Raw genomic sequence first — 121,896 nt, 5'->3', positions numbered from 1 at the left:
AGAATGCAATACACCAGAGATGGATTGGCTTTTAATAAAAGGGGATTTATTTAGTTAAAAACATATATTTCTTCAGAGAAAGGCAGCTAACTTTCAACTGAGGTTCTTTCTTATGGGGGAAGGCACAGGGCGATCTCTGCTGGCCTTCTCTCCAGGCCTCTGCTTTCCAGTAACTTTCCTCCAGCAACTTTCCCTGGGGTGATTCCTTTCTGCATCTCCAAAGGCCCAAGCTGAGCTGCAAGTCCTGAGATGAGGTATGCTGAGCTGATTGGGCTGTGCTGCATTGAGCTCTCTCATTTAAGCATCCAGCCAATTAAGTCAAACATCATTCATTGGAGCAGGCAAGCCTCCTAGCCAACTGCAGACCTAATCAGTGACAGATAAGGTTCACAGGCCATTGGCTCATGTCCACAGCAACAGAACTAGGCACCTTCACCTGGCCAAGTTGACACCTGAACCTAAGCACCAGGAATTGAATCTGGGTCTCCGGCATGGCAGGCAAGAACTCTGCCTGCTGAGCCACTGTGGCCTGCCCTAGTGGGCTTTTAAAATACAATTTATAATGCTAGTGACTTTAATTTGGGGAGTCATTAATCATACGCACCCAAGGCCTAATTTTTAGGGTAGAGTAGTTAACTCTGCATTTTGAAGCCATAACTTAAATTTTGAAAGAGTCATCTTGGTCATTCATCTTGATGTAAATGAACTGGAGATATTCCAGGGGCAGGGGTGTCCTTTCTCACCCCCACCTACTGCAAGGCCCCTGGAACCCTGGGGAGAAGGGGCTAGTGCAGACACCCAGCAGGGATCCCTACCTGCTCTGGGATCCCACTGCCATCTCCAGTCAACGCTGAGGGTGGTGAGTAGCAGGGGATGTAACATAAAATCAGAGTAAATTTTCCCTCTCACTCCCACTGGGCCCCTGTGCTTTTTTGATAGAGTAGCCCTTGGCCTCTGATGCCCTTAATCTTGCTTTTGAAACCTATTAGTAGACTTCGAACTTCAAACATCTCCTTATTAGATATTGTATTCCTCTAACTTTTAATACAGTTTAAATATCTTTATCTCTAAAGAGCACTACATAAAGCCTCTACAGTAGATCATTAATTTTTTTCCCCACGTGGTAACAATGGTGCAGTCTGCTTGTTAAATTTATCAGTTCTGACAAACCAGCCACTCTCTCCGGGCCTCCTCTGGGACTGCGGTGAAATCCTACTCCGTCTGCGGCTACCCAGTTTCTCTCTCTCTCTTCTTTTTAAGGACAAACAGGTGGTAAAGGGAGAAAAACTGCCCAACTCTGGAAACGGGCTACTAAGAAAGGAATTTCTTTGGTGTGCCTGTGAAGTGATTTTTTTAAATTATTAATCTGCCAGAAACTTTTAAAATAACGAAGCTGATCTTTATTTAACGGCCCCCGTGGCCATTCTGACCCTTCCGGTTTGTTCTGGTCCTTTCCAGCACCCGAGAGCTCTTCGGGGCCTCCTCTCCCCTCGGCCGCTGGGTTCTCCCCGCGCCCCCGCGCCCTCCCCGAGGCCGCCCGCCGCGCGCCTCCTATTGGTGCGCCGCGCAGCCTCGCCTTGTAGGGACTGTTGTTGGGTGGTTTAAGGGATACTGCAGAGTCCAGTGGCTGCTTTTATCAACCAATCAAGTATTTTCCTGACAGATTCCCCCAATATTCCCGGGCCAATGAAGGGGGGAGCCTAAGATGCCTCGGCGGCTCCTTGGAGGGGCTGGACTTCTCCAATCGGGGCGCTCTGGGCCGCCGCCAGCCGGGACCTGGCCCTGCGCGCCCGCGGCACGGTCCCGAGGTGTCTGGCGACGCGTTCCCTTGCAGGGGTGTGTTGGGGGAGCCCTCGCTCCGACTATCAAAATGGTTATCAAAGTTTTTGTGGCCACATCTTCTGGGTCCATAGCGGTAGGTGATGGCATTCGGGGGGGCTTTCCTCATGTCCTGTTTTCTGAACAACTCGGGGTTGGAAGCGGGCGGCGCGGGCAGGGACCCGCGGGGCGGTGGAGATCCTGCCCGAGCCTGTAAGTACCCGCGGCGAGGCCGCCCGCGCCTTCGCATTTCGGGGTATTTAAATGGCTGGAAGAAGCGTGTGAAATGTGCGATCTGGAACAGCTGGGTATGAAAGGGGACTGAAGAAGGGGGCGTGCTTGATGTTAGAATTCCTACCATGCCATTTGTGTCGCTTTCGTTATGGAATCACAGGACTTAAAACAAAAATTTTTTTTTTTTGGTTTGTTTCCACCATTCCTTCTGCGAGAGTTAGACTAAAGTTGCAAATAGAAGACACTCTATATAACAATATTTGGAGCAGCATAATATGGACCAGACTGCTAAAACGATTCCTGGGTTTAATTACTTAGCTTTGCAATGAAATCGTACTGAACGAGTAAATTTAGCATGCGTAATACTATTATTTGAGGAGAATGATGTCACAGCAACAAGAACAAACATCTCTAAGGCCACAGATTTAAACACTCTAGGAATTCAAACAGACCAAAAATAGGTACTAAAATCCACCTCTAACACCCACTTTACCTGCTTTCTTGGACACCAGGCTCTGAATGATCCATTCCCTCTCTCCAATTCCTGCCTTCACCTGGGCATGGAGACCTGTCTTAATAAACAGGGGAATGGAATGACTCATTTCTCCTTGGAGATGATTCAGGCTTTGAATTTAGGCTTCGAACTTGTGAAGTCTATTTGGGACTGACATTTTAGACTGGCATTTTAATAGAAGTTAGGAGAGTTATTTATCTCAAGACAGGGAGACCGGCAAGGGGGCTGTTTCCTTTTATGTCCAGTTCCTGGAGCATGTCAAGTTGCAGGTCGGATTTCAGGAGTCCCTCAGCCAGAGATGACACCACAAGCAAGCTGCTGGCAGAGCCAAGAGAGTGGTGATTGAATGCCAGCCCCGCAGGCCTGAACATTCCCGAGGTTTCCAGAAAGGGTGAGAAGAAAACAGGGGAAAAGAGCATGGTAGTCCCCTCTGAGCACAACTGATGGGCAGTTGCTTTAGTGCTCACTCTAACGAGTCAACAGACAAAATAGGTAAAAATTCCAAACAGAATGCCACAGGTTTTTTTGATGACATCAGAAAGATTTTGTCAATCTTCAGGGAGCATGTTTTTGGATTCTTTAGGTAGGAAAAAAATTTTTTTTGGGCTAAATGGCTTTTATACGCCACTGACGCTCACGGCTGAAAACTTGAACCACTTACCTGCCAGTCTTCTGGTCTCAGCAGCCCTACGAATTCCTCAGAAGACAATATACGTCTGGAGTTTTTAGTATATTTTGATAGTTTACATTTTTTTTTAAGTTAATCCTGCTGCGTTGAACATCCCTGAGTTTGGGAGCACGGTAGTTTTAGTCCTTGGCGATCTAGAGGGCCGTCATTCATTTCAGGACTTTGGAAAAACCAAGTTTATTCTGGTTCCCCAGTGCAATATTTCAGTACCACCTGTAACCATGAGACCTTGGGAAAATCATTTCACCCTGCTAAGCCTCAGTTTCGTTATCTTCAAAATGAGGTTAAGTGTAGAATTCATCTCAGAGCATTGTCACAAGGAACTGTGAAACAACACAATGTGGGGTGCCCGCGTTGGGTGCTTAATTGAAGCTCGGCAAATATTACAACTACTAGTTAATATTATAGTTATTAGAGATGATGTTAGTTAATGTTAGTTGTTATGATTATTCGTTGTTATAATTATTACTTAAGATTAGTTAATATTATTAGAATTGTTATACTTTTCTATATATTATAATATATATTTCTACATATTAGTTATTATCTTAATGAATGATGATTATGTTTCAGAAGAATTGTTCCAAACCAATAAATGGAAGAATCTCTCTCTTATCCTAAAGAATGAGATCTGATTACCCCGGCGGAGTCAGTGCTAATAATTTTTCATGGGTAGGGGCATTTCTTCCAGCTTCTAGTGCTCATGCTGGGCGTTTGGTGGTCGGGCTATACTACTTATTTCTGCAGCCTTTGCTTTACCAGTGGACTCTTGCCTGATACCTTGTCACACAGGGCTCTTATGACTTCTTTTGATGAGTGAAATAAATGAAAAAGCAACCTGTAACTGAGGAATGAAAAAAATGCAGCTCTGTTTTATAGCTCTGTTTTAACAGTTGACTATGAAGAGCTGTTCCGTGGTTTCCCACTTTCCTGAGGGGTTTGAGTAAGAAACCCTGGGAGGAGAAAAGTAAAGTAGGTCTTGTATGGCCCAACTCTCTTCCTGGGTCACCACTGCTGCAATTGGGTGGGGGAAGCAAAAGAACAATACCCTCTGGGGAGGGGGTATGGGGAGGGGGCAGTCCCTCAAGCTGGCTCCCCTGTCTTTGAATCCTTTTTTCCTGTCTTGATTGAGGGTGTAAAGGTAACAGGGGAAAATTGGCTCTTGAATTACACTGATCTGGGTGTCAACCTGGGAAAACAAATCAATTCATTGGGGCCTCAGTTTTGTTGTTTTGCAATGGTGCTGGGAATACTTACGTGGCATGGCTGTCTGGAGATTGAGAGAACCGTGCGCTGCGGGCCTGACGGGGTAGGTTCCCAAATGACTAAATCCTTACCAGAGGCGTGTAAGGGAGTTGGGGCAATATCCAGTGTGCAGGGCAAGCAACTAGGGGCCAGTGCCCTTGCCCAGAGAGGAGCCCTCTCAGCAAGGGCAGGGATACAAGGCGCCGTGATCTCAAATCCTAGGTGCTTTTCCCACAATATGCTGACCTCAGCCCCAAAGGCCCCTGCCCATACCAGTCAGTAAAGGAAAGGGCCAAGCAGGTGGCACAAAGAGGTGCCGCTGTCAGGTCACCCCAGCATGTTGCAGCCACACACGGTGACTGGTTATTTCAGGGCAGGGTGAAAACCTGTCTGATAAGCAAATGTAACAGGATGGGAAAATGGAGCTCTGGGAGCCTCGGCTGAGGTCCCAAAGGCTGGCCCAGGTCAGCCCCTTGGACATCACTGCAGTCCCTTGGAGGGGGCAGAAGAGGGGAAGAGGCTGTGAGAAGGAGGGTGTCTGGGGTGGGCTGTGCACGCCTCTCCCCCTGAACCACAGAGGAGAGAACCCTCTGGAAGCTGGCACTGTGTCCCTGCGGGTCAGCCCAGGAGGCCATATGGACAAGGCAGGGCCCAGCAGGGCTCCGTAAAGAGGCACCCCACTGGGGGGGTGGGAGCCCGGAAGACCGCAGGGGTTGAGAGTCCACACAGGGAAATGGGGGAAGAGCAGGAGAGAGGGACCCCACAGGTAAGGGAGCCGCAGGGGAGGGGGATAGGAGAGAGGGAGAGGGATGCCCTGGTTGGGGGGAGGGCAGCAGGGAGCAGCAGGAGAGAGGGTCCTACCCTAGTTAGAGTCAGGGCGTGGAGGTGCAGGCAGAGGTGACTGTGCCAGCCAAGTGAGCTCCGTGTCCCTGTCCTCTCCCCACCCTGGCGACACCGTCTGCAGCGCCAGCCCCAGCAGGGCCCAGGGCCCGCAAGCAGCCTGATGAGCTGCGCGTTTGACCCAGTTTTAATAACCAGTGTTTGGGGAGGGCAGAGGGGAAGCAAATTTGGTTTTCCTTCTTATCTTTTTTTCTTACCCCCCCCCCCATCGCACCCAACCCCTGAGGCATGAAAATGATGGGGGCTGGGGGACCTGGAGGTTTGGGAGCCCTGGAGAGGGTATTTGCGGAGGGCTTCCGAGGGAGGGAAGGTGGGGGTTGGGGGCAGTAAATGAATTGCCTCCTGAATACTTGAAAGGAAACCTGCCCAAGCTGAAGAAATCTTCCCCCCTCCGAGGCGTCAAGTGCTCTGTCAAAACACCTAAAGGAATGAAGAATTCGTTACAGGTCGCAAATAGTTATGGGCAGGCTGGAAAGGATTTATAGAGAACTCAATTAAGGAAAATAACCTAGTCCAACAACCTGTCATCAGTTCTGATGGGATTTTGTAATAGTAAAAGTTTAAGCCGCGAAGCAGTGGAATGTGGAGTGTGGTTTCATTGGGAGGAACTTCTCCTCCCGGGCTGAGACCCGGCAGTGCTTGTGCGCAGAGAAGAAATTCAGGGCGCCTCTGGGCGTGCCCAGCAGTGTCAGACGGGGTCCTTGCACCTCAAGCTGCAGGGAAGTTTCATCACACCACTTGTTTCTTTGACATTCATCCCCAAGCCTCACTGTTCCCAAGTGTGGGTTTGTAGCAAACAGCAGCCTGTTATTTATTTGTGTAATGCTTTTGGTCCCAATATTTTTATTATGTTGGTGGTACAGATGTAAGCAATTCAAAGCATCAAATGCATGACCACTGTATCTACATATAAAGAAGTTTTTGGGGTGGTGGTGATTTTTTTTTAATTAAAATTTTTTTTCTGGACAAGTTGTAAATTTACAGAACAATTCTGTGTAAAATATGGGATTCCTGTACACCACCCCATGCCCAACATTTGTACATTGGTGTGGAAAATTTGTTACAGTGAATGATGGAACTTTTTTCTATTTTTTTAACAGTATTTACATTTGTTACAATTGACATAAGATTATGAAAGTAGTACTATTAACTATGCCATAGTTTAAAAGGAGTATTTTCCCCCCATATTCCCAACCTATTATTTTATAAAAGGGGTGACAGTCACAAGAGTTTTACAATCACAGGGTCACACAAAGAAAGCTATAAAGCTATATAGTTATATAATCATTATATTGGATTACAGTTCAACAATTTCAGGAATTTCCAATTTCCTTCTGGCTATTTTAATACACTAGAAGCTAAAAAGAAATACCTACATAATGAGTCAGAAGTCTCGGTTATTTGTTAAATCCTAACTTCTCGGTTACAGCCTCTCCCTCTCATTTGATCCTTCTTTCAATCTTCAGGGATATCTGGGCAATGACCATTCTAACTTCTTAGCACTGAAAAGGGGTGTCAACATTATGGGGTAGAGGGATGTAACTGGTTGATTTTCTTGGAGAGGCTGGTACCTCTGGGTTTCAAGGCTTATTGGGCATAAGAACAACCTGGGGACTTTCAGTTTCTGAAAAAATAAACTTAATAAGTAAAACTTTTCAGAGTCTTAGGTAGAGCCTGGTATTTTTTAGGGTTTTCAGGAATATTGTTGGTTGGGGTTTGGCAGACTGTGGCGATTTGCAGTATCTGGCTCAAACTTGCACAAGAGTAACCTCCAGAATGACCTCTCGACCTTATTTGAAATCGCTTAGCCACTGAAACTTTATTTTTAAGTAAGCAGTAATAATCTTTGTTTTATTAACATACTTTTCCTTACTGAATACAAAATAAACCACTACAAACTATAGTCACAATCATCAGGGCAAATCAAAATCACAGAACACACAGACAGGCTTTAAAAAAGTTTACTTAAAAAATAAACCTATGTTAACAACTTTTTCAGTCATAAGGCTTTGTAATATAGCGTATCAGGTCATGACTTACATCTCTGCAGTGAGAGCACCTCAACTATTAACTAACAATAATCAGCTAATCATCTTTCAGTGAACTATGAAGTCTGTATGAAAATGGCCAGGTTCTGCTCAGTAAACTAATAAACATAGACTGTTACAAACATAAAATAGATCTCAGTGAAAAAAAAAAAAGAAAAGAAATCTGCAGTAGCGGGTGAAATTGAATCCATATATTACCATTATTTTTACAGCATTTTCATGTTTAAATTCATCATAATGTAGACTAGACTAAAGTAAAACTAAAGGGTAGAAGGGGCAGGGTAAGATAACCACATCAGCATGTACACACAGATTGTTTTGACAGAAGCAAAACTGAGGGCATAAGTTCCACTCTTTTTCTTATATATATTTATTATCGTAGGTATGGCTTTCCTCTCCTTTTAGCTGGAAGTTTCATGCCATCAAATAAGCAACCATATTTTTCACCTGAAAGTGAAGTCAAACATAGAATGGACAGTAATACAACAAAACTTAATAAGTACCAGAGATTTTGCTACATGAACCTAGAGCGAAATATTGTTTTTCATAGGGCAAAATGTTTACTGTTGATACAATTCTTTCATGCTCTGCTTATCATCTGTTGGAAAATATCTGTTAGGTGACTAAGATGTCCCAAAGTGGTCAAATAATATAATTTTCCTACTATTTGTGAACTATTTTATCACATTTGATTTAATTTATTCTAAATTCCTGAAATTTTAGTAAATTAGTAAACTTTAACCAAAACACAATTTCAAGGAATGGTCCTAATTTACTTTTTTCACTGTATGGAAAAAGTGAAACTTCATTTTATTTCATATCTTTTCCCGCTGTTGGTCAAGAAGACCTTGTCAGTCCTGCAGTGTCAGGGCCAGGCTTATCTCTGGGAGTCATGTCCTACATTGCCAGGGAGACTTACACCCTTGGGAGTCATGTCCCACCTAGAGGGGGGTGGGGGGGGAAGTGGGGAGGGAGGGGGTAGTGAGTTTATTTGTAGAATTTGGCTTAGAGAGAGAGAGAGAGAGAGGGTTGGTGGTGACTTGTTTCCAGGGTTTAAGCATCCATATATATCTTACATTTCCTTATGTTAAGAAACACCTTATAAAGGAGTGATTGATAGACTCATTCATCTTGGCAAAAATGAATAAAATAGGATTTTGTATTTTTTTTAAATATAGAGATCTCTAAGAAGGGAATTGGGTTTAACCCAAAGAGGTTTTGGGAAGGGCATGTACCTTTTACAGCATTTATTTGGAATCTTATCACTTGAGACCTTCTGCTGATAAACAAGATACATGAAAATGACAAGGAGTCTTTGTATCCTCATCAGACACTTAATGACTTCTTTGACTTATGAGAAGATATTCTCCTCAGAAGACTTTAAAAAAGTTTTATCTTTTCATGTCAAAGAAAATACTTATTTAAAATTTTAATGTTATATTAAACACATAACCATAATTTTGCCTTTTCTTTATCATCCTTAGCATGTTCTGTATCTAGATTATTCATTTTTAGTTGTTTGCTTTTTTTCATCCGCATCAGTCTCTGAATCTGTTTATATGAAGGACTTGGTACAATGTGTTGTTCAGAGAAGAGGGTCAATGAATAGCTCTTTATTTATTTATTATTTGATTGATTGCTTTTTCTTGAAGTCTCTCTTCCAAGGGTTCTTAAAATGGGGTCTCCAGAGTGTGCTATAACTGGTTTAGTGGTATTATAAAAGGGGCATTAGGCATTTCCTGAAGTAAATTATTGGACTGAAGAGAGAAAATTGTGTAAGATTGTTTACAGGGAAGGAATTCTAAGCTGTCAAGATGGCCACATGAGAAAGAAATGGCGGCTGGTAGGTACAGACCTTTCTCCCTTACACGTGACCAGTACCTGCTCTCAGTTCAGAGGGGAGTGAGGTGTACGCAAGAGAGTGAGAATCTGAGGGAGAAAAGGCTTATTTCATATGTTAGTCTTCTATGTGCTGGGAGAAATACCCACCAGCATTTCTAGCCTTCCCTCTGCCCTTCTCTTTCCCATAATCCCCATGTGCACTTTCCAATTTCCTGTATTTATTTATTTATTTAAATAATTTTTTATTGAGAAAAATCTTCACACACATACTTTTTATACATGGTGCAAAATCAGTGGCTCACAGTATCATCACATGGTTGTGTATTCATCACCATGATCATTTTTTAGACCATTTGCCTCACTCCAGAAAAAGAAATAAAAAGAAAAAACAAAAAACTGATGTATACCATATACCTTACCACTCCCTCTCATTGACCACTAGTATTTCCAACTACCCAATTTATTTTACCCTTTCCCCCTGTTATTTATTTATTAATTTTAATCCATATTTTTTACTCATCTGTCCATACCCTGGATAAAAGGAGCATCAGACACAAGGTTTTCACAATCACACAGTCATATTGTAAACGTTATATCCTTATACAATCATCTTCAAGAATCAAGGCTACTGTAACACAGCTCTACAGTTTCAGGTACTTCTCTGACTGTAATACACCACTCCAATACACCACAAACTGAAAAGGGGATATCTATATAATGTATAAGAATAAACTCCAGGATAATCTCTCAACTCAGTTTGAAATCTTTCAGCCACTCAGACACTAAAACTGTACTTTTTCTCATTTCTCTCTTCCTCTTTTTGGTCAAGAAGGCTTTCTCAATCTCTTGATGTGAAATCCTGGCTTACCCCAAGTTTTCTGTCCCATGTTGCCAGGGAGGTTTACACCCTTGGGAGTCATGTCCCATGTAGGAGGGAAGGCAGTGAGTTCACATGCTGATTTGGCTTAGAGAGAGAGGTCATATCTGAGCAACAAAAGAGGTTCTCTGGGGATTATGCTTAGGCCTAACTTTAAGTAGGCTTAACCTATCCTTGGCAGGAATAAGTTTCATAGGGGGGAACCCAAAAATCGAGGGCTTGACCCATTGATTTGGTTGTCCCCACTTTTGCGAGAATTCAGAAATTCTCCAAATGGGGAAGTTCTGTATTCATTTTTTTTTTTTTTTTTTTTTTTTTAAAGGAAAGACAGAGAGAAGGAAGGAAGGATAGAAGGAAGGAAGGAAGGAAGAAAGGGAAACATTTTTAAACATTTTCTTGTTTTATTGTATTCTGTTTCTCCGTTTTTGTTACATGGGCTGGGGCCGGGAATCGAACCGAGGTCCTCCGGCATAGCAGGCAAGCACTTTGCCCGCTGAGCCACCGCGGCCCGCCCCTGTATTCATTTTTAAAGTTACTTTGAGTTCAGTGTGACTCATGCTTCAGTTTTCATAACTTTGAGGTCTGTTTTAGTTTGAGCATACTTGGTACCTGATTTAAAGTAAATTGGCTTTTTCCCCTCTTCTCTCAATCATATCTCTTCCTTACTTATCCTTATTTACATGTTGATTATTAAAGTTTAGCAAAGAATTAAAAGTTTTTTAAAGACTTCAAATAAAAGATGTAATGCTGACAGCATCTTTATTTTTAGTGGGCTGATTATCCCATGATTTAAACACTGATGACCTAAAAATTTCAGAATTTGAATGATCACTCTTTTGAACCTGTACAATGTAGCAGTATGCTTTTACTGTTTGAATTTTTAAAGTATTCAACAAAATTATTTGTATTGCATGGTATTATGTGGAGAAAAGATTTAATTTATGTAACTGTAAGCAAAATATTTTTCAAAAACAGAAATAATAATTATTTTTCTCTACTCTTGACCAGATTAGGAAGAAACAGCAAGAAGTCGTGGGATTTTTAGAAGCTAATAAAATTGACTTTAAGGAATTAGATATAGCTGGTGATGAAGATAATAGGAAGTGGATGAGAGAAAATGTACCTGGAGAGAAAAAGCCTCAAAATGGGATTCCTTTGCCCCCACAAATCTTCAATGAAGAGCAATACTGTGGGGTGAGTATTTGGTTTCACTGAAAGTTCTTCTGCTCATGGGCTTATCAGAGAAATTGTTTAAAGCAGATTGATTTTGAGACAGCACTTTAAATTGTTCACAATTTTCAGGTCATGAGCCATTCCTACTATCTAATGCCTGAATGGCGGATCCATTTTAAAGAATCCATATTTAGGATTTAGAAAATGGCAGTATTGATAAGATGATCTGTTAGAAATTCTTGGATTATTTTAGTTTCTTTATTTTATTTCAAAGAATTAAGGATTTATTCAAACGTAAGTATTTAGTTAGAAAGTTTTTTTTTTAATAAAAATGATTTATTTACTTATTTTTTCTTTACTTTGTATTTTAGAAAAATTTAAGATACACAAACAAAAGAATAACATAATGAATGTGTTGGTTTGAAAGGATGTATGGAGCCTAGAAAAGCCATGTTTTAATCAAAATCCCATTTCATAAAGGTTGAATAATCCCTATTCAATACTGTATGTTTGAAACTTTAATTAGATCGTCTCCCTGGATGATGTGATTTAGTCAAGAGTGGTTGTTAAACTGGATTAGGTGACGACATGTCTCCACCCATTTGGGTGGGTCTTGATTGGTTTACTGGAATCCTATAAAAAAGGAAACATTTTGAAGAATGAAGGGAATTCAGAGACAGCAGAGAAGAACGACATAGCCACGAGAAGCAGAGAGCCCATAAACCAGTGACCTTTGGAGATAAAGAAGGAAAACGCCTCCAGGGAGCTTCATGAAACAGGAAGCCAGGAGAGAAAGCTAGCTGATGATGCCTTGCTCACTATGTGCCCTTGCAGCTGAGAGAGAAACTCTACTGTGTTCGCCATGTGCCTTCTCACTTGAGAGAGAAACCCTGAACTTTGTCGGCCTTCTTTAACCAAGGTATCTTTCCCTGGATGCTTTTGATTGGACATTTCTATAGATTTGTTTTAATTCGGACATTTTCATGGCCTTAGAACTGTAAACTTGCAACTTAAAAAATTTCCCCTTTTTAAAAGCCATTCCATCTCTGGTATATTGCATTCTGATAGCTAGCAAACTAGAACAATGAACCTTAAAAAATCCATCTCAGACAATTACTAACAACTCATATTTATTGCCATATGTTCAGGTTTCCAAATATGCCATTCTCACTCTCTCTTTTTTTATTTTATACTAATAGTAAAAAAATAAGTTTTTATTATTAATTAAGTCATGAATCAGGATCCCAGGGTTGGGGGCACCAAGTACCCAGTTCCCCTTTCACCACCTTTGGAGAAGGATGAAGGACAGGGGAGAAGCAGGTGGGCCAGTTCAGATCTTCCCAGGAAATGTGCCTTCTGTCCTGTGGTCGTCCCAGGCTGACATGCAGGCAGTTCTGCCAGCAGTGTCTGGTCTGGTTCTAGTTGGGGAAGCAGCTGTAAAAGGGGGAAGTTTGGTAGCTCTCTTTTTTTTAATCAATATTTTTATTAGCAAATATTCATACACATATAGACCATACATAGTATACGATCAGTGTTTCACAAGATCATCACATAGTTGTGTATTCATTTCATTTGCATCACTCCAGAAAAAGAAATAAAAAGAAAAGAGAAAAAACTCATACATCCCATACCCCTTACCCCTTCCTCTCATTGACCACGAGTATTTCCCCATCTAGCCAATTTAGAAAGGAGTTTTAATCAACCAGTATACATTCGCAGGCACCATACATATTTATGCTAAGTGTTCACTTCTATAAGGGACCATCTGCAGAAGTAAAGTCTTGTATAGATACAAGATAAGTTTATCTAAATAGTTTTAAGAACTTTCTGGATATTTTATAACAACAGCAGTTTTATTCTATACACTCAACTGCTCATTTCACCATAAAATCACTTTTTCTCCTCCATGTTTTTAGACTGTTGAAATTGTTGAGACCACTTGGTTTAATGCCCTGTGTTCCTTTCTTGGAATTCTTTGTAATTTTTGAAGAACAGGCTTGCAATTTCATTTTACACTGGGTCCCATGAATTATGTAGCCGGTCCTTCTCTGAGGCAGCCAGTGTGGTCAATTTCTTGTTCGTCCTTCCAGAATTTTCTATGTATATTTACAGTTTTATGTCACATAAAAAAAAAAATAAATGGGTGTTTGGGTTTGCTAAAGCTGCCAGAATGCAATATACCAGAAATGGATTGGCTTTTATAAAGGGGTTTGTTAAGTTACAAGTTATGATTCTAAGGCTGTGAAAATATCCAGATTAAGATACCAATAAGAGGATACTTTCTGGGAGGAAAGGCTGATGGCGTCTGGGTTTTCTCTGTCATGTGGAAATCTCCTGGGCTATTTCTGTCTGGCTCTCTTTGGCCATGAGTAAGCTCTCTTAAAGGACTCCAGTAAATGGATTAAGACCCACCTTGAATGAGTTGGGTCACATTTCCATGGAAACAACCTAATCAAAGGGTCCCACCCTAAACAATAGGTCTGACCCCATGAGATTGATTTAAAAGAACTTGACTTTTCTGGAGCACATAACAGTTTCAAACCAGTAGCATGGGGCAGTACTTCACTCTCTGCACATACTCATTCTGTTAATAGCTGTACAGTGTTGCCTTGCATCTACCACAATTTATTGAACGAGACCCCTAAACATTGCATTCAGTCTTTGGACATTGCAAACAGTGCTGCAGGAAGCATAGTTACCCAGACACATCTTTGTATCAAAGCATCAGTATATATATGTAGGAAGATGTACTGAGTGAAAATTGATTTGGAGATTGGCAAATGGCCCTCTTAAAGCACCACTTTATGTTTCCAACAACCTAGTTTGAGAGTGGCCACTTACCTCTGAGATTATATATGTATAATACTACTATAGAGGTTGTAAAGAAAGCATGCAGAAAATACAGAATTCTCATATACCCCTCTCACACATGCAGTTTTCCCTATTATTGCTATTATTTTTTTTCCAGATGCAGCTTCATTCGCTATTATTTTTTATGGCCAGATATTTTTATTTCCCACCAGGATATTTACTCTTAGGTTTGAAAAGTTATCTTTTCTTGGTGTGCTGTTTTTTTTCTTTTTTCTTTTTAAATAACATATATACAAAAAAGCAATGCATTTCAAAGCACACTACAACGATTAGTTGTAGTATAGATTTCAGAGTTTTGGTATGGATTAAAACACAATTTTAGGTTTACCTTCTAGCTGCCACTGGAGTCTAAAAGAAATATCAATATAGTGATTCAGCAGTCATACTCATTTGTTAAATCCTATCTTCTCTGTTATAACTCCACCTTCTCCTTTGATCTTTCTCCCAGTGTTTAGGGGTATTTAGGCTATGCCCATTCTAAATTTTTCATGTTGGAAAGGGCTGTCAATAATATAGGAGAGGGAAATAGAACTAGATGATGTTCTGGAGAGACTGGCCCATCTGGGTTTCAAGACTTATTTGGCCTAGGGACCTCTGCTAATTTGTAAGCTGCCGTAATATACCCAGAACTGGAACAGCTTTTAAAAAGGGGAATTTAATAAGTTACAAGTTTATAGTTCTAAGCCTGTAAAATTGCACAAACTAAGGCATCTATGGAAGGATGCCTTAATTCAAGGAAGGCCGATGGGTTAGGAACCCCTCTGTCAGCTGGGAAGTCACGTGGCTGGCATCTGTTAGTCCCTTGCTTCTGGGCTCTGTTGCTTTCAGCCTCTGTTCCTGTGGGGGTTCCTCACTTTGCTTCTCCAAGGCTGGCTTTCATCTCTTGGCTTCCCTTGGCTATCTTTAGATTGCTTAACATTTCATGGTGATATCTGCTGGACTCCAAGCATCTCCAAACACCTGTGTCTCTGTTCTCCACATGTTGATATCTGTATCAGCTCTACTCTGACATTTCTGTCACTTCTCCAAAATGTTTCCTTTTAAAGGATTCCAATAAACTAATCAAGACCCAGCTAAAATGGGTGGAGTCACATCTCCATCTAATCAAAAGATCACACCCACAATTGGGTGTTTGTCACCTCTCTGTGGAGATAATATAATCAAAAGTTTCCAACCTGCAGTATTGAATCAGTATTAAAAGAAATGGCTTCTCCCACTAGATTGGATCAGCATTAAGACATGGCTTTTCTTTCAAACCAGCACAAAACCTATCTGGAGGTTGTAGTTTTCTGGAAAGTAACCACAGTGCATGGAACCTCTGTAGAAGGTGGCTATATTTTACATTCCTACCAACAATGAATGAGTGTTCTTATTTCTCCAAATTCTCCCCAATGCTTGTTATTTTCCATTTTTAAATTAGTATCTATCTGGTAGACATGAAATAGTTTCTCATTGTGGTTTGAATTCACATTTCCCTAATGGCTAGTGATGTTAAACATCTTTTCATGTGAGTTTTGGCCATTTGTATATCTTCTTTGAAGAAACGTCTATTCGTGTCTTTTGCCCATTTTTTAAATTGGATTGTTTGTCTTTCTGTTGTTGAGTTTATTGAGGATTTATTTATATATTCTGGATGTTAAACCCTTATCAGATATGTGGCTCCCAATATTTTCTCCCACTGTGTAGATAGTTGTTTTACTTTCATTCGACCTTTGATGCACAAAAGTGTAAATTTTGATGAGGTACCAATTATTTATATTTTCCTTCATTGCTTATGTTTTGTATGTAAAGTCTAAGAAATTGTTGCCTAACCCAAGGTTCTGAAAATGCCTTGCTGTGTTTTCTTCTAGGAGTTTTAGAGTTCTAACCCTTATATTTAGGACTTTGATCCATTTTGAGTTGATTTTTATATATGGTGTGAGGTAGGAGTCCCCCTTCATTCTTTTGAAATGGATATCAGTTTCTCTGCACCATTTGTTGAAGATTCTGTTCTTTCCTAATTGAGTGGTGTTTGCTCCCATGTGAAAAACCAGTTGGCCATAGATGTGAGAGTTGATTCCTGAACTATCAGTTCAATCTCATTGGTTTATATATCTGTCCTTGTGCCAGAACCATGCTGTTTTGTAATAAGTTTTAAAACTGGGAAGCTGCATCTGAGCAATAGGTTTTTTTTTTTTTGTCTGTCTGTTTGTCTTTTTTTTTACTATTATTATTATTTTTATTTTTTTCTCTATATTAACATTCTATATCTTTTTCTGTTGTTTTGCTAGTTCTTTTCCTAAATCGATGCAAATGTACTAAGAAATGATGATCATGCATCTATGTGATGATGTTAAGAATTACTGATTGCATATGTAGAATGGAATGATTTCTAAATGTTGTGTTAATTTCTTTTTTTTCTTTAATTAATAAAAAAAAACTTGGAAGTGTGAGTTCTCAAACATCATTCTTCTTTTTCAAGATGGCTTTGGCTGTTTGAGGTTCTGTACCCTTCCAAATAAATTTGGTAATTATCTTTTCCATTTCTGCAAAGAAGGCTTTGAAATTTTGATTGAGATTGCATAGAATCTGTAAATTGCTTTTGGTAGAATTGATATTTTAATGATATTTAGTCTTCTAATCCATGAATAAGGAATGTCTTTCCATTTGTTTAGGTCTTCCTTGATTTTTTTAGCAGTGTTTTGTCATTTTCTGTGTATAAGTCCTTTACATCTTCAGTTAGATTTATTCCTAGATATTTGATTCTTTTAGTTATTATTCTAAATGGAATTAAAAAGATTTCTTCTTCAGATTGTTCATTGATAGAGTATATAAACACTACTAACATTTGGTGTGTTGATCTTGTACCTACCAGTTTGCTGAATTCATTCTTTAGTTCCAGTAGTTTTGTTATGGATTTTTTGGGATTTTCTGTATATAGGAATATATTATCTGCAAATGGGGAAAATTTTACTTCTTCTGTTCCAATTTGGATGCCTTTTATCTCTTTCTCTTGTCTAATTGCTTTGGTAGAACTTCCAGCACAGTGTTGAATAACAGTGATAACTGTGGGCATCCTTGTCTTGTTCCTGATCTTAGAGGGAAAGCTTTCAGTTTTTCACCATTGAGTATGATGTTAGTTGAGGGTTTTTCATATATACCCTTTATTATGTTGAGGAGAATGCTTATCAATTATAATTTATCTGTTGATTCTTACGTATTATCTGTATAAACTATTATTTGAACCAATTAAGGACAGTGTTGTTTCTTCCTTTGCAATATTTGTTTTCTTTTCTTGACTTACTGCATTGATGAGGACTTTTAGAGCAAGTGGAACAAAAATGATTATAGAGATTGTGGTTCTTGGAACTGTGTACTCCAAGAAAGCACGTTCTTAAATTTCATCCATTTCTGTGGGTGTGAAACCATTGTGAATAGACCCTTTGGTTGAAATATAAGGCAAGGATCCCTGACTTAGTTTTCTTGCTGCTAAAGCAAATACCATGCAGAGGGTTGGCTCAAGCAATGGGAATTTATTGGCTGATGGTTTTGAGGCTAGAAGAAGTACACAATCAATGTGTCATCCAGGCAACTCCTTCTGCCAGAAGACTGGTATTCTGGGGTTGGCTGCCTGTGATCCTTTGTTCTTGGCTTTTCTGTCACATGGGAATGCACATGGCAGCCTCTCCTGTCTTCTCTGGATTCTGTTGACTTCCAGATTCTTCCTGTGACTGAATTTCATTCTTCTTATTAAGGACTACTGTGATAGGATTAAGACCCATCCATCAGTTGGGCCACATCTCAACTAAAGTAACCTCATCAAGAGGTCTTACTTACAATGGGTTCACACTCACAGAAATGGATGAAGTTTAAGAACATGTTTTTTGAGGTACATATCTCCAAGCCACCATACTATGTTCTTGTGCTTTTTATTTCTTCTTTCTACAAGGTGAACACAGCAGTGTATATGGGGCTGTCCAATGGTGCTCTGTATTAATCACTCAGCCAGAGCATAAAAGTCTCCCAGTGAGTTTGCAACCCAAGCCCTAACTGGGCAACCTCATTTTGCACCCCCTCCCCACCTACCTACCCAATTCAGACGACACCTACCTAGGCCTTCTGCCTCCTGGCCAGTAAGTGGCCTCTCAGTACTTCAACTCCTAGTAAGCACTGGTCTGCCAGCCTTGGCCAACTGCATCCCAAAAGGATGAGGATCAGATCTGATGCAGGGCAACCTGGTGAAGTTCTCCGTATCTGGTGGGCAGCAACCACACCTTCTTCAGCAAGGTCTGAAACCTAGACTCAGGGACCAGTTTCCTCTTTTTCAAGTTTATTCTTTCCTCGCTTATTCTCCCTTGCCCTGGGGAATTCTTTAGTTCTCTCTTTACTTCTTTATAGTTATGTCCCTATTATGATTAATAATTATTTAAGTATCCCTTGTTTAAATTATTGTTATTTCTGTGTCCTGGTTAATCCCTAACTAATATATTATGGAAGAGTTTGTGTGAGATTTTTGTTCCTTTTTTAAATATTTTTATTACCAAAACAACATACAAACATTCTTAACATATGAACATTCCATACTTGGTGTGCAAGCAGTGGCTCACAATATCATCACATAGTTGTATATTCATCACCATGATCATTTCTTAGAACATTTGCATCACTCCAGAAAAAGAAATAAAAAGGAAAAACTCATACATACCATACCACTTACCCCTCCCTCTCATTGACCACTAGTATTTCCATCTATCCAATATATATGTTTTTAAATTTTAACATTTGTTCCCCCATTATTAATTTATTTTTAATCCATATGTTTTACTCATTTGTCCATACCGTAGATAAAAAGGAAATCAGACACAAGGTTTTCACAATCACGCAGTCACATTGTGAAAGCTATATCATTATACAATCATCTTTAAGAAACATGGCTACTGGAACACAGCTCTACAGTTTCAAGCACTTCACTCTAGTCACTCTAATACGCCTTAAACCAAAAAGAGGATATCTGTATAATACATAAGAATAACCTCCAGAATGACCTCTTGACTCTGTTTAAAATCTCTCAGCCACTGACACTTTATTTTGTCTCATTTCTCTCTTCCCCCTTTTGGTCGAAAAGGTTTTCTCAGTCCCTTGAGGCTGAGTCCCAGCTCATTCTAGGATTTCTGTCCCACATTGCTATGGAGGTTTACACCCCTGGGAATCATGTCCCATGTAGAGAGGGGGAGGGCAGTGAGTTTGTGTGCTGTGTTCCTTGAGAGATAGAGAGGCTGCATCTGAGCAACAAAAGAGATTCTCTGGGAGTGACTCTTAGGCCTAATTTTAAGTAGAATTAGCCTATTCCTTTGCATGAATAAGTTTCATAGGGGCAAACCCCAGGATTAAGGACTTACCTATTGATTTGGTTGTCCCCACTGCTTGCGAGCATATCAGAAAATCTCCAAATGGCAAAGTTGAGTATTTCCTCCTTTCTCCCCAGTCCCTGAAGGGGACTTTACAAATACTTTTTTATTCACTGCACAAATTACCCTGGGATATATTGGGGCATCACACTAACCTGGACAAACCAACAAAATCTCACACTTTATTCAAGATTACATGTACTTAATGATGTTCAACTAAACTGACCGTACAAGTTAAATCAGGAAAAGCATAAAGTTCTTAATAATAAATTTTTATCGCCTGCTTAGTGTATGTATTTATTTCTCTCTTTATTCTGAATAAATTGCTTTGTGTCTTTTCTTGTTTTATCTTGAGTAAGCTTTCCCATAGATATTTCATATCTTTTGGCTTCTTGATTCTTTCTGATATGTATATCATATATATATATTTCCCTGTACATTAAATTTTCACTCTGTCTTTATTTTTTCATTCCTTTTTCTTTTGTATTATATATATTATATCTGACTTTCCTTCTTTCTACACTCTTCTCCATACCTCTCTCTTCTGTCTTTTTGTATCTGACTCTAGTGCTCCCTTTAGTATTTCTTGCAGAGCTGGTCTCTTGGTCACAAATTCTCTCAGTGACTTTTTGTCTGAGAATGTTTTAATTTCTCCCTCATTTTTGAAGGACAATTTTGCTGGATATAGGAGTCTTGGTTGGCAGTTTTTCTCTTTTAGTAAATTAAATATATCATCCCAGTGTCTTCTAGCCTCCATGGTTTCTGCTGAGAAATCTACACATAGTCTTATTGGGTTTCCCTTGTATGTGATGGATTGTTTTTCTCTTGCTGCTTTCAAGAGCCTCTCTTTCTCTTTGACCTCTGACATTTAACTAGTAAGTGTCTTGGAGAGCGCCTGTTTGGGTCTAATCTCTTTGGGGTGCGCTGCACTTCTTGGATCTGTAATTTTAGGTCTTTCATAAGAGTTGGGAAGTTTTCAGTGATAATTTCTTCCATTAGTTTTTCTCCTCCTTTTCCCTTCTCTTCTCCTTCTGGGACACCCACAACACATATATTTGTGTGCTTCATATTATCATTCAATTCCCTGAGCCCCTGCTCAAATTTTTCCATTCTTTTCCCTATAGTTTCTGTTTCTTTTTGGAATTCAGATGTTCCATCCTCCAAATCACTAATTCTATCTTCTGTCTCTTTAAATCTATCATTGTAGGTATCCATTGTTTTTTCCTTCTTTTCTACTTTATCCTTCACTTCCATAAGTTCTGTGATTTGTTTTTTCAGTTTTTCTATTTCTTCTTTTTGTTCAGCCCATGTCTTCTTCATGTCCTCCCTCAATTTATCGATTTTGTTTTTGAAGAGGTTTTCCATTTCTGTTCATATATTCAGCATTAGTTGTCTCAGCTCCTGTATCTCATTTGAACTATTGGTTTGTTCCTTTGACTGGGCCATATTTTCAATTTTTTGAGCGTGATCCGTTATCTTCTGCTGGCATCTGGGCATTTAGTCAGATTTCCCTGGGTGTTGGGCCCAACAGGTTGAAAGATTTTTCTGTGAAATCTCTGGGTTCTGTTTTTCTTATCCTGCCCAGTAGGTGGCGCTCGTGGCACACGTTTGTCTGCGGGTCCCACCAGTAAAAAGTGCTGTGGGTCCTTTAATTTTGGAAAACTCTCGCCGTGGGGGAGGTTTGCCAGCCGAAGCGGCTTGGAAGAGTGCCAGCTGGCCCAGGGTCCGAACGCGGGGAGGGTCGCTGGCTGCTGCCGCAGCCTGGGAGAGCACGCGTCCGAATTTCCTAGTCGGCCCGGGGTGCCAAGCATGGTGGGAGGGCGCCAGCCGCCGCGGCCCGCCCGGGAGAGTGCACCGTTCCCGGGGAGTCACGTGTTTGGATGGGCCCCCCCCACCGTCACCGTTCTCTGCGGCCTGGGGATTTCCGATCCAATTCTCTCAGTTGGTCCGGGGGGCCGCGCGTGATGTGGGCGCCAGCCGCCGCGGTTTGAGGGGACCGCCTGTCCAATTCTCCCAGCCTGCCCGGGAAGGGGGAAGGGAGTGACTCCGGCCGCTTGCCGCCCCGCCCGGTGAAGCCCGCGCCCCTCGGCGATCTCACCGGAGCGGGTTCTCTCAGCCAGCCAGCCGTTCCAGGATGGGGTACGCTGTCTTTTTTATCTCTGTTGTGGCTCTGGGAGCTGTTCTGTATCGTTTCTACTCCCCTAGTAGCTGTTCTGGAGGAGGAACTAAGATCCGCGCGTCTTACTAAGCCGCCATCTTCTCATTCCTTTTTCTTAATAGAATGTCCAGTTGAATGCTTAGCTCAGTAGTTTTTAGCCTTTCATCTTTTCTAATGTAAATATTTAAGGCTATGCATTTCCTTCTGAGTATCACTTTAGCTTATTCTGTATATTTTAATAGACAGCATTTTAATTATTGTTTAGTTCTAAAACATTTATAATTCATCATATGATTTCTTTTTTGACAAATGCATTGTTTGAAAGTTTATTTGTCAGGTTATATCTTTGTTTCTGATTTCACACTTAATACACTGAGGTCAGAAGATGTGGTCTGTGAAATAGTAATCTCTGAAATTTATTTAGGATAGCTTTGTGGTCTACTTCGTAGTCAGTTTTTGTAAATACTCCTTGTGTGATTGAAAGAATACATATCTTCCAACTGTTGTTTATAGTGTTCTAAATATTGTCAGTAGATCAGAGTTGTTAGTTATGCTGCGCAATAATCTTTATCTTTATTAACATTTTTGTCAAATTGATCTATCATTAATTGATTAAGAATGTTAAAATGTTTTATTATGCTGATATTGAGTTGTTAATTTCTCTTTGAGTTCTATTAATTTCCTATTTAAATATTTTGAAGCTGTGTTATTAGTTGCATACAAATTCAGAACTATTCTATATTCCTAGCTAATGGAACCTTTTATTATTATGTAGTGATTCCCTTTGTTAAAGTCTGTTTTCACTATATTCATTTTGTGACAGTGGCTTTCTTTTGGTTAATATTCTTTTGGTATATCTTTTTCCGTTCTTTAACTTTCTGTGTTTCAGTGTTTTTTTGTTTTATGTTTGTCTGTTATAAATAGCATTTTGCTGTTTTTATTTTGTTTAATTCAGTTTGGCAATTGAATTAATTGTTTTTAAAAAATTTGCATTTTTATTTATATATATTTTTTCTAAACACACTGAAATTATCATTTTGCTTTTTTCTGGCTTCCATTGTTGCTATCAGCTATTAGCTGTTACTCTAATTGCAATTCTTTTGTAGGGGAACATTCTCTCAGCTTTAATAATCTTTCTCTAGTACAGGTCTAAGTTTAAAGTTGTTTTTGTTTATGTAGTTTAGGATGATTTGTTGGACTTCCTGAATCTAAGAATTAGTGTCTTTCAACAACTCTAGAGAATTATTAGCCATTATATGTTTGAGCACTACTTTTCCTTCATTATCTCTGTTAGCTTCTACCAGAACTCTTAAAGCTTCTCCTAGAACAACTCATTCTGTTTTCATATTATATTTTTTCCACATTCCCCATCTCATTTTTTTCCTTTGAATAATTTTGTTGGTTGCATTGTCTAGGTCACTAACTTTCTCTTTAGGTGTGTCTGATTAACTGTTTAATTCCTATATTGAGTTTTATATTTCAGTTCTTAGATTTTTTTCATTTCTAGACGTTCTGTTTGGTTCTGTCCCAAATTTGCCTGATTGTCCTCTCAGTTTCTTGTTTGTTTCTTTTTTTTCAAGTTTCTTTTTCATTTTTTAAAGTATACAAAATATAGCCTTTTATATTCTCTTCCTGATAATTACAATATTTGATTCTGATTTCTGATTCTAGTTTTATTATTATGCTGGTTCTCTTTTATTTTATTTACTTATTTATTTTATGATTTTTGATTCTGAACTGCTCATTTTAAAAAACTTTACTTGTGTGTTTTTTTTTTAAGTTAAAGATGGTGTGGGTTTACAGAACAATTATGCATAAAATATAGTATTCCCATATATTTTATGGGAATGCCCCACCCAAAACAGCTTGCATTGACATGGAACATTTGTTACAATTAATGATTGCAGATTTTTATGTATTATTAGTTAAAGTCCACAGTTAACTTAAGGTTCATTGTTTGTGTAGTGCAGTTAATTATTCTGTTACCATATATATAATCCAATATTTCTCCTTTAATAATATTTAGATATATATATATTTCAGTGTTGTTAATTGCATTCACAATGTTATATGGCTATTCTTTGAGGCCTGGATTTTGTTTCTGCTAGTTTCCCAGGACTTCCAGAAATTAAGAAGCATTTTAAATAAAATTTTCCTTTTAAGATTTTATAGTCCACACATGTCATGGGAATTTGGAGCACAATCTCTCATGAATTCTGGCTTTGGGTTACAAATTCTCAGAACATTTTCTCCTCTATTCAGCGCCAAAGTTGAATCAATCAAGTTTCTTTTTTGTTCCATTCTGCATGCAGGGTTATCTGTCATTCATCTCTCCATTGAGGGTAGAGCCCTCTGGGGTGCTGCTTTGTGTGTGTGTGTGTTTTAAAACTATCCTCCTCAAATAGGCCCTAGACCTTATCCACTTCCCCCTTCGCTCTCTGCAGCATCAAACTGGAAACTAAAAGTCTCCTCGTGTGCTAGATTGAATCATGTACCCTGTGATGATTAAGTTCATCTGTCAACTTGACCAGGTGATAGTGTCCAATTGTTCACATAAGCACTAGCCTGATTGTTACTATGCGAATATTTTCTGTATTTAAATAACCAGTAAGTTGATTGCATCTATGGGTGATTGTATCTACAATCAACAAAGGAGATCACCTTCAACAATGAGAGAAGTCTCATCCAATCAGTTGAAGGCCTTAAAGGGAGAACTCCTGATTTCAGCAGTCAGAAGGGAGAATTTCCATCTCTACTTCAGCCAGCTAGCTGTCCTGTGGAATTCATGGAAAATCTTCATCAGAGTTCCTAGCTAGTGACCTGCACTATGGAATTTGGACTTACCCATCCCTGTAGTTGTGTATCTCCTGTTGATTCTATTTCTCTGGAGAACCCTGACTAACACACGCCAACAAAAAACATGTTCTGAATCTTAATCCATTTTCTTGTGGGTATGAACCCATGGTAAATAGTAGTATTTGGAGATGTTATTTTGGTTAATGTGCCAACTGAATCAGGGTGGAGTTTAATCTGTATTACCTGAGACCTTACAAAGAGAGGAAATTCAGACACAGTCTGTCAGTATAAGCCAGAAGCTGGAAAAAGCCAGAAGACATAGGAGCCAGAAGTCAGAAAAACTGAAGGAGGAGACCAAGGGCATTGCCATGTGATGGAGGACCACTGTCACCACACCGCTGGGAGAAAGCATGGCTTTGCTGGCACTTGGATTTTGGACCTCTAGCCTCTGAAACTGTGAGCCAATAAATTCCTGTGACTTGAGCCAACACGTGGTATGGTAACTGTCCTAGCAGCCCTGGCAAAGTAAGATACCTGGTTCATCAGAAATTTCTGAGCGTGAATGCTGGCCTCGTGTGTGTGTATTCATAGAATTCCTATCCTCACTTGGTGATAATCTTTCTTTTTATGCCAGCCCAGCAATTGGTTTATACTTTTATTTTATAGTTTGGCTTCTTTTTCTCTTCAAAATGGTATTTCAGGATATCTAATTTGCCATATTAATAGAACTAGAAGTTGTGAAACCATTTTATACTCATTATTTTATATATCTGTTATCATTGTCAGAGGTAATGACAAATTGTTCATCAGTCTTCTCAAATTCTGAGGAAGATATTTTACTTAAACAGAAGTAAAAGAATTCACTCAGCTATGAGAAAACAGTCTTGACTTGAAAGCTACTAGAGTTGGCCAACTCGAGAAATTATAAGGTCTTTTTCTATGGTATTTTTTTGAATGAGCATGAATTTACTTTATTACATTTCACCTACTCACTTAAACTTCAAATAATGCATTATCTCATATAATCTTTTTTCCTTTTAATTTATTTTTTATTTTTTTGCATGGACAAGCACCTGGAATTGAACCCAGGTCTCCAGCATGGCAGGTGAGAACTCTGCCTGCTGAGCCACCATGGCCTGCCTCTCATATAATCTTTTAACAGCACCTAGTAAGTGGGTACTCTGGGAATCAATCATAAATTTTGTCTAATAGTGTGGTGGTTTGGATATGTCCCCCAGAAAAATATGTTCTTAAAATTAATCCATTCTGGTGAGTGTGACCCCATTGTAAGTAGGACTTTTTGATGATGTTACTTCAGTTGAGATGTGGCCCACCTTAGACAGGATGTATCTTAATCCTATAACTGGAGTCCTTTATAAGTGGCATGAAATTCAGATATAGAGAAAGCCATATAGAGAACAGCCAGAAGTGAACATCAGTGGAACCTGGAAGAGAAGAGAGACACCAGGAGAGACCAGAAGACACCACCATGTGACTTGCCATGTGACAAGCTCTAAGGGCCAAGATCATCAGTAGCCAGCCCCAGACTATCACAGTCTTTGGGAAGAAAGCATTGCTTCGATGATGCCTTGATTTGGACTTTTTCCCAGCTTTAAACTGTGTGTGAATAAATTCCCATTGTTTAATATGACCCATTTCATGGTATTTGAGCAGCCTAGGAAGCTAAAAACAGATACCAAAGCTCCTGTGCTTACCCTAGATATTGCATTCCTTTCAACTAAGATTTGAGGTGGCTTACAAAAATGCATTCAGTATAAAAAAATAAAATTAATCCCTGATACCAAAAAGATATCAAAAAAGCATATGAAAAGATGATCAGCATCTTATGTTATTAGGGAATTGCAAATTAAAGCAATGATGAGACACCACTACACACCTGTTAGAATGGCTAAAATCCCAAACTGTGACAATACCAAATGCTGACAAGGTCATGGAGCAACAAGAACTCTCATTCATTGCTGGTGGGAGTACAAAATGGTACTTCAACTGTGCTGGTTTGAAATTATTATGTACCTTAGAAAAGCCATGTTCTTTTAATCCAGTCTTGTAGAGGCAGACCTATTGTTCGGTGGGACCTTTTGATTAGGTTGTTTTCATGGAGATGTGACCCTGCTCATCAAGGTGGGTCTAAATCCTTTTACTGGAGTTCTGTATGAAGAGTAGAGAGTTGAAACCAAATGAAGGACACAGAAGGAGAGAGACACTTGGAGACAGAAAATACCCCAGGAGATGCTAAGAGATGAAACCCAGAGCTTTCCCCGGAGAAGCTAAGAGAGAACCCAGAGACACTTAGAAGGAGAAAAATGCCCAGGAGAAACCAGAAAGATCCACAAGAGCTGAGAGAGCCATTTTGGAAACTAACCCAGGAGAGCAGGGCCAGCAGATGTCTCTATGTGCCTTCCCATGGGACAGAGGAACCCCGGACGTGATCAGCCTTTCTTGAGAGAAGTTATCCTCTTAGTTGGTGTCTTAATGTGGACATTTTTATGACCTTAGAACTGTAAATTTGTAACCTAATAAATCCCTTTTGTAAAAGCCAATCCATTTCTGGTATATTGCATTCTGGGAGCATTAGCAAACCAAAACAACCACTTTGGAAGACAGTCTGACAGTTTCTTACAAAGTGAAATGTTGGCTTACCATATGGCTCAACAATTGTGTTCCTAAGTATTTACCCAAATGAGTCAAAAACTGATGTGTACACAAAAACCTGCATACAAATATTTATAGCAGTTTTATTCATAATTGCTCAAAGTTGGAAGCAACCAATATGTCCTTTTGATAGACCAGTGGATAAACTATGGTACATCCATGCAGTGGAGTATATTCAGCAATAAAAGGAAATGAGCAATAGTTATGAAAATACATGGAGGAAACTTAAATGCACATTGCTAGTAAAAGAAGCCGGTCTGAAAAGGCTACATATTGTATGATTCCAATCATATGACATTCTAGAAAAGGCAAAACTAGAGAGACAGTGAAAAATCAGTGGTTTTTAGGGGTTTGGGGAAAGGGAGAGATGACTGAGTGAAGCACAGGGCATTTTAAGGCTGTGAAACTATTCTATATGAATCCATATGGCAGATATATAACATTATGCATTTGTCAAAACCCATAAACCTGCACAACACAAAGAGTGAGCCTTAAGGTTAACTATGAGCTTTAGTTAATAATGAATCTATACTGGTTCGTCAATGAGTACTAATGCAAGATGTTAATAATGGGGGAAACTGTGTGTGGAGGTGGAGAGAGAGCATATGGGAACTGTCTGTGCTTCTTCTGCAAGTTTTCTATAAATCTAGATGTGCTCTAAAAAAATAAAGATGGGGCAACAGATAGGAAAATAATAAAGCTTTGGATAATAGTTACACACAAGAATACTTAACATTTTCTTCCTCTAAGCCCAATGGCTGTGACCTGCATTTGGCTTTGAGCTTCCTAACACACTAGGAGTAAGGCTGGCCATGCCAATATAAGTTGGTTTAAGTGTTACCCAGCTCAGAAATGGAGAGTTAGACCAGAAAGGTGAACCTTTTTTCAACAACCATCAAAACTGCATTATGCTCAAACTGACTTATTAAAGTGGTCTGGGGTAATATATGTTTTAATTTTAAAAAGTGAAACTCTTTAGGGCTGTTGACAACCACACCCCTGGAGGTTTGTTTAGGGCTGGAGGACTGACCCAGATTGGGGGCGGGGCTGATGTGGCCGTTGGGCCTGAGCATCAGATTTCAATCCAGCCACAACCTGGTTTTGGGTTACTTATACAGTTTTTCCCATTTCACCAACCTACAGCCCATCTCCCCCCGCCACGTCCCTCCACCATCTTGTTCAGAGAAAGATCTGGACCGTTAGAAACTGCAATAACAGAAAAGAATTCTTGGGTTGTCTTAGTCCTGGCTGATCACAAGTGAACCAACTAAACACGTGAACCTTTGGGAAAAGCCTTTGTATATCTGGGTCTTATTCAACAATTCCTGAGCATTGGCAGCTGTGTGCGTATGTGTGCATGCTTGTGTGTTTGTGCATGTGAATTCTCATGGCATTGCATAGGCACAGAGAAAATGTGTAAAACAAATGCAGCAGAGCTGCTCCGGTGGCTGCGGATTGGCGCTGTCCGCGCTGCTTTTGTCGTGGCGCGCGGGGGCCCTGGTGGAGCGGCCCGCAGGGGCACTGGTCACGGGGTGCGCGGGGGCCCTGGTGGCGGGGCATCCTGCAGCGCAAGCCCCTCGGCAAGCCAGGCGGAGAAGGCACGGGCCATCCGGCAGCTGGTCCTGCTCTCCCATCCCGACCGCGACCGGCCGGAGCCCGGTGACCAGGGGCCTGGCGGATGCCGCAGAACGCAGAGGAGGCCTTCCTGCCGGTAGAGTAGCTACAATAAGGCAAATCGGCTACCTGCCACATGCCCTAAATCCGTATCCATGCCATGGAAATCGTGAAGCAGCAGGGCGAAAGAAAAATGCAGACCCAAAAAAGTCCAACCATGGAAATTCGGCACGAGGAGAAGACCATCATAAAGACCAGTATAAAAAGTAAAATCCATATAAAGGGAGGCTATCAGAAACCCAGAATTCTTGATCTTCTGTTTCAAATGATCTTAGCTCCTTTCCAGCCATGCTTATGTGGTTTGATGTTGCGGACGGGTCTATAATTTTAACATCAAGGGCTAAGAATATGGGCAGGAAGAGAGACTGTAGATGATACATGAATCTATGAAGGTGTCAGAGTCTCAGTCTGATAGTCTAGAAGATACTCTAGAAGAAAGAAACTTCTTAAAAGAGAGTTCTGGATAAAGGACAACTACGAGGCCTATGAAAGGGAGCAAGAGGAAGAACTGAAAAAGAAATTGACAAATGATGCCGGATAAAGAAGGCAGGGTCTGGACAGTCACGTTTGTGGATGCCTGAAAATTGCCAGAATGCTACTTTTCCAAACGTTGATTGTGATACTGTTTTCATAACTGACTCATTTTAGAAGTGTCACCTGGATGTCTCGAGTAGTTGATTAAGCCGAATGATGTAGAAGCTTTCCCTTAACACTTAATACATAAGACATTTATGGTTGGTCAGTGGGTTGTGTTAAAAGATTTGACTAGAGGATATATTAGTTGCTTATGTGCTTATTCTTCCAGAGTGTTTCCTTGTTCCTTTTCACAGTCTATATTTTTTCTGCTCTCATGGCCTTTTATTTTCACAGAACATCAAAAAAAGTATATTCGTATTTAATTACATTATATTGTGCTTCTTTCTAGACACAAACTTCTTCAGCGGAATGATTCAACGATCATGTCATCTTCATTGTATTCATTATAGGGTTGAAATATTTTTTAAGAAATCTCTCTAGGAGAGTCTTCTGCTAGAATTCTTTATAATATTTCCCCCTTTCCCCAGTCATTATAATGTTCTTACTAATCAGAAACTCTCCAAGAAAGTGAGTCTACCCTCATGGCCTTGTGGGCTGATCTTGATTACAATTGTTATAGAACCATAACTGTATTCACAAACATATCTCCAGAAGGGATCTTGTGAAAGGTCTTTTGTACCACAGTATTTTTTTATATAAAAAAATGGCAGGGAAGAAATAATGCACTGAAAAGTTGTTCATATATTATGAAGTCCTTGAGTGGTATGAAAAATCCAATGTACATGAGAGAATTACATACATTTAAATAAAAAAAGGAAAGGTGCATGCTGTGCCCTGTTCTGTCACTCAATGACATATAAATGTCTTTATATATGCAGACATGAAAGTAATCCACACGTAATATGAATGATGCATGAAATCTCAATGGAGTATTGATACTCATTCATGGTAATGAAACTATACTCCTGTTAAGAGATTTATGTTAATATTTATAATTTTATATTAATTTTAATTAATTTTATATTAATAAACTATGTATGTATAAACAAATATAAAGTTCAGGGTTAGATTTCTTAACTTTTAGGGTTAGTCATCTTTGAAGAAGCAAACTGGGATAAAGTTTTGACTTAGCTCCTGATTTGGTAACTAGAAACATACAAAAGATCAATTTAGCTAAATATGCTAGTTAATAAATGTGCAGTGGGCTTAACCATTCTTTTTCTTTGTTTCAAGGACTTTGACTCTTTCTTCTCTGCAAAGGAAGAGAATATTATATATTCATTCCTTGGTTTGGCTCCACCTCCGGACTCAAAGGTAGGCATTATTGTTACATGGGTCACAATAAATGGAGACAGAAATCAGCATCCAAGACTATTTAATTAGTGATGACCGTTAATTTGATTTTAGGAAGCACCTTATTCTGAAGTCACACATAGAATGCAAATTTTGTCAAAAATATTTTTGATCCAAAATTGTGCTTTTCCTATTTTTGTTATGTTTTAATCCCATAGATTTTATAATACCTATCTTAAGAAATATCACCGCATTTTATAATCTTTAGGGCATTAATTAATATGTAAAAATATGATTTTCTGGACTGTGCTTATGAAATTATTTTGTTATAAATTAATTTCTGATGTAGTTCATGTAGTTACTGTCATAATAACATATGTTTATATGTTAGTGATTTCTACTTAAAATGAATCAAACTTTGCTTTTTGAGTCTGATAGGAGAAAAGTAAGATATAAAATTAAGAATAAGATAAATTTCAGTAGATGTTATCATCTAGTGTTGTCTCATCTTTGAGTGTGTATAATTATGTCAGTTCAGTACAAAATAATGATAATAAAACTAATACTGTGAATATGAATTTTTAATGTAGACCATCAACTTCACTCTGTTCAACAGCCATTGCTTTCCTTACCTCCATCAGCTATCTCGTGCATAAATCTCCAGACACAAGACAAGTGCAGATCTGTTTGACTCATTTATCTCTTAATTTACTTGTTTATACCCAGATTCATTTCAAAAAAGATTTGTCATGACCGAGACTAAATTTATTCTCACTATAGGAAAATCAATTTAAAATCTATACTTAGAGAATGGGTTTGTGGAGACAGATGAATGCTCATTCTTCCCATAATAACGTTTTTTTCTATTATATAGCATGTTTTTAAAACAAACTTAAAAAATCTAGAACATTATAAACTGAACAGATTTGATCAATCTGTTTGTTTTTTTTAAACTAAATTTCTAAACACACCAATGTCCCATTCCCAAATATTGTACAACATTCTGAAAACAAAATACTCGATTGTCTTCTTCCTTCACTAGAAAAAAAATTCATTACCCTGCGGCCCCACACTCTTCTTCACATTTACAACGGGTCTTTTTGACAAGTGTGTTGGTTTGAGTCTTGAGTACACCAGAAAAGCCATGTTTTGTAATCCTCATTCAGTATTGCTGGGTGGGACCTTTCTTATTGTTTCCATGGAGAAGTGACCCACTCAATTGTGGAAGGCAATCAAATGGTCGCCACCCATTCAAAATGGGGTTGCTTACTGGAGCCCTTTAAGAGGGACCATGTTGGAAAAAGCTTTAGAGCCACAAGAGCCACGAAAGTCCCCACACTGGGGAGAGCTTTATGAAACAGAAAGCTGGGAGAGAAAGCTAGCAGAAATCTATATACCTCTTACATTTTATCTATGTAACAAGTTATTCAATACAAATGGACACCAAAAATGAAAAAAGAAATTACAGTGAAACCAGGTAAATTGTGTGCAGAGTTTTTTTTTTTTTAAGAGAATCAAAGCAAAATGCCTGGATTTGAGACAATACAGACTGAACAGGGTCTAAGACCCCAGTCAGGTTCCTGAATACATTTTCTTCATATTTCAGAAAACACTAAGGGCTTGGTCTCCCCCTTTGTCTACTTGTGAGAAACAGGTGTGGGTGTGTGTGAGTGTGGGAGGAGGGGTCTGGAATGGAGAAAAGCAGCCTCCAACCTTTCCTAGGGAGCAGCTGTCTGCCTGGGCCTGTCACCTGAGTGGTTGCCGAGGATGAGAGAAGGGTTTGCCCGGGCAGTCCAAAGCTGGGGAGGTGGAGCTGGTGCTGTGAGAGGGAGAGGAGACTGGCAGTGTCTCTCCAGGCCAGACCCACTGCCAACTGTGGTTGCCCATCTGGAGTTACTGGACAGGGTGGGGTGGGGTGCCAGGGGCTTTGGTACTTTCTAGTGAAGTGAGGGTCCTGATGCCATGTGCCCCACCTGCCGAAGCACCATGGTATGGAAACTGGCCCACTAGGGTCAGAGAAACCTCTTGCGTTGGTTTGCTAAAGCTGCCAGAATGCAATATATCAGAAGTGGAATGGCTTTTAAAGAGGGAATTTATTAAATTACAAGTTTATAGTTCAAAGGCTGTAAAAATGTCTAGACTAAGGCATCCAGAAAAAGAAACTGTGACTCAAGAGAGGCCAATGGGTCCAGAACACCTCTGTCAGCTGAAGGCATGTGGCTGGTGCCTGCTGGAGTCTTTGGCTTCTGGTTTCAAACAGCTTCCTCGGAAGAATTTTCTTTCTACATCTCCAAATGGCTGGGTCTCATGCTGGCTTTGGGCTCTGTCGAAATATCTTCTCTTTTAAAGGACTCTAGTAAACTAATCAAGACCCGCCTTGAATGGGGGGAGTCACTTCTCCATCTAATCAAAAGGCCACCCCACAATTGGTGTGTCACATCTCCATGGAAACAATCCAATCAAAGTTTCCACCCTAAACAATAGGCCCCCACAAGATTGGATCAGGATGAAAACATGGCTTTTCTGGGGTACATAACAATTTCAAACCAGCATATTTCTAGTAACTTTTCAGCTATTAAATCTTCATATATTATTTCTGTTCCATTCACTCTTGATTCCCCTCCTAACACCCTCATGTTAAACCTTTTGCTTTTATCCCACAGATCCTGGGGCTGGTTCATTGTTTCACTCTTGTTTCTTTCTGGTCCTCAGATTGGATGATTTCTGTCTGTCTATGTTTAAATTCACTTCTTGTCTTCTCTATCATCTCCATTCATCATTAACGCAATCTAGTGTATTTTAATTTCAGATTTTATATTTTTGTAGGTGCAGAATGTTCCATTTGTTTGAGTTTTATCAAAATACTTTAAATATTTTGTATCACGTCCTGGGCATAGTCAATGTGGTCCTGTGAAGACTCAGTAATTTGTTAATTTTCTTTGATATTTCTTTGATTTGGGGAGGTTTGTTTCAGCAAACAATTATAGCCGAATTTAAACTGCCAATTCTGTGTCTTCAGCAGCTGCTCAAATCTCAGTTTGGTGTTTTTTTTTTTTTTCTTTCTTTCCTTTAGCTGAACTCAGTCCCATGTATGCATGGTTCAAGGTTCAGCCATGGATTTTTTAAAGTGTAATTTTATTGAAATATCTTCACACACTATACAATCCATCCAAAATATACAATCAATGGTTAACAATATGATCACATAATTGTGTAGTCATCACCATGATACTTTTCAAACATTTGCATCACTAGAAAAAGAAATTAAAAAAAAAAACCCATACATTCCATACCCCTTACCTCTTCCTCTTATTGACCAGTAGAATTGCAATGTACCCAATTTTAAGACTTACAATAAAGTTAACTAAGGTTGTATATATATAACTAAGGTTTTGTATATATATGATAGCTCTGATACGTATGTGATGCACTAATATATATATCAGGAACAAAACAAAACATCTAGAACTAGATCCATACAAGCATGTCAGCCATGGGTTTTGAGCAGAGTTTATAAACAGAATTTTGGGCTTCCCCATCTGGTTTTCTCCTGTCCAGGATTCTGTCCTCATTTTCCAATGTCTGTGGTTGCCCCAAAGTCTGTTTTCTGATCTTCAGTCCCCAAACTGTTTTTCTGTTATAGTTTTATTCCCCTGCCGAGGAATAGCTCACTCTCAGCCCCAAAGCTCTGACCATGGAGCCACCCCTGTCCCCTTTCACTTTTAAGTGCAAACTTTCTCTCGAATCTGCTTGCTTCTGTTCATTCTTCTGTGTCTTTAGGCGTTTTTCTTTTCTCTTTTTCTTTATGTTTCTTTGGTTTGTTTTGTCTGGAGTTTGTATTTGTTATCTTGTAGGCACTTACTTGGCCATCGTGGAATTGAAGTTTTCAGTGAGATTAGATTTTAACAATAGATTGATCTACACGTTGTTTATAAGAGCACACACACACAGTGCTACAAGGAAACAGAAATAAAGGGATGGGAAAATAGCAGGCAAATACAAACAAAAGTAAAGCTGGAGCGACAGTATTAATATTGGTGAAAGAGGTATTCAAGACCAAAAGCTTTAATTTGGTAAAAGATATATTGTGTAATGAAAAATGGTAAATTCTGTGAAGGAAGTGTAACAGTTACAAAACATTAGGGATCATACTACATGGCAATCAAATACATAAATCAAAAACTCCTAGTAATACAAGAACTTGTTAAAAGCAAGCCTTTCATTAAACATTTCTATTATGCTTAGTATTTACCAGGTACTATTCTAAGCACACACACGAATATAATCAACAAACTTAATATATTTGTGTATATACATGTATATATATATGTACACATTGTAAATAGATTAATAGAGCACATATTCTTCTCTTATACTTAAATAACTTATTCTTAAACAACTTCAAAGCTGTCATGTACTTGCTCACAAGAAAAACATGCATACATTTCAAAAAAGGGTGATTTTACAAACTCATTCTTATCCCAAATATAGAATTAAAATCAGAAAGGAAAATATTATAAGAACTTAAGAAATGAATATACACTTTTAAAAGAATCTTGTATCCAAAGGAAAATTTAACTGAAATTAGAAATTATCTAAAAATAAACGAAGAGAATATTTCATACCCAAAGCCCAAATTTAACTGTACCCAATGTACAGTTAAAATTTTATGTGGAAGAAAATTGATAACTTTATATGCTCTTATGATTAAAATAGAAAGATCAAAAAAGGAAAAGAAAATTAAAAAGTAGGTAGCATGAACCAATATAAAGAAAAACTGAAATAAGTTATTTTCAAAAGAGAGGGAGGGGAGAAAGAAAGAGGAAGGAAGAGAGGGAGGGAGGGAAAGAAGGAAAGAGGGAAGAAAGGAAAGTAAGAGTTTGTATGTTGGCAAGTGTTCTAGTTTGCTAGCTGCCAGAATGCAATATACCAGAAATGGAACTGCTTTTAAAAAGAGGAATTTAATGAGTTGCTAGTTTACAGTTCTAAGGCCAAGAAAATGTCCCAATTAAAACAAGTCTATAGAAATGTCCAATCAAAGGCACCCAGGAAAAGATACCTTGGTTCAAGAAGGCCGATGAAGTTCAGGGTTTCTCTCTCATCCAAGAACACACGTGGTGAATACAGTCACAGTTTCTCTCTCATCTGGAAGGGCACATGGCGAACAAGGCATCATCTGCTAGCTTCTTCTCCTGGCTTCCTGTTTCATGAAGCCCCCTGGGAGGCATTTTCCTTCTTCATCTCCAAAGGTTGCTGGCAGGTAGACTCTTCTTCTCATGTCTCTGTCATTCTGCTCTACTCTCTCTGAATCTCTTTCTTTCTCCAAATGTTTCCTCTTTTACAGGACTCCAGAAATTAATCAAGACCCACCCACATAGTTGAGACATGCCTCTACCTAATCCAGTTTAACAAGCACTCTTGATTAAATCACATCTCTGGGGAGTTGATCTAATTACAGCTTCAAACATACACTACTGAATAGGGATTAGAAGAAGCGGCTGCCTTTACAAAATGGGATTAGGATTAAAACATGACTTTTCTAGGGGACATATATCCTTTCAAACCACACACACATGTGTGTGCATGTGTGTATATATATATGTGTATGTGTGTATGAATAGATATAATTTGAATAGAAAAAGGAAATAGATAAGCCCCTGGCCAGTTGATATGTTATTTAGGACACTTTCCATGATATCTAGATAAATTTTAGTTATGAATATAATGGGAAAAATTTGAAATAAAATATTAGAAAATATAGTTATCATTGAATTAAAGGTAATATACCATATGCAAGACAGAATTTATTCTAGGATTTCATGGATGATTCACTAAAAGGCAGTCTTTCAACATAATTCGTTACCTAACCTGATTAAAGGAGAAAAACCATATGATTGCATCCACAAATACCAAGAAAATATTTGATAAAAGTCATCAGATATTCTTGATTAAAATAAAAACAGGGTAAAATACGAACAGAAGGGAATTGCTTAAATATGATAAAAACCCATTGCCAAAAGTCAGCTTTAAGTATCTTATTAAATGAAATATTGAAGCATTTCTATTAAATTTAGAAGCAGAATAGGCATGCTTGTCATCACTATATTTCTAAACATTGTGTTAGAAGCAATAGTTAGTGCAAGTATATATAAAAAAGAAGAAAACAAGTCTCCTGTGTATAATTATAGGAAATAAAAATTATCTTTATTTGCATATGTGTAGTTATATGCTTAGAAATCTCAAGAGATGTCTATAAAGTCTGTTAGAATTAGTAAGAGAGTTCACTAGTTTCTGGATAAAAGAAAACTATACAAAAATTAGTAGCTCTTATTTATATCAACAATAACCAGTAAAAAGTTGAAATGTGAAATTTAAAAATCCCATTCACAATAACGGTAAACGTTTATAAAATGTTTAGGAATAACTTCATCGAGAAGCATATATGGCCTATAAGCAGAACGTAATTTAGTTTTTGTGGTGAAGGACAGTGACCAGCTCTGAAGAATGTTTCTGGATAGAATGACTTAACAATAACAAATGAATTTTCTTCTAACAAGTGCTATTCCAACCAAAATCCTACATTTTTTTGTTTTTTGGAACTAGACAAGATGATCTTAAAATTGATTTGAATAATGAATGGCTGAGAAGAACTAAGAAACTTTTGAAAATGAACACTTATGAGGAAAGGCTTGCCTTTCTGGATATTAAAATGTACTTTAAAAGCTGCTGTGATAAAAGCAATATATTGGGCATGGGAACTGCTAAATATATGCATGGAATAGAATAGAAAGTCTGAACTTACTAGATATATCTTACATATATATGTATATCTTACATGTATAATGTATACATGTATATATATATACACACACATATGTATGACAAAAACAGCAATTTAATTCAATGGGAAGATAGTGCAGGCATAATCTGTCATCTATCTGGAAAAAATTCCAGATGGATAAAGGCTCTAGATGTTAATAACTAATAAGATACATTTCAGAGAATAAAAGTTAGATGAATTTGTTTATAGAAGAGGCTGAAAACCAAAAAGAAAAAAATAGAAAAGGAAAACCCAATGAAATTTATAGAACATTATAGACTGGAAACAAACATCTGTAATATATGTGACATAGGGCTAATCTCTTCTATAGAGAAACTCTAGAAATTGATCATAAAAAAACAAGCAACTCAATTAAAAATGGGTAAATAATCTGAGGGCATTTATCCAAACAGGAAATATAAATGGCTAAGAACCCATGAAAAATATATTCTTCCTTTGAAGTGACCAGGAAAATATAAATGAAAACAAAAATAAAATTCCATTTTCCACCTAACTGATTGTCGAAGATTAAAGAGAGCAATCATCTCCACTGACCATGAGGGGACATCCACTTATTACTGAGGAAAAACGAATTGTTAGAGAACCTTCTTGGGAAGAAACTCAATATACGTTAAACCCCTCCTCCCCATTTTATTAAGTTTATTGTTTAGTATAGTGTTCTTTGCAGAGGAAAAAAACATATTTTTGTAGAGGTAAAAACATTCTGAACATCCATCAGTTTAAAAATATTTGAATAAATTCCCATATTTTCTTAAAATGAAATATTGAGCAGATGATAAAAAGAATGTGGTTGAACCATATGAATTGACCTGCACCAATGACCAAACTATATTAAGATAAAAAAAAAAGTTGTGTATAGTGTGATCCCATTTCTGTTTTAAAAAATATAAAAATAGAACAAAAATACCAACTAATCCCCCTCCTCAATAGCCTCCCCGTATGAGTTAGCATAGAGTTTAGGTACATATCACATTTTTAATATTGATTAGCACAGAAGGTTGCACCTGCAGAGTGTGTACATGGCTTAATTTGTTGCCACAAGCTTGAAGTACCTTTATAATAAAAATAATCTAATATTTTAAAGGGCTGGGGCCACAGGATAATTTAAAAAAAACATAAAACAGAGCATTTTCTGCCCTTATCTTCTTATCTCTAAAGGGTGAGTGGTAATCATTGTCTTACCTACTTAGCTTGAGATGTTGTTGTAATGATAAAAGGAGGGATAAAGGCGCACATAATTTGAACAGCTAAACTTTGAAATGTAAACTGTTATCCTCAGGAAAATTCTCAAATATTCTCAATTTGTATGGCAAAGGTGACGAAATCGCCCGAGGAAGCGTCTTCCCTGCCCAATGGAGATGTGGAAGGAGAGGCCCAGGGCATGGCAGAGGTAAGCCTTGGTTGTCTTGAACCACCTTCTCCCAGGCCAATTCCCTCAGAACCTCTGCTGGGTTGTCATCTTTCTATGTCTAATTGCACTGGTTTCCCAGGGCTGCCATGACACATCACCATAAACCTAAAACAACAGGAGTGAATTCTCTCACCGTCCTGGAGGCCAGATGTCCACAGTCCAGGAGTCAGCCGGGTTTGGTTCCTTCTGGATTTTCTAGGGGAGGCTCCACTCCATGCTCCTCTCCCAGTGCCTGGTGGCTGCCAGTAGCCTTCAGCATTCCTTGGCGTGTAGCTGCCTAACTCCAATCTCTGCTTGCATCTCCACATCGCCTTCCCCTCTCGTTGTCTCTGGGCTTTCTTTTTCTTTCTCTTTTACTTTTTAGAATGCTCACGTTGGATGTAGGGCCCACCCTGCTCCAGAATGCTCTCGTCTGGAGCTCCTTACTTTACTTGCCTCTGTAAACCTCTTGTTCCAAATAGCATCAGATTCTGAGGTTCTACTGGTTCATAAAAAATCTATTTTTTAATCTCTAAATGATTAAACCTTCCACCACATAAGCAGTAAACTGCCTAAATATAGAATCCTTTGGCATTCTCTTCATAAGCTTTAGTTGAGGGAGAATTGAAACTCCTCACTTAGTGAGTTTGCTACTCTACCTTGCATCTTAGTCATTTCTATCAACATGCACTAGTAGATCCAATCAGCAATTTATAAGTTCAGTGAGCTTATTTATACTCTAGTAGTTAATTGAACCAATAAATATGACATCTATGTTTGCTTCGTTTATATGCTATGGATCTAAATTAGAAAATCTAAGCATGCATGGCCTGATTTTCCCTTGAAAGCGCAGTGTAGTTAGTGATACTGTGGGTTTCCTTTGTGACCAGGGAACAGAGAAGGCTGAAGAAAATGAGGCACAAAAAGAGGCTGATGAAGATGGGGGCAACCTCTCTGAATCCCAAGAGAAGAGTGTGAGTGTTTGCTTGCTTCGCTATCATTTCATTGGCTTCAGTTCTTTCTGTTCAACAGACACTTACTTAGTTTCTACTAGGTGCCAGCAATTGTACTAGATTGCAGTATAGTTGTTCACACAACAGTGAGCAAGACAGGAAAGAGCTGAGAGTTAAGCCAGGGAGACAGGCCTGGAAGCAGGGCATTTTCATTTAGTGTTTCATTTACTGCTGTGGTAGGCGTGTGTGAAGGGCTAAAAGGAAGCCAGAAGGACTCCGAACCCAGGCTCACAGGGAACAGGCTAGAGAAGGTACGAAGTTAGGGGACAGTCCACAGGACCACCCTCACTCTGACACCAATTGCAAGATCAGGGACTCAGGGTTGTAATTCACTGGGAGTCAAAGAACTCATTGAAAGTGGTCACGATCACAGTTGTAGTTTGTTACCATGAAAGCATAAAGATTAAAGTCAGCCAGGAAAAGAGATGCCTGAGGTTCAGTTTAGAGGGAGTTCCAAGCATGGAGCTTCCAGTCCTCTCCCCATGGGCCAAGGACAAGGACGATTCCTCTCGGTAACCTTGTGTGTCAGGAGGCATGGAGTATCGCCAACAGGGGAAGCTCACACAGGCCTTGCTGTCCAGAGATTTTACTGGGGATTGGTCAAGGCATGGTTGGCTGACCTCAGCCTCCAGCCTTTCTGGACCTGATATTGCGTGACCAAAGCCCCGACCACAATCCGCGTCCTTATACATCTGGTGGAGCCCAGGTCCCCCGGGCAGACAGAGCACTCTCAGCAGGCAGGCCATTCCTAGGGCCTAGGAATTCCCTCCTGAGAGCCAGGGGCAAAGGCCAGACCTCTCTGGCCAAGATTAAATTATTTACAACATGGAAGGTTTTGATAATTTACCCTTGTTTAAGTTTGCTTAGGTTTTTCTTTATTAATTTTATAAAAGATTAATTTACCAGACCCTATTCCTTGGTCACAAGCAGTGACAGACTCCATGTGGAGTCTGTCCACAATTAAAAAAAAATTGTACACTCACCACAATTAATTAAAAAATAATTTAATTGTCTCATCCACAATTTTAAAAAAATTATACACTCACCCACAATTTAGGGGCAGCAGTGCAAGGGGCCGAGGGCTGTGGCGAGACTGTGGCTCCATAAGCACCATGCTGGAATTATGATAGGCTCAAATGAGTCCATTATTGAAGGAATCCTGAAAATGTGGCTGGAGGCTGGAAAACCAGGCAAGGGGCAGGGAGGGGTGAACCTTGGCAGAGGGAGCCTGGCTGGGGGGGGGCAGGGTCAGGAGCTGTACCCTGGCCTCTACTCTTGCCTCTCTGACACTCCCTTCCTGCCTTGGCAGTGTGCTGAGCCCCATAGGATAATTTTGGTGGGCTTTACCATTTGGTCAGTCATAGTAAAGACTGGTGGTTTGCTTTTTATGCATTTATGGATTCCAGGGGAGGTGTGGGCAACTTTTTAAGACAGCTGGGCGCTCCTTCCCAGCAGTTAGGTTGTGACTAGGTATGGGGCCAAAGCTGAAACTATACCATGGAAAGGGAGGGGGGCTTTTAATTTAAGGAATTAAATTTTGGAATGGGGCAGGGCAGTAAATTCCCTTATAGTTGAAGATGGCTATTTCAAAATGTCAATAGCTTAAGAGTGAATGAAGGTTGTTTTTTGGCATGTGCAGGCTGTGGGAATTGAACCCGGGTCTCCTGAATGAAGGTTTTGGTTTTAAAGCAAGACCATCATCATTCTTGACCTAGAAGTTAGATGAGGTTTCATGGAAGACTGTATAATTCAGAAGTCATGACATTTAAATGACATATAGTAGCAATTTTATTATTTTGCTATTTTAAAATCTGCCTTCTCATTTGGATTTTGCATGAATTGCCTAAGGTACTCTCAGTTTTTTGTATTAATTTAGTATTTTGAAGTTTAGTTAGCTTCTTTTCAGACACAGACACAAAGACAAAAGAACATTATACTCTCAGCCCCTCTCTTCCAGGAGACTGGAAGGAAGCCAGTGCCTTATAGTTGGATTGGGCAGTAAGGGCAGGGTCTGCTTCAACTTCTCAGCCGTTGGGCTGATGGTTTCAATGAAGTGATGGGTCATCCAGCTTGGAGGTTCTCTCTGTTGTATTTTTTTAAATGGTGAGCCCTTTACAAAGTTAATTATAGTCTTCTGAACTCTGATATACATTTAAAAAAATCAAATTTGTTAGTTTCGTATGGGCTAAAATGAAGAAATGACTGCAGGTAAAACTATTTTTATTTTAGATGAATATGCTATTAAAATTGCATTATCAAATTCACTTTTCAAGTCTTTAACCGCGTTATTCTATATAAAGACAACTCCTTTATCAGCCCAAGGTTTTCAAAGCCAAGGCTTTTAATTTGTTCCCTAGAGGCAGAGAATCAGAACAGACACATGGCAGTCTTCTCGGCAGAAAAGAACTCTCTTTTCCCCTCCCCAATTTTGCTTAATAGGGAAAACAAAACACAAATTAACATCAGCCACATAGTTTACTACAAGGAGTAAAAATGTTTAAAAAATGTTTTATTTTGCAATAATTATAGACTCACAGGAAGTTGCAAGAATGGTGCAAAGAGTCTGGGTGGCCTTCCCTCAGCTTCCCCCAGTGGTGGCCTCTTACAGAGCTGCAGGACAATAGTAAAACCAGGAAATCGACACTGTTGCGTTTCTGCTAACTGGACGACAGACCTTTATTTAGTTCACCATTTTTTGACCTGAATTCAGTATGATTTAAGATCAATTTTACAGTGTGCAATGGTAAAAATAATAATAATAATAATACTTCCTACCACTGAGTATTAAACCAAGTGACAAGCCAGCTAGCTAAGTGAGTGTCATGGGCACTACCAGCTCTTCCCCACTGGACCCATGCTCCCTAAATGTGCACCTGGAAGCACTTGCACAATTTCGTTTTATTTATTTATTTATTTATTATTTATTTTTTAAATTAATTAACGGAAAAAAGAAAAAAAGACATTAACCCAACATTTAGAAATCATACCATTCTACATATGCAATCAGTAATTCTTAACATCATCACATAGATGCATGATCATCGTTTCTTAGTACATTTGCATTGGTTTAGAAGAACTAGCAACACAACAGAAAAAGATATAGAATGTTAATATAGAGAAAAAAAATAAAAGTAATAATAATAGTAAAAACAAAAACAAACAAACAAAAAAACCCAACCAGACAGACAAAAACAAACAAAAAGCAAAACAACAACAACAACAACAAAAAAAACCTATAGCTCAGATGCAGCCTCATTCAGTGTTTTAACATGATTACTTTACAATTAGGTATTATTGTATTGTCCATTTTAGAGTTTTTGTATCTAGTCCTGCTGCACAGTCTGTATCCCTTCAGCTCCAGTTACCCATTATCTTACCCTGTTTCTAACTCCTGCTGGACTCTGTTACCAATGACATATTCCAAGTTTATTCTCGAATGTTGGTTCACATCAGTGGAACCATACAGTATTTGTCTTTTAGTTTTTGGCTAGACTCACTCAGCATAATGTTCTCTGGGTCCATCCATGTTATTACATGCTTCATAAGTTTATTCTGTCTTAAAGCTGCATAATATTCCATCGTATGTATATACCACAGTTTGTTTAGCCACTCGTCTGTTGATGGACATTTTGGCTGTTTCCATCTCTTTGCAATTGTAAATAACACTGCTATAAACATTGGTGTGCAAATGTCCGTTTATGTCTTTGCCCTTAAGTCCTTTAAGTAGATTCCCAGCAATGGTATTGCTGGGTCGTATGGAAATTCTATATTCAGCTTTTTGAGGAACTGCCAAACTGCCTTCCACAGTGGTTGCACCATTTGACATTCCCACCAACAGTGGATAAGTGTGCCTCTTTCTCCGCATCCTCTCCGGCACTTGTCATTTTCTGTTTTGTTGATAATGGCCATTCTGGTGGGTGTGAGATGATATCTCATTGTGGTTTTGATTTGCATTTCTCTAATGGCCAGGGACATTGAGCATCTCTTCATGTGCCTTTTGGCCATTTGTATTTCCTCTTCTGAGAGGTGTCTATTCAAGTCTTTTTCCCATTTTGTAATTGGGTTGGCTGTCTTTTTGTTGTTGAGTTGAACAATCTCTTTATAAATTCTGGATACTAGACCTTTATCGGATATGTCGTTTCCAAATATTGTCTCCCATTGTGTAGGCTGTCTTTCTACTTTCTTGATGAAGTTCTTTGATGCACAGAAGTGTTTAATTTTGAGGAGCTCCCATTTATTTATTTCCTTCTTCAGTGCTCTTGCTTTAGGTTTAAGGTCCATAAAACCGCCTCCAATTGTAAGTTTCATAAGATATCTCCCAACATTTTCCTCTAACTGTTTTATGGTCTTAGACCTAATGTTTAGATCTTTAATCCATTTTGAGTTAACTTTTGTATAGGGTGTGAGATATGGGTCCTCTTTCATTCTTTTGCATATGGATATCCAGTTCTCTAGGCACCATTTATTGAAGAGACTGTTCTGTCCCAGGTGAGTTGGCTTGACTGCCTTATCAAAGATCAAATGTCCATAGATGAGAGGGTTTATATCTGAGCACTCTATTCGATTCCATTGGTCGATATATCTATCTTTATGCCAATACCATGCTGTTTTGACCACTGTGACTTCATAATATGCCTTAAAGTCTGGCAGTGCGAGACCTCCAGCTTCGTTTTTTTTCCTCAAGATGTTTTTAGCAATTCGGGGCACCCTGCCCTTCCAGATAAATTTGCTTATTGGTTTTTCTATTTCTGAAAAATAAGTTGTTGGGATTTTGATTGGTATTGCATTGAATCTGTAAATCAATTTAGGTAGGATTGACATCTTAACTATATTTAGTCTTCCAATCCATGAACACGGTATGCCCTTCCATCTGTGATTTCTTTTAACAGTTTTTTGTAGTTTTCTTTATATAGGTTTTTTGTCTCTTTGGTTCAATTTATTCCTAGGTATTTTATTCTTTTAGTTGCAATTGTAAATGGGATTCATTTCTTGATTTCCCCCTCAGCTTGTTCATTACTAGTGTATAGAAATGCTACAGATTTTTGAATGTTGATCTTGTAGCCTGCTACTTTGCTGTACTCATTTATTAGCTCTAGTAGTTTTGTTGTGGATTTTTCCGGGTTTTCGACGTATAGTATCATATCGTCTGCAAACAGTGATAGTTTTACTTCTTCCTTTCCAATTTTGATGCCTTTTATTTCTTTTTCTTCTCTAATTGCTCCGGCTAGAACCTCCAACACAATGTTGAATAATAGTGGTGATAGTGGACATCCTTGTCTTGTTCCTGATCTTAGGGGGAAAGTTTTCAATTTTTTCCCATTAGGATGATATTAGCTGTGGGTTTTTCATATATTCCCTCTATCATTTTTAGGAAGTTCCCTTGTATTCCTATCTTTTGAAGTGTTTTCAACAGGAAAGGATGTTGAATCTTGTCAAATGCCTTCTCTGCATCAATTGAGATGATCATGTGATTTTTCTGCTTTGATTTGTTGATATGGTGTATTACATTAATTGATTTTCTTATGTTGAACCATCCTTGCATACCTGGGATGAATCCTACTTGGTCATGATGTATAATTCTTTTAATGTGTTGTTGGATATGATTTGCTAGAATTTTATTGAGGATTTTTGCATCTATATTCATTAGAGAGATTGGTCTATAGTTTTCTTTTTTGTAATATCTTTGCCTGGTTTTGGTATGAGGGTGATGTTGGCTTCATAGAATGAATTAGATAGTTTTCCCTCCACTTCAATTTTTTTGAAGAGTTTGAGGAGAGTTGGTACTAATTCTTTCTGGAATGTTTGGTAGAATTCACATGTGAAGCCGTCTGGTCCTGGACTTTTCTTTTTGGGAAGCTTTCTTAATGACTGATTCAATTTCTTTACTTGTGATTGGTTTGTTGAGGTCATCTATTTCTTCTTGAGTCAAAGTTGGTTGTTCATGTCTTTCCAGGAACCCGTCCATTTCATCTAAATTGTTGTATTTATTAGCATAAAGTTGTTCATAGTATCCTGTTATTACCTCCTTTATTTCTGTGAGGTCAGTAGTTATGTCTCCTCTTCCATTTCTGATCTTATTTATTTGCATCCTCTCACTTCTTCTTTTTGTCAGTCTTGATAAGGGCCCATCAATCTTATTGATTTTCTCATAGAACCAACTTCTGGTCTTATTGATTTTCTCTATTGTTTTCATGTTTTCAATTTCATTTATTTCTGCTCTGATCTTTGTTATTTCTTTCCTTTTGCTTGCTTTGGGATTAGTTTGCTGTTCTTTCTCCAGTTCTTCCAAGTGGACAGTTAATTCCTGCATTTTTGCCTTTTCTTCTTTTCTGATATAGGCATTTAGGGCAATAAATTTCCCTCTTAGCACTGCCTTTGCTGCGTCCCATAAGTTTTGATATGTTGTGTTTTCATTTTCATTCACCTCGAGGTATTTACTAATTTCTCTTGCAATTTCTTCTTTGACCCACTCGTTGTTTAAGAGTGTGTTGTTGAGCCTCCACGTATTTGTGGATTTTCTGGCACTCTGCCTATTATTGATTTCCAACTTCATTCCTTTATGATCCGAGAAAGTGTTGTGTATGATTTCAGTCTTTTTAAATTTGTTAAGACTTGCTTTGTGACCCAGCATATGGTCTATCTTCGAGAATGATCCATGAGCACTTGATAAAAAGGTGTATCCTGCCGTTGTGGCATGTAATGTCCTATAAATGTCTGTTAAGTCTAGCTCATTTATAGTAATATTCAGATTCTCTATTTCTTTATTGATCCTCTGTCTAGATGTTCTGTCCATTGATGAGAGTGGTGAATTGAAGTCTCCAACTATTATGGTATATGTGTCTATTTCCCTTTTCAGTGTTTCCAGTGTATTCCTTACGTATTTTGGGGCATTCTGGTTCAGTGCGTAAATATTTATGATTGTTATGTCTTCTTGTTGAATTGTTCCTTTCATTAGTAGATAGTGTCCTTCTTTGTCTCTTTTAACTGTTTTACATTTGAAGTCTAATTTGTTGGATATTAGTATAGCCACTCCTGCTCTTTTCTGGTTGTTATTTGCATGAAATATCTTTTCCCAACCTTTCACTTTCAACCTATGTTTATCTTTGTGTCTAAGATGTGTTTCCTGTAGACAGCATATAGAAGGATCCTGTTTTTTAATCCATTCTGCCATTCAATGCCTTTTGATTGGGGAATTCAGTCCATTAACATTTAGAGTTATTACTGTTTGGATAATATTTTCCTCTACCATTTTGCCTTTTGTATTATATATATCATATCTAACTTTCCTTCTTTCTACACTCTTCTCCATACCTCTCTCTTCTGTCTTTTCGTATCTGACTCTAGTGCTCCCTTTAGTATTTCTTGCAGAGCTGGTCTCTTGGTCACAAATTCTCTCAGTGACTTTTTGTCTGAGAATGTTTTAATTTCTCCCTCATTTTTGAAGGACAATTTTGCTGGATATAGGAGTCTTGGTTGGCAGTTTTTCTCTTTTAGTAATTTAAATATATCATCCCACTGTCTTCTAGCCTCCATGGTTTCTGCTGAGAAATCTACACATAGTCTTATTGGGTTTCCCTTGTATGTGATGGATTGTTTTTCTCTTGCTGCTTTCAAGAGCCTCTCTTTCTCTTTGGCCTCTGACATTCTAACTAGTAAGTGTCTTGGAGAACGCCTATTTGGGTCTAATCCCTTTGGGGTGCGCTGCACTTCTTGGATCTGTAATTTTTGGTCTTTCATAAGAGTTGGGAAGTTTTCAGTGATAATTTCTTCCATTACTTTTTCTCCTCCTTTTCCCTTCTCTTCTCCTTCTGGGACACCCACAACACATATATTTGTGCAGTTCAGATTGTCCTTGAGTTCCCTGATACCCTGTTCAAATTTTTCCATTCTTTTCCCGATAGTTTCTGTTTCTTTTTGGAATTCAGATGTTCCATCCTCCAAATCACTAATTCTATCTTCTGTCTCTTTAAATCTATCATTGTAGGTATCCATTGTTTTTTCCATCTTTTCTACTTTATCCTTCACTTCCATAAGTTCTGTGATTTGTTTTTTCAGTTTTTCTATTTGTTCTTTTTGTTCAGCCCGTGTCTTCTTCATGTCCTCCCTCAATTTATCGATTTCGTTTTTGAAGAGGTTTTCCATTTCTGTTCGTATATTCAGCATTAGTTGTCTCAGCTCCTGTATCTCATTTGAACTATTGGTTTGTTCCTTTGACTGGGCCATATTTTCAATTTTTTTAGCGTGATCCGTTATCTTCTGCTGGTGTCTGGGCATTTAGTCAGATTTCCCTGGGTGCTGGACCCAACAATTTGGAAGATTTTTCTGTGAAATCTCTGGGATCTGTTTTTCTTATCCTGCCCCGTAGGTGACGCTCGTGGCACACGTTTGTCTGCGGGTCCCACCAGTAAAAGGTGCTGTGGGTCCTTTAACTTTGGAAAACTCTCGCTGTCGGGTAGGTTCGCCAGCCGAAGCGGCTTGGAAGAGTGCCAGCCGGCCCAGGGTCCGAACGCAGGGAGGGTCGCCGGCCGCCGCAGCCCGGGAGAGCGCCCATCCGAATTTCCTAGTCGGCCCGGCACGCCAAGCATGGCGGGAGGGCGCCAGCCACCGCGGCCCGCCCGGAAGAGTGCACCGTTCCCGGGGAGTCACGTGTTTGGACGGGCCCCCCCCCGTCACCGTTCTCCGCGGCCTGGGGATTTCCGATCCAATTCTCTCAGTTTGTCCGGGGGGCCGCGCGTGGTGTGGGCGCCAGCCGCCACAGCTTGAGGGGACCGCCTGTCCAATTCTCCCAGCCTGCCCGGGAAGGGGGAAGGGAGGAACTCCGTCCGCTTGCCGCCCCGCCCGGTGAAGCCCGCGTCCCTCAGCGATCTCAACGGAGCGGGTTCTCTCAGCCAGTCAGCCGTTCCAGGATGGGGTACGCTGTCTTTTTGATCTGTTTCGTGACTCTGGGAGCTGTTCTGTATCGTTTCTACTCCTCTAGTAGCTGTTCTGGAGGAGGAACTAAGATCCGCGCATCTTACTAAGCCGCCATCTTCTCCGGAAGTCCACAATTTCATTTTAATAGGGAGGGATATTTGTCTAAGTGTACTACCATAATTTTTTTTAAAAAAACTGAAACCATTATATCCTTCAATGAAATGGACTTTTTTGGAGCGCATTCCCAACCTTCGATGATTCTTAAACAAAGGTGCCAAGGTATATTATTACTTGATAACAGCTGAGGGCCAGCATTTGGGACATCAGGGAAGGTGAATGCTGAAAAGACCATTTACTGGTGACAAGAAAGATGTTACCTTTAACTTCAGACTCCCTGGAAAGAGTGGACCTCGTGGAGCCTGGCCTGATGACACAGTGAAGGGTGAGGGACTAAGGAGGGAAGAGGATGTTTGGTGAATACTTCCCTTGGGAATAAAGGAGGAAACCAGAAAGTAATCTCAACTTCTGGGCATTATCTAAGAAAGGAATATATCTTGATAACTTTGTTATGGTCCAGAAACTTTGTGTGCATGTTTGAAACTATTAAATGCCCCAGAAAAGCCATGTTTTAATCCTGATCTATCTTGTGGGGTCAGACCTATTGTTTAGGGTGGAAACCTTTGATTAGATTGTTTCCATGAGAATGTGACACACTCAGTTGTGGGTGTGGTGTTTTGATTAGATGGAGATGTGATTCCACCCGTTCAAGGTGGGTTTTGATTAGTTTAGTGGGGTCCGTTAAAAGGGGAAATATTTTGGAGAAACCTGAGATGCAGATGCTTGGAGAACAATACATTTGGAGATGCAGAAAGAAAATGCCCCTGGGGAAGCTATTTGAAACCAGAAGCCAAAGACCCCAGCAGATGCCAGTCTTGCACCTTCCCAGCTGACAGAGGTGTTCTGGACCCATCGGCCTTTCTTGAGTCAAGGTATCTTTCTCTGGGTGTCTTAGTTTGGACATTTTTTATGGCCTTAGAACTGTAAACTTGCAACTTAACAAATTCCCTCTTTAAAAGCCATTCCATTTCAGGTGTATTGCATTCCGGTAGCTTTAGCAAACCACTGCAACTTGTTCATGTTTATGGGTTGGTTTTTTTTTTTTTTAAACTTTTTTGGCATGGGCAGGCTCTGGGAATTGAACCCGTGTCTCCTCCTTAGTAGGCAAGAATTCTTGCCTTTGAGCCACCGTTGAACTGCCCTAAACTTTTTTTTCTTTTGCATGGGCAGGTACCGGGAATCAAACCTGGGTCCCCGGCATGGCAGGTGAGAACTCTGTCTGCTGAGCCGCTGTGACCTGCCCCTAACCTTTTTTCAATTGTGAAAACTAAAATATATATACAAAAAACCCAATAAATTTCCAAGTACATTTTAACAAGTAGTTATACAACGGATTTTAAAGTTTGGTATGGGTTATAGTTCCACAATTTTTCATTTTTTCTTCTAGCCGTTCCAAGAAACTGGAGACCAAAAGAAATATCAGTGTATTGATTCAAAGTCATATTCATTTGTTAAATCCTGTCTTCTCTATTATACTCTTCCTTCTCTCGTTTTTTTCTTTTTTGTGTGAAAAATATCATGTATACAAGAAAGCAGTGCATTTTAAAGTACATTGCAACAATTAGTTGTATGGGTTGGTTTTTATCAAGGTAAAATTATTTTACTTGCAAGGTAAAATTACTTTAAGTTGTATTCTTTGACAACTCCAAGGTTTTATCCTCAAATCTTTCAAGACCTGGTGTAACTGGTTATATAATTTTTTAAACAATATTTTATTGATAAAACAACATACAAACATTCTTAGCATATGAACATTCCATACGTGGTGTACAGTTAATGGCTCACAATATCATCACATAGTTGTGTTGGCTACAGAATTATGATATGGCAATCACTGTTCTCATCTTCTTCCAAAACCAGTCTTGTGAAATTGTTTTAGTTTGTAAAAGCTGCTGGAATGTAATACACCAGAAATGGAATGGCTTTTAAAAAGGGGAATTTATTAAGATGCAAGTTTACTGTTCTGAGGCCATGAAAATGTCCAGACTAAGGCATCCGTGGAAAGATATCTTGATTCAAGAAAGGCCGGTGGATCCAGAACACCTCTGCCAGCTGGAAAGGCACATGGCAATGCCTGCTAGCTTTCTCTCCTGGCTTCTTATTTCATAAGGCTTCCTCAGGGGTGTTTTTCTTCTGCATCTCCAAGATCTCTGGCTGTGTGGGCTCTCTTGCCTCTGTTGGCACTCAAGCTTTTTAAAGAATGGTTCCCTCTTAAAGAGCTCCAGTAAGAAACTCTACCTTGAATAGGTAGAGACACATCTCCATGAAAACAATACAAAAGATATCCAGCAATGCTGAATGAGGATTAAAAGACATGGTTTTGGCGGGCCGCGGTGGCTCAGCGGGCAAAGTGCTTGCCTGCTATGCCGGAGGACCTCGGTTCGATTCCCGGCCCCAGCCCATGTAACAAAAACGGAGAAACAGAATACAATAAAACAAGAAAATGTTTAAAGATGTTTCCCTTTCTTCCTTCCTTCCTTCCTTCTATCCTTCCTTCCTTCTCTCTGTCTTTCAAAAAAAAAAAAAAAAAAAAAAAAAGACATGGTTTTTCTGAGGTACATAATAGCTTCAAACTGGGACAGGAATGTTGCTTTATCAAGATGCAGATGTTGATATGGGTTGTTGAAGAGCTCACAGGTCTGTGGCTGGGTCCCTGGAGTGCCTGAAGATTAGGTTCACTTGGCTGCTGTCCTTCTGTCTCCAGGTTTCCTGAGGTCAGCTGCCCTGTGCTGGTCATGCTGGTCCAGCCCTCAGCTTCCTCCCATGCCAGCCACCTGTCTTAATCCCCACACTACGTGACACTCACCACTGCTGACACCTGCCCTCAGTTCTGGTCATGTGCCACCTCAGCAGCCTGCTTCCTGGCCAGGTTCCCAGCAAAAATAGCTGCTGTTCAAGGTTCTAAGACTGCCCACTTCTGAGACTTCTCTCTAGTAGCTTCCTTAGAAAATCAATATGGTAAAATTATTTTAAGTTGTTTTCTTTGTCAAGTTAATGGCTAATACTCTGTCCTTTTTCAAGATCTTGGCTTAGTTGACTATGTGTTGACAATTATCTTAAAAAAGAGCTTTTTGTTAATGTAATAGCTGACCAAACATAAAAGTCAATCCAAGCATTGTATGTGGCTGACTTTTTAAATGCAATTTTATTGAAGTATATTATAGATTCACGTACCATATAATCATCCACATTGTACAGTCTGTGGTTCACAGTGTCATCATATAGCTATGCATTCATCATCGCAATAGATTTTTGAACATTTTCATTACTCCAAAAAAAATAATAATAAAAGTTAAAAAAACCAGCCAAAACATCCCATAACCCCCTCCCCTATTATTTATTTGTTGTCTTTTTCTTTTGTTACTCATCTTTCCATACATTGGATAAAGAGAGTGTCAGTCACAGGATTTTCACAGTCACATGGTGTGTTAGTTTGCTAGCTTCTGGTACCCAATATACTAGAACTGGAAAGGCTTTTAAAAAGGGGAATTTAATAAGTTACAGGTTTATGGTTCTAAGGCAATGAAAATGCCCCAATAAAGGCACCAACAAGAGGTCACCTTAATTCAAGGAAGGTCCACGGGTTAAGAATACCTTCGTCACGTGGGCCTCTGCCTCTCCAGCTTTTGGCTTGCTTAATGTTTCATGGAGACATCTGCTGGCCTCCAAGCATCTCCGAACGTTTGTATCTCTGTTCCACACGTGTCCACATCTGTGTCAGCTCTGCTATGAAGTTTCTTTTGGCTCTGAGGCTACTGTCATTTCTGTAGGCTCTGTCTGCACCACAAGATTCAATCAGAATTAAAACATGGCTTTTCTGGGGACATAATACTTTCAAACTGGCACACATGGTTACACCTTAAAAGTTCTATAGTTATCCAGTTATCTTCAATAATCAAAGCTATTGGATTATAGTTCAATATTTTCAGATATTTCCTTCTAGCTACTTGAATACCCCCCAAACTGAAACACGATGTCTGTATGCTACATAAGCATGACCTCCAGAATGACCTCTCATCTCTATTTGAAATCTCTCGGCCATTGAAATTATTTTGTTTCTTTTCTTTTCCCCATTTTGGTCAAGAAGGCTTTCTCATTCCATGATGCCAGGGCTAGACTCATCCTTAGGAGTCCTGTCCCACGTTGCCAGGGAGATTTACACCCCTGGGCATCATGTCCCATGTAGGGGGGAGGGCAGTGAGTTCACCTGCTGAACTGACTTAGAGAGAGGCCATATCTGAGCAAGAAGGAGGTTCCCTGGGGATGAGTCTTAGGCATAATCATGAATAGGCTAAGCTTCTCCTTTGTAGGAATAAGTTTCTTAAAGGCAAGTCCCAAGATCAAGGCCCTGGCCCCTCAGCTTGGCAGTCCCCAGTGTTTGTGATAATATCAGGTCTTTCCCAGGTGGGAGGTTTAATATTTCCCCCACCATTTTCCCCAGTCCCTCAAGGGGACTTTACAAATATTTTTAAATCTTTTGGCCAGATTACTCTGGGATATATGGGGATATTGCAACATGGTTGACTTTTAAGGCTTTACCTAATTCTGATATTTTATGATTTTGTGAGTTAAGGATGTAAGTTTAAGTTATTTATTTAATGAATATATCCTGCCTCATCCCGAGAAGGATTTGAGGCTGGAGCAGCCTACACAAATGCACTCCTTCAGCATTTTATCGACAATTTGAGTGCTGCTTTGTGCCTGGCAGAATTCTAGGTGCTGGGGATGGAACAATGAAAAAAAGTACTTGCTCCACTGAGCCTACCTTCTGGAGGATTTAGAGATGGTAACAGAGTTCTTTAAAGCTCCCTTGATCTCTTCAAATTCTCTGAGCAATTCCTTTCTCTAATGTATCTTTTAGGAAATTAAGATCAACTCAGATATTAATAAAAAGTGCTAGGTCCCTCCGCAGTTGCTGACAGCTGGCCTGTACAAGTCGGAACTAACAGCTATTCCTGTATGACTTTCTACTGTCCTCCAGTTTTGAGCCAAGGCTTGTCCCATTTTTAATAATGTGTATTTTGTTTATTCTTTTGTTTTGGCTAATAACCATTCATAAAACTGTTGGGTTTAGAAAAATGTAGAAATCTGCATGATTGATAATTCTTCAGTGCATAGTGTGAACTTGAATTGGTGGTGTTTTAGTTTTCTAAGCTGCTGAAAGCAGATACCATGACATGGGTTGGCTTAAACAGTGGGAATTTATTAGCTTGCAGTTTGAGGCTGAGAAAATGTGCAAATCAAGCATCAACAAGACGATGCTTTTTTCCTGAAGACTGGCTGTTGGCAATCCTTGACTCCCCTGACACGTGGCACGGCATATGGTGGCACCTCCTGGTATCTCCTTTCTCTTCCAGGTTCCTTTGATTTCAGCTTCTTGATTCCATGGCTTTCTCTACTAGCTGAAAGTACGAGCAGTGAATACACACCATACTCTGGAAATCAGTTAGACTGATTTAAGGGAAAGAATATAGATTAGAGCAGCAGTTCTCAAAGTGCGGTCCCAGGACTAGCAGCATCAGCTTCATTTGGGAACCTCTAGAAAAGTACATTTTCAGGCCCCATCAAGACCTAATGAATCAGAAACTCTGACCCATGCCCCCATACTGTGTGTGTTAATATTTATATATTATTATATTAATATAGATATTATATTATGATATATATATTTAGTGAAATTGTAGGTTTACAGAAAAATTATGCAGAACATACAGAGTATATGGGTGTATATGTTGCAGGTATCAGAATTTCATTCCTTTTCATGGCTGAATAATATTCCATTGCGTGTATATACCACATTTTGTTTATCCATTATCAGTTAGTGGAGACTGGGTTTCTTCCACCTTTTGCAGTTGTGTATAATGCTGCTATGAAATTAGTGTGCAAATTTCTGTTTAAATCCCTTTTTTCAAATCTTTTGGATATATACCCAGAAGTGAGAGGAAAGGGTCATATGGTAATTCTATATTTAACTTACTAAGGAAACACCAAACGATCTAACATAGAGGATGCAGCATTTTACATTCCCACTAACCATGAATAAGTGTTCCTAATTTTTTTCATCTTTTCCAACTCTTGTTTTCTTCTGTTTTTAAAATAGTAAACATTCCAGTAGATGTGAAATGGTATTTCATTATGGTTTTGATTTGTATTTCCCTAATGGCTAATAATATTGAGAATCTTTTCATGTAAATTTTGGCCATTTATATCTTCTTTGGAGAAATGTCCATTCAAGTCTTTTGCCCATTTTTTTTTTTTTTTTTTTTTTAAAGAGAGAGGGAGGAAAGGAAGGAAAGACAGAGAAGGAAGGAAGGATGGAAGGAAGGAAGGGAGGAAGAAAGGGAAACATTTTTAAACATTTTCTTGTTTTATTATATTTTGTTTGTTTGTTTGTTTTTTACATGGGCTGGGGCCGGGAATCAAACCGGGGTCCTCCGGCACGGCAGGCAAGCACTCTTGCCCACTGAGCCACCGCGGCCCGCCTGCCCATTTTTAAATTGGGGTGTTTGACTTTCTGTTGTTGAGTTGTAGGCTTTCATTATATATTTTTTGATATTATAACCTAATCAATTATGTGGTTTCCAAATGTTTTCTTCCATTCTATACATTATCTTTCTACTTTCATGGTGAAGTCCTTTGAGTCACAAAAATTTTTAATTTTGGTGAAGTCACATTTATCTATTTTTTCTTTTGTTGCTCATACTTTTGCTATAAAGTCTAAGAAACTGTTGACTAATACAAATCCTGAAGATGCTTCCTTATATTTTCTTCTAGGAGGTTTATAGTTCTGGTTCTTATATTTATGTCTTTGGTCCACTTTGAGTTAATTTTTGTATATGGTGTGAGTTAATTTTTGTATATATTCTTTTGCATATGGATATCCAGTTTTCCCAGTGCCATTTGATGAAGAGACTATTCTTTCCCCTTGAGTGGCTCGGCAGCCTTGTCAAAAATCAATTGGCCATATATGTGAGGATTATTTCTGAACTCTTAATTTGATTCCACTGGTCAATATATTTATCTGTATGCCAATACCATGCTGTTTTGACCACTGTTGCTTTATAATAAGTTTTAAAGTTAGGAAGTGTGAATCCTCCAACTTTGTTTTTCTTTTTCAAGTTGGTTTTGGCTATTTGGAGCCCCTTACCCTTCCAAATAAATTTGATGATTGGCTTTTCCATATCTGCAAAGTAGGCTGTTGGAATTTTGATTGAAATTGTGTTGAATCTGTAAATCATTTTGGGTAGAATTGACATCTTAACAATATTTTATCTTCTTATCCATGAGCATGGAGTATCCTTCCATTTATTTAGGTCTCCTTTGATTTCTTTTCTTTTAGCAAAGTTTTGTGCTTTTCTATGTATAAATCCTTTACATCCATAGTTAAATTTATTTCTAGATATTTAATTATCTTAGTTGCTATTGTAAATGGATATTTTTCTTGATTTTCTCCTCAGATTGCTCATTACTAGTGCATAGAAACAGTACTGATTTTTGCTTGTTGCTCTTGTACCCCGCCACTTTGCTGGATTCATTTGTTAATTCTAGTAGCTTTATTGTGGAGTTTTCAGGACTTTCCATATATAGGATCGTGTTTTACTTCTTCCTTTCCAATTCTGATGCCTTTTATTTCCTTTTCTTGCCTAACAGCTCTGGCTACAACTTCTAGCACCATGTTGAATAACAGTGGTGACAGTGGGCATCTTTCTCTTTTTCCATATCTTAGAGGGAAAGCTGTCAGTCTTTCACCATTGAGAATGATGTCATCTCTGGGTTTTTCATATATACTTTTCACCATGTTGAGGAAATTTCCTTCTATTCTTATTTTTCTAAGTGTTTTTATGAAGAAGTGGTGCTGGATTTTGTTAAATACCTTTTATGCATCAATTGAGATGATTATGTTGTTTTTTTTCCCTTTATTTTGTTAATGTGGTATATTACATTAATTGATTTTCTTATGTTGAGCCACTCTTGCATTCCTGGGATAAAACCCACTTGGTCTTAGTATATGGTTCTTTTAATATGCTGTTGGGTTCACTTTGCAAGTATTTTGTTGAGGGTTTTTGCAGCTATATTCATAAAAGAAATTGGTCTGTAATATTTCTTTTCTTTAGTATCTTTAACTGGCTTTGGTATGAGGGGTGATGTTGGTTTCATAGCATAAGTTAGGTAGTGTTCCAACCTCTTCAATTTTTTTTGAAAATTTGAGGGGGATTGGTTTCAATTCTACTTGGAATGTTTGGTAAAATTCACTAGTGAAGCCATCTAGCCTGGAGCTTTTCTTTTTTGGGAAGTTTTTGAGTACTGATTTAATCCCTTTACTTGATATTGGTTTGTTGAGATCTTTTATTTTTTCTCGTGTCAGTATAGGCAGTTTGTGTATTTCTATTGTCTATTTCATCTAGGTTGTGTGATTTGTTGACATACAAGTTGTTCATTGTATCCTCTTATGACCTTCTTCATTTCAGTGGGGTGGGTAGTAACGCTGTCTTTCAATTCTGATTTCAGTTATTTGTATGCTCTCTCTCTCTCTTTTCTTTGTCAGTCTACTCGGGTTTGTTGACTTTATAGATCTTTTCAAAGAACCTGCTTTTGGTTTTGTTGGTTCTCTTTATTGCTTTTTGTATTCTTTATCATCTCTGCATCTATGTTCATTAGAGAGATTGGTCTGTGGTTTTCATTTTTTGTAATATCTTTGTCTGGTTTTGGTATGAGGGTGATGTTGGCTTCATAGAATGAGTTAGGTAGCTTTACATCCTCTTCAGTTTTTTTAAAGAGTTTGAGCATTATTGGTACTAATTCATTCTGGAATGTTTGGTAGAATTCACATGTGAAGCCATCTGGTCCTGGACTTTTCTTTTTGGGGAGCTTCTTAATGACTGATTCAATTTCTTTACTTGTGATGGTTTGTTGAGGTCGTCTATTTCTTCTCTAGTCAACGTTGGTTGTTCATGTTTTTCTAGGAAGTTGTCCATTTCATCTACAGTGTTGTATTTATTAGCATAAAGTTGTTCATAGTATCCTGTCATTATCCCCTTTATTTCTGTGGGGTCAGTGGTTATGTCTCCTCTTCCATTTCTGATCTTATTTATTTGCATCCTCTCTCTTCTTCTTTTTGTCAATCTTCCTAAGGGTCCATCAATCTTACTGATTTTCTCATAGAACCAATTTCTGGTTTTGTTGATTTTCTCAATTGTTTTCATGTTCTCAATTTCATTTATTTCTGTTCTAATAGTCGTTATTTCTTTCCTTTTGCTTGCTATGCGGTTAGTTTGCTGTTCTTTCTCTAGTTCTTTCAAGTGAACAGTTAATTCCTCAATTTTTGCCCTTTTTTCTTTTTTGATATAGGTATTTAGGGCAATAAATTTCCCTCTTAGCACTGCCTTTGCTGCCTCCCATAAGTTTTGATATGTTGTGTTTTCATTTTTCATTTGCTTCAAGATATTTACTGATTTCTCTTATACTTTCTTCCTTCACCCACTGGTTGTTTAAGAGTATGTTGTTGAGCCTCCACATATTTGTGAATTTTCTGGCACTCTGCCTATTATTGATTTCCAACTTCATTCCTTTATGATCTAGGAAAGTGTTTTGTATAATTTCAATCTTTTAAAATTTATTGAGATTTGCTTTGTGACCCAGCATATGGTCTATTCTTGAGAATGATGCATGAGCATTTGAGAAAAAGGTGATTCCTGTTGTTATGGGGTGTAATGTTCTATAAATGTCTGTTAAGTCTAGTTCATTTATTGTAATATTCAAATTCTCTGTTTCTTTATTGATCCTCTGTCTAGATGTTCTGTCCATTGATGAGAGGGTGGAATTGAAGTCTCCAACTATTATGGTAGATGTGTCTATTTCTCTTTTCAGTGTTTTCAGTATTTGCCTCATGTATTTTGGAGCATTCTGGCTTGGTGTATAAATATTTATGATTGTTATGTCTTCTTGTTGAATATTCCTGTTATTAATACATTAAGTGTCCTTCTTTGTCTCTTTTAACTGTTTTACATTTGAAGTCTAATTTGTTGGATATTAGTATAGCTACTCCTGCTCTTTTCTGATTATTTGCATGAAATGTCTTTTTCCAACCTTTCACTTTCAACCTACGTTTATCCTTGGGTCCAAGATGTGTTTCCTGTAGACAGCATATAGATTAACTGTATTTTAATCCATTCTGCCAGTCTGTGTCTTTTGATTGGGGAATTTAATCCATTAACATTTAGTGCTATTACTGTATGGGTAGTAATTTCTTCTACCATTTTGCCTTTTGTATTTTATAGGTCATATCTAATTTTTCTTCTTTTACCTTTATTGATAGTCTTCATTTCTACACTCTTCTCCACACCTCTATCTCCTGTCTTTTCGTATCCGCCTCTAGTACTCCCTTTAGTATTTCTTGCAGAGCCGGTCTGTTGATCACAAATTCTCTCTGTGATTTTTTGTCTGAAAATGTTTTAATTTCTCCCTCATTTTTGAAGGATAATTTTGCTGGATATAGAATTCTTGGTTGGCAGTTTTTCTCTTTTAGTAATTTAAATATATTATCCCACTGTCTTCTCGCCTCCATGGTTTCTGCTGAGAAATCTATGCATAGTCTTATTGGGCTTCCCTTGTATGTGATGGATTGCTTTTCCCTTGCTGCTTTCAAGATTCTCTCTTTCTCTTTGACCTCTGACGTTCTGATTAGTAAGTGTCTTGCAGTACATCTATTTGGATATATTCTGTTTGGGGTACACTGCACTTCTTGGATCTGTAATTTTAAGTCTTTCATAAGAGTTGGGAAGTTTTCAGTGATAATTTCTCCATTAGTTTTTCTCCTCCTTTTCCCTTCTCTTCTCCTTCTGGGACACCCACAACACATATACTCGTGCGCTTCATATTGTCTTTCAATTCCCCGAGTCTCTGCTCATATTTTTCCATTCTTTTCCCTATATTTTCTTTTGCTTGTTGGATTTCAGATATTCCATCCTCCAGTTCACTAATCCTATCTTCTGCCTCTTGAAATCTGACTGATTGTAGGTTTCTATTGTTTTTTCATCTCTTTTACTGTGCCTTTCATTCCCATAAATTCTGTGTTTGTTTTTCAGGCTTTTCATTTCTTTTGTTCATTCCTTGCCTTTATATCCTCCCTCAATTCATTGATTTGATTTTTTATGAGGTTTTCCATGTCTGTTTGAACATTCTGAATTAATTGTTTCAACTCCCTGATCTCATTTGAATTCTTGGTTTGTTCCTTTGACTGGGCCATATCTTCAATTTTCCTAGCGTGATTTGTTATGTTTTGCTAGCGTCTAGGCATTTAATTACCTTAATTAGTTTATTCTGGAGATTGTTTCCACTTCTTTTAGCTCTTGCCAGATGACTTTGTTGTGTATCTGTTCTTTGACATTCAGTTCAGCTTATTCTGGACCACTAGCTTAAGTTTTGTTTAACAGAGCAGAATTTTTCAGTTCTTGTTTTCTTGTTTCTTACCCTGCCTGTATGGTGCCTTTTGCCCCCCCACCCCCACCCTTAGGAGGGCCTGCTTAGGTATTATAGACCCCAGCCGGATTTTCCCATACCAAACTGGTCTCCTGTCAGGAGGAAAGAGTCACCTGTGTCTAATTTTTGCTGAGGGTGAGACCTAGCAGGTTGAAAGACTTTCCCGTGAAGTCTCTCGACTCTGTGAGTTTCCTGTCCTGCCCAGTATGAGGCGCTTGTCTGCCTGCAGGTCCCACCAGCATAAGGTGATGCAGTACCTTTAACTTCAGCAGACTGTCCCTGCTGGGGGCGAGGTGGAGACAGAGGAGAGGTTGTAGGCTGGTTTTAATTGCTTCACTTTTCCAAGCCCTGGGGTCTGAATTCCTTGAGAGAGGGATTCCACCTGAGCTGGGCCCCACCCCTCCCCTGGGGAAGGCACAGGCTCCAGACAAGCCCTCAAAAGAGCTTGTTTCTGCCTATGCCTGGGGCAGTTGCAGCCTGAGAAGTCCTGCAATGTATCCAAAGGCAGTCCAGCCTTTGTAGAAACACAGCCACAAAAAAAGAAAGAGAAAAGTCCTTCTCAGAGCAGGACCCTTGTTCCTCAGGTTTGCCAATCAAGAGCATGAGTTGGTATGTTGCTTTGTGTCCCTTCAGATCCTATGTGCCCCCTCCTTTCCTTCAGGGCCCAGACCCTTCAAGTATTATGTGCTCTCCGATCCAAAAAACCTGTTTCTTTTTTTTTTTCTTTTTCCATCAGCCCTGCCCCCTTGGCTCTGGGGCAAAAATCAGCAACCTCCGCTTTGACCAGGTTCACCTGAGCTGGGGGCCTATTTTTAGTTGTCAGAATTTGTGAATTAATTCCACACTTGAAGCTTAGTTGCGCTCAGCCCCTGCTGCTGGTAAAGTCCCTTTCCTTTCCTGTCCCCTCTGGGAAGCAGCCTGTGGGGGAGGGGCACCAGCCGCCATGGCTTGGGGGACTCACGGTTCTGGGGGGTCTTGCAGCTGGTCCAGCTCGTCCAGTCTGGGGTACGCTGTGTGTCCAGTCACTGATGTGGCCCTAGCAGTTGTCCTGTACTGTTCCTGGCTGTTTAGCAGCTGTTCTGGAGGACGAACTAAATCCCACACCTTGCTAAGCCCCCATCTTGGCACTCTCCCCTGTTCTGGAGTTTTTGAGGAAAATGGCTCTGCCAGATTTTGCTCTTTCTTCAAAGATTTGTGGGGGAAGGGCACTCTGGAGTACCTTATTCTGCCTTCTTGGTCTGAAAGCAACAGTTTTAAGAATATTCTTTTTGAACTCTTTTGGATTAATCATTAAAAATGCTAATTAGAGATGTAGATTGGATTGAGAATTTCTGGATAGGGAAAATAATTCACCAAAGTCACATGTATTTTCTAGTGGTTTCAATGGAGGTTGATCAGCATTGAAAAGGGTTCAACATTAGAAAGGGTCCCAGATGTCAGTGGGAACATTTGTTGATTTTTGAAATTACAAAATAATTAATGGAACTGTTTTATGGAAAATAAAACAATTTTATGGAAAATTTAGAAAATACATATAAAAGAAGAAAATGAAAATAGTTACCTCCATTACCCAAAGATATCTACTAGCTATGCCCTACTCATTTATATGTTTCCAAAAACCTTTCATTATTTTTTTTTTGTAATCAACTTTTTTCATGCAATTTATCTATATTTTTTGAAGGGACAGTAAATATAGATCTGCCTTATTATTTTTAATGCTAATATGTCAAACAAAGCCCTATTCTTGGACCAAAAGGTTATTTGCAACTCGTTCTGTACTGTCATTTTTCATGATCAGTAAGTTATATCTTTCCAATAATTATTTCTTTATTTTCTTCTTGCTTGGTAAGCTTCTGTTTTTGAAAATCCCATTTTATATAAAAAATAAGACAAAATAGGTTGGAAACAATTACAGGTTATATATATATGTGTGTATATGTAGGTTACTCATAACTTCAGCTTGAAGAAATTAGCTTGTTGTAATAAGATCTATACAGTTCAGGCATTTAAAACCTTTATCCTTCCTGAAAAAATTCCATTTCCTGACTTTTTTAAAATTCTTCTAACTGCCTTCCAAATTTTCAAAGATAGTTTGATGAGAATGGTACATTAATATGAATAAAACCATATGCTTTAGAGAAGTCGTGAACCCCCTTAGAATGAACGTATCCCTCTGGAGTCTGTGTGTAGAGAGATTAGGACCTTGCGTGTTTGCACGCGCACTTGTGTGCCGCATGTGTGTATGTGCGTATGTTGGTGTAGGATGTGGGAGGCCCTGAACTCCAGTCTGAGATTTTACGCTCTTTTCTCACTGTCTCTTTCAACTCACATCCTCCTCAATCATAACGTAATTTTTGTTAAGATGGAAGAAAGTACGGAGGAAGGAGCAAGAGAGGAAGAGGAGGGAGAGGAAGAGGAGGGAGAGGAAGAGGAGGGAGAGGAAGAGGAGGCTGAAAAGGGAGAAGAAGAGCCAGGAGAAGAAGGAGAAGATTCTTAGGCCTTTTCATGCTTTATTTCTTCAGGTTTTCCAGGTAACTACATATTTCTGGAGTTAAAGAACTTGTTATTACAGTGTACGTTTATGTTACGTTTCACTTGGTGATAGGAGAAAAATAAATTCCATTTCCAGTATACACGTGTGTCATCCCGGGCCTCGGCCTGCATTCGCCAAGGCCCTCCTCAGCCCTTTCTGGAGGCTTGGGGTGCATAAAATCCATCAGATCCATTTCTCAGGCACTAGGCACAGAATGCTGTGGCTGATGTGATTTCTAGGAGAAAGCTACTTGGAGGTGAGGAAGAGTTTTTTAGTTATTTCCGTCTCTTCCTTAACATAACTCTTACCTAAGAAGTCCCTTTATTAGCATTCTATTTCGTGGACTCCTCTATTGACCGGTGGGACAGTTGATGTTCATAACTGTGGCAGCAGCTTATAACCTAACAAATTCACAACGGTGGCTGTGGGGTGATGGAAGAAAAATGCTGCTGCAAGAGTTGATTTCCTAGGGCAGTGGGACTTACATTTTCGCTCTGGTAGTATCGGGGTCTTTTCTTTTTTTTTAGTGTCCTTCCCATTCATATTATGCCCCAATAAAAAAATCTAAGGCAGAGCTTTGGGGTGTTGATATCAGGGGAGCCAGGGCAGAGAGTTATAGTGAGGGATTAACCTCTCAGCACATAGCTGGTCTTTAAAGGTCTGCAGTAAAACTTGGTGACCGACTAGTGAAAGGTAGACAAAAGGGCTCCACGGGAAAAGGGAAAAAGTGATCAAAATAATCTTTGGTGCTTTGTAAATATTGGCTAACAAGGCATTGCTTTGTGCACCCAGAACCAATTTGAATAATCTGAATCGCCTCTCTAAGAAAACTGCTTGTCATGGTTTTGGGAAATCTTGGAGCTGGTGAGAGTAGCCAATAAGATTGTTATTGGACAGTAAGATTTTATTATTAATTAAAAAAAAATAAGGCAAATCTAGCATGCTTGTTTTCCCAAGTAATCTCTTTCATGCTGTGGACACACTGACCTCTACTTGAAGGCCCACAGGTTTTGGTAACAATCCTCTTACTGGACAAAGGTTGTGAATTCTTTTGCCTGACAGGCTCAATAACCAATTCCTGAGACACCAGGGTTTCAAAGAGAGGAAGAGTTTATTACTAGGTGGGTAGGAGAGCAGATGACCTAGTGGCCCAAAATCTGTCTCCCCAAACTGCAATAATTCTGATAGTTTTATTAGGGAAAAGATGGGCAGGGTTTAGGATAATGAGCACGGTGGCCCCAGATGATATAATTAAAAGTCATCTAATTAGTGGGCATGCGCACAAATTGATTATATACTTAGTCTCAGAATGTATGTAAGAGAATGGTGGAAAAAGGTAGGAGGTGACTTGTAGGTTAAAGTCGAAGCTACCGCACATGTCAGGGGGGCCCATTTTGGTTAGGTCCCGTCTCGGTCATCAAGATAACTTTGGACTTGGGTTGGGTTAGTTCTGGGCTGACCCTAGACCCTTCATTAATAAACATTAGGGGCTGTCTTTAGTGATTATAAGCTCTAAAGTTGAACAACTGGATAACTGGGTACAAATGAAGGTTAGTCACAAGGTTTTTACATTCACAGGGGCAGAAGATAAAGGCTATACAATCATGATCAGAGATCAAGGCAGCTGGATTACAATTTAGAGATTTCAGGAGTCTCCCTCTGTCCATTCCAGTGTACCAGAAAGCAAAATGGAGTATCTTATAATGGTTCAGTAATCAAAATCATCCCTTATGTCCTGATTTCTCGGTTACAGTCCCATTTTTAAGGGATGAAAATTGGCATGCTTACTTTAAAAAATTCTATGTGAAAAATGGTGGAAAATTAAAATTAACCCAATACTTATATATATATACACACACACACACAAACAAATAAACAAAAAACACCACCACCGTGAAAGCTTCATAAATATTTGAAAGCTCTTTAATTCCTTGCCTGTTCACTTCTGCTTGTAAAGCTCTTTAGAAATTATGGAAATTTAATGTAATTATAAAAACAATTATTGCTTGTGAAATGGCACAGCCAAGAGGGAATCCTTAAGGCAGCCAGCTGGCTTAGGCCTGCTCCAGTAGAGGTCACAGTTCAGCTTGTGGCCAGCACATTTTGCCCATTTACTTTGGCACTTCTATTTGGAGTCCAGCCCACGGAAGCCTGTGTGAGGTCAAAAGTCCTGATTCTGAAGGAGTGAACCAGACAGCACCTTAAATTTCATCCCCCACTCCCCCCCCCACCAGAGAGATTCAATAATCTGTTTTAAAAAGTTACATGGTAAAGCAGTGACTGCCATATTCAGCGTCAAAAGACAAACTCATCTCCTAGCTCATGGATATTCCAGGCATTTGATTTAAAAAGGTGGCTTTAGGGACAACATGGCAATGAATGGAACTATGAAAGAATTCTTATTTCCAGTATTGGGAATTAAAGTCAGATTCTAAACTGATGGTGAGTTCTGGGAGAAGTAATATATAGTCTGAGATTCAGAATTCTACCTCCCCAAAGTTGCCATTTCATACCGTCTTCAACTAGCCACAGCCTATTTAAATTTCTTCCTCCGGGACCCAGGACCGAAACTGTAAATTCAGTCTCCCTCTTCTATGGAAATGCAGTAGGGACACTCTAATTGGGGGTGCTGAATTCCTCATGGTGTTTGATGTGCATGATTCTAGGGAAAGAATATGATATTGGCCCAGTTTTCCATGAGAAAAATGTAATTTTCTGTCCTTGCATTTGGAACAAATGATGAGTAGTGGGTTTATAGGATAAAAGTGAAATGCTTTCCTTTATGGATGTTAAATTCTGAAGATTCTGGTAAACATTTTTTGTCTCTCTTTAAAGATCTTCTCTCTAAATATTTTCCCTTTCTTTTAGAAAACACAAACCGTGAAGCAACATTTCAACCGTCTCGTCACAAGCCAAACTCTGCAAAACGCTTTGGCCGAAGCTACCATACCTCTCAGTATGTCAGGGGTTTTCTGAGGAATTATACTGCTTGATGTGGCCATATGTCCCTGGATTTATCTACTTAATATATGCGACACAAAATTAAATGTGAAGACAATATGTGCATATCTATATGTGCCTGAAATTTGGGTCTTTGCTTAATATTCTTTCTTTTGCCCTGCATGAACAGAACTTCTTACTAGCACACTGAAAAAAGGTATTTCCTCTGTATGTGCCTTATTCTACTTGTCTCAGAATTAGCTTTGAAAATAAATGTGCTCTCTAGAAAACAATCATATAAATAAAGATTAATAACAAATATTTGTCCCAAGAAACATTAATTATTTATAGTCTCTCCTCAAATGTACCTTTGTTGCCAAATCTGAATAATCAGCAGAACCTTTCTGTCTACACAGGAATGGCTGCCTTTTATTGTATTGATTATTCAGTCCATGTTTTCAGTGGCACTGATTGCCTCGTTACATCGCATTTTGCATTATACCCATTGTTGTGCACATTATCTTTGCAGGCTTATTTAAATATAACTCTATCTCCCCCTTGTGTCTTGATGATGGTAAAGACAAAGAAATTTGCATGTTTCTGAAGCTAGAGGGAGTGGCTGCTTCTTTTTATCCAGCCGCTTGTTGATTTGCAACCATGGCTGCTACTCACACGCTTGTTATTGTTCGTTGTAATGTTGCCTCCTTATTGCCTGGAATGTCTGCTCACCAAAAGCTGGTAGGGCCCTGGTGACCTGTAAGCCAGGTGGGTTTGACAGCGTGTCTCCGCTCCCCTTCCCCACCTGCTTATCATAAATTATTTTTCTTGTAAGATTTTGTTGACATCCATCCTCTCTTTGTGTATATGCCATTCATTTTTTTTTTTGTTATTGCAAACACTGCTATAGAAGAGCTGCTCTCCTGGCATCCTGGGTCTTGCAGTTTTCCTATTTAATGTTAATTATTGTGATTTAACTTGCAGTGACCGTAAAACCCACCTCCACTTACTCCTGCGTCTGCCCACGGATGCTGTGGTTGAGCTTGTTTATATCAGTAGGGCATGTCCACTACGCTTGTAGAAGTTGTGTGGATCACAGGAACTCTGCAAAACAAGCTCTTTTCTTGTTACCCTGGTAACAAAAAGGCATTTTTGAAGTGAATTTTGTTCCAAATCCTTGAAGGATGTTACTTTAAAACATTTCTCCCTTTGCCAAAAATAGGATGAAAGACGACAGTGTAATGGGAATTCATATAATTAAAATGTAACTTCTATTTTTAAATAATATTGCATGAAATTATGCCATATCTAAAAAGCGTGAAGGTGCCTGCCTATGCAAAAAAAAAGTCTTAAGCTTTTTATTGTTGTTCAGAGCTGACTTTTAGTTCTTTTGCAGTCGAACAGGATGGAGATAGATTTATTAAGGTAGGCCCCAATTTCCCTCCCTTTTCTTATATTTTTAAATAAAAAATTGTTATTTGTGTTAATGATAAGCAAAGATAAAATAGACCACTTATTTTAAATTATTTTTTCTTATATTGTCTGCTTTTTCTACAGACACAAAGGTAACATGCTATGCCAGTATTTTTATTTATTCACATTTCATTTTCTTTAAATGCTATTGAAATGCATAATCAATTAGATCACTCTACCATAAAAATAGTATCAGTTATGGATTGATTTGTTTTTCCCCTCCCTGCAACATTCAGTGGTTGAATTCAGTAGAACACAAGGAAATTTCCAAATAGGCATTGCATGATATCAAAATACAGTTAAAAATCATGATTAATCAGACATGCTTTATCAATAGTGGAAGAGTCTAGAAGCTAAGCAGCATAATGAATATATAAAAAAGAACTCAAAAGAAAATCCCACAGGGAGAAGTAAAATTGCTGTCCCAAAAAGAAGGGGTTAGAGGAATTATTATTAGATGATTGGAAGTTAAAATAGAGGTTTCAAAGAGTTTGATTTATTTTCAACAAGAAAGCCTCAACATTCAAAGTAACTGTTTCCGTTTTTAAATCAGAAAAGCCACTATAGAAGAATTTGACTTCACTTTTGCTAGCCACTGAGCAATATATGCTCCCTTCTTTTTTTCCCATTGAGAGTTTCCTTACATTTTATTGGATTGAAATTTTCATTTCGTTAGAGGATCCAAGAAGTGTCTAAGGGTAATTTGTGTTCTTTGTTTTCTCAATTAAATATGAAAGATATTAGAATAGAAAGATATGTGTTGCCTACAAAAGTTCTTGAGGAATTTTTTTAAATGATTTTTTTTTTAAAGACTTGTTAAATGAGTGCAAGTCGTGACCTTAGGGTAGTGCAGTACTAGAGAAGGACCAGTAGGTGGTGACAAAACACAGCTTTTTTGATACAGAGACACTTCCTGGGACCCTTTTTGCACTCTGAAGGTGGGTATAAAGGCCTTAATAACCACAGAGAGGAAAAAAATAAATAAACAAAAAAACCTCCACACTAACCGAAAAATTAGTGTATCCTTTATAATGCTTTTTATCTGAAATAATTTATTTTGGGCCAAATGCTGTGCATTCTTAAAAGCCATTAGAACCAATAATGAACCGTATGGACACGCTATTGGTTATAGCAAAGGAGTCTAAACGCAGCCAACAGTTGATTGCATAGCGACAGTTTTGATGAAGACCCAGGATCTTCCTGTAGCCTACACATGGTTATATCTCATCACAGAAGTATAAGTAGAACCCTAAATAGTGACGTGGCAAATTGTCCTTCCCCTGTTTCAGTGTTTTAGTCCTAAGATAACATGCTTCCAAGTATTTGGAAATATATTAATAATCCTAACAAAAGCATTGCTTTCATAATTATCTAGGTTACTTGATTTTCGTACTGCTTTGTTTTGGAAGAACTTTTGTAAGAAGTAAAACTGAGTTGGAAAGGCTTTAAAACCTACCAGGGAATTGGGAGGTCTTCTAGAGGTAGCACTCAGGATGTCCAAAGATGTGGTCATGCTCTCAGGCGTGGAAGTTTCCAGCTGGGAATTGGCTTAGCCAGACTTGGAGGAGGCATCTAAGGGGGCTGCTCCCTTGGGAGGAACTTATTCAAGTCCAGCGCCTTGTAGCTTCAGCAGTTGGATCTCTGAGCACAGGAGAGGAAGCCTTCTCTAGGTGGACTCAGATCGGCCAAGCTGACAAGGTAGGGGTCAAGTCAGACTGCTGATTATTGTCCTCAATAAGATTTTTATTTTCTAACATTTATTAATGTGCCTGCTATGAGCTGGGTGCTGTATTAAGGGCTTCATGTAATTCCCACAGTAGCCCAATAAAGTGGATACCATCCCCATTTTACAGATGAGGAAATTGAGGCATGGGCTATGTGTGTTTCAGTCCTTCCCTGAGGTTACACAGCCTGGAAGTTGCTGATGTGGGACAGAGATATGTGTGTCATAATTCCCAAGGCAGGGGCAGCTTCCCAACAAGTCCTTTCCTCTCCATACTTGACCACAGCCCCTGCCCTGTGGAGAGGGCCTGGCTGGGCGGTGTGCACCCCCCCCCCCCCCCCGCCTTTCCTGGCCTCTTCTAGTCCATGCTCAAGATGTGCAGGCCTTAGAGTAAGGGGACTTGTCCTTCTCTGCCATGGTCCATGATGTGTTGGTTTCATAGCTGAACCATCAGACAACCATGTCATTATCCTCATTTCCAAGTTTATTGGGTGACACTGCTCAGCCCTGGTTATGGAGGGAATTGAATTATGGCCAGCACACAGTGCTCTAGATGGACTCAGAGGGAAGACCTCAGGTGGCAGAGAGAAGAAACTAAAAGTATCATCTGCCTCTTCTAGTCTGCTTGTCCTTGGGGGAATGCCTCACCCACTGAGGCTGTAGGTGCACCCCAGAGCTGCTTTAATCCTTTGTTGTCACCTGCCACCCAGTGATGCATTAAGGTGGCAACCAGTGGATCATTACATTTTTAGCAGAGTGGTTCCTTCTTCCTTGTTGGGATGACTTAATAAGCCAAAATGCGTCTCAGTCCCACGACATGAATTTTATTTTGCTTGTTTTATAGCAGATGTTTTTAGCAGAGTGTTTCCTTCTTCCTTGTTGGGATGACTTTATAAACCAAAATGGATCTTAGTCCCAGGACATGAATTTTATTTTGCTTGTTTTATAGCAGATAAGGTTTTTGTGTGGTTCCTACCCCTGGCCCTTTAAATTTCTTTTATTTGTTTAGCCCTGGAAAGAAGCAAAAGTTATTGAAAGAGGAAAAATAAAGCTTATATGAAGAACGTCATAGCTACAGAGCAATTTCTACTTAAATTCAGCAAAAATAAGCAGAAAAATGCAACCTGGTTTTCTTCTTCTCTGAGTAGAGATTATCTTTCTTAACTAGAATCATAAGCAAATTTAAACCTTGATATAATGGTAGATCAAATCCACAGAAAGTCCACATTTATGATGTTTCACAGAGGTTACAGATAGAATTTCAGTGGGACATGGGGCTTCTTTGTGAAATCTTTAGGCAGGAGAGTAACACACCTCTTGATGCTTCATCCCCTGGCTTAATGTAGAACCCCTGGGAAGTTTTTAGTAGAATGACTGTCTGTTTATCCTTCTAATCACTTTAGAGGTTGAACATTTCCCATATATTTGTTGGCATATTTTTGGTATTTTCTTTTCTTTCGAGAAATAAAATTCTCACGTCCTTTACCCACTTTTAAACTTACTAAGTGTTTGTCTTCTCTTAATGCTTTCTTGGTATTATCTTTGACTTCTCTTTCTCATGCCCACACCTTGTTGATTCAACTTCTACCATGTCTTTTTTTTTTTTCAATCTTTTTCAAGATTGAAAAAAGATTTTCAATCTTTTTTTTTCAAAGTTTTGAGGGTTTGAAAATGTCTAAATCAAAACATCATTAAAGCAATGCTTTCTTTCCAAAGACCAAATGTTGACAATGCTTGGCTCTTCTGCTACATGGCAAGACACATGGTGGTGTCTGCTGTTCTCTCCCTTCTCTTCTGGGTTTCACTGAATTCAGCTTCTTACTTCTCTGACTCTCTCTCTCTCTCTCTGTTTGAATTTCATTCTCTTATAACAGACTCCAGTAAGATAATTAGGGCCCATCCTGAATGACGTGGGTCACAACTTAACTGAAGCAGCCTCATCGAAAGATCTGACTTACAATGGGTCAACTCCCACAGGAATGGATTAAATGTAAGAACACGTTTTTTCTGGGATACATATGGCTTCCAACAACCACACATGGGTTACTTCATGATATATTACAACAAATCCTTGAAGTAGGTGCTATTATTTCACAGCTATTTTACAGATGAGGGAAGTAAGGCCTGGTAAGGGTGCAGAGCCAGCTGACAAGGGTCAGTGTGGGTAACTGGACTACAGCCTCATGCTGAAGCCTTATGTTTCCTGAGCTCTTGATTACTAACGAATCCATCAATAAGTCCTATCAGTTCAACTTCAAAACATACCTCCCACAGTCAGCTACTTCTCACCTCCTCCACAGCTACATCCTTAGCCCAGCTGCCATAATTTTCAGTCTGAGCTATTTCAATATAAGAATTCAGCAATCATATTCATTTGTTAAACCCGACCTTCTCTGTATAACTCCACCATCATCTTTGATCTTTCGCCCACTTAAGGGGTATTTGGGCTATGCCCATTCTAAATTTTTCATGTTGGAAGGGGCTGTAGATAATATGGATTGGGAGATGGAACTATTTCATGTTCTGGAGAGGTTGACCCCTCTGCAAGAAATGCTCTTTTTATCTTCCAGTAACTGTCTCCTTATCATCCTTCAGCTGCTGTTCAAATGTCATCCACACCCTTGACTAACTTTGAACTTAGTCAAGGCTAAGGAGGGTGGGGCTGTATGTCCATATCGCTATATGAGGAGCAGGCAACTTGCTTTTATGTCTCCTCAGCCATGTCTTTATATATTTTATTATTCCTTAGGGCTGGCCATTTCTGAGTTCATCTCTTATGTTTGAATTTTTCTTAATTTCAGTCTCTCAAAATAGCTTCTCTTGAAGCACTGTTACCTCAACACGTTGACCATCATAATTCCTCCATGTTGACAATGAAACTGAAATTAAAAGAAACAAATTACTGACAGCATTAAGCTAATAAGTGGCAAGGCTGAAACTTACAATTTTAAGTTCCATTTAGTGCTTTTTCACCCAGTGTTCACAGTTGTTTGTTAGCAGTTTAGTAAGGGCCAAGTTATATATCAATTTGAAGCTCATATTTATTGATTTTTAAATGTATAAAGCGCTATTCAAAACAATCTTTAAAAAGTAATTTTACATCTATTTTATCATTTTTTTTTCATAAAAATATCCAGGTGGGTAAGAGGTCACATTGCTTCTATCTTCTGGATGAAAGAGGCACAAAGAGGTTAAGTGACTGACTGAAAACATTGGCCTTGAGTTCCAGTTGTAATATTTTTCAATTAAACCATTCTGCCTATTTAACCAAATATCAATATTCAAATAAACTATCAATGCACAAAAGACCTAGGGTGAATGAGAACAGTTAAGAAAAGTGTAACTATGTAATACCTGGGGTTGATTTGTTCAGGGGCTGTTGTAAGGAGGCAGTATATATGGAAGGATTCCCTTGTCTGAAAAGGACAAGGTCCAATGAAACTTACCAGAATCACAAAATTATACAAGTCACAGATAAAGGAAAGCCTGGATCAAGGAAGCACTCTTTAAAAGAGAGACATGACAATTGATAACTCTGGAATATGTCTCATCTATAAAATGAATGTTAAGGAGGCTAACATGACATCCCATAATGATAGAATCTTGGAATAGATGGAGACAGGTGTCAAGTCCATGTTCCTAAGATCAGGGCAAAAGGTTTAAACATTTATCCAAAATTTTAGTGTAAACCAATCCCCATGCCTTTTGTATTCTGAAAGCAGGAATTTTGACCATATTAAATGATTATACCCAGGAATCCACACCTGGCTTAAGATCTGTTTCATTCACTTTACTTGGGGTTGATTTTGCTTTACAGAAAGCAGCCATTAAAATTTCTCATCTCTCTCCCAAGATCTTAAAAATAATCAAGCATTATGTAGAAATAAAGAAAGTGCTATATCAAGTAATACATTAAGAACAGAAGTCCAAATGATATATGTACATTAATAGCAAGTACACTGGTATACTCTGTACCAAATGACAATGCAGGGTTTGCCAACTCTAAAACTGGTGATGTAGGCCAGCAGTTTCCAAGGAACACATTTAATCAGGCCCTTAGAGTACCTAGAAACCTGAATTTCCACAGAAGATTCAGAGATTCTAGGTTATGATTAAAAATAATTTAGAAAAAGCAACTCTAAATTTGTCATGTGTCAGGTTAAATATACAATATAATGAAATTATAAGACATGTAATTGAACAAAAAAATTCTCTCTACAAAGTATGAACAGATATCTAAATACAGTAGGATTTTAAAAATGAGATAAAATGAAATTGTGTATATGTAGTTGTATTCATAAAGATAAGTATGCTACCCAAAAACTACATAACAATGTGACATATTAATGGCAAATCCACTACAAGCAAAAGTGTTGCTCTGAATTTATGTTTTATCGAGCGTTAAAGCCCACCAATCTTCTAGTCCTTTTCTTGTACATTTTCCTGTATCCACATTCTCTGCATCAGATTGGACCCGTGGATTTTATTTCATTTTATGTGTGACATTCTCCACAGATATAGTCACTGGCTGCTGCTTTAGGGGTTGCACGTCTTTCTAGGTGTCCGTTGTTAGTTGGCAGCACCGAGAATATCTCTCATCCAGGAACTGCAAATGCTACCAAGCTCATGGCTAAGTGGCCGGCCCCACCGTGTCTTTTCAATTTCTTCTCTGCTGATTCCTATGATAAATCCTTTAAACTGAACTTCTTCCCAATTGTGGGGTTCTTATAACATGTCCTCAAATTCTTTGTACTTCTATGAAAAGGTGCAGTCTCATTTGGGTCAGTCCTAGTCACTTCTAATGGTTAGACTATGGAGGAAGTGATGCTGGGGGTACTTCCCAATGCAGGTTAGAAAAGGCGATACAGTTTCCACCTGGTTTTCCCTCTTAGTACGCCCAGCCTGGGGCCCCGGCCACCATGTTGGAGGAAGCCCAAGCTACTTGGAGAGGCCACATGTTACAGCTCCTACTGACAGCCACAGCCCAGCCAGCATCAGCTACTAGGCATCTGAGGGAAAGAACTTTCAGATCTCCAGTCTTGAGCAACTCTGGTTGACAACGAGGGGAGTAGAGATCAGCAGTTCCTAGTGAGCCCAGTCCAAATTGCACATTCATAAGCAAATGAAAGTGTTCTTTATTGGGGTTATTTGTTACACCACAACAGATTATCAGAACATCCTGTATACTCTATCCATGCTCCATGTCTTTGTTCGTTCTAGCTGTGATACCCTTCCCACCGTGTCCATGTGCCTAAATCTTACCTACAAGATAAGGCCCAGCTTGATATCATGTCTGTCATAACCTTTCCTCAATATTCTCACCAGAAAATGCTCTCCCCATACTTTGATCTCTCAGAGCATTTTATTTATTATTTTTTTAATTTTTTAAAAATATAACAAACAAAAAACATTCTTACCATATTATGATTCCGTTCTACATATATAATCAGTAATTTACAATATCAGATGATTGTATATTTATCATCATGATCATTTCTTAGAACATTTGCATCAATTCAGAAAAAGAAATAAAAAGACAACAGCAAAAAACTCATATATACCATACCCTTTACCCCTCCATTTCATTAATCACTAGCATTTCAATCTACTAAACTTTTTTTTAACATTTGTCCCCCCTATTATTTATTTTTATTCTGTATGTTTTACTCATCTGTTCATAAGGTAGATAAAAGGAGCATCAGACACAAGGTTTTCACAATCACATAGTCACATTGCAAAAGCTATATCGTAATACGATCATCTTCAAGAAACATGGCTACTGGAACACAGGTCTACATTTTCAGGCAGTTCCCTCCAGCCTCTCCATTACATCTTAACTAACAAGGTGATATCTATTTAACGCGTAAAAATAACCTCCAGGATAACCTCTTGACTCTGTTTGGAATTTCTCAGTCATTGACACTTTATTTTGTCTCATTTCATTCTTCCCCATTTTGGTTGAGAAGATTTTATCATTCCCTTGATGCTGAGTCCCAGCTTATTCTAGGATTTCTGTTCCACGTTGCCAGAAGGTCCATACCCCTGGGAGTCATGTCCCACATGGAGAGGGGGAGGGCAGTAAATTTTCTTGTTGTGTTGCCTGGAGAGAGAGGCCACATCTGAGCAACAAAAGAGGCTCTCTTGGGGATGACTCTTAGGCCTAATTTTAAGTAGGCTTAACCTATCCTTTGCAGGGTTAAGTTTCATATGAACAAACCCCAAGATTGGGGGCTCAGCCTATTGCTTTGGTTGTCCTCACTGCTTGTGAGAATATCAAGAATTCTCTACTTGGGGAAGTTGAATTTTCCCTCTTTCTCACCATTCCTCCAAGGGGACTTTGCAAATATTTTTTTATTCACTGTTCAAATCACTCTGGGATTTATTGGGGCATCACTCTGAACAAACCTACAAAGTCTTATGCCCTACTCAAAGTTCCATGTACTTATGGTATTCAGTTAAGCTGTCCATGTAAGTTATATTAGGAACTGCACTAGTCAAAATATAAATTTTATACCAAATAAACATTTTTGCTTTAGTTTCACACATAAGTTAAAATTTTTAAATATTAATTACCATCTATTTTCAACATCCTGCAGTATTTACATTCCTTTGTTCTTCCTCATGTAAAAACATTTTAAATTTGTATATTTCGTCACTATCATTATACACTCTAGGCATGCCTAGATTATACCATCTCAGTCTTTATCATCTATCTTTCTTTCTGATTTCATTTGTGCCCCCAGCCCTCCTCCTCCATCTATCATTCTCACACTCAGCTTCATTCAATGTTCTAACATTATTGTATTACAGTTAGGTAGTATTGTGCTATCCATTTCTTGATTTTTGCAATCAGTCCTATGGCACAATCTCTCAGAGCATTTTAACTAGCCTCTCTGATAATAGTTAATACTTTCTATGTGCTAATATTATAGTCAATTATCAAATGATAGCACTCTCTTCCAGACCAGTGGTTTTCAAATATATCAATATATCTATTTATGGCTATATATCTACATCTATATTTATCTCTGTCTGTATCATCTATTATCTATGAAAATCTTTGTTCAAATGGACCTCTGGTATAAAAATTGGATGGAAGGAGAGCTGCTCTGATTGTAGTTATAGGGCTCTAGAACCCCAAGGGAACTCAATTCAGAGCTCAGTTTGAAAACCCTGTGCTTGGTGGTAGTATTTTTTTCTTTTTAAGTCAACTGTATTGAGGTTTGATTTATACAATGGTATGTATCCATTCTAAGTGTAGAGTTTGATGAGTTCTAACAAATGTGTATATTCATGCAGTCAAGATACCGAACATTTCTACCTGCCCTTTATGTTCCCTCATGGTCCTTTGCAGTCCATCCCTCTCTCCCACCCCTGTCCCCATGCAAACATGGCCCTGCTTTCTGATGCTATAGACTAGAACTTCATGTAAATGAACAAAACAATGATTTGCTCTTTTTTGTCTTGCTTATTTCCTACCACATAATGTTTTTGAGGTCCATCCATGTTGTGGCTAACAGTGGTTTATTCCTTTTTATTGCTGAACAGCAGTATTCCACTGCATAGAATTACACAAGCCCATTCTTTATTCATACTTCTGTTGGTGGTGGACATTTGAGTCATTTCTAGTTTTTAGCTATTTCGAAGAAAGCTGCCATAAACATTTGGGTAAAAGTCTCTTTATGCACAAATATTTTTATTTCTCTTGAGTCAATATTCAGTACTGAGTTAGATGGTAGTTTTTTTTTTTAACTATTTTTTATTGTTTAATGTAACATATATACACAGCAAAGAATGAAAAAAGCAATTGTTTTCAAAGCACTCTTCAACAAGTAGTTACAAGACAGAGCCCAGAGTTTGTCATGGGCTACCATACCATCATCTCAGATTTTTCCTTCTAGATGTTCCAGTACATAGGAGGCTAGAAGGAACATAAATACAAAAAAACAATAAATTTCAAAGCACAGCACAGCAATTAGTTGTAGAATAGATTTCAGGGTTTGGTAGGGTTACAATTCCACAATTTTAGTTTTTTACTTCTAACTGTTCCAAGATACTTGAGACTAAAAGAAATATTAATTTAATGATTCAGCAATCATACTCATTTGTTAAACCCTACCTTCTTTGTATAACTCCATCATACCCTTTGATCTTTCTGTCCTTCTCTTTAGGGGTATTTGGCTATGCCCATTCTAAATTTTCATGTTGAAAGGGGCTGTCAGCAATATGGGGTACGGAGATGGAAATAATTGATGTTCTGGAGAGGCTGGGCCCTCTAGGTCTCAGGACTTATCTGGTCCAGTGACCCATTTGGACATTGTAGGTTTCTGGAAAGTTACCCTAGCACATGGAACCTTTGTAGAATCTTATATATTGCCCTAGGTGTTCTTTAAGATTGGCTGGAATGGTTTCGGTTGAGGGTTGGCGAGTTATGATATGTAGCAATGTCTAACTGAAGCTTGTGTAAGAGTGACCTCCAGAGTAGCCTCTCAACTCTATTTGAACTTTGGATGGTAGATTTTTAAGGCTAGAATCCACATCTTATTTCTCTCTGGATTCTAGAGGAATGCCTTGAGCATAATCATTAAATGAATTTCTTGGTGGAAAAAGGGAACTAGTATTATTGACTGTCTCCATGAATGTCCCCACTTTAAAAATTTTTCACAGATTGCTTGTTCAATCCTTCCAAAAACCAGAAGACTTAGTGTTATTTTTACAGAATTTTATTTCCAGCTGGGGAAATAGAGACTCATAAAGGTTAAGTAGGCTTACAGCTAGTAAGTTTTAGATTTAGGGTTTGAATTCTCTGCTTAACTTCAGAGGCCAGGGTCATTTATTCCTATACTTCATGGCCGCCTACCCAAGCAGTTGAAGTGACTTAATTTGTTGGAAAATCCTTAAATTCCCCTGAGAGCCTTCTGTGTGTTCAGCAAGGCTTTTCTGGTCAATGAAACAGATCAGCTCCTGCTACAATGAAGTCTAAGAGACAGTATGCAACTCTGAAATGCTGACCATTTAGCTGAATCATTTATTGCTAAAAATAGGAGACTCTTTACCTAGAGATTTTTTTATTGCCTCTATTTTCTGTGTTCTTAACCTTTCTCTATTAAATGAATGAATAATTGCCATCTTGTAGACATTTAACCTAGATATCTGGCCTCACAATAAGCCAGACTTCCACAAAGTCTGCCTTTTTCTTGAGTGATGGGGATTTTTTAGAGACAAGAGAAAACTTTTCAGGAGTCAAATGTTCTTTAAAATGTTATGTTCAGCCAACATGGCAAGCGAACTCACTACCTGTCTCTGCGTGGGACATGACTCCCAGGGGTGTAAACCTCCCTGACAACATGGGACAGAAATCCTAGAATAAGCTGGGACTCACCATCAAGGGATTGAGAACACCTTCTCAGCTGAAAGGGGGAAGAGAGAAATGAGACAAAATAAAGTGTCAGTGGCCGAGAGATTTCAAACAGAGTAGAGAGGTTATCCTGAAGGTTATTCTTACGCATTATATAGTTATCCCCTTTTTAGTTTAAGGTGTATTAGCGAGGCTAGAGGGAAGTGCCTGAAACTGCAGAACTGTGTTCCAGTAGCCATGTTTCTTGAAGATGATTGTATAATGATATAGCTTTTGCAATGTGACTGTGTGATTGTGAAAACCTTGTGTTTGATGCTCCTTCTATCTATGGTATGGACAGATGAGTGAAAAATATGTATAAAACAATAAACACATAATGGGGGGACAAAGGTTAAAATAAATTGAGTAGTGTGAAATACTAGCGGTCAATGAAAGGGAGTGGTAAGGGGTATGGCATGTATGAGTTTTTTCTTTTTTCTTTCTTTTGCTGGAGACATGCAAATGTTAAAAAAAAAAATGATCATGGTGATGAATACACAACTATGTGATGATACTGTGAGCCATTAATTGCACCCATGTCAGGAATGTTTTTACGTCAAGAATGTTTGTATGTCTGTTTGCTGTTTAAAATAAAAATATTTTAAAAGAGGTTATATCCATTCATTTCCTCAGAGAAGGTGGGAGATAGAGTTGTGTAATTGCTGGCAGGGTTCAGTGAGCTACACCATACTACACCAAGGGCAGAGTGGCCTGAAAATGGGGCTACTATATCTCTGGAATGCACTACTTTAGCCATATTGGTTAACAAAATATTAAAATTCTTCTTTGGAAACTGGAAAATTGTGGGATGCCCTGGCTCCTCCCCTGGAACCCCTGTCCCCGTTGCCCCATGATCTAGTAACTAAAGGGTTACACCTGTCTCTGTAGGGGGGCTCCAGGGCCCTGCCCCAATGCCCTGGCCACAACCCATTCCCACTGGTTTGTCCTCATTACATGGAAATGTTAAATAGTATGAAAATAAACCCTGGCGAAAAGTTAGTTTCAAAACAGAAATTTATGGACATCAGGTCAACCATATTCAGACCCGTTTCTCAGTATTAAGAGAAGCCATTGTGCTCTCCCTTCATGAGTCTGACACTCACTTCAATCATCAGCAGTTTGGTTAAAATATATTTCCCAGTTTTTCAGGGGATGTCAAAGCACAGCAGATGTCATGGTATCGCAGGTAAGTTATGACAAGTTCTACAAATGCACTATGCCTCTGTTCTGTCCTCTGTAAAATGGACACAGTAATATCTACCTCACAGTTGTGGTTCAGGATAAAAGAGTTCATAGGTGTAGAGTCCTTACACCACACGCTGGCTCTGTGCTGGCCACTGTTAGAGATTTCAATGAATTCCTGTGGATTCAGTCAGTGCTGAGTGCTAAGAAACCTGAGGTTGTAGCTGTTAAATACCGAAAGACTGTCTTCTATGACTTTAAAGGGATTTGACTTTAGTAGAAGTTAATTTCAGCTCCATGCCTTTCTGTCTGTCTTGTTCAGGCAGAGATTCTTTCTCTAAGGAAAGATTTAAAAGGGTAAGAAGAAAAATAAAAAAACAGGTTGTTTAAGTGAAAAACAAACTTAGTGGTTGAGTTCTGAATTTCTGGTCTCAGCTCTCTGCCTATAAAGTTAGGGAACGGAGAGGACTACTTTATGCCTTACTTATAAAACCGATTGAACACAAAAAGGGCAGCTTTTCTGGGAAGAAAAAACCTGCAAGTTTCTTGGTGTTTGAACTCTTGATTTTAATCATAACTGGGTGAATTTGTTTTCTAGGGTTGCTGTAACAACGTACCACCAACTGGGGGTCTTAAAACAACAAAAATCTGTTGTCTCACAGTTCTGGAGGCTAGAAGTCTGAAATCAAGAAATTGGCAGGGTGTGTTCCCTCTGAAGTTCTAGGAAGATCCTTCCTTGCCTCTTCCTGGTTCTGGTGGAGGCTGGTCATCCTTGGCATTCCTTGGCTTGTAGATCATTCCAATCTCTGCCTCTATCTTTCCATGACCTTCTATCTCTGTGTCCAAATTTCTCGCTCCTTATAAGGACACCAGTCATATTGAATTAGTGTCCATACTAATCCAGTATGACCTCATTTTAAGTAATCACATTTTCAGAGACCTTATTTCCAAATAAGGTCATACTTTTGGGACCAAGGTTTAGGACTTGGGCTTATCTTTTTTGGAGGGAGGACAATTCAATCCATAACAATGACAAATATAACAAGCCCTATTCTGCCCAGTCACTTCTTTCCTTGATGAGGTTGTATTTTTGGACAGAAAGAACATACACAACTTGAAGTCTGAGGACAAGGGCAATAGCTTTTGTTCTAAAAATGCTAGAGAGTAAAGATGAAAAGAAAGGCTTGTGGTGTGTGTGTGTGTACATCTGTCTGTCGGTTTGTCTGAAGAAAATAGTAATACCAAAGAGTTGGAAACATTTTTGGATCATCCCATTGTAATCCTTAAGCAGCAAAAGAAGAACAGGGAGCTTCCAGATCAGATCCCTGGCTGTCAGGAGAGCAGTGCATTGAGACTCTTGGCTCTTCTTTTAATCACACGTAGACCCAAGAAGAAATGATTAGGGATGATGGATATGGTTTGTCTGAATGATAGTGATCATTTTCATATATCAGTCCTTCCTTTGTGGAGATCTAATCTTGGTTAAAAATTCATTTGATTTGTTTTAGGGAAGACAAAGGAAGGAACTGGACACACTGGAAAGCTTTTTGTAATATATAAAGATACTAAAAAGATATAGAAATCACTTTTGATAAATGACGATGATGGAAGGTATTGTAGAAGACGCATTTGCAGATCAGGTTTTATTTGTTTTATTAGCAGTTTTGGGTCCTCTTTTCTTTTACCAGTATAAACCCAGTGCCTACTGGGTTCAGCTGTCCTTTGAGATTTACTTAAATTTTGCTCAAACTCTTCTTCAATCCACAGAGGAAACCCAGTCTCCCTCTGGAAATTATCTAAGGGAAAAGATTATCTTGGTGAAATGTTGTTTAGTGGAGAGAAAAATTGCAATGACCATTGTTTCTGTATACATATAATATATACATAATATACATATACATACATATATATGTAATATATACAATATTATAGTTGCTTTGCCTCATAGGGTGAATGGCATAATTTCTTTCATTTGATTGAAATACTGTAAGTAAAAAGAAAAGACCCAATAAGGCCAGGAAGGTAAACAAACTCCTTAACCCGTGTTCTCTGAGATAATTACAGCATGTGTTCTCTGAGATAATTACAGCATTTACATGGCTGAATTTGGATTGGTTTGATGTTATGTGTCATGTTTGTCTCACTGTGTTCTACTTTTTTTCTCAAGGAGTTTTAATGTGCTTCATGTTGATTAGAATTGGTGGCAGAGCTGTGACTTGAATCTGGATATTGTCACCCCAAGATGGCACATTCAGCTGGTCTTGGATTCTCCAACTGATGCTGAGGATAGAGCTTTGAACTTTACCTGAGAGTCTTCCCTCCAGTTTTGCCCAAATTCAATCCATTTCCACTTAGCCACAGTATCAAACCTTTTCATGACACTTCACTGCTTTCAGTCCTTTGTTTCCTGCCTGTTGATTTTAACATGAAGTCCAGACTCCTGGATAAGACCAACAAAGGTCTTTGCAATGAGACTCTCCTTTCCAATCCTGCCCAGCTCCCTGTGTTTCCTACCACAGCCTCTGCTGCAGCCACAAGGAATTGCTCTTGTATTCAATAAGTGTCCCATGTTCTCTCTCAGCACAGAGCCTTTGTCCCTGCTATTTTTACTCCTGGAATGCTCTGGATCCTGTTCACACTGAGAAAACCTCATCCTTCCCATTTTAATTGAGACAACTGTCTCTGAGTGAAGTCTCCCCTGACCTTCCCACAGATGTCTTCTGTCCTCAGTTAGTCTTTCTTAATTTCCACCCTCTATTCATTTAGAACTCTATTGCCCTCTTAAATCATACACTCAAAGCCATCCTGGAAAGTCAAGGAGAGAGCCACAGTAGCAATCAAAACTTTCAGGAAAAGAAAGCAGTCGTGCTCATTTGCTCATCTTTTAGTTTTATTTTTTCACTCACATAGAAAAGGGAATCCAGAGACTGCAGATGACCACCTTTCAACTGACTGGGTGTTCACTTTGCTAGGGCAGAAAATGGTGTGCAATAAAAGAACCTGGTGGTGGGCTTTTCTTAGCCTGAGTATACGCATACAGACCACCCAAAGCAGCCTGCCTTCCTTTTTCTGACAGGGATAGCAGTGTACCTATAGTGTGCTAACCCCAACACACATACCTTTGTCATTCTCCAGGGCTGTGAGTGACTCTCTGCAGAATGAAGAAATGGCCCATGGGTGGGACTTAGTCACAGACAAAATCTGGCATAGGTTTAAGTTCCTTAAGACTAGGTTGAGGCAATCCCACCAGGATGAGAGAACTACTTCAACACCAAGTTCCAACGAAGCCCCCACTGTAGCTCACATGGACAGAGGCCAGAAAAGCTGTAGCGTTTGAACGGAGCCAGGGCTAGGAAGAGACCCTTTGGTGATGGAGGCTGCAGGTTCACTCTGGCTTTTTGTAATACTTTATTTTTAATTGTGGTAAATATACATAATATAAAAAGCATTTTAATCATTTCAACTAGACAATTCTTTGGCATGAATTACATTGACAGTACTGTATATTTTTACCATTATTTATTTCCGGATTATTTTCATCATCCCAAACCAAAACTCACACTCATTTAGTAATAACTCCCCATTCCCCAATGCCCCCACCCCTGGTAACCTGGTCTGCTTTCTGTCCCTACAAATTTGCTTATTCTAAGTACTCCATATATGAGAAATCATACAATATTTGTCCTTTTGTGTCTGGCTTGTTTTACTCAACCATGACATCTTCAAGTTTCATCCATATAGTAGCCTGTACTTCACTTCTTTGCTTTTGTTTTACTTCACTCTTTGACAGCAGAATGGTGAATGAAATTAGCATTCTGGATCTATCAGTGATGGAAACTGTTACAATTAAATTGAGTTAAGTACAGATGTTAAGTTCAGGAGACTGGAACATAGAATCCCATTTGCTCAAGAACATACTCACACATTGCCATTTCAGTGTGATGTTTCTAAATCAGTGCTTAATGTTGAATTCTCCTCTTTGTTCTCCCAGCACCAGCCACAGTGGGGTACTTTTCTGTTCCGGGCAATATTGCCTCAAGATCTGCTGTTCCCCCTGCAGGGCATGCCCTCCCCCTATTTACATACCTTATTAGCTCACTTCCGTCAGGTCTTTGCTCGCATGTCATCTTATCAGTGAGGCCTCCACTGATCACTCAATTTAAAATGGAACTTCCTCCTCAGAAAGTTAAACATGTGACTCAGCAATTCCACTCATACATTATGACTGTTCATTGGTCACTACTATTTTTTCTTTTGATGTCAGTAGTACACACAGAAGAGGAGAGTTTCAGATTCCTGGAGCTGCCGTAACAAAGGACCACTACCTGGGTGGCTTAAACAACAAACATATATTAGGACCCACATAACCCTATTAACTATTAGTCTTAATTACATCTACAAGGACCCTCTTTCCAAATAAGGTCACAGTCACAGGTTCTGGGGGTCTGAACTTCAAAACATCTGTTTTTTTGGGGGGGACCATAATCCAACCCATAATAAGGAGTGATTTTTTTTTTCTTCTCAAAGTCACTTGTTACGGGATTACCCAGTGGGAAGCCCCATCAAGACATTAAATATATTATCCCATTTACCAAAACAAAGCTTTTAAGCACAACTGTTGGTAAGGTCACACTGTGCCCACGGAATTCTCAAAAAGCAAAACAGAGGAGGATTATTCTGTAATATCAGAGGGCCACAATAGTTTTTCATCCAAGAATAAAATCAATAGGAATTGCGTATGACCCAAGAAACACTGTGCTTACAAAAAGTCTCTAATATGGAGAGCACCTGATATGCTGTGCTGCTCAAATTAAAAATCCAAATGGTTTAGCAATTACAGATGGCTTTCAATAATCCTTTTCCCATATTTCTTTCCTTTTCTAAAATAATTTTTTATATGTGACATCAACAACTAATACATATAGGGTAATTAATTAGCATGGGGGCACAAGTTTAAGTTTTATTTTTTTTGCTGAAGCTTTTGTGCTGAGGTGTAGAAATGGGACTGCAGAGGGTAAGCCTGGTCACCATGGAAACAGCATTGCAAGAAATGAAGTGGCTCCAGAGTCCACGGCATGCAGGCTGGAGGTTAATTCCCACAGCGAGACTGTCTGTGTTTAGTGGACATGGGGCAGCGGCCGACTGTGACAGTGGTCGTGACCGACCTTCATCGTGACCACCCTTGAGGGAAAAATGTGACTCATGACTCGTACCCTCTACACCATTAAGTATTTTATGAAAAGGATAATGGAAATTGCTGGCAGACCTGAGGGATGTCCACATGCAATGTGGGCCTTCTCTCCTGCTCTGTATGGACCAGAATGCAGACCTTAGCTCATTAGACTTGCTCCCCAGTAAGGGCATTTAAGGCTTCTTTTCCAAATACTCCAAACCTGCTCCTTACACATTTCTCATTTTGTATCACAAATGCACAGTAACCAAGGCCGTCTCTCATGTCGAAAAGGAATCATAAAAGCTGACCTTTCTACTAAGCTTGCTGGGAAACAACCCAGACTATTAGGACTTTATTCTGGCTTGGTTGGTCTTGCCATCAATTCCCCACTTGGGAATGAAAAAGGATTAACAATAATGCCTATTTTCTCACGTTTACTATTCATGATTTCTAAGGTTGTCTGCTTGAGCCAAATTATTAGGAGTGGGGGGCGGAGGGTTATCATCAATGAACAAATAATTGGTAAGCTATAAATCCAAGAAAAAAACTTGGTCCCAAGTTAAGTGTTTAGGACTGTAAATATTGAGCCTTAAAACAGGTTTAGTTTTGAATTCTTGAAATAGAGGAGTGTGTATTTGAGAAGTTTTATTGACAGTAATAATGTCCCTGAATTCCAACTCATTTTACGTCAATGGCTATGTTAGATTTCACAGTGGTAAAATTCCAGGCTCTGGGGTTCAATCTTAGTTTTCCTATTTCCCACATGTGTATTTTGGGTGAATTATTTAATCTCTTGTGTGATTCCTTCAGTTCTGAAAGGGAGATGAAAGTAATACCAACCTACTTGGTGGAATCAACCGTTGTACCTAAAAGAGGTGATTCATGTAATATGCTTAGCACCGTGACCAGTAAAGTGTTCATCAGATGCTTTACATGCACACATATATGTTTAATGGCTCAGTTGTTGCTAAGATAATCAGGCCACATGGCATATTCCTTGGAAAATACTATTGCAGTAGAGAAAGTGGTAATGGAAAGATATGGTAAAATTTAGTCTAATTCTTTTTTTTTAAACTTTTTTCTATTGCATAGTATAACATATATATAAAGCAAAGAAATAAAAAAAAGCAATAGTTATCAAAGCACTCTTCAACAAGTAGTTATAGGACAGATCCCAGAGTTTGTCATGGGCTACCATACAATCCTCTAAGATTTTTCCTTCTAGCTGTTCCAGAATACAGGAGGCTAGAACGCTTAAATATTTTTTTATCATCACAATTGACTTTTTTTTTTGAAAAATAACACATATTCAAAAAAGCTATAAATTTCAAATCATAGCACCACAATTAGCTGTAGAACATATTCAGAGTTTGACATGGGTTACAATTCAACGATTTTAAGTTTTCACTTCTAGCTGTTTGAAGATACTGGGAGATGAAAAGAGATATCAATTTAATGATTCAGCATTCATATTCATTTGTTAAATCCTATCTTCACTGTATAACTCCACTATCACCTTTGATCTTTCCATCCCTCTCTTTAGGGGTGTTTGGGCTATAGACATTCTAAATTTTTGCTATTGGAAGGGTCTGTCACTAATATGGGGTAGGGAGATGGAACTAGCTGATGTTCTGGAGAGGCTGGGCCCTCTAGGTTTCAGGACTTATCTGGACCAGGGACCTATCTGGATGTTGGAGGTTTCTGGAAAGTTACTTTAGTGCATGGAACCCATTGGCATCTTATATATTGCCCTAGGTGTTCTTTAGGATTGGCTGGAATGGCCCTGGTTGGGGTTTGGCAGGTTATGATAGGTAGCAAGGTCTAACTGAAGCTTGCTTAAGAGGAACCTCCAGAGTAGCCTCTCGACTCTATTTGAACTCTCTCTGCCACTGATATTTTATTAATTACACTTCTTTTCCCCCTTTTGATCAGGATGGAATTGTTGATCCCACGGTGCCAGGGCTGGATGCATCCCTGGGAGTCATCTCCCACATTGCCAGGGAGACTTTCATCCTGGGATGTCATGTCCCACGTAGGGGGGAGGGCAATGATTTCACTTGAGGAGTAGGGCTTAGAGAGACTGAGGTCATATCTGAGCAACAAAAGAGGTCCTCCAGAAGTAACTCTTAGGCATGCCTATAGGTAGTTTAAGCTTCTCTGCTATCTACATAAGCTTCACAAGAGTAAGCCTCAGGATTGAGGGCATGGCGTATTGATATGGGTGTCTCTAAAGTTTGAAACAGTATCAGGGGATTCCCTATTGGTAAGGTTTAGTAGTTCCATATTCTTTCTCCCATCCCTCAAGGGACTTTGCCAATACTTTTTTATCATCTGCTTAATGTACTCTAGAATGTATCCAGGCATTCCAATAATCTATACAGGATTAAAGGACCTCTTTCTTATTCTGGGGTCCCTGTGTTTCACTTGTTCAAATGCACTATACACATAGGTTGAGTTAGATTATGCCCAACAGAGGATTTCAGTTCAAGACCAAATAAACTTTTCTTCCTTTGGTCTCAAAGAGTGTGTGTGGTTCTAAAATATAGACACTGTCCTAAATTACTTTAGCCCCAACCTGATCGGCTTCATTCTTTTCTCTAAATAAAATAGCCTCTCGAAATCCAGAAATAAGAATCACCCCTCCGGACTTAATGTGTCTGCTCTAAAAGCTTGCAATCTAGGCCACTGTTTTCTTATAAGCACTTTCTAAAGGCGACCATACCATTGTTGTTCTTTTGTTTCTGGCTTATTTTGCCTCACCCAATGTCTCACATGTTCATGCACATGGTTGCATGCCTCATGACTTTTTGTAGCAGCACAACCTTCATTCATAAGTATACACCATCATTTGCCAATCTATTTCTCAGTCAGTGCATCCTTCAGCTGCCTGCATTCATGGGGCATCTTGTATAGTGCCCAAAGCCCACAATCCATCATCATTCTCTATTTTAGATCATTTCATTGTTCCCAAGAGAAAGAAAACCAATAAACACACCCTTGCCAAATAGGAAATCTAAACCTCCTCTTAACTCTTGTCCCTCCCCCCATAATGGAAGGATATGGTAAAATTTAGTCTAATTCTTGACTTTTTTTGTATGCTGTTTGGTGGGGGTCACATTTCACTCATTTTCCATGTGACTATCCTGTTATTGTAGCACCATTTGATGAACTTTTTTCTTTTTTTGGGGGGGGGGGGGGGACGTGCATGAGCCAGAAAGCAAACCCAGGCCCACTGCATGGTGGGTGGGAATTCTACCACTGAACTATCCTTGCACCCCTTGACTTGTTTTTAAGGTTGTTCAAGATGTTGGTTTGAAGCTCTGGTCTCTGAAGCTCACCAAGGCTTTGCTCTGGCATTGGCAAACTCTTCTGTTCTGCTTGGTGTCCTACCCTGGGGGTGGAAGGGCATTCCTCTCCCAGCCGAGAAGGCTGGTTAGAAATGCACAGCAGACAGCTCACCCCAGCTGTCCTGGTTAGAGGTGAAATGTGTTCCTCCCGCAGCTGCCAGCCTGAAGTATAGACGGGAGGGAAATGCCGAGTCACGATTCTCTGCCAGCAGAGGACCCTGTGGCTCTCCAACCTGGGAACGAGAGCAGGTGAAAGTCCGTGACTGCGTCTCCCGTGGACTGCGTAGGGTCTGGTTCCCGGTGTCTAGGTCTGTGTGGCTGTGTGTCTAGGACACCAAGGGCAGGGGGTGGAAAGGCAGCAGCTGAGCCCAGCGCCTCTGCTTTATGCTGTGCGCCCCTGAACAAGCCTTGTTGTGGTTAGGAAAGGCACACAGCAACAGAAGCTGCAAAGCAGGTTGCAGATCACACTGCACTCCCCAAACACCCCATCAACTGTCTCCACAGGTAATGACAGCCCAAGTAGGTCAAGAGCTTTCTCAAAGGGGTAGAGCCTGCAAAGAATGGGTGTCAACTTTGCTGGCATATCAATAAATAGAGAGTTATAGGAACAAAACCTGTAAGTTTGCACCAAATGCCCCCGACTACAATGTGACACTTTCCCTTCAGCATCAGCATCTTCTTTTAAAATATATATACCAGTGTAATACACGTTCATGGTAAAAAGAAAAAACTCAAATAGCAAAGAAAGTCAGTAAAAATTCCATTTTTCCTGTTGATCCTTTTTCCAGGCTTTAGAATTAACCATTATTAATCATTCCTTGTATATTCTTCTAGAATTCAAATTCACATTTCCTGTGAATACAAGTTATAGAACAGTAAGAATAGGAGAGGATAGGACAATATAGTATGAGATTATACATGCTGTTCTGACTTTTTTGTTTCCACTGAAAACACCCAGGCAATTTTTATACATCAGCACATGTAGATTTTCCTTATTCTTTTTTTTAGAAAACTATATAGTATTACTATACTGACTTAACCAGGCCAATACTGTAGACTTTGTGGTTAGTTTCTAGTTATTTGCTATAACAAAAAAGGCTACCATGAGCATTTCTGTATAGTCATTATTGTACATTTACTCAAATATCTGTAGGTGAAATTCCTATATGGGAATGCTGCATTAAATGGTCTGTATATTTGAAATAAGTTGCCAAATTCCTCTCCAAATATCCTATTTATTCTCCAACCCACAGGTACGAGAATGCCTGTTTCCAACATCTAAACTTTACATTTTGCCAACATTGAAAGTAATTAATTTTTTTTTTTTTTACACTGCTTGTGAGAATATCAAGAATTCAACTTGGGGAAGTTGAATTTCTCCCCGCTCTCACCATTCCCTGAAGGGGGCTTTGCATATACTTTTCCACTCACTGATCTAATCACTCTGGAATTCATCAGGGCATCACTCTGGACAAACCAACAAAATCTCATGTCCTACCTGAGATTCCAAGTACTTATGACGTTCAATCAAACTATCTACATAAGTTATATTAGGAAATGCACTAGTCAGAATATAAATTTTGTAACAAATAAACATTTTTACTTTAGTCTCACACATAAGGTGACATTTTAAAATATTCATTACCTTCTATTTTCAGCACCCTGCAATAATGACATTCCTTTGTTCTTCCTCATGCAAAAACATTTTTAAAATTTGTACATTGTACATTTCACTATTATCGTACACTCTAGGCATTCCTACATTATACCATCTCAATTTTTAACATCTGTCTTTCTTTCTGATTTCATTTATGTCTCCAGCCCTCCTCCCTCTATCATTCTCACATGCAGCTTCATTCAGTGTTTTAATATAATTATATTACAGTTAGGTAGTATTGTGCTGTCCATTTCTGAGTTTTTGTATCCAGTCCTGTTGCACAGCCTGTATCCCTTCAGTTCCAATTACCCAATATCTTACCCTATTTCTATCTCCTGATGGTCTCTGTTACCAACAAAATATTCCAAGTTTATTCACTAAAGTCAGTTCATATCAGTGAGACCATACAGTATTTGTTCTTTGGTTTCTGGCTAATCTCACGCAGCATAATGTCCTCAAGGTCCATCCATGTTGTTACATACTTCATAAGTTTAATCTGTCTTACAGCTGCATAATATTCCATTGTATGTATATACCACAGTTTGTTTAGCCACAAACATAAGGGCAAAGACACAAACGGACATTTGCACACCAATGTTTATAGCGGCATTACTTATAATTGCAAAGAGATGGAAACAGCCAAAATGCCCATCAACAGATGAGTGGCTAAGAAAGTAATTAATTTTTATTGTTATTTTTTTTGAGTTTCTTTAATTATGAGACAGTTTGAGAATCTTTTCCTATGTTTATTAGCCATTTAATTTCTTTCATGTGAACCTATTCAAATCTTATGTTGTTTTTTTTCCTATTGGGTGACTTCTGACAGATTTTGTAAGGACTCTGTATATTAGAGAAACAAGCGCTTGTCTACATGTCATCCATATTGAAAACAGCCTAATCACTTGCCATGTGTCTTCTGACTTTGGTCATGATGCTTCTTTCTCCCCTTACTCAGAAGGTGTAAAGGGTTCTGGAGTTAGATTTATCAGCCTCTTTATAGTTTCTGGGCTCAGCAGAGTCTCTAACCATTGAGGGGCTGCTTTGCCCAAGGTTGACCTTGTGTTTTAATGGCGGATATGGAGAGACCACTGTGATAACAGAAGCACTATGGTCCTCATAGAACAATGGCTGTTTACCTCATTTTATGGCCCTGGGAAGATTTCAGAAAGTCTAACTCAAATATCTCCACCTACCTGCTTCCAGGGAGGCTTTTTGGTTCTGGAATCATTAGCTCACTCTAGGACCAATATCCATAGGTGGTCCCTGTGGAAATGCCCCAAGCCCCACCTGATTTCTTGGATGTCATTGATCTGGGCCCTATTATCCCAATTATACAGTGAGCTCTACTGCTCCAACCCAGCTCCTGAGGTGCCCGGGTCAGGGCAGCCCCAAGACCAAAGAACATGCCAGGCAGGGAGTTAGACATGAATTGAAATTAGGACTTATAAACAGAACAGGATCCTTCCTGATGGCCGCTACTTGGGCAACGGAAGTCAGCGCTCTGCAAAAGGGGTGGCTTATAAGAGTTTAGGACAAAAAAAGAGTGTAAGAACAGAGTCTCAGCAGGGTCTGGTGATGCAGGGGTCTGGAGGTTTATTATCAACAGTGATCAAGGGAGGGGGTTTCAGTGCCTGTTCAGGATACCATCTGTACATCCTTTCCCCCTGAGGAGGTCTGATGAACTTTAATGTCAGCCCCAGTCATGTAGGTGGCTACACGCAATGACCTGCTCTCAAAATGGAAGGGGACCCCGGGTTCTGGATCCCCATATCTACTAATTCCAGCTGTTAAGTTTTCAGCAGAGATGAATTGCGTGGGTGAAAATCCTGAAGAGTAGGTGCAGATTGGAGAGCAGCTTGCATATGCCTTCTCTTTTTTCCTGTAAGCATTCGTTAAACCAGGTGGTGCCACTGAAGACAGGTCATGAGACATTGGGCCAGTTAGTGCTCTGGCAGGATTCTCTCTTTCTGAACATGGCATGGTGGGTTAACAAACATACATATGTGTTTGCTGGATAATATCCCAAATTTTCCTTCTGGCCCTTTCTGTATTTTATTCTACCTTTTCAGATTGATCACTTGCTTCAGGTTATGAGGTGTTTCTATGATGGTTCAAATAAGATTCAGGACTCCAGATTCTTTAACCCAACTGTCTTAGTTTCTTAGGGCTTCTTAGTTCTTAGAACAAGTACTACAAGTTCCTTGAGCTGTTTTGAGAAGGAAGCTATCACGAACAAATTTTTACCCCAAATGATAAATCAAAATCAGTAAGAATCTTGATCAAAGTTTCTTGACAACCTCCCACAGATCTTTTATGAACTGTGTGATCTTGTGCAAGATTGGGTTATGCAAATGAAAACAGAAAATGCACTGGGAGTGCTTGATGCAGTACCTGGAATATGGGTAAAGGATCTGTAAAAGACAGCTCTAAAATTATTAAGAATTGAGAAAAGACTCTAGCACAGCTTATAGAATAAAAATAACTTAATGGTATATTGTTTCTTAAAAAACAAGTCATTAAATAAGCTCATAGAAAGGCCCGAGCATAGATGTCAAATAGTTGAATCTTTCCATAATGATAAAAGCATCAGAATTGGTCAAGCTCCAAAGAGGAAATAAATAGAACGCTCAAATTTTAATAAATTATTATACCTATCTAATAGTAAAAGCACCAGGTGCAAACGAAAAGCTGGGTACCAGGAAACCACAGGGAGAGCGCAATAATAGGGAGAGGGAGGGAGGCGTAACAGGTTTTAACCAACCCTAGTTCCAGAAGTAGGGGAGGGAGGACTCCTCAGAGGAAACAGGAGGGAGAGAGGGCTGTAGAGAAGGATGCATGTAGGAGAGAGGCAGGGGACTAAATGCCCGCACTTCACTATGTTCCCTGCCTCCTGTCAGCTGGGGCTCCCCTTTTTTGAATTAATCTGGAAGCCAAGTGCAAAGTTAGAGGGGCTGCCCACAAGACCACCGTCACTTCTCACACCCACTGCAAAAAAGAGGGGTATGTGTGTCTTCAAACCGCCCCCTGTTTTGATAATTGGTTAAAGACTCATAGAACTCACTGAAAACTCTTGTATTCATGGTTATGGTTTATTTCAGGGAAAGGACACAAATTAGAATCGACCAATGGAAGAGATGCCTGGGGCAGAGTCCAGGAAAGTGCCAGACTTGAAGCTTCTATTATTTTCTCCCCACAGGATCATGGGCACTGTTCCTCTCCTGGCATCTATGTGCGATAACATCATGGGGAACTGCCAACTGGTTTAGTGTCCACAGTTGTTGCTGGGTCTCCATCACATAAATCTACTTGACTGCCCATGTGGCTGATCTCATTCTCCTGCTCTGCTAGAGGTCAGGCTAATAATGTGTGACTCAAAGCCCTCAAACAACAAACAGGCCCTGCCATCAGCATGACCTTCAAAAGGTTTAGAGATTCCTTCCAGAAGCTGAAGACAAAGCCTAGATCTCAGTTTTGGCAAAGTTAAATCCTGTACTATGCAACAATCTAGAGAGCAAGGGAGCTTGTTGATTTTATCCATGAAGGCTGCCTTCCTAGGGCAATAAACAGGGTTAAATAAGGCTGGGGAATGGGTCTTGGGGAGGCACTTTGATGGCTGTCCGACTCACCATCTTTTATCATTTTGGGTTCTTTGCCTGATTGTCCACCTGTCGAACGTGACATTCTGTAGATGGCATGACCCTTGAGCTGGTGGCTCAGTATCATCTGCAAATGACCTCACTTTGGCAAGGCTTCTAGTAATACCCACTGAACTTTCATTGAAGGACTTATGGTAATTGCCACATTTGGCAAGGGATAAAAGAATATGGTGGAAAATATTGTATTTGGGCAATATTTATAAAGTCAATAAGTGACTTTGCAGGCACTTAAAAATATTTTTATTGAGAAATCTCACACACAGTCCATATAATCAGTGGCTCATAATATTATCACATAGTTGTGTATTCAACACCATGATCATTTTTTGGACAATTTACATCACTCCAGAAAAAGACATAAAAAGAAAAACTCATATATCTCAGACCCCATACCCTCCCCCTCATTGACCACTAGTATTTCAATCTGCCCAATTTTTTTTTACCCCTTATCCCCCCCTATTATTTTACTTATTTTTCCTTACTTTACTCATCTGTCCATACCCTGGATAAAAGGAGCATCAGACACAAGGTTTTCACAATCACGTAGTCACATTGTAAAAGCTATATAGTCATATAATGCATAAGAATGACCTTCAGGATCACGTCTTGACTCTGCTTGAAATTTCTCAGCCACTGAAACTTTGTTTCACTTCTCTTCCCCCCTCCTTTGTTCAAGAAGGCTTTATAATCCCATGATGCCAGGTCCCATCTCATCCCTGGAGTCCTGTCACATGTTACCAGGGAGATTTATACCCCCGGGAGTCATGTCCCTTGTAAGACAGTGTGTTCACCTGCTGAGTTGGTTTAGAGAGAGAGGCCACATTTGAGCAACAAAAGAGGTTCTCTGGGGGTGACTCTAAGGCATAATTATAAGTAGGCTTAGCTTCTTCTTTGCAGGAATAAGTTGTATAGGGTTGAACCCCAAGAATCAGGCTCTGTCCCAGGCACTTTTAAGGGTAACTGCAACAAATGCTTCCATATCCTGATATAGCCCACCTTGAGTCTTCCTAATAAGATACGACTGCTAGGCTTATTGACATATGAATATAAAAATTGTGACCCATCGTGACACTTCCTGAAGAGTAGTATTCTGGCAACTAAAGCATGGCAAGTAGCCTTTAGGATGGCATCTACTCTCACTGGATTGCACCATCTGGGCAGAGGTGATTCTTTCTGGAATCCCAGTACCTATTCCATCCCCATTCACCTATAATGTGAATTAATCCTGACACTGGATTTGATATCACTTGTTTATTTTCTGCCTGAGTTTAGGGCCCATATTACCACCCATCTCTTTTCCCCCAGACTTTCTAGAAGGCACGGAGTCATCGGAGCACAAACTCACTCCAGAGCCTAAGGTACTCTTTGCAGGGTATCTGGTAAGTGATTCAAGTTCAACTTCCTTAGTTACAATGACTAGCCTGTTTCCTAGAGCCCAGCAGATGCACATACCATGTTTGGAGTGTGACCTCTAAGCCTGCTTTGAGTTTTCTCATTCTTTGCCCAAAGCCCCAGCCTACTTCCTGGGCCAGCATGAGCTCTTCCAGGGTCCATTCCTCAATGGGTGGACTGTATAGCCATAGCACCCCCTTAGGCCTGAAGATGCCCAAAAGGCAACTTGGACCAGTGGGTTGGCTTGACCACGTGATGGCTCTGGTGGTAGAGATGGAACTGCAGGTGGGAGAGAAGGGCACAGGCTGTAAGCCTGACACACTATTTGCAACCTTGCTCCTGTCCTCAGTGTTAGAGGTGGGCCTGCCTTGATGGCATCCTTTCCCCTCCAACCTGCTCTACCCAACTCTGCCAACATATGGTACCTTGTCTATAGCTTCAGAGGCCTCATAGTTAGAGGTCAAGTTCAATCTCCTAAGCCTGGCCCCAACTGTGTCCCCTGCATTAACTCCTGCCATGGACCAGGATTTAAGCCAGGATTTTCAGTTAACACCCCCTCCTGCCTTGTACGTGCATGCGTATATGCTCACACACATGTACACACAGCCATTTGCACAATGCTCAATCATCATTACTCACCGATATTACTCCCCAAGTCTCCTTAATCCTATCCTGAAGCCTTCTTGACTAATCCCACCCATGAAGACCATTTGTTTATTCAGCAGCAATTTGTCTAGTGTCAAATGTTTGAAGGGGCTCTGGGCACAATTCTGGGGGTAACAGGGCACAGCCTCTGCTCTCGCTGATGGAGGAGAGGGTAAGATGAGGCACAGATCTCCAGCAGTGGGAAGAGCAGGGACCATGGGGTTCAGCAGATGGCACTTCCCAGCCCAGGTGAGTGTGTGTGTGTTAAAGGAAGGCTACCCCAGTGGACGTGCTGTGGGAACCCAACCTTTCTGTGTGAGCAGCTGGCTGAGCAGGACGTTGGAGTGGGCAGTAGGCACGGGGGTGGGCCATCCGACAAGTGGAAGAACTGGAACGGAGTGAGACCAAGATGGGTTGAGGAGCTGTGAGCCACCTGTATGCCGGAGCAAAGGGGCTGAGGGGCGAGAGGGCAAGGGGCAAGAGCAGGGAGTGGGGGGTCAGGGGTGGCATTGAGAACTGGACCCAGGGGGTTCCTTGGACAGGTCCTGAAGGGAGCAGGTGAACATTATCAAGGTCCTACAGCACTCAGAGGCTAAAGCCCCACCCTGGGTATGATACGGCCCCCTCCCTGGTGGTGTCGTGTAACTTCCTGCTCTCCAAGCTTGGTCAGAATCTCCAAAATTGCACCATCACTTAGATCCCAGTGAATACACAGAATGATGGAAAGAATGAATACATCATCCTTTGTAAGGAAAAATGAGTGTGTGGTGGACAAAATTCTCTCTCCTTTGCAGCAAGGCTGACATCCTGGGAATAGTACGACACACAGCTCAGCATCCCTCAGAAGACTCTGGACGCATTAAGGTGGGAAGGAGGGACATGCTGTGGACGGGCCTCCTGCGGGCGGCCAGCTCTGGGACCAGCGGAGAAGTGTTCCTCCTGGTGGAATCCTCAGCCCAGCCAGGGCAGAAGGGGCAGCCACACACCTCACGCCTGGGGAGGCATGTCCACTGAGACCAGTGGGCGCCGCCCTTCAGTACAAGATATGATTCCTGCCCCAAATGAGCACAATTTGGGAGTCAGAATCCTCTGAAGAACCTCGATCCTCCTCTTGTAATTGACACTTGCTGCAAACCCCCAATGGACCAAAACCTCAAGCATGAGAAACCAGAAGAAAATAACATAACATGCTGATTCCAGTGTCAGAGGGATGATAAATAAAATCTAGTAGGAAAATCAGAGTCAGAATCTAGACTATGGGTTATCAGGAGGTAGATTGGGAATAGGGAATGGAAGTTAAGGCTTCAAATGTGCAGGGTTCATAAAAACAAACAAACAAGCAAACAGAAATGTGCAGGGTTCCTGTTTGGATGTTTTGGTAATGGATGGTGGTGACGTTGTGAATGCAACCAACAGCCTTGCAGTACATATCTGAATGTGATTAAAAGGGGAAATGGTAGATTGCATATATGGTAATGGAATAAAATAAAATTAAAAATCCGTGGATGTATACTATACAAACAGTGGACCTTAAATTAAATCATGGACTTCAATTAGTACAATTATCAAAATGAGCTATCACCAATTCTAACAAATGTTCACACCAATGCAAGGTGTATGGGAATCCTGTCTTTATGCATGATTGTTTTGTAAACCCACAACTTCTCTAAAACAAAGCAAAACAAAAACCACTAAAAAGATCTAGTAGGTCCAGCTTGGAGGCAAAAGCGCTAAGCGCCAGGGTGAGTCTTGATTTCCTGTAGATACCTTGGCCCAGAAGGTCAATTTAAAATTCAGCCAGATCTCTATCAGTTATTATCAGTCAACTCCCTTGTGCCTAAGTGTTCTAGTTTGCTAGCTGCTGGAATGCAACGCACCAGAGACAGATTGGCTTTTAATAAAAGGGGGTTTATTTTGTTAGTTCTTCAGAGGAAAGGCAGCTAACTTTCCACTGAGGTTCTTTCTTAAGTGGAAGGCACAGGATGGTCTCTGCTGGCCTTCTCTCCAGGCCCCTGGGTTCCAACAACTTTCCCTGGGGTCACTTCTTTCTGCATCTCCAAAGGCCTGGGCTGAGCTGCAAGTGCTGAGATGAGGAATGCCAAGCTGCTTAGCTGTGCTACAGTTGTGATCTCTCATTTAAGCACCAGCCAATTAAGTCAAACATCACTCATTGCAGCAGACACGGTTCCTAGCTGACTGCAGATGTAATTAGCAACAGATGAGGTTCACATACCATTGGCTTATGTCCGCAGCAACAAGACTACGTATGCTCACCTCGCCAAGTTGGCAACTGAATCTAACTAACACATGTCCACCCCTCGTCAACCTGGCAACGTCAAGCATCACCTTAAACAGGTGCAAAAGCTTCTCTTCTTGCTGTGGGCCTATGAATCTCAAAACAAGTTATCTGATGCCAATATGCAAAGGAGGATAAACACCGGATCCATAGGGAGAAACTGGAAGGAAAACATGCAGGCAAACACCATTGGATTTCAAAGTCTGAAAGTCATTTATCCTTTGGCTGTGGAAAGTGGCAGTCCCACCCCTTACAAGGGCCTATGCAGTGGCTGGCCTCTTTCCAAATCAACCTCGGGGAACATCGAGGAGACCACCTCTGGGCTCCACTCTCTCCAGGCATCAGGGCCACCCCTGGGCTCTCTGCCATTTCTGGGGCACATGCTCAACCCCTCCATGTGGTGGCAGCCAGGCTCTCCCAGTCCTCCAAGGAGCATGCTCTACTTTTTCCAAGGCCTGAGGCTGCACAACTCTTCCACTGCAATGAGAGGGGAGACTCATCCTCACCCTTCAGGGTAAACTCACCCTCTCCATGTATATGGGTGGTCCACTCTCTTGGCTGAGGTTTCTTGGCTTCAGACCCAAGCTTCCATGGTTCTCACTCTGCAAACTCCAACCTCTCCCTTTAGTGTCCTCCTTTGTCAAGATTGGTAGTAATTCCATTTACACCAACAGTCTCTTCAAACACTCCAGGACTTTGTCATCAATCTCTTCACAGTTCCTCCAAAGTCTTCCCCTTAGCCATCCAAAACACCGTTCAAATATATCTGGCATTTGCAAACCGCAGCAGCACCCTACTCTCCGGTACCAAATCTGTTCTAGTTTGCTAGCTGCCGGAATGCAACACACCAGAGATGGATTGGCTTTTAATGAAAGGGGATTTATTTTGTTAGTTCTTCAGAGGAAAGGCAGCTAACTTTCCACTGAGGTTCTTTCTTAAGTGGAAGGCACAGGATGGTCTCTGCTGGTCTTCTCTCCAGGCCCCTGGGTTCCAACAACTTTCCCTGGGGTCACTTCTTTCTGCATCTCCAAAGGCCTGGGCTAAGCTGCAAGTGCTGAGATGAGAAATGCCGAGCTGCTTAGCTGTGCTACGTTGTGATCTCTCATTTAAGCACCAGCCAATTAAGTCAAACATCACTCATTGCAGCAGACACGCCTCATAGCCGACTGCAGATGTAATTAGCAACAGATGAGGTTCACATACCATTGGCTTATGTCCGCAGCAACAAGACTACGTATGCTCACCTCGCCAAGTTGGCAACTGAATCTAACTAACACACTAAGCCACCACCTGCACTGCATGAACAAACAGAACATTTCTGCCAATATCCTTGCTTATTCTGCCTTTAAAAATCTGTTACTCTGTGTTCAGAGGGACGCCTCTTCACCGCCTGGCAGTTGGAATCTCCCCAGTTCATGAGTTGATTCAGTTAAACTCTGAGATCTATCCAGATATTGCCCAAGATTTTATTTAGCAGGGAATAATCAAGAGAAGTTGGGGGAATTAAAAGATGTGCAATGGTTTGGCCCCCCAGATGTAATATTAAGCTACGGTTCAGAAACCCCAGTTCTTTCTCACTGGCTGGAGGAGCTGTTCTTAAACAGCCCCCCACCCTCCATCTCATCCCATTGGGTAGGTTCCGAGGGATGAGTTATCTCTCCTTTTAGTTCTTGGCACGTGTTTGTGGTAGCCCATGCAAAAGCCTTCTCTTGCTTTATTCTTTAATTCTCTCTCATAATAGCAACAGTTATTATAAACATTAAGCCTTTATAGCCCCAACCACAGGGCTGGATGCTTCTCTAAGGGTCTTCCCTCCCCAACCCCCTCAGTGAGCTCCACGGTCACTGGGGTGGCCTTCAGCCAAGGACCCACCAGTCACCGGGTGGCTTGAAACTCCCCGGCCCCCTCCTCTGTCCCTTCCCCCTCCCCCCTCCCCCTCCCCCTCCCCTTCCACTTCCCCTCTCCCTCCCCCTCCTCCCTACCATAACCACTGCTCTGCACTGCCTCCCGTTCCTCCCCCTCTCCCCAGCCTTGGCTGTAAAGAATGATATTTTATTCTTCTTACAAAGTGGGTATCCTTGTTTCGTAATTATCAATTTTGGAGATAGGCATGAAATCACTGTATCATAAATCTGCTTCTTTTCTTTTTAAATCTGTAATATGTCTAAGGTTCACGCACATTATGGCACATCCAACCATTGCTACTTCTCCATTCTTGAGTAAAGCACTCTCCTACCTGCTGGGAAGAGGTCCCTGCCCCTCCATACAAAGCTACAAGGAACATTCTCGAACATATCTCCACAAGGAGGGGCCGAGAATTTCCATAGCTGGGATTAGAATGGCTGGCTCACAGAGTGCTCAGGCTTCACTTGGCTGAGCTGGGCCAGACTGTGCTCCAGAATGGACTTCCAGGTTTCCCTCCCCGCGGCTGGCACAAGGGTTCAGTACACGTCCGTTCCTGCCAAGAGCTGGCATCCACTAGCTTTTGATTCTTTTGCCAGGCTAATAGATGTCAAGTGATTTTCTGTGATATTAATTTACATTTCTTTGACTGTGAATACTGTTGAGCATTTCTTCCAGTGTATGTCACCTTTCACAGCCTCCTCTCCTGCCGATTGCTTGTATCCAGTTTTCTACCAGTGCTGCTGATTTCTTCCTGTTGATTTGCAGACATTTCCTGTCCCCATTTTTATACCTTGTTGGTTTTGTTTGTTGCAAAATCATCCCTCATTGTATCCAATATTACCTTTTTCCATGTGTTCTTTTTCAAACAAAAGTCCTTAACTTCCATGTAATCAGATGTATTAATATTTCTGTGCATTTGAAGGTTTAAGTTTTACCCCACCTGTACCTGTAAAGATCATCTCTATTTCTTTCTGTTAACTTCATAGTTTTACTTTTCCCACAGAGATCTGTAATTCACCTGGAACTCCCCATTATTTCTGTGTTAGGTAGAAATTAATTTTATCTTGCTTAATAAACTTACAACTTTCCCAATATCATCTATTAAAAAACCATTCTTTCTCTAATCATTTTTGCTACTCATTTTTGCAACACTCCTTCCTCACTCACTTTTTAAAAGTTGGCTTAGGTATTGATAGGCCTTTCTACCTCCTTATAAATCTCAAAATACGTTTCTTAAGTTTCTGGAAACACCCATGGGAATTTCCAATGTGACTGCATTGCATTTATAAGTTCATTTAGTGAGAATGACTTATTTGTTGTTTTCCCACCTAACAGTCTCCTTTCATGGCCTCCCCTGACTCCCCCATCCAAGGTCAAGAGTGGACTCCACATACGTGGAGGGTCAAGAGTGGACCCTAAGTGCGTGAAGAGAGGTATTCCTGCCCTCAAAGAGGGACCATACCTCTTCTGGCTTCTTATGCTCCATCACTATGGGTTTCCGTGAAACTCAAGAGGGAGGCTTGGCTGCTGGAAGTAAGGGAACCTGGATCACCTATAACTTCTTACCTCCAACACCCACAGCCTCAACACACAGCTGACCTTAAGTCCACCATGACTCATCTCTGTGTGCCTTTTATCCTCACTTGTGTCAGTCACCATAAGAAGCCCTAGAATCCCAGGTCATTCTCATCTCCTAGTTTTAGTCCCTGTCAGTGTCTGAACATCCCTATTTTTCCACAAAGCCTTCCATTATGCCCTGTGGAACTCACTCTGCTGGACCTAGAGGTGGGGTGGGTGCCCCTCTTGCTCCTTATAGCACCCCCTCCAGAACTCCCTCATCTCCTAAGCTGTGGAACTCAGGTCATCAGACAATATTCCTCTCTACCTTTCATTGTTGCAATCATCTGACCGTTCATGGGTCAGTTCCCCACATTTCTCAATGATTTTGGCTCCCTGCTCACTGCCACTTTCTCCATCACCCCTCCAACCTTCGTTCTTTATGATTTTATGTAGGTGAAATTGAGTCTTCTAAATCCCTCTCCTCCAATGATTGAGTCCTGCCCATCATCTAAGCTCCACAGTCTTTTTTGGTCTATACCCTAGACCTGTGCAATCCACATGGTAGCCACTAACTGTTTAAATTTGTACCTATTTAAATTAATTAAAATTAAATACAAATAAAAATTTAGTTTCTTTGCTGTGCTAGCTGCATGTCAAGTACCTACAGCTAGTGGCCATTTTTGGGCAATGCAGAAGCAGAATATTTCCATCATGACAGTTCTATTGGAACTTTCTGTTGGACTTTGTCAATGACAGTAACTGGAACACTTCCATAATCTTAGCTGCACATCCCCACTCTCTCTCCATCACTTTCTGGCTTTCCAGCTTTTCAAGTGTAGTACCCAAGCTCTGACATCACAAAGCACCTGTATGCAAATCATTCATCATAACAGCTTTTCACTGTCCCTCACCTTGCCCTCTTCATGTCCTCTCCTCTTTCTTTGCTTGGTTTAAATTTCCTGATCAAACATTATAATCATTTGCTTGAACATTCTCAACTTCCTTGCTTTTTTGTGTTTGCCTGGTGAAACTATAACGCCAATTAAATCCAATTCATCATGCACTCTTTGCCTGTACCCATTCAACAGAAACTGTTGTCCTCTGATTCTGTTTCAAACCTTAAGGATACCTAAATCAATAGGTCATGCCCTCGATCATGAAGCTTACTCTTGTGAAGCTTATGTAGGTAGTGGAGAAGCTTAGACTACCTATAGGCATGCCTAAGATTTACTTCTAGAGGAACTCTGTTGTTGCTCAGATGTGACATCAGTCTCTCTAAGCCCAACTCTGCAAGTGAAATCATTGCCCTCCCCCTATGTGGGACATGACACCCAGGGTTGAAGTCTCCCTGGTGACGTGGGAGAGGTCCCCTAGGGATGAATCCAGCCCTGGCACCATGGGATCAACAATTCCATCCTGACTAAAAGTGGGAAAGAAGTGTAATTAATAAAGTATCAGAGGCTGAGAGAATTCAAATAGAGTCGAGAGGCTACTCTGGAGGTTGCTTTTAACGCAAGCTTCAGGTAGACCTTGCTACCTGTTATAACCTGTCAACTCCCAACCTGGACCATTCCAGTCAATCCTAAAGAACACCTAGGGCAATTTATAAGATTCCACAAGGGTTCCAGCCACTAGAGTAACTTTCCAAAAACCTCCAACCTCCAGATGGGTCCCTGGTCCAGATAAGTCCTGACACCTAGCCCAGCCTCTCCAGAACATCACATAGTTCCATCTCCCTACCCCATATTAGTGACAGACCCATTTTCCAACATGAAAAATTTTAAATGGTCCTAGCCCAAATACCCCTGAAGAGAGGGATGGAAAGATCAAAGGTGATAGTGGAGTTTTACAGGGAAGGTAGGGTTTAACAAATGAATATGAATGCTGAATCATTAAATTGATATCTCTTTTAGTCTCCAGTATTTTAGAGCAGCTGGAAGTAAAAACCTACGATTGTGAAATTGTAACCCATGTCAAAGTCTGAACTATGTTCTACAACTAATTGTAGTGCTGTGCTTGGAAATTCATAGCTTTTTTGGTATATATATGTTATTGTTCACAAAAAAAGAAGGAAAAAAAGTTGATTGTGATGATAAAAAATTATTTAAACCCTCTAGGCTCCTATTCTGGAGCAGCTAGAAGGAAAAATATGAGAGGATCATATGGTAGCCCATGACAAACTCTGGGATCTGTCCTGTAACTGCTTTTTGAAGAGTGCTTTGAAAACTATTGCTTTTTTATTTCTTTGCTTTGTATATATGGTATACTATAAATAAAAAAAGTTAAAAAAAATTAAATTTAGACCCACTGGTGAACTGCCTTCGCCTCTGTCTATTCCCTTACAATTAAGTTCAACCTCATGGCTAGTCGTTCGCCCATCTCGGGCTTCTGTGTGTCTCTGGGTCCCCTATGTTCTGTATTATAAACCCTAATTTTACCTTTACCATGGTCATAAAGGTGGAATCAGGCAGTGTCTGTGTTTTTGTGTCTGGCTTATTTCACTCAGCATTATGTCCTCAGGGCTCACCCATCTTGTCATGTGCTTCAGGATATCATTTTGTCTTGTTGTGGCATGGTATTCCATCATATGCATGTACCACATTTTGTTGGTCCACTCGTCTGTTGATGGGCACTTGGATTGTTTCCATCTTTTGGCGATTGGGACTGGTGCTGCTATGAACATCGGTGCGCGGGTCTCTGTTTGTGTCACTGCTTTCAGCAATAACCCACACCAAACTTTAAAATCTGTTCTGTAACTACTTGTTAAAATGTACTTGGGAATTTATTGCTTTTTTGTGTAAATGTTATATTTCACAATAAAAAAAACTTTATAAAACATTAAAAAAAATTCTCATGGATCTTAAAGTGAGTGTAGACTATTTGACCGAATATTTGTGCTATTATACTGTTCTTATTCATGTGATTTACATGTTAGCCATATATGCAACTTGCAACATCTTGTTGGTGGCAAAGTTATCATTGTTCTTTAATGCTGTGTTGTATTGTAGCTTTTGTGTGCAAATAGAGCTATTCAGGAGTTCATTTCTTTTTTGAAATTAATATTCAATTAATAAACGTGTGTATTAAAAACGTAGTTTTGCTTTAAAATTTTAACTTCAATTTATAAATATTTTATTTCTAAGTGTAACAATTAACAGTCTCATTAAAGGAGGGCCTGTAATGAATGTAGTGCCATTTAGAACTTAGTTTGCGAAATTCTTCAGCATTGTACACTGTGTAAATAAAATGTTTAATTTCCTTTTCAAGTATTCTGATTCACTGATATACTTTACCAATTATATAACTCTCATTAATATAGTAAATATATAAACATGGTGATTCTTAAATTCTCTTGATGTCCCAATACTTTAAAAATATTTAACGAGGTATAACTCAAATACCAAAAATTCACCAATTCAAAGAACAGAATTCAATATTATTAGTATATTTACAGAGTTCTCAGATGTCACCACAATCCAACTGAGAACATTTACATCATCCCTAAAGTTCCCATGTGTCTATTTGCAATTAATCTCTCTTTCTACCCCCAACCCTCCACCATCAGTGCTCTATAAATTTGCAATTTCTACACAGTTCATATAAATGGAATTGTATAATATGGTGTCTTTTGCATCTGGCTTCTTTCACTTAGTTTAATGTTTTGAGATTCATCCAAGTTGTAGCATGTATCTGTATGTGTTCATTCCACTTTTTTGCTGAATAGTATTCCATTGTACAAACATACCATTTTTGTTTCTCCATTCACTGATTGATGGACGTTTGGGTGGTTTCCAGTTTTTGGCTATTATGATACAGCCAATGAATATGTGCTTATATTTCTTTGATTGGACATATGTTTTTCTTTCTCCAGGGTAGAATCTTAGGAGTGGATTTGCTTGGCCAATTACACCATTTATGTTTAACTTTTGAAGAAACGAACTGTTTTACAAAGTGGCTGCATTTTTTTCATTCCCACCAACAATATATGAGGGTTCCATTTGCCATGTCTTGTTTTGTTAGCCTTTTTCATTGCAGTTATTTGGATGGGTTTGTAGTGGTATTTCATTGTTTAATTTGCATTTCTTTAATAACTGATGATGTTGTGCATCATATATGCTTTTTAGCCATGCATATACCTCTGCTGACGAAGTGTCTATTCAAATAGTTTATTCTTTTAAAAATTGAACTTAGTCATATTTGTGAATTGTAAGCATTCCTTTATATATTTTAGCTGCAAATATTTTACCAGATATATGAAAGGCAAATATTTTGTCACAGTTTGTGGCCTTCACTTTTGTTTTCTCAATGGTGTCTTTTGAAGTATAAAAGTTTAAAATTTTGATAAAGTCCAATTCTTCTTCTATCAAACTTGCTTTTGGTAAGGTATTTAAAATCTCTTTGCTTAATCCAAGGTCATGAAGATTTTCTCCTGTTTCAATTAGAAGTTTTATAGATTTTGGTTTTATGTTTCAGGCCAAGATCTAATAGGTTTTGTATATGGTGTGAAGTAGGGTTCAATACATTGGGAAGATAAAACAGTTATAAATGGATATCATCTAACAATAGAGTCTCAAAGAAATGTAGCAAAACTTAACAGAATTAAAAATTCATTGATTTTTTTTAATCATTCATATATTTAAAGTTATGAATTTTCTTCTGAATGCAGCTTTATCTGTATCTTGGCTTTTTGGTACAAAGTATTCTTATTTTTTATTTCTAGATGACTTATAGTTTTAGTTTAATTCTAGCTTAGATACGGGATTATTTGGGAAAATTTTTTTTATTCCTGAGGTTTTTTTTGGACATGGGCAGGCACCGGGAATCGAACCCGGGTCTCCAGCATGGCAGGCAAGAACTCTGCCACTGCGCCACCACTGCCCACCTAGTTTCTTAGTTTTTTAAATGATCTTTTTCCTATAGATTTTTAATTCTGTATTTGGACAAAGGATGTAGCTTATAAAAAATGGAGGGTTTCTTTGTGAACAGAAACATGTTTAATAAGAGAAAAATATCTATTCTATTACTATCTATTAGTATATGTGTATATTCTATATGTATCTATTAAGTTAACTGTGTTGATTATATTTTTGTGTGTGCGTAGAATAGTGTCTGGCACTTAGAAAGCACATAGTATGCTTCATTGAAAGTGTGTCTTTAACGTGTTCTCATTTTATTCCTGGGAGTTTTTTAATGATGTAGTTGACTGTGGTGTTAATGCATAAAGATTTATTACTCATATTTTATTCGTGGATTTTATCATTTCCAGTACATAATATTTCTTTTACCTAGCTAATGCTTTCTACCTTGAACTCCAGTTTATCTTATGTTAATATGCCTCTCCAGCTTTCTTTGTTTTTATTTGCCTGCTGTATTTTCATTCCTTTATTGAATTTTTGGGGGGAGGGGGGATTGTGAAAACGTGGAGTAGAAAGCTCCAGGAATCAGTTCCTTTTAATGTAATAATTCCAAGAAAAAGGCAGGGACTTTCTGAATCAACTATTTCAAAATTCTGGAGTCCAGTACAGCTCTGGGAAAAAAAGTCTGGTAAATTATGGGACATACCAGGCTCTCTATATGCAGGTTACCATGCCCCATCCCCCACTCTTGGGACCTAGCTTGCTGGGATCAAAAAGAGACATAAAAACCCAGTTTCCTAAGATCTGGGGGCGATCGGATTGCAGGTCATGATGGCTTTTGATTGGCTACTTCAGAATGCTGGGGCCCAGCACTGACAGCAAACGGCCCCACAGGCGGCGGAGGAGACTTACAAGATGGTGGGCTTCCTGGGAGCTGTGGCGCACGGCTGAAGCGCTGCATTTGCAGAGCTGTGGAAGAGGATCCTGCCGCCTTTGCTGGCCCCTCCCCTCCCCTCTCCCAAAGGCAGTTTGGAGCCCGCCAGTGTTCTTTCGTGGGTCCCAGGCCTTGGTCTGGTGGGGAGAAGACTGACTTGAGAAACTCCTGTCTGGTGTGCCACCCCTCCCAGAATTTGCCCATTAGGCCAAAGCAGCTTGAGACAGTGAAAGCAGTGCAAGAAACGATTGTGCCAGATGGCTCGGGAGAGGGCTTACCTGCGCTTAACCCTTCAGTGGGTCACTGGGGAACGGGAGAAGATCTGTTTCCTGGGAGGTAGAGAGGCATTTAATCTCCTGTAACAAGGGAATTTGAGACCACTAAACAAGCACAAGCCCAAAACAAAAACACAGGCCCGCAAGGGACAGGGAGGACCTTGTGCTTTGCACTCACCTTGGGCTGACCTTCCTGCTAGGTGGGCTGAGTTCTGATGGGCAGCAGCAGTCAATGCAACACCAATTTGCCAAGACAGTGCAGGGTACCTTTGCTTAGGTTTGCTTGGGTTTGTAGCTCCTGGTTCTCAAGAAAATCTGTCACATCACCATCTGGGTATAAACTCAAGAAATAGACATCTCAGGGAAGAAATCCCAGAGTTAACATTTAAAAATCTTAAAATATACAGTGTTCAACAAAAGATTACAAGACAAATAAAGAAACAGGAAATCACGCTTATCTAAAAAGGAAAAATGCATTTGGAGTAGTCATTTTCCTGATCTTAAAACTTATTACAAGGCCACAGTGATGAAAACAATATAGTACTGGCACAAGGACAGACAGATGGACCAATGAAATCAAATTGGGAGCTTGGAAATCAATCCTCACATTTATGGCCAATTGATTTTTGACAAGGGGCAAAGAACACTCAGTTGAGAAAGAATAACCTCTTCAAGAAATGGCATTGGGAAAACTGGATTTCCATTTGCGAAAAAAAATGCAGGTGAAACCCAAGCTCACACCATAAACAAAAATCAACTCAAAATAGATCAAAGACCTAGATATAAGAGCCAGAAAAACTAGAAGCTTCTAGAGAAAAACACAGGGATGCATCTTTAGGACCTTGTGTTACGTAGCGGTTTCTTAGACTTTATACCCAAAACGCAAGTAATAACAACAACAAAAATAGATAAATGGGACCTCTTCAAAATTAAGTTGTACCTCAAGGGACTTTATCATGAAGGTAAAATGACAATGGAAGAAAATATTTGGAAACCACATTCTGATATGGGTTTACTATCCAGAATATATAAAGAAATCCTTCAACTCAACTACAAAAAGACAAATAACCCAGTTTAAAAGTGGGGAAAAGAATTGATTCAAAAATCAAGTTTAGAAATACCATGTAATCTAGGAACCCTACTTCTTGGAGATACCCAAGAGAATTGAAAGCAGGGACTCAACAGATATCTGCACATCAATATTCATAGTGGCATTATTCACAATTGCCAAAAGATGGAAGCAACCCAAGTATCCATCAACCAATTAATGGATAAACAAAATGTGCACTACGCACACAACAAAATACTATTCAGTCATAAAAGAAATGGAGTTCTGACACATGTGACAACATAGATGAACCTTGAAGATATCATGTTGAGCGAAATAAGACAGACAGAAAAGACAAATATTATATGATCTCACTGATATGAAATAGAATAAGCAAATGCATAGAGTCAGAATCTAGAATATAAATTACCAGGGGACTGGGTAGGGGTAGGGAATTGGGAGTTAAGGCTTAAAATGTACAGTTCCTATTTCAGATAATGGAAACGTTTTGAATGAAACTTTTTATTTTGAGATACTCATAGATTCACATGTAGTTGTAAGAAATAATACAGAGAGATCGTATGTACCCATTGCCCAGTTTTCCTCAATTTTAACATCTTCCCAAAGTACAGCATATCACAACCAGGTATTGACATTAGTTGCCAAGATATAGAACATTTACATGATCACAAAAATCCCTCATGTTGCTTTTTTATAGCTATACCCACTTCCCTACTGCACAACCCTCTCCTTATCCCCTTCTAACCGCTAATCTGTTCTCCATTTGTACGATTATTTCATTTCCAGAACATTATATGAATGGAATCATACAGAATACAAACTTTGGGATTGGTTGTTTCCACTGAGCATGATTCTCTGGAGATTAGCCGCGTTGTTGCTGTGTCACTAGTCACTTTCATTGCTGAGTTTTATTCTATAGGACGGGTGTGCCATCATGCGCTTAATTATTCCCCTGTAGAAGGGCATCTGGAGTGTGTCTAGTTTGGAGTTATTATGAATAAGTCTACTATAAACATTTGTGTATAAAGTTTGTGTGATCATAAGTTTTCCTTCTGGAATAAGTGCTGAAGAGTGCAATTTCTGGGTCATATGTTAGTTTCTTGTTTTTAATGTAACTACCAAACTGTTTTCCAAAGTGGCTGTTGCCTTTTACATTTCCACCAGCACTGTAAGCTTGATCCAGTTTCTCTGCAACTTGGTTAGTATTTGGTATTCTCACCATTTTTTATTCTAGCCATTCTTGTAGATAGATAGTCATATCTCATTGTGATTTTAATTTTCATTTCCCTAATGTAAATAATCTTGAGCCTATTTTCTGTGCTTATTTGCCATTGGTATAGCTTTGGTGAAGTGTTTCTCAACGTGTTTATCCATTTTCTAATCGAATGGTTTGTATTTTTACTGTTGGGTTTTGAGGGTTCTTTATATATTCAAGATAACAATTCCTTTTTTTTGGTGGTGGCGGTGGTGGTGGGGCGTGGTCTGGGAATCGAACCCAGGTCTCCTGCATGGAAGGTGAGCATTCTACCACTGAACCACCCATGCACCCTTACAATTCCATTCTTAGATATGTGATTTGCAAATATTATCTTCTCATTCTCCTAGAAGGGTCTTCTTTAGAATAAGAGTTTCTAATTTTGATGAAATCCAGTTTATCACTGTTTTGCTTTTATAGATCATGCATTTGGTGACAAGTCTAGACCTAGAAGATTTTTTCTTATGTTTTTTCCTAAAGATTTCATAGATTTGCATTTTAAATTTAAGTCCATAATTTGTTTTTTTTTTTCCTTTATGAGAGAAACTGAGCAGGTGGTGGTTTAGGAACTAGGAAGTTAGCTGGTAATAACTGATAACGATCTGGCTGTTTTTAAAGTTGGTCTTTTGAGCAAGTTACTCTGGTGTCTCCATTTTGGGCCTACGAGAATTTTTTATTAATGTTTATTTTTTTTTATTAGAGAAGCTGTGGGTTTACAAGAAACCCATACATAAAATACAGGGTTCCCATGTACCACCCCACCACCGACACCTGGCATTACTGCAGGATGTTGGTTAAAGTTGATGACAGCACATTTTCAGAATTGTATTATTAAGTAAAGTCTGTCATTTAACATAGTGTTCACTGTGTAGTGTAGTTCCATGGATTTTTCAAAAAAAATTTATTCTATGATCACCTATACAACCTAAGATTTCTCCTTTTAATCACATTCATACATATATTTCAGTGCTGTTAATTGTGTTCACGATGTTGTGCTGCCATCACCACCATCCATTACCGAAACATTTCCATCATTCCAGGTGGGAACCTTGTACATCTTAAGCCTTAACTTCCCATTCCCTGTAAATGTACTTTTATCATTTATAGCAATACATACCACACCAGTGCATGGTGTTAATAATAAGGTGATGCATGGAATAGGCATGATTTTTTGTAAACCTATAATTTCTATAATGAATTTTTTTCTATCCTTCTTTTAATGTGCTCTTATAAATAACATATAGCTCAATCTATATTAAAATCCAATCTTATTTGGAAACTCCAATTCCAATATGGCCAAATAAGATCCTATTGGACCCAACCCTTCAACAGATAACAACTATGAACTCTGGATTAATACAACAAATGAGGGCAGTGCAGTTCTGGCTCAGTGGCAGAATTCTTGCCTGCCATGCTGGAGACCTGGGTCCAATTCCTGGTGCCTGCCCATGTGAAAAAGAAAAACAACAACAAACAAAACCCACGTACCTAAAGTCACAGAAGAATGAACATGAAGAAGTAGGTGCAGGGGAACTGACACTTAAAAGATGAGAACAGGTCAGGGTGTTACCCATTTTCAGGGCCTTTAGCCTGAGAGCAGGCCAAGCCTTGAAGACTGGACAAATCACAATAAAAATCCCTTACTCTTTGGTCTAAGGAACGAGAGAACAGATTTTGTTTGAAACACAGTCACTGGAAAATGAAGGGAGAATCTTGGAAAAGAGAGAGCCAAAGAGGGAACCCCAAATTCTGTATAAGAATTGTATGTAGGGTATAAACTCTACCAAAAACCTTGGTGGGTTCCTGCCCCATGTGTGCATAGAAAAGATCCCAGCTGTTTTGGTTTGAAAGCCATCTTAATGCACTATGCCAGAAATGGACTGGCTTTTAACAATGGGAATTTATTAGCTTACAAATGTACAGTTCTAAGTCTGTGAAGATGTCCCAATTAAGGTATCAACTGGACGATACTGTCTCTGAAGTCTGGTTACTGGTGAACTTTGGCTCCTCTGTGAGATAGCAAGGCACGCAGCGATGTCTGCTGGTCCTTCTCTCCTGGGTTTCGTTGCTTCAGCTCTGTCTTCTCCTTCTGTGGCTTTTTGCCTAAACTCTGGGTGTTTCACTCTCTTTTAGCTTCTGTGTCTCTTAACTTTATGGGGCTTTTTTCTTAATTTCATCTCTTTGTGTTTTATCCTCTCATAAAGCGCTCCAGTAGAAGAATTAAGACCCACCTTGAATGAGGTGGGCCACACCTCAATGGAAATAATGTAATCAAAAGTTCCCACCCTCAGCTGGTCTCCACCCACAGCTGGTCTGCACCCATAGGAAAGGATGAAAAGAACATGACTTTTTCTGGGATACATGCAATTTCAAACTACCATACCAGCTAAGGAAAAGAAGAACTGAACTGAGATTTGAGCTGACACAGCAGAGACAGAGTCTGAATTTTCAATGCAAAGAAATGAAATGCTTACCAAAATAAAACAACACCCATCCAGATTCCTCAGAGGAATATAAAGAATCCAGAGTCTCCACAACTGTGTCATTCACCACTGGATAGAATACAATCCATAATTCTTGGGAATATTATGTCCCCACACTCTTTCTCACATCGGATTGAGAAAGATCCTCTGGATTCCTCTGAGATCATTTACAATTCTTGATTTCACTGCGACAGGAATATTTCCCCTTACAGAAGTGGTTCAAAGCATCAGTAGCACTTAAATTCACTTAAGAACCCCACTTCCAGAGATTTGGACATAATTGATCTTGGCTGCAGTCTGGAATTTAATCATTTTAACAGTTCCCCAGGTGCTTCTAATGTGCAGCCAGGGTGGAGATTGCCAGCTTAACCTTCCAGCTAGGGAGCTCTCTGTTCCTCTTGGGGACAACTCCCTGGGGCCTGCTCTGATACCCAACCCACCTCAATTCATATCAGTGCTCTTCACGGGACAACAGCACACATTCTGGTTTTCCAGCACAGCCATGAGGTATGAGGCTAGAGGGGGATGCTGCAGAGTGGATTCCATCATCTTCAACTGGAAGACCCTCTAGGATCTCTACATTAGTCTTTTGTTCTTTCTGAAGTGCCCATTATTCACATATTAGATCTTCTGTGTTGGACTTCCAGACTCCTTTCTCTCATGATTTCTATTTCTTTGTGTCTTTACTTCATGTTTTATGCATTTCTCCTTCTTGATCTTCTTGAACCACAATATGGTCTCAATGATATCCGTTGTCATTGTTGCTCATCTATTATAGTTTTAAATGAGGAAATTCTGGAATTATTTTTAATGCTCCAACTTCATATTTTTTAGGATCCTGGTCAAAATTTTCTGCATGTCTTGTTTGGCTTTTTCTTTTAGTTCTCCTTCAGTTGAAGGCAACTGAACTACCTGTTCAGGTTACAGGAAAATTCTGCACTTTATTCCTGCCATTACTCATAATTGCTTTCAATATGAGGTAACTAATGTAGAGTATTTTGAAAACTTGAAATTGCATGTCATTTTTGACCAAATATTACATTATTCAGAAATATCATCTTTGTCTTGTCCATCAGATTGGGATGTATCCAAAAAGCAAATCCATTTCCCATAGAGGATGTTGCAAGGACGCTTAGAGAGGCATTTGAAACCTGTTTTGAGAAGTTATAGTGTGATGATTTGGGATGTTAGGACTTCCTGAGGTGGCTCCCAAGTGAAGGACTGAACTCACTGGCATGTGCAAGTTTTGACACATGATAGCCACAACCTAATAGCATTCTGTAAATATAATGCTTTTACACAGTGATATCTCTCAGTATCAATGTCTACCAGTTAGGAAAAATCCAATTACATCTATACTGGATTTTTTCCCCACTAGTGAATTAGTAACATTTCCATGAATAAAGATATGTAAAAAACATTGGTCCTAAAAAAATGAAAACAAAAACAAAAAACATTGCTCCTTTGCTGTAAGAATATGACATTGTGATATAATCATGAAAATATTTCTGTTGCTTATATTAAAACTAATCTTATGCGACTTCTCATCACATATCTCGATTCTCCCTACAGAATTTCCATATAGCTCAAAAAATTGTGCTTTAAGTCCTAATCATTTCTCAAGAGTGAAAGCATGTTACAAAGTTTGCCCACCAATTGAGCCAGCACATTGAAAAAAAAGTGGAGTGGTGCGCCTTTTTCAGTAAAAAGAAGTAGTCAGACGAATGAGTTTGCTGTCAATGTCTGAGCCCTGACTCAGAGGTGCTGCGGCCCAGCCTCTCTCCCCACCACTATGAAAAGGGGATGCACCTAGTGCTGAGGGCCTGAACCAGCCAATCCATTGACTACCAGCATCCAATGAGAAACTCTTTCCAATCTATCTATATTTTTTTAAATAAATGGGCTTCCCCCATTAGCCTTTGATATGGGGGATGGGAGATATTCAAACTCCAGCACGCTCTACTCTTCCTGTTTCACCTTCCGGTCTCACCTAAGTTGGTAGAGTGAAGGCTGAGAAGCATTGGTGAAGGTCACAGCCCAGGGGCATGAGAATAACTGTTGGAGACTTCCACTCCTTCACACCTTACCCACCACACCAGTGCAGCTCTGACATAGTAACAGTAGATTACAACGGAGGGACCTTTTAGAAGCCTGTAGGGAAACCCAAAAACAACACGGGAAATAAAAACAAGGACATCAGAGGAAATTTTAGCATTTGATATCTATACAGTGCAATAAAGAGTAGATGTAGCCTAACTCCTGGCCTGATAAACATAAAACCTCACACTTAAAGCCTATTTACCTCAGTTCCTTTTACCTGGTACAGCTTTCAACAAAAAAGATTACAAGGCATACTAAAAGACAATTTGAAAAGAACCAGACTTGGATATAGCAGAAATTGTGGAATTCTCAGACCAGGAATTTAAAATAACTATGGCTCTACTGGAAAGGTGGACAACATAAAAGAACAGATGGGCAATATAAGCAGAGAGATGGACACTTAAGAAAGAATTTTACTCTAAGAAAGTAAATTTTAGAAATAAATAAACACTGTAACATAAATGAAGAAGGTCTTTGATGGGCTCATCAGTAGACTGGATATGGCTAAGGAAAGAATCAGTGAACATGAAGTTATGTCAATAGAAACCATGCAAGCAAGAAGAGAATGGAATGAAATATGGAGAGTGTTGAAAGAAATTATACCTCAAAAATGAAGGAGAACTAAGGACTTTCTCAGACAATCAAAAATTGGGGGAATATGTTGCCAGAAGACCTGCCTTGCAAGAAATATTAAAAGAAGTGCTTCAAAGAGAAGCCATATGGTATAGGATAGAAACACAGATCTATGTAAAGAAAGGGAGAGCATTCAAGAAGGAATAAATGAAGGTAAAATAAAATATTTTATTTTTCTTATTCTTAACTGATCCAACAGATTGTTCAAAATTGTAACAGCCACCATATATTGGATGGTTACAGCTTATGGATAAGTAAAATGAATGACACCAAAGCCATAATGGAGGGCAGGGAGGAATTGGGAATATTCTTTTTTGGGACATACTTTTTAAAAAATATTTTTAAATTTTTAAAAACATAACTTACAAAAATGAACATTCTTGCCATATGATCATTCCATTCTTGGTATATAATCAATAACTCACAATATCATCATATAGTTGTATATTCATCATCATGATAATTTCTTAGAACATTTGCATCAATTCAGAAAAAGGAATAAAAAGATAAAAGAAAAAAAACCTCATACATACCATACCCCTTACCCCTCCCTCTCATTGATTGCTAGTATTTCCACCTACCCAATATATTTTAGCCTTTGTTTCCCCTATTTTTTCTATACCCCTCATCACTCCCTTTCATTGATCACTAGCATTTCAATCTACTAAATTTATTTTAACCTTTGTTCCCCCTATTATTTATGTATTTTTAATCTCTATGTTTTACTCATCTGTCCATACTGTAGATAAAAGGAGCATTAGACACAAGGTTTTCACAATCACACAGTCACATTACGAAAGCTATATCATTATACAATCATCTTCAAGAAACATGGCTACTGGAACACAGCTCTACATTTTTAGGCACTTCCCTCCAGCCTCTTCTGGAACACACTTTTGTAAGTTGTAGGTGTCATAAGTGTGGGTAGCATAGTGTGAAGTGTTATAAGTGTGGCGTGGCATAGCATTTTTTGAAAGTAGGTCTTAGGAGTTGCAAATGTATATTGTAAACCCTAGAGCAACCACTAAAATGTTTTTAAAGAGAAGCGTAATTAATATGCTAAAAGAGGAGAAAAATGGAATCATATAAAATGTTCAATTAAATCCAGAGAAAGAGTGGAAGACAAACAAAACAAAGAAATAAACAAAACAAAGAACAAGGGCAAAAAATAGAAAACAGTTACAAATATGGTAGATATTAATCCAGTTATGTCAATAATTGCCTTAAATGTAAGTTGTCTAAATACACTAATCAAAAGATGATAACTATCAAGAATGGATAAAAAAACAAGATCAAACTATATTTTATCTACAAGGAAACCACTTTAAATATAAAGACGGAGGAAAAATAAAAGTCAACGTCTGTAGAAAGTTACACCATTCTAATGCTAATCAAGAGAAAATGAATAATTTTCAGACAAAGCAGATTGTATAGAGAAGAAAATTATTGGGGTAAAGAGGGACATTATATAATGATAAAGGGCTCAGTTCTCCAAGAAGATATAACAATCCCTGATATGTATGTGCCTAACAAGAGAGAGCCAAAAACATGAGACAAAAAACTGAGAGCTGCAACGGGAAATAGACAAATACACTATTATAGTTGGAAGACTTCAGTAACCCTCTATCAGTAATTGGCAGATCCAATAGGCAGAAAATCAGTGAGGACATATATATATATCTGAACTGAAAAGCACTGTTGATCACTTAATCTAGTAGGTATTTATAGAATACTTCATCCAAGAGAGCAGCATACATGTTCTTCTTAAGCTCACGTGGAATATTCACCAACATAGATCATGTTCTGATTTATAATATATACCTTAAATAACATAAAAGAATAGAATTCATAGAAAGTATGCTCTCAGACCAACAACAGAAAGACAGCTGGAAAATCAGCAAATATTTGGAGGTTAAAGAAACACTTCTAAATAACACATGATTTAAAGGAGGAGTCTCAATAGAAACTAAAACACATTTTGAAATCAATGAAAATACAAGTTATTAAAATTTGTGGAATGCAGTAAAAGCAATGTGTAGAGGGAGAATTTATAACACTGGATGCATGTATTAGAAAAGAAGAAAGACCTAAAACCAATAATCTAATCCTCTATCTTAAGAAGTAAAAAGAAAAGCAGGGCAGGCAAAAGTTGCTCAGTGGCAGAGTTCTTGCCTGACATGCTGGAGACTCGGGTTCAATTCCTGGAGCCTGCCATGGAAAAAAAAGAAGTAAGTTAAATTTAAAGTTAGGAAGAGAAAAGAAATAATGAAAATTAGAGTGGAAATCAAATAAACTGAAACAGGAAATTAATAGAGAAAATCAATGAAACCAAAAGCAGGTTCTCTGAAAAGATCAATAAAAGTGATAAAACTCTACACAGGATATATAACCAACAAGGAAGAGAGAAGACATAAATTACTAATATCAGAAAGTAAAGTGGGGATATCAAGAATGATCCCACGGACATGAAAAGAATATTAAAGGTATATTATGAACGACTCTTAGCCCTAACATTTGATAACTTAGATGAAATGGATAAATTCCTTGAATAGACAGAATTCACCAAAACTAGCACAAGGAGAAATAGAAAGTCTGAATAATCTGGTTCAGTTTAAATAAACTGACTCAACATTAATAACCTTCCAAAACAGAAAGCAACAGGCCCAGGGGTGACACTGGTGAATTCTCCTAAGAATTTGAAGAAGAATTTAAGAAATTCTCCAATGATCTATCTCTTCAAGAAAATGGAAGCCGAAGGAACCCTTTTTAACTCATTGTATCAGGTCAGCATTACCCTACTACTAAAACTAGATAAAAACATTATAAGAAAAGAGAATTACAGACCAGTATTTCTCATGAACACAGATACAAAAATCCTCAATAAAATTTTAGCAAATTGAATCCAACACTATATAAAAATAATTATGTGCCAGAACCACGTGGGATTTATTCTAGATATGCAAGGCTAATTCAACATTCTAAAATCAATTAATGTAATTCATTTCATCAATGGGCTGTGATAGTTGGAAGCTATACGTTCTCAGAAAAGCATGTGCTTAAAGTTAAACCATTCCTATGGGTGCAGATCCATTGTAAGTAGGAAATTTGATCAGGTTACTTCAGTTAAGGTGTGACCCAAGTAAGGTCTTAATTCTCTTACTGGAGTCTTTTATATGAGAATGAAAACCACAGAAGCAAGAAGCTGAAAGCAATGAACTCCAAATGGGAAGGGAGAGCCCAGAAGATGCTGCCGTGTGCCTTGCCATGTGCTAGAGGAGTCCCATCACATCGCGGGCAGCTGGACTTCAGGAAGAAAGCATCTTTTGGATGACGCTTTAGTTTGAATGCTTTTCATGACTTCAAAACCATAAGCTTGTAAGCTAATAAATTCCCATAGTTAAAGCCAACACATCCTATGCTATCTACTTTTGGCAGCTGAGCAAAATGAAACACAGGCTAAAGAAGAAATATAATAGGATCACATCAATAGATGCAGAAAATACGTTTGACTGAACTAATACCCATTCATGATAAAAACTCTCAGCAGACTAGGAATAGAGGGAACTTCCTCAACTTGATAAAGAACATCTACAAGAAACCTATGTCTAACATCTTGTATAATGTCTAACATCTTGTATAATAACACAAAGCAATCCAGATGCTTTGTGACTAATATTGGGATAATACAAGGATATTGCCTCCCCCCATTCCTATTCAACATTATATTGGAAGTCCTAAAAAATGCAATACTATAAGAAAAAGAAATAAAAAGTGTTCGGATTGGGAAGGAAGAAATAGAACTGTCTTTGTTAGCACATGATATGATTATCTATGTAGAAATTCCCAAAGAATCATTAACAACAACAAAAAATCCTGGAACTAATAAGCAAATACAGCAAGTTTGCATGATACAAGTTAGTATACAAAAGTTAATTGTTTACCTACATATGAGCAACAAACATTTGAAATTTGGTGTTAAAGACACAGTATCATTTATTAGCACCAAAAAGGAGATAAATACTTAGATAAAAATTTAAGTATTTATATGAAGACTACAAGATCTATATGAGAAAACTGCAAAATTTTTATAAAAGACATCAAAGGAGATCTAAATAAATGGAGAAATATTCCATGTTCATGGATAGGAAGGGTCAATATTATTAAGATGTCAGTTCTTCCCAACTTGATGTATTGATTCAACTCAATCCCAATCAAAATCCCAGAAAATTATTTTGTGGATATTTTGACAAAGTTTACATGGAAAGGTAAAATACCCAGAACATCCAACACAGAACGAAGAAGAGAAGAGTTGGAGGACTGACACTACCTGATTTAAAGAGATATTATAAAGTTACAATGGTCAGGATAGTGTAGTATTGACAAAAGAATAGAAAAACAGACAAATAAGTGAATGGACAGAATAGAGAGCCCAGAAGTAGATCCACACAGGTATAATAAACTGACCTTTGGCAAAGAAGCAATTACAATTCAATGGAAAAAGGACAGTATTTTCAACAAATGGTGGTGGAACAATTGAATTCTATTCCAAAAAATGAATCTGGACATAGACCTTATGCATTTTACAAAAATTAATTCAAAATGGATCTAGGACCAATGTAAAATGCAAAACTATGAAACTTCTAGAATATAAAATAAGAGAACGTCTAGATGACCATGGCTTTGGTAATGACTTCTTAGATACAGTGCCAAACACAATCCATAAAAGAAAAAAATTAATGTTTCAGTTTGCAAAAGCTGCCAGAAATGCAATATGCCAAAAATGGATTGGCTTTTATAAAGGGGATTTATTAGGTTACAAATTTGCTGTTATAAGGCCATGAAAATGTCCAAATTAAGGCATCTGTAAGAGGATACCTTCACTCAAGAAAGGCCAATTATGTCTGGGGTTTCTCTGTCACATGGGGAGGCACATGGTGATGTCTGCTGGCCCCTCTCTCCTAGGAGGGTTGGTTTCAAAATGATATCTCTGACTTCAGGGTTCATTCTCCTAGGTGCATCCCTCAAAACTTACTTCATTCCTCCTTGCAGCCACTCAGTAGTTCTTTGGATGTATACACCACAGTTCCCCCTTCCATTCTTCAGTTGATGTACCCTTACACCACCTCCATCCATTGCAAATCATGAATACTGATGCCATAAACACCATGGAGTATGGTATGTTGAATGAAATGTCAGAAAAAAAAGACAAATATTATCATGTCTCACTGATATGGACTAACTGTAATATACAGCCTCAGAACATTGGAATTGAGAGCACAGGTTATCAGCTTAAGGCCTGTTAGGGTCCCTCAATCATAAACTCTTACAGCAGTTACATCTATTCAGGAATTGTAATTGTTATTTCTAAATTCTGAGATGCTTAGCTATTTGTGTATAACCTGGTCATTCCCTGGAACTTCAGGTATTTGCGTGACACCTGAGACTCAGAGTTAGAGCTCTGAACTATGAAAGTCAGCATTATCCCAAACAGCAACTGTCAAAAACATTGAAAAAGTGATCAGACTTCAACTAGAGCTACGAATGAAGCTGATCTGGATAGAACTAAGGTAAATCAGAATACAGGGTAAAAAATGATAAGGTCTATATTTTAAAACTTCAGCTTCTGTGTGAGACCAAATGAAGAAATGTTTATTTGGTGCAAAATTTATATTTTTGGTAGCACTTCATCTAATTTAACTTGTATGGTTAGTTTATTCGAACACCATAATAATTGGAATCTTGAATAAGGAGTGAGATATTTTTGGTTTTTACAGGTCAGTGTGATGCCCTGATACATCCCAGAATAATTTGGGCAGAGAATAAAAAAACATTGCAAAGCCCCCTGGAGGGGACTGGGGAGAAAGGAGGAAATATTCAACTTCCCCATCTGGGGAATTCCTGATATTCTTGTAAGCAGTGGGGACAACCAATTTACTAAGCCAAGCTCTCGATCTTGCTCAGTTGTAGCCTCTCTCGCTAAGCCAACATGGCAGGTGAACTCACTGCCCTTCCCCCTATGTGGGACATGACTCCCAGGAATGTAAATTTCTCTGGTAATGTGGGAAAGGACTCCCAGGCATGAGACAGGACCCGGCATCAAGGGATTGAGAAAGCCTTCTTGACCAAAAGGGGGAGGAGAGAAATGAGACAAAATAAAATTTCAGTGGCTGAGAGACTTCAAATAGAGTTGCGAGGTTATTCTGGAGATTATTCTTAGGCATTATATAGCGATCCCTTTTTGGCTTATGGTGTATGGAGTGTAGTGGAGGGAAGTACCTGAAAATGTTGAGCTGTGTTCTAGTAGTCTTGATTCTTGAGATGACTGCATAACCATATAGCTTTCACAGTGTTGAACTGTGTGATTGTGAAAACCTTGTGGTTGTTAGTCCCTTTATCCAGGCTGTGGATAGATGTGTAAAAAATGACAATAAGTAAATAAATAATAGGGGGGATAATGGGTAAAAAAATTGGGTAGATTGCAATACTGGTGGTCAATGAGAGGGAGAGTTAAAGGGTATGGGAAATATAGTTTCTTTTTTTTCTTTATTTCTTTTTCTAGAGTATGCAAATGTTCTAAAAATGATCATAATGATGTATATACAACAATGTTTGATATTGTGAGTGATCGTATACTTTAGATGGATATATGGTACATGAAGATATCTCAATTAAAAAATATATATATATAAAGTACATGAAAGACAGAGACTGTAAAAAAAAAGGTTTCTCACTTTCTGTGGGTCCTCTGGTTTTCCCTGGGACATTTTCTTTCTCTAAGTATCTGTGGGTCCTCTGTTAGCTTTTCCCAGGCAAACTCTAGTTTCATCTCTTAGCTTAGCATCTCCTAGGGCATTTTTTGTCTCCAAGCATTTGTCATCTCTCTTCTCTCTGTACCCACTCTGAGCTCTTTCTATGTTCTCTGCCTTTTATCTTCT

The 121,896-nt window shown here is 39.1% G+C and overlaps 1 protein-coding gene and 1 long non-coding RNA gene across 3 annotated transcripts; both read left to right on the top strand.

Annotated features, from left to right (window-relative positions):
- Positions 1-1,611: 1,611 nt before the first annotated feature.
- Positions 1,612-66,272, top strand: SH3BGR (SH3 domain binding glutamate rich protein). Of its 2 annotated transcripts, XM_077119055.1 has the most exons (7): positions 1,614-1,915; positions 11,175-11,360; positions 30,669-30,749; positions 38,885-38,959; positions 39,850-39,933; positions 62,843-63,011; positions 65,882-66,272. In XM_077119055.1, exons 1-6 carry the CDS (start codon positions 1,706-1,708, stop codon positions 62,975-62,977), a joined length of 771 nt encoding a protein of 256 aa, XP_076975170.1. In that variant the 5' UTR covers positions 1,614-1,705; the 3' UTR covers positions 62,978-63,011; positions 65,882-66,272. The 2 variants fall into 2 exon arrangements, with proteins under 2 accessions (XP_076975171.1, XP_076975170.1); XM_077119056.1 differs by lacking the exon at positions 39,850-39,933 and having other exon boundaries at positions 1,612-1,915.
- A 28,376-nt stretch (positions 66,273-94,648) lies between these two features.
- Positions 94,649-97,310, top strand: LOC143648096 (uncharacterized). Its single transcript, XR_013158361.1, has 3 exons — positions 94,649-94,721; positions 94,864-94,937; positions 96,390-97,310. It is a non-coding gene; the product is annotated as an uncharacterized LOC143648096 (long non-coding RNA).
- The last annotated feature ends 24,586 nt before the right edge of the window (positions 97,311-121,896 follow it).

The sequence above is a fragment of the Tamandua tetradactyla genome, chromosome 10 (genome assembly GCF_023851605.1).
Source record: "Tamandua tetradactyla isolate mTamTet1 chromosome 10, mTamTet1.pri, whole genome shotgun sequence".
In the NCBI taxonomy this organism is placed as follows: Eukaryota; Metazoa; Chordata; class Mammalia; order Pilosa; family Myrmecophagidae; genus Tamandua; species Tamandua tetradactyla.
Note: the sequence above shows the minus strand (reverse complement) of the source record. Positions and strands in the feature narration are given on the sequence as shown.

What these genes read in the sequence shown, in the direction of transcription:
- SH3BGR (XM_077119055.1), top strand. Translation starts at nt 1,706, where the DNA reads ATGCCTCGGCGGCTCCTTGGAGGGGCTGGACTTCTCCAATCGGGGCGC. An exon ending in CATCTTCTGGGTCCATAGCG is followed by an intron (nt 1,916 to 11,174) that starts GTAGGTGATGGC and finishes ACTCTTGACCAG; the next exon opens with ATTAGGAAGAAACAGCAAGA. An exon ending in CTGAATCCCAAGAGAAGAGT is followed by an intron (nt 39,934 to 62,842) that starts GTGAGTGTTTGC and finishes ATTTTTGTTAAG; the next exon opens with ATGGAAGAAAGTACGGAGGA.